The sequence below is a fragment of the Lygodium microphyllum genome, chromosome 7 (genome assembly GCF_053477565.2).
Source record: "Lygodium microphyllum isolate KBCC chromosome 7, Lygodium_microphyllum_v1.1.10, whole genome shotgun sequence".
NCBI classification, from domain to species: Eukaryota; Viridiplantae; Streptophyta; class Polypodiopsida; order Schizaeales; family Lygodiaceae; genus Lygodium; species Lygodium microphyllum.
This window is the reverse complement of record NC_141141.1, coordinates 58,365,994-58,510,172: the sequence shown is the minus strand read 5'-3', so window position 1 is coordinate 58,510,172 and position 144,179 is coordinate 58,365,994. Positions and strand designations below refer to the sequence as shown.

At 43.3% G+C, this 144,179-nt stretch overlaps 1 protein-coding gene across 1 annotated transcript; it reads left to right on the top strand.

The window, feature by feature from the left end:
* Positions 1–40,040: 40,040 nt before the first annotated feature.
* Positions 40,041–103,625, top strand: LOC148033489 (myosin-1-like). Its single transcript, XM_087680918.1, is given in 23 exon segments — positions 40,041–41,303; positions 92,773–92,874; positions 92,959–93,129; positions 93,211–93,367; positions 93,483–93,510; positions 94,028–94,190; positions 95,708–95,778; positions 96,064–96,155; positions 96,270–96,373; positions 96,483–96,621; positions 97,091–97,209; positions 97,343–97,495; positions 97,609–97,698; positions 99,574–99,651; positions 99,868–100,026; positions 100,110–100,310; positions 100,604–100,809; positions 100,959–101,097; positions 101,256–101,385; positions 101,519–101,665; positions 101,897–102,114; positions 102,230–103,012; positions 103,515–103,625. Coding segments are annotated over 23 exon segments (4,620 nt in total). The 5' UTR covers positions 40,041–40,244.
* The last annotated feature ends 40,554 nt before the right edge of the window (positions 103,626–144,179 follow it).

Below are 144,179 nucleotides of genomic sequence, written 5' to 3'. Positions count from 1 at the left end.
GCAGCAGCTAGGAGACAGCACTCGCAACTGTTGGAATGTTAAGTTAGATTTAAAAGTGTTTAGTTCTTTTACCAAGTCATATTCTTTGATAGGATCCACGGGCTTTTCCAGGCTGCTGGGGAATGGAGCTACACCCATTTTCATATTTCCTTTTTCTTCTAGTAATTGTAGCATCAGCACTTCCTCTATTTCTGGAGGTGCTTCTGTATCATCTATCTCCTGGACCTTTGGTCCTGTTTCTGGGACTGTCTCTGTGACTCTCTGTGGCACTGCAGTGCTTTGTACTGCACTGTTCAGTCCTGTACTGCTCTGTCCCTCTATTGGCAGGTTGAACTTTATTGTCTTGGCAGGGAAATTATTCTTTTTTTGGACAACTGGTTCCTTCTTCTTGGCGCGCATGATAACAGCAACTTCCAACTCTACCAAATTGGAGGCAAGCTCTTGTGCCTTCTGTTGGCTATCAGTGGCATTGGCCTTGATAGGGGTTGGACTTGCCACAGATCATCTAGGGTTTGGACAATTTGGGAAGATATGGCCATTTTCTCCACACCTATAAAATTCCATCTCTGATCTTTGACCACCGTCAGACTGTCGTCCTTTGTAACTTTGAGAGGGAAACCTCCTTGGACCAAAATTAGGACCAAACTCCCTAAGCTTTGGTCCAATATCCTGTGTTGTCATTTTGGATTTTAGTAAGTTGAATCTTGCATTTTCATCCTTCTGTCTTCGTTCGTGCATCTCTTTCAAAGAGCAAATATCCTCTGTATGGTTCTTCCTCAAACAGTAGGAACAAAAGGCTCCAGGAATGGTTGGTTGGTTTTCGGGTACATTCAATGGCTAAATGTCCTGCTTGATGACACTTTCCACACCATGTATTAGAACACATCACATCTCTCCCAACTCCCACAGGAGTGGATATACTGGCGGTATTCACCTTCAGCGTCTGTAGCTGCTCTGTAATCACATCCATAAGCTCTTTCTTGATACTTGCAACTGAGTTGGACAAGTAGTCCTTCAGATTTTCACCTCTTTCAACACAATGGGTAGGGACAACTTGATCTTGGTCAAAAGCCAAGAGAGGTACATAGATCTGTTGGATCTGTGACAATAGAGTTTCTACATCTGCATCATGATTTTCTTGCATAGGGGCTTTACCTTTGTCTATAGGAAGTACAGTATGCACATTCAAAGAACCAGATTGTGGGGAATTGAAGAGAGGATTTCATCATTTTTTGAGATGTTTTTTGGAGAACACATGCCAAGTAATATCAGGAGGAGTCATTAAAGAAGCAGCACTAGTACTTAACCATATCAAATGCATACCTTTTTAAGATATGGCTTCTAATGAAACTGCAGGGTTCCTTCTTTAATGGTTGTAGATCACCTTCACCCTCTAGCTTCTGCTCATATCATATTCAACATGCAGAGAGAGGGGGAGAGAGAGAGAGAGAGAGAGAGAGAGAGAGAGAGAGAGAGGCACGAAGTGAGGCAATCTCAAAGAGCAAAGTGCTCTCAGTAGTCTTTTCCATTATTCATTGAGTAACATGGATAACTATTCATTGAGTAACATAGATACCTACACACAACTATAATAGAGTCAAAACATAATGCTAACCTAACCATACTCCTAACCAGATCTTGACTCATTTATTGAGGCACACATGACACCCAGCTAATGGACAAGGAGTCAAAAAGATGAGCTTGATTCTTCATAGGAAAAATATATATGTGGATGTGGACTGCCTCACCAAGGCTGACCACTTTATCCCAACTAAGACCCAATACATTGTCTCTTAGGTGGCCACTCAATTTATGGAGTGTGTATTTAATTTTGCATTGTTACCAAGTCATAGTGCACGATCAAAATGCCAAGTTTATGAGTAACTTTTGGCAAGTGGTTTTCACATCTATCTGCACCAAGCTTGCTCCATCCACTACATACCACCCTTAGATTGATGGTGGCCATAGCAAACTGGTAAATAGATGGCTTGAGACTTACATACAACACTTTTGCCATGATGTACAACACAGTTGGGATATGTGGTTCCACTTCACCGAATTTGCATATAACAACTCCACCCACTCTAGCATTGGGGTTTCTCCTTTTGAGGCATTTTATAGGTATAAGCTTCCCCTCCCTACGGTCTTGTTCAATGATAAGATCAATCCCCAAAGTAAAGAGGAGTTGGCACATGCAAGCTCTGCTTCAACGATGCAAAGTGAGAATCTTTAGAAGGTACAAGACTACATGAAGTTTTACGCTGATGAGAAAAGGAGGCATTTGGAATTCTAAGAGGTAGAGCTAATCCTCTTGAAAGTGCCTAAGTCACGTTACTCCACTCTCAAGAAGGGTAGCAATAACAAGCTGGCCCACCATTTCTATGGCCCCTACCAAATTCTCAAGAGAGTCGATGACTTGGCTTACGGATTAGAGCTTCCCCTCACTACCAAGATTTTCAATGTGTTTCATGCTAGCTGAAGCCTTTCATTGGCATCTAGTGGACTATGTGAAAGAGCTATCTCCCATAGATGAAGAAGACATCATTCAACATATCCATGAGGCAATCATTGGGCAATGAGATAAACACTCGAGATCTCAATCTATCAACGAATACCTCATCAAATGGCAAGGCCTACCCCTAGAAGGAGCCTCATGGCACCCATCCACCATTGTGGACAAGTTTCATCACCTCCAAGCGGCCTAATGGGCTAAAGATTAGCTAATTATGTCCCCTCTTGACCTCAGACTACCTATAGAATTGCACACTATTTTAGAACACTTTTATACTTGCCTTAACTTTAGCCATATGCTTCCTATGTGGGCTAAAAGTGCTCATCAGAAGCTCTATTTTAACATGTGGTGCACTCCATTTGGAGTAGCCCATCAAAAGTTATGGCAAATTCAGCTCAACAGGCATGTAGTGGACAATATGCTATCCATAGTCTTCACCCAATCTTCTCATTATAATGTGTATTAGAGTAGTACTTTGCACCCCCACAGTCACTCTATCGAGTCCCTCCAATTGTCCTTTTTTTAAGGGCAAAAACTTTTAGGGTTGGGATGGAATGTAATGTAGCAAGATACATGAGAACTAGGGTTAGATACCTAGTCATGCTGATCGGCATATATAAGGTGTAAGAGATCCACTTTAGGGCATCTAGACATAATCAAGAAATGACTCTTTGCCTTCTCCTTCAACTTCATGGCTTCCTTCCTTCTTCTCCCCCCTTTTCTTGTATTTCTCTCTCCCTTCTAGTCATTCTCTTTGTTCTTTCTTCTTTCTTCCTCTCTTTCTCTTTCTTCTACTCATTCTCCTCTCAGCCTCATTCATTACAATATATACTTCTTCTTGAAAATCATCATGCAAGACAATATTCTTCACATTCATATGTTGAAAAGTCCAATCTTTGGCTATGACTACCAAAGTAATCACACATCTAACAATTGGCATTCTAGCAATTAGAGTGAATAGTCTATGCCATATGTTTGAGCATAGCCTTTCACAACCAACCTAACCTTATACTTGCTAATAAGAAGATCTACATTTGATTGATTTTATAGACTCACTTACAACTAATAGCTTTCTCGCCCTCACATCCCAAGTTTTGGGGGCCTCTAATGCAACTGTGTTCTAATCCATTGTTGTACTCCAATGAGTATGACCAACAACCTTCTCAAAAAAAGTGGGCTCAATATCCTCAACAACCTTCACCATGTAAGCATAATTGTAAGCTATATGACCCTTAGAATCTAAATTTAAAATTTTTTATCTCATCTTGTTAAACGTGTGTATATTGGATTAGTCAATGGAGCCTTTACATTACCAAGTGCTCTCTATACAAGCGATGTCCTAACTATAGGATGTCAAGCTCATCATCCAAACTCTCTAACCCACTAGAGACTCCACTAAGAATTTGATGACTAATAGATGTATCTTTATGATCTGACACTTTCTTCTTCCCTTTGCCATGACTTGCAACACTACAAATCTATAACTAGATGATATTTCTAGTTCTCCAAGGCCTATTTCTCTATGTATACATGACTATGAGGATCGTTGTCATCATCCAATGCATCACTACCAAGTACACACTAATTGCTCATCTCATAAAAAACATCCCTTCTCACTCTAAACTCACTAGTGAGATAAGGTTCTAGCAGTGATAATCTTTCCACTCTATAGAGTATCCAATAATGATACATTTTTCAACCTTTGGATCAAGTTTCTCACACAACTCAATAAGCGCATGAAATATATAATATAACCAAATACATTTAAGTGCAATACATCAAGATTACTTCCTATAAAACATTCTTTAGGGTTCATAATATGAACTATCATTGTGGGATTTCTGTTCATAATAAACAATCTAGTATGAATAACCTTATGCCAAAAATACTTTGGTATATCCTTTTTAGCCATTAATGCTTATGGAAGTTTTGCAATATGTTTGTTTTTCCTTTAAATAGCCCCATTTTGTTGTGGGGTATATAGGCATGTAAAGTTCTACTTTATACCATGAGACTTCAAAAAGTCACTAAACTCATTATAGAGCTATTCTCCCCCTCCATCTAATGACATGAACTTGACTTTCTTACTCATTTCTAATAGTAGCCTTGATAATTTTGAAGTGCTTAAGTACTTCACCCTTTTACACCTATAGATTTCTAGAATAATCATCAATAAATGTAACAAAATATTTGATGCCACTAAGAGATACATTTTGCATAGGCCCCCAAATATTTGCATATGCAAACACCAAGTACATTTGTGCTTACATTTCTATTATGCGAAAAAGGTTGTCTTGTCTACTTTCCAAACTAACATGCTTCTCAAACCTTATGTATGTATGTATGTATGTAGAGTTGCTTCTCAAACCTATATACATACATTTGACAAGCAACCTATAACAACCCTGACCATGCATTCTTTAATTCGAGAAACAAAAATTAGTTCTTTTGAGCAATCATGCTCTCCTATTCCTACACGAGGTGAGAGTATTAACTTTCATGTAAGAAAGGATTCCATCCTTGGTCACAACAATGGAATCAAAAATGTTAATCTCTCCAGGGTGGGACTTTTGGTAGACTCACTCTTTCAAGAGTTTCGTATCCAATGTGGAATATGGCTCTCTTTCATACTTAGCCAACTTATGGTCCAACTTTGAGCCACCAAGCCTCACTATCTCTATTCTCGAGAAAGCAAAGAAACAAAGAAGTCTCAAAGATTGTAGTTCGCTCACCCATGCTCACTTTCTTTGTTGTAGTCTTCCAACAAAGGAGAAGTAGATGACCATATGATCCAAGTGTGCTCCTCTTATGTGCCAAGCTCTTCATTTGCTCCCAATTTGCTCAACTCCACAACACTGTCAAAAAGAGGTAGAAGAGCAATAGAGAAGAACAACTCTTCTCCTTTTCCTAGTCCCTCATTCTCCCCCTTACTGCCTATCTCTCTTCCAATTGATATGGAGGCCTCAAGAATGCCCATATATGGTGTGTAGAGAGGGGGAGAAAAGGAGAAAAAGATGAGTAGAAGCAAGAGAGGCTTTGCTCTCTTATTAGCCCCTCACTCTCTCTCACTCTCACACTCTTGCTCTTTCTCTCAAGCATAAGCTATGGTGGAAGCAAGAAGGTGAAGAGAAAGCTTGGGAATGTGTGTGTGTGTGTGTGTGTGTGTGTGTGTGTGTGTGTGTGTGTGTGTGTGTGTGTGTGTGTGTGTGTGTGTGTGTGTGTGTGTGTGTGTGTGTGTGTGTGTGTGTGTGTGTGTGTAGAGTTTCCCAAGTGAAGCCTCAACCCTTGGCTTTCTTCTCAAGTCCAATGTTTTACATGAATGTGGCCCATTTGACTAACAAGCTTACTCACAAATTTTCATTTAACTCTTATGGGTCTTATGTCTATACAATTAATAGAAATAAAAACGCAAGATATGACTTCAGTAGATATTAAAATTTACACGACAGGGACTGTGACTCGCACTTTCAAATAAAAGGCACATCAACATAATTGAAATGAATACTAATAGTTGAATTTAATTTTCAAACTAGCAATTATATTAAATTTAAATGAATACTAGCAATTGGAATACGTTCTCTACTACCTTTGAGCTTCCAATGGGGTTATGATGTATTTGCATTATTTCTCAAATAAATTAAAGATTTATATCCAACACTTCATTTATGTACAAATGGCCTTGATTCCTTCTCTCATTCCACTAGTTGTTCTTATTCGACTACTTTGATCAAACCTTAACTACATTGACTAGCATTTGGATTTTTACATTCCCAATAAAAATTTCAAATTTTTTTTCCCATTTTGCAACATTCTTTGTTTGGGGTTAACATTTTGCAACTTTCTCTATTTAGGGTTAATTGATCTCCATAAGTTGAATAGAAGAAGAGATGAAATGACAAAGAAATCATATGTTCCCTTGCTCACTCAAGCTCCTTGCCTCACTCTCTCCCCAATGCTTGGGAGAAACAAAGAGAGAAGAAAAGTTAGAAAGCATTGAGAACTAAACATATGGACACACAAGAATGAGTCTCCTATTTCCTTTCATACGTCAGATACTTTTAAGGTTAGGGGTTAAGGTTTCTCCATTTAATCATGTTTCTTATCTTTGTCCATTTACAAAACCAAGCATTTGGTTAAGGCATTCTCAACTTGTCGTGAGATTTTTTGTTCTCACATTTAGATACAAATTCCATGTGTGAGAGCCTAACACTTGATTTTACAAGGAATGGTAAAAGCTTACAATGACTTAGATTTAGAATGCTGCCTTGAATTCGCATGTCATGAATGCACCAATTGGTTTGCTTCTTTTTACTTTTTTATTTCTTTTTTAAATTTTTGCTTCATTAACTTTTACAACTTGAAAAATCTTAAAATACTTATTTGAAAAATGTAATGTTGGTGCTTGCGATGCATTATTTGGATGTGTGCTTCTAGACCTGGACTCATGGATCTTGTTATGCATTCCCACTTCTTGATTTCAAAGCATGATGCCACTATTTGGCCTTTGAACACCCAATTGCTTCATCCATATACATGTATGTCCATGATACTAAGTTCCGCGAAGGTGGTAGGTAAGTGATATAAAAGATAATATTTGGAACTCTTAAGGCTCTCTCATTAGTGTTAAAAGGCATACCTGTAACAACAACAAAGTTCTAGATAAAGTAATCTACAAACCATTCTGTGAAGGTCTCAAACTGCAAAGCCTAAATACTTGTGTATTTTTCCATGGTCAATGTAGAAGGACCAAGGTTTTTCCAGTAAATTAACTAGGCAAGACTTACTTCCTAAAGAGAGGCATTCGTATTTTCGATTTGACTAGCATATTACTATCTCATACCTAACCAATACTCATTTTGTAAAGCTATGGCATTGTTGTTTCCAATTTGAATAGGTTATTGATCTTGAAGAACAATTGTTTCCACAAAATGACAAAAAGTCACATCTATTGGCAAAAATTCCAAGATGTTCACTTCCTTGTGATCACGCGTACAACTCAAAAAAAAATCTAAAGCATACATCGCTCAAGCCTTGCAAATTCAAAAACTTGGTTGCTTAATAAAATAGCCTTTACTTTTTGCATATGGCATAGTGGAGAAGGATCCCTTCAAAAAAATTTAAAGTATGGTGTAATAACTATCTTATGTGTCTTTTTCAAGGAATGTCCTTCTTGAACGTTTGAGACACTCAAAATTGAGATACTTTCATACTCACCACTTGAGGCCCTTTCTGTCACATTTACTAAGAGAGAAACCAAGTTATAATGTTAAAAGTATTAGAGTAAAAAGGTTAATGTATTGGGCATTTTGTAAAGGTTTCAAAGAGTACAAAAGTTGAAAGTAAGTCGTGTATTGGACATTTATTATAACAAATCAATGTCATGAACATCACAAAACTATCAATAGCTATCCCCCCACAAATAAAGAAAGAGACTCTTAGATAACTTGAAATCATTGTATCCCAACCCCACATACACCTTTTTCTATGTTGGTGAAAGCTACAATTACAAAAACAAATATTAGCCACCCATTTTATACAAATAGCTACTTCTTACAATTCATTTCAAGTACCAAAGAAAAAAGATAATACTACTTGGCAACATCTACTTAATACATGTATATATCATGGATTCTCATAGAAAGAAGAAGTTTCATTTCAATTGGGATGTGAAGCTTTTCTCTTGCTTTAGCATGCTTCTCCTTTTTAGGCCTTACTTCAAGTGTTCTATCTAGTAAGTGAAGGAAGGCTTATTATTTGATTGAGATTTTAGCTCTTTTTGTAATGCTTTGCTAGATTTTTTGCAGTATACATATTAGTACTACATAACATTTTCACTTTAGTTTGTTGATAGTAATCAAGAAATTGTCTACATTCTTTGGTAGTGTTTTTAAGTAATATATTTTATGTGTATGTGCATTAGATGGTTGGCTGAATAGTGTGCATGTGTGCATAGCACAAGCACTGTGAGGGGGGGGGGGGGGGTGACACACCTACAGTTGTTCACTCACTCAACACGGCACAAAAAGGTAACACGATATGTGAGAGCAAGGTATACCCCTGTATTATTCAATGAAAGAAATGGTATAACATAGGCACATCCTAGGACTACACCCTCGTGATGCCACACATAAGAGAGTTCACCACGGGGATAGGGAATCACATGTAGAGAGGAAACTAAGGAGGGCTCAGAGTCACTACTAGTCCCTATATAGGTGTTTTTAGTAGGAATGCCATGGTATAGCTACAAAGCCCTTACCCCCCACTTAATGGATTGTTGTTCTTAGCCATCTAAGGGTAGAGGTTATTTGACTCATTTGGGGTCTTAATGTAGTCTTTACTATCAAACTAGTCAGTGTCTACTGCACTAGGACTTGGGGGTCTTAACACAGCTTTTCCTACCAGGCTAGTGAGCGTCTACCCATCTAGACTATTTGGGTGCTTTGGTTTATTTTGGCTACCATGCAAGTCCACCCTCGACTCAATTACATATGAGGAGTGGAGGCATTACCTGGCCTATGATGAGTTATGTGGATGACTCAAGGGGCATTGGAAGAATTGGTGGGATTCTCCTTGACCCATCTAGACTATTTGGGTGCTTTGGTTTATTTTGGCTACCATGCAAGTCCACCCTCGACTCAATTACTTATGAGGAGTGGAGGCATTACCTGGCCTATGATGAGTTATGTGGATGACTCAAGGGGCATTGGAAGGATTGGTGGGATTCTCCTTGAGCCAGGTGGCGAAGGAGTCTTTGTCATGTTGCACACCTCTACTTCCAAATTCCAAGCGGCTTCCTTGAGAGGGCATCCTTTCCACTTGGTGAGGTACTTAGGGTACCCTTTGTGTTCCTAGTGCCAAAGGAATGCTTCTACTTCAAAGGGGCCATTGGAGTGAAGTAGTGGTACGTGCCACCCTCATTGGTTGTCGAGATAGAACCTGGGATAGAATTTGCACAGAAGACGGGCATGAAATGCATTATGGACACAAATACTTTTTGGCAGTTTGAGCTTGTATATGACTTTGTTTAGCACTTGAGTGATGTGGTAAGGTCCATAGTAGCAGTGATTGAATTTGGGACTCGTATTCTTCGGGAGGGACATATGCTTACAACTGACGAGGACCATGTCTCCCTTGGTAAAGAGTACTACCTTTTGCTTCTTGCTGGCATGTTCTATCATGGTGATTTTGTTTGTTCTAGACTTTGCTTAGTTGCGCCATTGTGATCTCTCCATTTCTTCAAGAATTCTTCTACATCCTGATCTTCAACTTTGGCAACTCCCTTGAGGCTAAGGCAAGGGGTGCAATGACTTCTTTTCCTTTAGCTAACTCAAAGGGTGTGTAGCTTGTGGTAGAGTGGATTGAGCTATTGTAGTGGAACTCGAGCATATCGTACAAGGCCCAATCTTTTTGGTCCACTAGGGCATAGCTCGTGAGATACTCTTCAATGCCTTGGTTGACTCTCTCTGTTTGCCCATCTGTCTTAGGGTGAACGGAGGATGAGAATCTCAATTGTGTTTCCATAGTCTTAAAAAGTTCCTTCCACATGTCACTCATGAATATGCCATCTCTATTTGATACTATGGCTAAGGATAAGTCATGCAGCTTGAAAACATGTGTGAAGAAGAGATGAGCTACCTCCTTGGCATTCAATGGTGGCTCGCTAAGTATGAGGTGAGCTTGCTTTGAGATATAGTCCACCACTACAAAAATGATGGTGTAACCATGAGATTCGGGGAGCTCCACAATGAAATCCATGCTAACTACATACTATGGTTGGTTGGGTACTGACATTGGTTGAAGTAAGCCTACTGGCTTGGAGCATGGTGCCTTCACAAGTTGGCAAGTAGGACATGTCTTGATGTAGTCTATGACTTCTTCCTTCATGTTTGGCCAAAAGAACTACTTTCTAAGTACTTCAAGTGTTTTGCTTTGCCCCTTATGCCCACCTAATTTTCCATCATGCACTTCATGTAAAATGGCCTTCTTCAATTCACACTATTGGAAATGTGCAATCTCTTCCCTACGAACAAAATTCCCTCTTCAAGGGTATACATGCCATGCGGTGTCTTTTCAGCTTTCAACTCTTCTATAATCTTGTGCATGTCTTGGTCATGTTCCAAAGCCTCATTCACTAACTTGAGAAGTTACTGTTGACCACACTGATAGCTTTCAAATCAACTTTACAACTTAGAGCATTTGCTATCTTGTTGGTGGATCATGGCTTGTGTTTGATCTCCAAGTCAAATTATGCTAGGAAGTCAAGCCATCGTGCTTTTTTGGCAGACAACTTTGGTTGGGACTAGAAGTATTTGAGGGATATGTTGTTTGTGAAGACTACTATGTGTTTGTCCTAGACATAATGCTTCCATTTTCTATGGCAATGAATTACTACTAACATCTCCTTCTTATGTGTGCTCAATCTAGTTTCGGCATATGTGAACTTCTTGGATTCATAAGCTATGGGGTGGCCATCTTGCAATAGCACTCCCCCAATGCCATAATCTGAAGCATTTGTGGAGATCTCAAAGGGCTTGGTGAAGTTTGTTACTTTGAGGATAGGGGTTTGACTCGTACATTTCTTCATCAACGCAAAAGCGGCTTGTTACTCACTTCCCTATGCGAAAGTGTTATCTCCTTTGGTGAGGTGGGATAGTGGTGCGGTGAGAAGGCTATAATCCTTAAAGAATCTTCTACAAAACACCATGAAGCCTAGGAACTCCCACACTTCCCTCACAGTCTTCAACACATGCCAATTCTTTACAGCTTCTACTTTCTTGGGGTCCACTTTGATCTTGGCCTCACTTATGATGAACCCTAGGAACTCTAATTCCTTCACTACAAACTCGCATTTTTCAGGCTTGGCATATAGTTTGTGTTGTCTCAACTTCTCAAAAACTAGGCATAAGTATATTTTGTGTTCCTCTAGATTTTTACTATACACTAGGAGATCATCGATGTAGATAATGATGAAGACATCTCTTTCGGTCCAAAAGACTCCATCCATAAGGCCACAAAAGGTACCTGGCCCATTACTCAATCCAAAACCTAAGACTAACTATTCAAAGCTGCCATATCGGATACGAAAGGCTATTTTGGAAATATCTTCTTCTGCTACGTGAATCTGATGGTACCAAGGTCTGTGTACAGCTAAAGTATTTGGCACCATGTAGCCTATCTAAGAGGTTTTCAACTAGGGGCATGGGATACTTATTCTTTATAGTGATCTTATTAAGGGCCCTATAGTCTACACATAATCGGAATCCACCATCCTTCTTCTTGACAAACAACACTAGGGCACTGAAGGGGGATTTGCTGGGTCAGATGAAACCTTTCTCTTCCAATTCATGTAATTGTTTCTTCAACTCCATGAGTTTAATGTGATTCATATGTTATGGGGCTCTAGCCAGTGGGATGGCCCCTGGAATGAGCTCAATCTTGTGGTCCATATCTTTTTTGGGCGGTAGGTCCTTGGGTAGTTCTACTGGCATCATATCCTTAAACTTCTCAAGTATTTCTGCCACTTTTGTATTACCAACTTGGAGTGTGGGTTTCTTGGTGACCTCCTACTCAATGGTTGGAATCATGCATAAATACACCATGTCCCCCTGCTTTATCGACTTCACCACTTGTTTGGCACTGTAGGTCATGATGTGAGGGCCTAATATGGTTAACCTAGCAAGGCAGTGCTTGGGTTAGTGCTCATGGGTGGCTTGTACTTGGTTTTGCTATTTGGCATGAGACTCCATGCTTGTTCTCCTTCATTTGCACTTTGATTGATGTTCTACCTGGCATATGCATTCTTTCACAGGGTACTCTAACGCCTTCTCCTTGCATGCCTAGCATCATCTCATTAACTCCCTTCCCAAACATTGCAATAGAATTCTAGTCCTAAGATGACTTCGAAATCATACATGGGAATGACTAAGAAGCGTTTGGCTTTCCATTTCCTTGCTTCTACTTGCACTACAAAGACCTGTTTAACCTCCTTGGCTTCTCCTTGTGAAAATTTTACTGTTACTCCTTTTGGGGCCTTAGACAATTTGAGCCCATGTTTGGCTGCATAGTTTAGGGTAATGAAGTTGTGGGTGGCTCCTATGTCTACCATGATGGCTTGATCCCCTTCACTCACTCTACCTTTGATGCATAAGTGTTGGACTACTGCTACAAAAGCCACCATGCATTGGGAACGAGCATTGACTGTCTCCACCCTTGGATGGTCTAGGCTCTTGTCACTTCCATTGGGAATTTCCTAGATGCACAAGCAAGGTTGTGGTTCCTCTCCTCCATATGCACTAGTGGCCACCACTCTAGACCTGCTTGATGAGGTTGTGTCGTCCATGGGGCACTGATTTCGATAGTGGCATCCCCCACACTTGAAACATCCAATCCATGTGGTTGAGCCTTGGGGTCTCCGCCATGATGTATTTGATCCCAAGGACCTATATGATACACTCAGTGTTGGTTTGTAGTGGTTGGTCCCCCATCAACCAACTGCTCCTCTTGGTACTAAGGCGGATTGTGACGCGACTGGGGCTATGCTTGAGATTTGACTCCACGCCTCTGGGAATGGACCTCTAGGGGTATTAGGTCTCGGGGTCCAAGAGTTGTTGTTGGGGTTGGTGTTGAATATGGTCCTGACTCCCTTGGGCTATTCTCCTCCCTCCTAGGTAAACTAATCTTTTAGCCATCCTCATGGCCTCAACTAAACTGGTTGGCTCATGTCTCTCTACATCTCTTCCAGCCGATTCTTTCATGCCAAATAGGAATCCATGTAGCTTAGTGTCAGTATTGATGCTGGGTAGCTACATCATGAGTTGCCTATATTTGTTGATATACTCCTTCATCTTCCCTTGTGTTTGTTTGAGGTTTCTCCATTCATCTCTAACTTTGAATTTCTCCATATTTGGGATGAAATAGTCTTTGAGTTCCTCTTGGAGTTCTTCCCATGAAAAGATGGCGCACCCTTGCTCCTACTCCAATAGGTATCAACTAGCAGCATCTTCCTCTAAGTAGATGACCTCCACTTCTCCCTTCTTGACTTCCATGATCCTAGAATACTTCAAGTACTTGTCGACTTCTGCGATCCATTTCTTCAAGACCAACTTCTCTCTCTCTCCTTTGTACTTGGTAGGTTGGGGCATTTTAAACTTGCCATAGTCATCTTTTGAACCGTCACTCTCCTCCTCTTCCCTATGGTTGTGTCTTCTTGTCCTTCTTCTTGCTGCCTTCTTCCACTACCTTCTCCTTGTCTTTTCTTGCATTTTGTGCTCTCCTAGAGGTCTCCTCTCTTCCTAACCTATCCATCTCCTTTTGCAGCTTGTGTCTTCTCTCCTCTTCTTGCTGATGTAATGCCCACTCTCTGTAACCCTACTCCACTTTCAATTTTCTTCTCCTCTTCTCTTCTTCCTCTTTCATTTGCATATTTCTCCAAATTGAGTCCAATAGGCTTGACATGCCCTCCAACTGCCTCTCTAGTCTAGCTATCTTCTTCTTTTGAGCTACTCTCCATTCTTGCTCTTTGCTCTTCCACCTCTCTTCCATTGTTGGGATGGGTGCATTCTCTTTGACATCCTACATGTGGTCATGGAAAGCCACGCCTTGGCTTTTGGTGTTGTCGATGCGGGGAAGTTGTGTTTTACCTTCAGGTGGTGTTTGTGTCGTGGGGAAGCCACGTCATGTCTTCAGATGTTGATTGGTGTCGGGGTCGCCGGCAGTGGCCGACTATCATCACATCGGGGGTCATAGCACGACGGGTGTTAATGTGGTAGGGGTCGACATAACAAGGTTGATGCAACATGGGGCGAATGACATGGGGTGTTGCGACATGGAGTGTCACGACATGGGTCCTCTTGGCACGATTTCCTTGGGGCATTGGATCTCCTCTCTTGCTTATGTGAGCACTCCTTCACTCTGAGAAACAGTTGCTATGATACCAAGTATGATGCATCTGCACTCATTCACTCACTCAACATGGCATAGAAAGGTAACACGATATGTGAGAGCAAGGTATACTCTTGTATTATTCAATGAAAAAAACGGTACAACATAGGCACACTATACCCCCATAATGCTGCACATAAGAGAATTTACCATTGGGTATAGGGAATCACATGTAGAGTGGAAACCAAGCAAGGCTCATAGTCACTACTACTCCCTATAGGTGTTTCTGGTACCAACACCATGGTATAGCTACAAAGACCTTACAGGAGGGGAAGGGTCTATGTGCATGTGTTTTATTATGTGTGTGACTTTATCATAAATTCCTCATTGTGCATGACTTTGTTATTGTAATTTATTGTGCATGCCATGCTCTTACATCAAGCTACCACACTACCTTGAATTTCATTCCAACATAGCTACCAATTGTTCACCCATCTACAAGATGGGGGCAAAATATTCTATCCAATTTTCATTCGGCTTCACCCAAGTCAATTTAGTATTGTTTGGAATATGGTCAACAATACCAAATGGGAACAACATTGGATTATGAAAGTCTAAGAGTGTTTGTGGTGGTACAATAGTTAATGTTCAAACTGAAACATTTGTTGTAAATATATTTTTGTGCATTTTTTGGCTTGTGCCTATATATACTTGTATGTATACCAATATGACTTTATATATGTTCTTACTAGTGCATGTGCACCAACTTATATATATATATATATATGCCTAAGGGACTTTACACATGTTTAGGCTGGTGTTTGTGTAGTCACTTTTGTGCATAGCTAGATCTTTCTTTGATTTTGATCCTTCAACAAGTTTCTTTCCAAACACTCCCCTATTATGACAAGAGTACAACATAATGGTGTTTCCATAAGCTAGATCATTCCAAGGTTCTTACTATATTAATATCTAGAAGCAACTTTCCAACAAGAAAATCACATGCTGAGAGAGAGAGGTTCACTACACATATTGAGATTTCTTGTGTTGTCTTCTTCTACCCAAAAATTCCAAACAACATTATGCACATCCACGCATACCAAGTAATAAAAATTTGATTGTGCTGATGTGGGATGCTAACACTAAAACCTTTGGTCTACTCCTCCCCTTTGATGACTACATGAACATGGTCATGAGATTATAACCAAATAATTCCTCTTATTGAGCATAATTGTATTTTATGACTCATTCATACATGTGAAGATGAATAATCATAAGCAAAAATAGGTTTTTCAAAATATATAATTGCATAAAATTCCATTGGTTTACAAACTATAGTTTATACTCAAATTCGTATATTGACAAGTAACATTTTAGGACTACAATATAGATAACAAACCTTGATTGTTTGTTCCACTATGATTTATACGATTCTTTTAATCAATCTTAACCATTTGACGAGTCATTGTGATCCTATCCACCTACCTTAACTCAAGTTGTTTCTAAGGATCATGTATATGTACTTCCTAGGCTATAATAATTTTTGAAATGATTTATTAGAGGGGTAGCCTATCTTTATTACTTTGGATATCTTTTAGCCTCATGATCTTATGATTAAATTTGGTAAATAAAGAATTTAATGACAAATCTAGCATTTCTACTTGCCTTGGTTGATTCTTTCCTGCTCCAATTCCAACTCTCACCTTGCTTTTAGCTTGCACTTAACATGAATGAGTTTTGAGTCATTCTTTTTACTCAAGTTACAAACCATGGTCCTAATTAATAGCTCCCTTTGATCCTATAGCTATAAGAAGGGTTTTACCATCCTCTAGGCCCAGTCTTGCTTATGATTTCAAGATATTACATGCAAAATTTATCATAAATAACTTTTGTAAAACAAAAAAACATTGCCTTGTAAGTGGACATAAAGTATTTTGTATTTGTCAAATGCATATAATTAATTGGCAATCACATTATATCAATGCCCAATCTCTCACATTGGACTTAACTAGACCAAAATATGCAACTCATGTGATGTTCAAAACATAAGACAATGGACTTCTCAATCAATTCATAGCTCATTATAGCTCCTTTTGATATGATTATGCTATAATGTCTTTGATTGTATCGGCACTTCTACATGATCCAATAAAGGACCTAAGGAAGATACATGTGTATAGACATATTTGGGAGAGTGCACACACAACACACCTTCTTATGGCCTTTGCATTTATAATTTGCAAACATGTCAACCAACCACAACTAGTGAACATAATTAAGAGATTAGGGTAACATGACTTATGATCATATCCAATCCTCATTGTCAACCATTTTTGTTTATACTCTTCTTGAGGCATGTCTGTAGAAACCATGATTCAATTATTAGGCTAGATAACATCGGTCCCTGCTACATCCCTCCCCCCCCCCCCCCCCCGGCCCCAAGAAAAAAAGGCCTCCTACACTATGACATCCACATCATGATCCCGATCAAAAAATGTCAAGCCATTAGTGATTATAAAATTAGAGTATATGATCATAAAGACCTTGAACTTCTATTAAGTAGTTAAACTAGGTTACTTAGTGAACATGTTGGGGCATAAAGATTGCATGATCAAATTGATGTTGGCATAAAGGATGCTATCAAGAGTCTCCATTTACAAATCATGATAATTTTTTTAATAGATTCAAACTAGATCAAGTGCATCCCAATCTCATAGCATGGTGAGAAGTCAAAACACATAAGTTTGCCAAATTACAATAAGATAGATACAAGTTCGATTGTAGTTTTGGTAGTGATTCTATGTATTTATGAGTGCTTTCAAAGGTATGACCAATATTTTCTAATTGAATGAACAATGAAGATCTTGCAACCATACTAAACATACATGTATATCCACAAGCATTAAGTTCATGAACAAGGTACGTGCAAAATTCATGGGACTTTCCAAGAAAATTGGGCAATGAACTCCACACTAGCAAAGAGATAAAAAGTGGAATTAAAATGAACAATGTGGTCCAATGCAACTCACAAAAGGAGAATAATGTGTACATCAATTCACTATGAGCTTCAGTATATGCTATGTAGATTACATTCTCTAAGAGAAATGCATTGACATGGATGTCAAAAGTGTAATGCCATAACGAGTCCTAATGGTAGCACCATGCATATTGTGTAATTCAAGATAAAGCCTTCATGTATTGACATGGATGTCAAAAGTGTAATGCCATAATGAGTCCTAATGGTAGCACCATGCATATTGTGTAATTCAAGATAAAGCCTCCATGTATTGGGACATCAAGTTTGAGGATAACATAAATTATTTATTCATGCTTGTCACACTATTAGAGTCATGGGATACATTTCATACTACTATGAGTACTAACCCTCATGAGGGTAGTTTTAAATGCAATGATGTAGAAAGTGCTCTACTAGAAGAATATTGATGCAACCTATACTTCTCATGCATTGACTATTAGAGGCAAAAATGGTGGAAATGGTCATAATAATCATTGTAGAGGCTCACATCCCAAGAGGGTCATGTCTCAATCTCGTGGGCAATCTCCTAGTAAGTCCTATAGTCATAAGTCCTCGTTAATATGTCATCATTATGGGTAGCATAGTCAATCATGTTGCAATGCATGCTTTGAAGTACAGTTCTAATGACTACATTCTTGCAACTCCAACTCTTGATGCTACTCAATTGATCGATGCACCACCCACTTACTCTTAGTGTCGGTCTTTCATTCAGGGGCTTTCTTTCATGTTAGCCCACATCCCTATTGGTTTCACAGCTATCGTATTGTTACAGGTTCAATTAGATTAGAAGATGACATTGCATTGAATATCACTGGCATAGGGCCTTGGTCATAGCCTTGGTAGTGGGTCTCTCAGCAATTAGGATACACTTGAATAGGCTTCTTACTTTAGAGACACAATTATGCATACTCTCTTCCTTTTGCTACTCAATGTTCATGAGCCGAACAAAGAGATGTATCAATCCTCAACAAAGCATTTTATAAACACATTGTCCTTGAGTAGCACAAAGGATTTCTCAATGACATCAAGTCTACTAAACCAAGTTCACCCCTAACTTCGAGACAGGATCCAAATGCTTGTGCTTGCTTAGGGTCACCCATAAAGTTGTTTGTCTCACAAACTTGTATGAACTATTCCACAAAGCTATAAAAGTCATTTCCAACATGATATTTGTCCAACTGTTTGGCTATAAGAGATTTTCCACATCTACCCATGGGACTATTGCATCTCTTACGAAACAAAAGAGGCTTGTAGACATTGCCTTAAAGGTCCTACTACTTGAACTAGTTTATTGGTCTCAAAGGAGATAGTTCTTGCAAAATGACACTAATGCTTAAAGTTTGTGTATGCATGCCTATTATCCTTCATGACCCTTTTGAACCCTATTGAGTACATTATTAAGACTTTATCTTATTTTGTTATTGTTTTATGCCTTACCTACATGAAGTCCCTTTCAAGTATGTACTATATTTTGAAATTTTGTAATATTCTACATTCAGAGTACAATTCTTTCAAATTCTTCCTCATAATGCATATGGTTGAGTATTCTGAATTCAATGGGATTTAAGGATCTACGAGATAGTGTTTGCTTGTTGGAATTATATATATATATATATATGATGGTCTTATTGTCTATCAAATGTTGTCATTGTGTTTTCATTCTTTGTTGAGTTGATTGCTACGTTTCTAAGTTTAGATTATTGTTGTTGTGTTTTCATTCTTCAATGAGTTGATTGTTACATTTCCAAGTTTAGATTGCTTCATGTAATTTCATATCAACTCCTAATTGCTAAATCATATCCTTCAAGACAATTACCATCACAATGGTCCATTGACCTATCAAATTTGTTCATCTCCTTGCTTCTCAAAATTACCAACTTGTGCTCTAAGTTCCCAATGTCTACACAGTTTCCAAGTGAGGAGAATCTATGATGGACATGATGAACATTGAGTATAGATATGGTTCAAAGTTTAGACACTAGAGGGGTCCCTCTCTCTTGTGTGACAAATCGCCTTCATTAGAACCACATTAGGTGGAGATTATGGTTTTTATGCCTTGTCCATGATGGTAGTCTTTGGCTTGTCTAGCATTGTTTCGTAGCCCATGTGGCATAGTAGCATTTGTGCCTTCTCTCCTTCTACTATTCATGGATATTTTACCCTTAGTTGCTGGACACTTTCGTGCATGGGTGAAAATTCTCAATTGGCAATTGGACCATTTTGTGAACAGGTTACTTTTAGGTAGCTACTTTTGTGTTGGGGGTAAAGGCGCCTTTGCCTAGCCGCCCGTGTATTACTACACTAACAGTACCCACCACTGCACACTACAGGTAGCAGGCGCTCATCACAGTCACTTATTCTTTATTCTTTTAGTGATAGTTTGAATAAAGGACTGACCACACATTGTGGTTGTTGGAATAACCACTTTTGAGTCTCTCTCTCTCTCTCTCTCTTGGCTCTTGCCCTCCATCCGCCATAGCTCTCACCGCCAAGCTTCTTCCTCATGGGTTCCACTTCCCTTTCAACTGGTATCAGAGCAAAGGCATCGGAGCTTGCGCGGCATTTTCTTCAACCCGGATTTGAAGAGCTTCAACCTAAGCTTCAATGGTAGCCATGGCACCTTCATTTCCAGGTATGTTTTGATCTCCCGCCTCCTTCTCGAGCTTCCGAACCTTCATCGGCTTCTTCCTGGGCTGCATTGGAGCCCCCTTGACATTGCCAAGTGCCCCCAAGGGTTTGAAGATCCCCCACCCACCAAGAACATGCAACACAATTTTTGGTGCATTTTTAGGGGGCTGGGCTGATCTACTCCATGGCATTTCCCTACTCCTCCTCAGCTTACTGGCACTCTTGGCAACCCTCCCGAACATCGCTTGACTCCCCGACATTAGTGCTTGACTCCCGGTGATCGATTCGAGTGCTTCCCCCTTTAGCCCTTTGCTGTATACACACTCCCAAGACTGTCAAAACAGGGTAGCACTTGACATTTTTTGTTTGATGCTTCTTGGCATTGCTCGTTTCATGACTATTGATGCCCGGTGATGCTCGAATATTATCGGATGCTATGTCTATGCTTTGGGACTGATTTGGAGCTGATTTGAGCACCCTTTGAGCTTCATTTAATAGTAAATTCCTTGTTGTAATACAGTGGGCTGAAGCTCGTTTACTTGGTGTATGCATTGGTTCATGGATACGGGCTGCTTTTACTGGAGGTTTGAATGATCATACCGACGTAGTTGGAGGTTGTCAAATGCTGCTTCTTGGTTCTGGAATGCTTTTGGGCTTGGATTAAGCTGCGACTTGGTCGTTCTTCACTGGCATTTGGCTTCAGTTGGCACACTTTGGACCAGTTTATGCCTATTGTCACTGCTTGACATTTAGGCCTATTGCATTTATGCTTTGGTCAAGTATGGATGCCACTTAGTTTGCCCATGCTTGAGAGTTACTTGGAGCTTCATCTTCAGATGTATTTGAGTATTTTGGATCTATTAGGCATTACATTTAGTTGTTGTCAGTTACATGCTCTTTGAATGCTTTTAGGCTTATGCCTTACAGGTTTGAGATAGCTTGGGCTTCATGCTCCGAATGTACCCTACTGGGTTTTGGCATGTCCAATGCTATGTATTTGATGTATTAGAGCGTTGCTTGCTCTCTTTGCATCTGATTTCACTTCCAGTGGGAGCCTCTTGGTATATTCGAATGTACACAGAATCTTATTTATAGATGAGCTTGAGCTTGTGGGACAATTACATGCTTTTGCTCTCTTATGAGCTTTATGTCTACAGTTTGTTTGTAGTGGGCTGATTTGATATGCCTATTGGGCTAGGCACCTATCTCTGTCACAGGTTTGTCAATTTTGTATGCATCTTGGATAGTTATATATTGAGCTTCTTGCTCTATTAGTTGTGCTTGTGCTTGGTCTTTTCTCTTACCTCGAGACCCATTACATGCATGACTTCTAGACCTATGAGATGTCTCTTGCCTGATTGGTTTGATAGTTCTTGGTACCTTCTTGCCCTTGGAAACTCACTGTTGGATGTATCTTGCTACTTGGCAGTTGCAGTGACATATGTATCAGTGATTGCTTCATTTTGGGACAGTTTACATACTGCTGTCATTTATTACAGCAAGCTGAAATCTACAGATTTTGAGCACTTCTATGAGGATAATGCTTACTATTTGATGTTATCTTGGTCATATTTGGTTGACATGTGCTTCTCTTGGTGAAATCCACCCTTTCAGCCAATTTTAGCAGTGGTTTTAGTGCATTTTCTACTAATTACAACAACTTGCAATTTTTCTTTTTTGCTTTGATTTGGGACAATATGACTGGTCATCTGAAAGGCACAGCTCTCTTTAACATTGCCAAGTTGGATGGTACCAACTATGGGTATTGGAAGTCCCAAATATGGCAGGTTTTGGTGCAGAAGTCTTGTGTTTCAAGGGTGTCAAACCTGAGGATATGGATGATGATGTTTGGATGGAAGTTGATGAGCTATGCAAGTCTACCATTATTTTGTCACTCTCAGAAGAGGTCCATCGTAATGTTGTTAAAGATGAGAATTAGAGTGCATGGGATTTATGGAAGAAGATTCAAGAGCTTTATGCGCAACAAAGTCTTGCATCACAGATGTATAGCTGAATAATTTAATGGACCTTCATATGAAGGAGCCTTTCATCTCATTTCAGTCAATTTCATGCTATCATGAAGAGTCTGTTGTCACAGGGTATTGAGTTCAAAGACAACTTGCACCCGTTGTTTCTACTTGGCACCTTGCCTAAATCATAGGATGTCTTCCGTGCTGCCATATGCACGAACAAGCTTGATGGGCTGAAAATCAAAGATGTTGAGAGTGCTTTATTGATTGAGGAAATCAACACGAGAAACAATGATACTTCCCGCTCTTCACATGCATTGACTGTTGGAGGTGGTAGACATGGCAGGCATGATAATGATCATAAGGGCAGGGACTCTCAAAAGTCCAAGTCCAAGTCACATGGTCGCAGTAAGTCCCGTGGACGGATGTCTAATCTTACCTGTCATTATTGTGGGAAAGCATGACATATTAGGCCGTAGTGCCATAAAATACGTGATGATAAGCGCAAAGAAAAGAGAAAAGAAAAAGTGCAGGAAAAGTCTTTTGAGCGCAGTATTGTACCTGCAAAGTCCAGTGTGAAGATGGAAGAGGTTAATGTCATGCAGGCCACTAATTCAGATGATGATTACATACTTGCAGCTTCTTCATGCGATGCCTTACAGGCTTTTGAGATACATTCTATGTATCCGCAGTGCTGGCTCTTGGATTCGGGTGTGCCCTTTCATGTGACACCCTGTAGAGATTGGTTTCATACTTATCATACCATGTGTGGTTCTGTGCATCTTGGTGATGACAGGTCTCTTGACATTGTGGGCATTGGAGATGTTAGGCTGCAGTTTCCTTCTAGCAGTTCTTTTGTTTTGCATGATGTATGCCATGTACCTGTGTTGACTCACAGTCTTATGTCAGCTGGATAGCTTGATGATGTAGGGTATTTTGTATCTTTTGGAGACTCTGTATGGAAGATTACTTGTGGCAGGCTTGTGCTTACAAGAGGTGCCAAGTCTGGCAACCTCTATCCCTTACTTGTATCTAGAGCTACATTGGATCATGTTTTGTATGTGGGTTCTATTCCCCATATATCCCTTTGGCATGCTCGTTTGGGGCATATGTCTCTTAAAGGAATGAAAACGTTCTGTGCTTTGTAGTATCTTCTGCCTTTTGACTCTTCGCATTTTGATTCTTGTGATCATTGTTTGTATGGCAAGCAAACTAGAAATACGCATAAAAAGTCTCATAAGAAACGCATGGGTGAGCCCTTGGCTCTTGTGGACTCAGATGTATGTGGGCCCATGCCCTGTCAGTTACTTGGTGGGGCAAAGTACTTTGTTACTTTCATAGATGATTACTCACGTAAAGTTTGGGCTTATCCCATAAAGAGAAAATCTGATGTCTTAGACGCATTTCAGCGTTGGCTTGCATTGGCAGAGAACCAACCTGGGAAAAGGCTCAAATACCTAAGGTTAGATAATGGGGATGAGAATGTATCATGTGATCTTGAGCACTTTTGTGATGAGCGGGGTATTAAGCGTCAGTTGATCATCGCTTACACTCCTCCCCAAAATGGTATGGCTGAACCCATGAATAGGACCATTCAAGAAAGGGTTTGTAATAGCCAGGCTGGCTTACTGCATCACTTTTGGGCTGAGGCACTTACTACTACAGTGCATCTCATTAACAAGTTGCCTAACAGTGGCATTGACTTTCAGGTTGCAGGGGAGGTATGGGCAAGCAAGTCCCCCCTCTTATGATCATTTGCGTGTCTTTGGATGTGAGGCATTTTGCCATGTGCCCAAGGACAAACACAATAAGCTGTATTCTAAAAGTGTCAAATATATTTTCATTTGCTATGGAGATGCAGGAGAGATGGGCTACCGTCTATGGGATCCGTAGAGGCGCAGAAAGTGATCCCAGCCACAATGTCATCTTTCAGGAGGACAAAATCCATATGCAGCCTGAGAAAGTGGTTGAGGTACACAGAGTTATCTTTCAAGAGGAGCCACATGCTCTCGTTCAGCTCGCTCCAGGGCCAGCTAGACAGCGTGCAACATCACATGATGCTCATGGCCCAGATGTTAGACATGCTAGTGTTAGATAGGATGTCGGTCAAGCAACAGAGCCTGGATTAAGGCGTTCTACTAGAGATAGATGACCTCTTGACCATTTTGCACCCTCTATGGATTATGTACTGGTTACAGATACATGAGAGCCTCTCACTTATGATGAGGCTATGCACAAGGGTGATTGTCACTCTTAAGAGAGGGCTATGCAGTCTGAACTTGACTCATTGCATAAGAATCAGACTTGGGATTTGGTTTCCTTGCTTCAGGGTAAGAAGGCTTTGCTATGCAAGTGGGTGTACAAGCTAAAAAGTACCCTTGGATGCTGCAAGCCAGTATACAAGGCTTGATTGGTTGCTAAGGGTTTTAAGCAGGAGCATGGTGTTGACTTTGATAAAGTCTTTTCTCATGTGGTCAAGATGACCACCCTATGCTTAGTCTTGGCCTTGGTTGCACAACTTGACCTGGACTTGTACTAGATGGATATCAAGACAGCTTTTCTACATGGGGACTTGCATGATGAGATTTACATGGAGCAACCTAAGGGCTTTGCAGACCCTGGTAGGGAACACCTAGTATGCAAGCTAAAGAAGAGTCTATATGGCTTGAAGTAGGCACCTAGGGAATGGTACCATAAGTTTGATGCATTCATGCAGTCACAAGGCTACACCCGCAGTGCTATGGATCTGTGGTTGTACAGGAAGAAAGCCCATGACGGTTCTTTATTGATTTTGGTAATCTATGTGGATGACATGCTTTTAGCAGAGACATCTCATGAGGAACTAGATGCTCTTAAGGCTCAGCTCAAAAAGAGCTTTGTGATGAAAGATCTGGGGCAGGCCTCTCATATACTTGGTATGCGCATTATGCGCGATCGATCTCAGGGACTACTCTATCTGTCACAGAGGGAGTACATTCATAAAGTCCTTGAGCGCTTTTGCATGCAGGATGTTAAGCCTATTGGATGTCCATTACCTTCTCATGTGAAGGTTTCACAGGTCGATTGTCTAAACATAAATGAGCAGAGAGTCGAGATGGCCAAGATTCCCTATGCATCAGCCGTGGGGAGTCTTATGTATGCCATGATAGCCACCTGTCTAGATATTGCTTTTGCAGTTAGGATTGTGGCACGTTATATAGCTACACCTGGCAAGAAACATTGGGATGCCGTGAAGGGTATCATGAGGTACCTGAAGAGCATAGCAGATATGTGTCTCTGTTATGGCAGCCAGAATACAGGAGTCGTGGGGTACACTAACTCTGATTATACAGGACATGCAGATAGTAGGAAGTCCACTTCTGGCTATGTGTTCACTTATGCTGGAGGGGCTATCTCTTAGATGCGAGGGCACAAAAGTGTACGGCCCTTTCTACTATAGAGGCCGAGTATATTGCAGCCACACAGGGGTTGCAAGGAGGCTATCTGGTTAGGCCATTTGATTGCAGACCTTGGTATAATAGATGCTATGCCTACACTACATTCGGATTTTATGAGTACCATTCACTTGGCCAAGAATCCGGGCCAAGAATCCGGTCTTCCATGCGAAGACGAAACATATTGAGGTGAGGTATCACTTCATTCACGAGGTCATTGAGGACAGGTCTGTTGACCTTGTCAATATTCCGACTGAGCAGAATCCTGCAGACTTGCTCACGAAAAGCCTCACTACTGAGCGCTTTGCCTTCCTCAGGAGATTGATGGGCATTGGATGAGATGATGTATTTTTCCTCATCCTATTGTACATGTGTACATGTTGTACTGTCTTTTCTTTTTCTCTCTCACAGGGGTAGATTCGCCTTTAAGTGGGAGGTTGTTGGGGGTAAAGGCACCTCCGCCTAGCCGCCCATGTATTACTACACTGACAGTACCCGCCACTGCACACTGCAAGTGGCGCTGCAGGTCGCAGGCGCCCGTCACAATCACTTATTCTTTATTCTTTAGGTGATAGTTTGAATAAAGGAAGGCCTGGCCACACATTGTAGTTGTTGGATTTTCCACTTTTGAGTCTCTCTCTCTTGGCTCTTGCTCTCTATCCGCCATAGCTCTCACTGCCAAGCTTCTTCCTCCTGGGTTTCACTTCCCTTTCATTTTGTGCACTTCTCTTTTGGATATGTAGTTGACCATATTAGTTTGCTAGTTTTCAACTCCTCTCCCTATTTATAGGGTAGTTGTCTCCATTTCCCATCCTTGTGTATGGCTGATTCCTCTCAATCTATTGCTATTGTAGTTGTCATTGGCAATCATCATCATCTTCTCTCATCTTTCTCAATTAGACTTTGTCATCTTATGCCATTAGTGTAGCATCCTCATTGGTGTGGCATCCATGTATATAAGAACTAACTACTTGCACCCTTGTATTATCGTGTTTGCATCAGAGTGCTATTTCTTGAATTTTCTTGATGTACATTTTACCAAGTCCTTCAATGCATTGAGTAGCAAATCACAAAAATTGGTGGATTGGTTTTCATGAATGCGTATGAGCCTTGAAGGATTGAGATGTCCCAAAATGAATGAGCATCAACGCTAACATGTACATAGTTTGGTCATGCAAGGAGTGGACCCTAAGCTTGTTGATGTGGAATATCTCATTAGACCCTCGCCTAGATATGTACCTTTTTTGGCCTATACAAACATTGAACGCTCCAAGTAATGAAGATGTTGAACCTACACTTTAGCTCTTAGACTATGCTTTGTCCCTTGTGAGTGACCTCAAATGTAGGGCATGCCTTTTACAATTTATGCCTAAGGGTGTGGGCCACTAGTGTTTAGACAAAATTTGCAAGTAGAATTTACAAAAGAAATTGAAACTATACTATTATCATGGTCAACCAAATGACATGTAAAAATTTTGAATGTAAAAGTTGAAGGTTTTTTTGGGTAAAAGTGCTAATAGCGTATCACCATAGTCTTTTTAAATGTGGAGACAAATAATATATAATTAATAGGTGAGAATAGATATAACCTCCATAAAAAAGGGGGACTGTGACCTCTCATATAAAGAGCCAACCTAGCATCTAAGGCTACATTAAAAACTATCAACTATAGCCAGTCAAACAAGCTTCAAAAAGGCATTTGTGGCCACCTTGTACACTTGCTTTTTGCATTGGGGGGACCAAAATAGGGATTTAAACTCCACCAATGCATTCCCATAAATATGGTCAACATCCTCACTCCTGAACCTTGGCCCCCCATGGGTCACTTAATTCTTGCATCTCCAAATCTTGTTGCAAATCGTGGCTCTAATGGTGATCACCCACATCAGCCATCAGCCATGCTTCCTCCATCATAGACCCTTTGTCCCCAAGGATGACTTGCTTAAAATTGATGGTGTTATAGAAGCTTGCTTGGAACATTACTTTTTCAAACTTTCTGTGAACCCAACAAATCCTAGGGCACTCCCAAAAGAGATGGGCTACATCTTCCTCTTTTCTAAAAGAGAAGGAGCACCACGTGTACATCCAAGCCATAGAACTTCAAGGGAATTCAATGCTTCTTAGGCCACATAGGGTACTATTGGCAGTTTGTGATGAACTATGCATTGATTGCTAGACTTTTATATGAACTATTGATAGTATTCGAGTGGAATGAAGAATGTCAACAAGCCTATGAAAGGCTTAAACAGGCTCTAACTTCAACTCTTGTCCTAAGAGCCCCAGATTGATCCATTACCTTCCATGTGCACTTTGATGCATTAAAGTTTGCCATGGAGGCAGTACTGTGCCAACCTCTCGCCAACCTGGTAAGCATAACCTTGATTATCGAGTGAGCTTTGCTAACAAACAACTCACTGATATGGAAATGAACTTTTCCACAACAAAGAGGGAAGGGTTAGTCGTGGTGTTTGCTGTAAAGAAGTTTAGACATCATCTTCTAGTGACACTCTTTACCTTCTTCGTGGATCATCAAGCATTGCTTTATCTTGTGAATAAACCTTGCGGAACAGGACATATTGCTTGATGGTTACTTTTACTTTTGGAATTTAACTTATTTGTGATAGTATGCAAAGAGTATGCAAAGGCAAACAACACTATATCGCAAATCACTTATCCTGCATACTCACATGTGAAGCGGTTGGATAGGGCATCGTTGATGACCTATCAGATGCACATATTTTTAGAATGTCCAGAGAGAGTGAGACTTATTTAGAGCTGACCTCACATCGTGTTGGGTGCTTGATATAGTCCACATCCTAGAGAATGGATTGCTTGAACGATCCATAGAAAAGGCCAAGTTAAAGAGACTAATTTTGAAGTTCCAACCCTATAAGTTGATTGTCGATTAGTTATATCACTTAGGACAGAATGGGCTTTTAAGGAGATGTGTCTGCAAACATGAAATGCACGATGTGCTCACATATGCACATGGTGGGATTGCTAATGGACATTTCACTAGAGACACCACAACACACAAGGTGCTCCAATCTCAACTGTGGGGCCTATGCTATTCCACAATGCATCTCAATTTGTGAAGCACTGTGATGAGTATTACCTGTTCTACTGTCCAATGGTCATACATTAAGATATTATAGTCAGCTCCCTCATCAATATCAATAGAACAGACAATGTAGAACTCAAAATCTTAGAGGGGAAGGGCATAGGCTTTTTCAATAAAAATCACATTAAAAAGTATTATCCTCTGTTACATCCACTCCATGAACCTCTAATGATAAAACCACCAATGAATGTGAGAGTTGCAACTATCGTTGAAATAGGGGATGAGAATGAGGAAGCAATAGCACTAGCCTATCTACATTTAATAGTGAAACATTGAAAAGGCATACACCTTTGACATACTGATTTGAGGGAGCCGACTATAATATCTTAATGTATGACCACTGGACCACTATTGATCAACCCTAATTGCAAACAAACCAATGCAACACTCAACCCATTTGGGGGCCAATCTTATCCACTCTTGGGGAAGTGTAAACTAATGGTTTCTATCAAGATTGAGAGCCTACCCATCATATTTTATGTGCGACCTAACAAACAAAGTGTTGGCAAGGAATCACTGTTGGGTCACATAATAAAAAAACAAGTTTGTTGTAATGTTGACTATGACTTGCAGTGCATGCACCTTGCCATAGATAATGTTAGAATAGTAATGACTTTCAACAAGGGTACCATAGCCACCCAAAACTATATAGTGCTACTAGTAGTTAAATGTAGTGTCAACCCTAAGGAGGGGGTTGGTGCACAACAATGTCCAATCATTGTGAATTCCCACTAGCATCTAGAAACCACACCCAAAGCTATGGATCAAATAATCAAGTGGGGCCCCAAGCATAGACCATAGCCTCAAAAAAGCCAATCATTAGGAACTCATAGTTTTTACGCCTCACACTGTAGACCTAAACAAAGGAGTTGGCACTCCTATGATATATAGATGACTAGGCCATGTTGGGTCCCAAAAGCCCTATTGCTACGTGCCCAAAGTTAGTATGAAGGTAACACCTTGATGTGGATGTCCAAACTCACAAGTGGCATGTATGCCCCTCAATCCCAGGCTCCAAAAAATAATGCCCGAAAACATGAATCAAAACACAATAATATAAAAGCCAAGAGGAGGGGTGCTTAATCCATGAATGCTCCAATGGTATATCGACCAAAAGATCAACCAATTGTCAGTGAGCAACCAATCATCAATGAACTCCCACCTAATAACTATGATGTGATCACCACTACACAATCCAATGATAAATCATCAACTAAAATTCAAACCCAATTAACTTCTCAAACCATGCTCACCAAACCCAATGAGAATCTCAAAGTAGAAACTCCATGTACCAACCTGTCCGGTCCAATTAAACCAAAGCTACCAATAGGTCTTAAGTCATCACAGTAACAACAACTCATTCTTAAATTAGCTTCCAACAAGGCCATGGATACATGAGATGGCTTACTAGCATGCATCCAACCATTGGACTCAACTTTCACATTGTTTGCTAGAAGTTACGAATGCTTGGACCTGGGTCTACTTGATGAATACATAGCAAATGAGGTACATCCTTGGTGTGTTCTAAGGAAGAATACGAATTAATCTTCACAAAGGTATCCACCATTGCAAAAGAGTTGATTTCCAATTAAAATTTAAGAGATTAGTCCTTAAGACAACGCTTAATCACATCCTTCAAGAGGAACAAAATTCCCATGCCACCATAGGAACTTAATGAGCTCCAACAATTAGTGGAATCTGAGTCCAATTTCTTGCGCAAGTGGTATACTTTGCACATTCAATGGAAACAAGAGGGCTATCAAATCATGACCAATGCGGAGCAATGATGTGCCATCAAGATTTCTAAGTATGACCAAACATATGTGGCCTGAACTTCATTTAAGGTATTAGCAATGATAAGAAATTGACCATTAGAAGACAATATCATACCTAACAGAGGAGGAATTGCACATTGCAAGCCAAATCGACTCAGGTGACCTCTTAACCAATGTATCGACTTATATCACACAGGTGGGCATTCATCCACAATATATGGACTATCATGCAACATTAGAGTATAACCTAACCTTTTATGACTGGCTCTTGAAATAGTGAGGCACACCAATGACACATTGAAGGCCTTACACCTTTACTTTCACAGTCCTAGAAAGGATTTTTATCATTTCCAAGGAGGAGGGGATAAAGTGGAAGGTGAATGAAAAATTGAAATATGAGTTGAACTTTAAAAGAAAATGATAAATTGAATTTTCTTCTTCTTTTAGTCAAAATTCTCCATGAAGCTCTTGTGTGGAATGTATGGATTTCTTGATGTGGAAATTCTCATTTTGTGGTTTATACATTTCACCATTCGATAGTGTCTCTTTCTAATTACTTTGCCTTTTATGCAAGAAATGTTCTTCAAGGAGAATTCGTTGTGGGCTGTTGTGTGGTGAAAGGAACCCAAATGGTAGGGCAGCAGGATAAAACTAATAAGCTCCCATTCTCAAAGGAATAACATAGAAAATATGGCTTAGCCACGGAGATACACACCTTCAACTAGCTGAAATACTGCAGCATAAATAGCTTGGAGGAGCTGGTGACATCACAAGAGGCAGTCATACGAATAATAGAACAATGCAATCTTGCCAAGTGCCTAGAGAAGGTGGGCCAAGACATAGATAATAGCAAATGCACTGAGTTTCTAAAAACTTTTGACATCCAAAAAAATAGTGACATGGGGACAATCAGATAGGGAGATGCCACTAGGAAGATGGAAGTTGAGCTTAGCCCTAAGGTTGTGGAGAAGACCCTGGGGTTAGTGAACAAGCCAGAGAGGAGGCCGAAGAGAGATGCCTATGGGATGTTAGGAAGGGATAAGAAGACAATTTACACAAATGATGGAATCAACTTGGTTGATATTCTCAAGCCCACCATCAAACTACAAGCAAAGATGGTCCACATTCTCTTCTTGAGTTAAATACATAACACCCTTATGAACAGAATATGAGTGCCCATGCTTGAAAGCCTTGTAGAAATTGCATTGGATGAGATGAACTAGAATGCTTATATTCTAAAAACAATCAAAGCATTGGTAAAGGTGTTAGCAATAGTATTTAGCTAAAAAACAAAGTTAGTGAGGAAAAAATAAGCATCCAAGGTGTCGACCATAGGGTTCGAAGGGGTGCTGACAGCCATAATACAAGAAGTCGTGGGGGAGATGGAAAGAGAAGAAGTAGTGGACGACATCCCTAAACAATCACTGACCTAAGAAGAGCATTACACTCCCACTTCTGTGAGTCCTCCCACTTCATTCTCAACAGGGAATTTAGGGGGAGGAAGAATTCAATAAAGTTCAGCATGAGGAGCTGAACAAGTTGTTAAGAAGCTAGAACTCAACTACCCCGCTCAACAAGAACAAGAAACCTCATTGAAATGATGGTCAGCAAATAAGGGGGCTTAACACCATCAAGCCAAGGAGAAAAAAGAAGAATCATGCTAAAAATTCATATTAGGGGAACCAAGTCCACCACTGAAGAAAACATAGAATTGTTGACGGTCAAAGAAGAATCCAAGAAACTCAAAGAGGATCACAAAAAGAGACAAGAGTAAAAGGAAGAAAGGCTAAGATGAGAGGAGGAGGAGGAGGAACAGATAGCTCTTGTCATTAGAAGATCAGTAGAGCAACCCTCTCAATCTCAGGAGTTAGCCATGCAGAGCCCGGAATATGAATTTTTGTCTAGCACAAGTGTTGTTGCAAAAGAGGTTGGAAAGAGACCAGTGGTGGAAGGCAAGGGAAAGGCTCTCTTGCACCCATTCCCACCAGTCATGGTCCACACAACTACTTCAATGCAAGGAACCACCAAAGGGGCAGTCAATGCAAGGAACCACCAAAGAGGTAGTCAATGAAAGTAATGTCATGGCTTGGGTGCAGTATCTTGTAAGCAAATACAAGATCTTACACCTGCACCAAGCAAAGAAGCCCTACTCGTAGGAGCCAAAAGGCCAGCAAGCAACAACTGATGTGGAATCATGGTAACGGCTAAAGGTATCCCACCTTGAAGTATCTACTACTTCGGTACCCTCAACAATGCACAACACAGAAGAGTACGACAAGTTGGTGAAAGAACTTTAGAGCCAACATAACAAGATGAACGAATAAAGAAAGGCCGCACTTGTCGAGCTTCGCAAAGAAAGGAATGCCTTTGCAACCTACCAGCTGCTAGAAAGATAAGACATATGACCATAATAACCAAGGAAGCGATGGGATTAAAAGAGGCCTTAAAGGCAAGGTAGGGTGAAGAGAGCGTGAAAGGTCTGTATGATGAAGAAAGGCAAAGCCACATTGCTCTAGAGGCACAATGCGCTCTTGTATCTCAAGATAGGCAATGCCTTGAGGAAGAGGTCAATAGCTTGAAGCAAGGAAGAGAACAACTATCCAAAGAACTAAAAGAGTCAAATGCACAAGGTGAGGAAGAAGCAAGGAGAAAGATGGCAAAGTTGCAGAACCAACTTCACGCAACTCTCTATGAGCGGGCTATCCTAAAGGAGTAGGTAGAATGCTGAGACCAAGAGAAGGAACAGATGAATATATTATGGTGAGAGCAAGAAAAAGCAATCACTAACCTAGCCCAATACCAGAACCAAGGATTGGAGCAAATGAAAGGAAAGGCGGAAGAATGGGTAGCTAAGAATGAGGACAGGATTAAAGACTTAGCTTACTGCCTCGCACATTCAGAGAGCAAACGCATTATGGCGGAAAGAGCAAAGATGAAGTGGTGGAGATAGGGATGCTTGAGCAGCAAAATGCCTTCTTAAACATGGTACTAAATGTCACCCAGACAAGAGAGGAAGAGACAATTGATGAACTCAAAAGGAAATTAGAGCTAGCAAGGAGAGAACTTAAACATGGACTCCATGCCAAGGCACCCAAACCTAGCACCAACTTAGGTGTGGAGGAACAAAGAGCTCATTTGATCACAACTGGATTGACCATGCAAGAACTTGAATTGCTAGGGTTTGGGGAGCCAAAGTAGCGAGCACAACCTCCCCGTGAAGAATCAAGAGAGCTAATACATGAAGAGGGTTTGGACTTTGAGCATGACCACGCTGAGAAGGAGCTGCCACATGAACCAAGCCCCCATTGTAAACACAAGCACAAACAAGAAAGCAAGGTGAGGAAGCCATATCCTGCGAGAGAATGGTGGAAATGCTGCACAAGCGGAGAGAACATGTAGAGCTAGCATGAAGAAAACTCTAAGCCAAGCTATAACAAGTTTTGAATGTGGCCATTCCTCAAGGAGAGGAGTGCGATCCTATGAACTAGAGCCATGAACTTGTAGTATGGAAGCAGTGAGAAAATCACAATTGACCCTTTGAATTCACCTACACCTTCCCTCGAACACTAAACATAGTATTATCTCCAAGGGTAGTGGAGGGAGTAATAAAGCTCTCAACAAGGCTGGGGAAGCGGTGGTTGGAGGAGAGAATTAGACACCCCACAAGGTGGCAACGAGAGCCTATAGATTATGGCAACACAAGGTAATGGAGGTGCTGGAGGGTTACGAAGCACAACGAAAGTGGTAAAGGAACATTTGGGACTCTAACTTAGATGCATGGATGGCATTCTATAACACACTACCATACGAGAGGAATGATCCTACCTACATGCCTTACTTGTGGAGAATTAGAGTTGATTTCAACCATCGGAGCTGATTTCACAATCAGGAGGTGTATGGTAGGTATGATTTTTCTAAGATCTACAATGTGACTGTCGCAACTGTGGAGGAATGCTTAAACTTCACAGAGACATCCATAGCAAGCTTCCTCGAGGAATTATCTTCTTGCCAAGATCTTGCCTTTAACACCGCTTGTAATTATCTTCACCTCTTGAGAATATTACTAAAGCAAAAGCCTACTACAAAGGAAGAGCAGTTACCACCCCTCTTTTTTGACATTAATGCATGGATAGATAGTTGCGCAATAGCTCGTCTCATGATGAGAACCACCCTCTTGCCAACATTTTGTATGAGCTTATTGGAAGATATAAGTGATAGTAGGTTTATTGGGTGCAACCACCCGTTCTTGTTCACTACACCCCTCAATGTAAGAATCAACTTGAAGAGCTATATGCAAAGTCGACCTTTCCTAAGCAAAGCTCTCAAGCCTCCCCGCAGCTTGGCCCTTGCCCATGAATGAGATGCCATGTAATGTGCTCCATTTGTACTCTAAAGTGTCACAACCACTGCACCTAGGGACCACCCTAGCCCCTCCCCCACTTCACAACTTAGGGCATATCAAGGACAAGACATTTTGAGAGACTTCTTTCCCTAAGTCACACACAACACTTCCCATTGCATGAAATGGATTCTTAAGTGTGAGACAATACCTTAGGCTTGACCCATCTCCCAATTCCACCATCACTTGCATAGTGCACTGCATGGTAAGGTAGATATACCTCCTCAGAAGTGTACTAATTCTTCTTTTCAGGTACATTGTGCAACGATGCGAAAAAGCCAACAACTATGGAGGTCTTCTTCAACCATCAATCTATCTTCGATATTCGCCACCTTAAAACCTACTTTATAAAACGTCTCCAACATGACCAATCTCCCCAAAGGCTCCAAGAACCATTCCATACCAACCATCAACATTTTCAACCCATGGCATCAAGTGCCATGGGACTGGCACTGGGCTAGGAGGGGGTAATGTTAACCCTCGGAAGACTAAGATGAAAAATCCAGAAAATCGGAAGTAGAAGAGAGTCCCATGGCAAGAGGAAGATGGAGGACAAAGATGCACCAAGGAAATCTTGAAGACACAATGCTCATAAAAATTCTAAATGTAAGAGGGAGGTGCACTAGGATATATGCACCTTAATATTTTTGCAAGAAAGGAGCACCAACAGACGCATTTTAATTTATTTTGTAAAAGAGCGCTGGCCTCTCTCCCATGTAAGTTGTAAAGAATGAGAGGCATAAGTTAAGGCCATGCGAACCAAAAAGGGGATGGCCATCCAAGGAAGAGATAGGGCATGGATAAATGTTAAAAAGTGAATGAAGAAGCTTATTCTTGGTGTGTGGCCAAACTTGCTCTCTTCTTGTTTCTTGCTTATTACTTAATTCTTGTGTATAAGAGGGGGAGAGAGGGAGTGTGAGAGAGTGAGAAACCATGGAGAAGCTCTTCTTCTCCTCTCTTCATCATCATCTTCTTCTATTCTCTTTTCTCATGCACGTGGCTATGGAGCTTGGACATAGAGCTTACTTGAAAGAGCATCTCATATTGTGGAGCTATCAATGGATTCATGGGAGGAGCCAACTCGATTGGATTCAAAGGTAAGCTCACTACACTTGTGTGTGAGAAAGCGCGCATGGCTATGTGAGAGCTAGCAATAGCTCTCGGCTTGAAATGGTTGAAGCTATAATCAGTCCGTGGGTCTTAACAATGTGCTTGTGAGAGCAACGACACTCATCAACCTACTAATTATTTTGCTCTTAGGCATCTTGAGGAAAAGAATTATCCACATCAGTAAGTATATCCTAAAAGTTGGAGTAGCCACACTCTCTTGGCTCTTCTTTCCCATACTTTCCAAAGAGTCATGAGAGAATCTCTTTGGCTCCGCTGCTCTTTTACTTTTACTAAGAAAGTCAATAACTTCTCCTAAAAGCTTCCCTTTCCTTAAGCCTTGTCCAACTAGTCTAGTGCTTGTTGGTGATACTATGTACCGAAAGGGGAGCCCCATCTTGTGATAATATACTAAAAATCAATCCTTATTTCTTGTGTCCAACAATGTCCACAATCCAATTCACCTCCCTTACGGATAGATCAATTTTAGCACTCAGTCCTCTACACATCTTCTAGCTATTTCTTGAATCATTCCACAAAATTGACCAGGTGTGGATCCCTTTCACATCTACTCATTTTGAAAGGGCACTATTAGCTACAACTAGGGAGAATCCATTGTCATACGCTAGTCTTTGGGCCCACATTGAAAGGTGGAGAGAGGTCTCACCCCTACTATTTCCTTTCCACTTTGCCTTGAGTAGAACTTGTCTCCACTAGTGCTCTTGCTACCTTCGATCCACTAATTCTTAACATAATGTCAGTCAACATTATTCTATCCTCGAAGCCAAGGTCTACAACTTCAATTTACAATCACCTATCATGACAAAATGGTGATCAAGGAATGCCAGGGTTGGCTGCCATCCAGCCTTTGCAACAAGGCAAAACACAATCCGGTTGGTTTGGCCGCACCATTGGCTCACTTTCCCATCCTCCCTCGTCTTTGGGTGAGCAGACTTGGGCCCAACTCATAGATGGGGTCCCTTTGGTGCCCCCAAATGACCATAGGAAGGCCCATAATAGCTATTCAATTCTATAGATCCCAATCCTACTTGTAGAAGAGAATTACTGGCCCCACAAAGACGGAGTATTTGGATAGGACTAATTGGAGTATCACCACTCATTTGGCAAGGTTCTCTAACTAGCTCACTTGTGAAGCTTGCTTTTTAATCTATCTGAAAACAACTTGAATATTTGGACTTATATGCCATTTGTATAGCATCGATCTAAGTGGGCTCCTATCTAGGTTGGGATGTTATGATGATTGTGCCACGTGAATTGTGGGCAGGTCTGTTAACCCTTCTTTTAGGGCCAGAGCTTCCCAGGTGATCCCCTCATCTTCTATCATGTTGGAGGCTCCATGTGATTTGTTTGTTGGGCCCATGATCGTGTTCCAATCCCCAACTAATAGGGTATCTGTCTAGTCATAACCAAAACTAGCTCCATAGCTTGGCCCCAGTGGCTAAAGCATTTGGGGCATAAACTAAGCCAACCACCAACTCCTCCCTATCCCAAACCATCTTAATCCCTATTGTCAAACCTTGTGCTTCCCTCCAAGCTAGCAATAGCTTATGTGAAGATTTTACATAGATGGCAATGCCTCCCTTGGCTTTTACTACCACCTCAATGAAGATTTCATGGCCATGAGGAGGTTCTGTTGGGTTTGAACCCATTTTCAATTGTTGCAGTGTGACCACATTTGGGTGGTGTCGGTGTGCTAACCTAAAGCAAAGGGTCTTCCTTTTGTCACCACAGAAGCCCCTAACATTCCATGTGATGACTTTGATTCTCTCAGAGCACCTACTCATCTTCCTCCACCATGTAATCCTCCTCCTCATTTGCCAAAGATGCAAATATATTCTTGTCGACTAGATGCTTCCTAGCGAGATGTTTAAGCTCAGGTTTCTTCTTCTTCCCATTCTCAAGTTGCCCCATGAAGGAGGGTTGTGTGGTGCATTACTTGCATCACTTGTTACTCCCATTGACCATTCTATATTCTTCGAAACTGTTTGCTTAGTAGCATCCTTAGAAGGCTTGACCACAAAGTGACACTGCTCAATACTTGATTGTTTTTTTTAAATCTACACATTCAAAACTTCTTTAGAGCCAGCATGTGGGGCAAGCACCACTTCTTGATTCCCCATCAAGGTTGGGCAAGAGCCCACATCGAGGGATGTGCATGGGGTGATCTTCTTTCCTCTTCTCCCTTCTAACCTCTTTAGGCATGTTGTGGTGAAGTGACCACATGCCTTACAAGTGTAACATGCACGAGGGAATGTGCGCGAACCTGACTTTGGTGCAGATTTAAATGCCATTTGCATGGAATAGCTCCAGGAAAATTAGGATTTCTTTTTGTTGATCCCACAGCACACATACCCTCTTTTGGGATTTGCTCTCGCCTAGCAAGCATGGCAACACATATAGTACCCTTCCTAGCAATTTAGCCACAACTCCAACTTTGCTGTCCAACTAGTTTAGGAGGGAAGGAAGATGCACCCAAATTGAACATTTTGTCTTGAGGGTTTCCTTAGGCCTGAAGGATGGTGACTAAGGGATTGCATAGACCAAGCTACAAACGAAGCCAATCGTTGAGCTTCTAAGGACCAAATCTTTGTTAGCTCCATTAGGCAACAAAGCAAAATAGAAACCCCTACCCACAAAACAAAATTGCAATAGAGACACTTTTGCTTGATAAGTGGAAGAGAACCATTTAACAAACTTTGAGGCGCCCCACGAAGTAGAAGTAGACACTCGCCAAGTCATATTGGGCATATTTCGCTTTGAGTTTTGGAAGGCTAAAGGCTGCCAGCACGTAGGACCTTCCTTCCATCCCCTACGCTCTTTCTCTTACGGTCATTGTAATCCTTCAAGCTTGCTTGCAGCTCCTTTTCAATTTCCACCATGTCGATCTCTTACTTGCGCATTGTAGTGACAAAGTCTAGCTCCATTGCATTGCCATTGATCTTGGAGGCTTTCTCTATCCTCACCTCACCATCCTTTGAGGAATGTTTGTTCAACTATATACATGCAAGGAGATGACTGGCATGTGCTAGGCGATGGCCACCTCACATTAGGGGTGGTAAATGGCTTTCACTGATCTAACATGTGCAATGAACGTGGTGCCAGCTCAATTCCTATAATTTCTATGTTACCATAATTTGCTCCCTTAATTTGAATTAGAAGTGGATGGTAGCATTTAGAATCTCCAAGGGTATTGAATAATGCCCCTTGTCACCTATAACAAGAAAGAATTTGAATTTAGTCAAAAACTGATGTGTCACATAGGAGACTTGTTTTTGGTGGTGAATGGAATGCTTTTTCTATGCTTTTAGTAACCAAGAGATTAGGGAATATACTCGAGAGTGTTCACTAAAAATTGAGGCTTATTGTAAATGAATTGCAAGAGTTTTGAAAGAACCTTCAAAATTTAAAGAAGGTCTTTAAAACCTTGACATGTACAAAATTTTTAGTCACAAAAGTGGCAAATCAATGCAAAAGGAATAAAAAATTCATACAGTATTTTTAGGTAAAGGTTTTTATATATGCTGAACCAAAAATGAACATTGATTGGCTTCTACCTAGCATCATCACCTAGGGAAGGGTCGCTATCTTGTTAGCCCCTTTAAACTACCAGGCTAATTGGTGCTAGCCTAAATTTGATGACTGTCATGTTTGTTTTTGGTTATTTTTCCAAAAAAAAAATCCTCTTTCAAATGCTATGTCAGTTTAAAGATGTTTGTCATTTCTTAGAAGTATTACGTACAATATATTTGAATTTGTAAATAGTTTGAGGCTTAATGCAAATAAATGGAAGGTAATGCAAAGAGCTTAATTGTCATGAAATATTGGGCATCTGGTCAAATTTACTACTACTAGCGGCCTATGTAAATAAAAGGCATTTTTCCTCGAAGGGCTAATAAATGGGAGCTATGGAAGTCCCGCGGCGATGGGCGGGTGCCCAACACGGAGCTTTCGCCGCGCGAGCCTTTTTCCAACGGCTTCCATGGAAGTCATGGTAGCCACGTTTGAAAACGAAGGAAAAATATATGAGAGAGAGAGAGAGAGAGAGAGAGAGCGCGCTTGCAGCCAGCCGGTTTTCTTTCTCCTGAGACACGTCATCACAGCCGTGTATTTGAAATGTCCTGCGGCCGCTGACCCAACCTTTGTTCCCTTCTCCTCTCCTCCCCCCCCCCCCCCAATTCCACCCGTCTCTCTCAGATTTCCTCCTCTCCTCCTCCTCAATCTTCTTCTTCCCCCTTGCATGCGCGCGCCGGGCGCAAGCACCTATCCATCATCGCTCAGCCCGGCGCATCCACCCATCGCACCATGATCGCTGCCTGATTCGCCCCCCTCCCCCCGATCACACCCCTCCTCCTCCCTCCCAATGGACGTCGAGAAGATCCACGGCGGCCGTCCCTTGCCCGGCTTGAGTGATTACGGCAGCATCGATGACAGCCACCATCGCGATTACTTGACATTGTCCCCCGATTTCATGGCTCCCCCCTCCTCCGCACACCGCAGTACACTCGAGGAGATGCTCGAGTCCATGATGCACAAGGACGACAAACCTGCGCACATGCCTCCCGCCCTCCCGCATCGGCCAACATCCAAAGCTCGCCTCCCTTCGACAGTTAAACTGAGGAAAGCAGTCGCCGTGGCCGTAGCTTCCGTTCCCCGTAGGGATAATGATTCTCCTGCATTGCCTAAGCAGTCACAGCAATCCACCCATTGTGATTCCGATGATCGCATTGGCACAGACAGCAAGGCTATCCGGCCTGGGGAAAATGGGATAACTTCATCAAGTTCCAGCTCCATACAGAGGTCCGGTATAACCAGCAAGTTCACACTAGACGAGTCTGCTGGTCCCACAGAGTTTTCATTCAGCACCATTCAACCTATTATATCATCCCCAATTTTGCGTAAGGATTCTGACAGCGCAGACATGATAGCGGGGGTTGAAGAGATCAATGCCACATTAACAGCTTCTGAGCTCCGAAGCTCAGAAGCAGACGAAACTTGTCAGCCCATCAGTCAGGATGTTGGGTCCACTGTAATTATAGACACAGATCATGGTAGTATGAGAGAGAGAAGGGCGGAGCACCTTCACCATGAATATTTGAAATTAACCACCCTAGATCCAGACCAATCAAGCAATTATGGTGATAATCTTCCCAGTGTCAAGAAAGAGGACAGTGAGAATGGAGAAGCCAGGGACTCTCCATCCAACAATGGCAGTGATGGAGGGACTGACTCTCACCAGGATAGCTCAAGTAGTGATGATGAGAATGCTGATGAACATCACGTCCAAACTGACGTTTCAGAGGACAATGGCAGTCTGCCAGGTAGAGTAAGTCTGCTAACAGCAGCGGCAAAATTAAAGAATGTAATGCAGCGGACTGGCTCAAAGAAATGGAGGGAAGAAACCTCAACAGGCCTGAAGAAGGTGCATTCTGAACTCACATACCACTTGACTTTCTTAGAGAAGCCTTCACCCAAGCAATCACTTTTGTCCTCTTTCCTCTTTTCATAAGCTGGTCAGTAGATATTTTTCTTTTATTATACCTGCTATGTTGCTAGATTGAGTCGCCATCATTTTTCAATGATAAGCCAGACAGGCATTATAGTGACGTTTTTCTTTTATTACACCTGCTATGTCGCTAGATTGAGTTGCTATCATTTTTCATGATGAGCAGTAGAGGCATTTGTTTCATTTGAGTGATATGCATTTTTGAATCACCGAGTATGTGTTGAAGAAGTCGAGTGTTTTGGAGCCTCACCTGATTACTACTGGAGGCTTGCCACCTTCCCTGCAGAATGCAAGCTAATGTGGTGGAGAACAATCCAAGGCTTGTCACAGTCTCTATCTTCTGGATGCAATCCATGCTTAAGGCGTGCATATTAATACTAGGCTTAAATGTGGTGAAATATTTGTGTCAGAGTAGCTGTGCAGATTCAAGTTGCTTCTGTCGTTCGGTAAGACAAGTGTCTAAACAGATTCTCAAAGCTATCTTGTTTAGCACAAGGAACCTTGTTGAGTTGCCGGTGTTCATGAAGTGTCAACAGTGTGTCTAAACTTGCCGTGCGGACACCTATCATGATTGAGAAAAGTTTATTGATCCTCATCACAACCTTAAAGAAGTGTTGACACAAATCGATGTTTTAGCCAAAAGATGCTTCACTCTCTTTCTGTAAAGAAGTGTCAAATCAATCAAGACTTGAGGACACCTTTAAAGTAATCAAAAGAGAGAGCTGCCTCCCCCAAGGCTGTTGCAGAAGGTCCCAAGACTGCTGCATTTTTTGCAGCAGCTACATACTTGCCTTTAGACAAGCCTCTCTACAGCCTCCCAACTTAGCGTTGGAGTTTTCACATTAGCATCTTGTGCTTTTGGATCTGCCCAGAACTGTTGTGTTTTCAGCAGCAGCAATCAGTCTTACTCACAGAATTGTAGGAAATGGTTGTTGCCTAGCCTTTCACATGGAATCTCCATTAAAGGAGTAGCAAAACTGGAAGAAGGGATTTCTTTAGGTTCGTCTTTGTTGCGTAGGCACTCCTTAAACTCCTATGTGAGGTTAATGAAATTTGGAATATCTGGCATGGGTGTAAACATAGAGGGTGATGGTGAGGGTGAATATGGAGTGTGGTCTTTCTTGCCGAGTCCAGAATACCTCCTCAGGGCCTCCAGTGATGGAGAAGCTTGATAAGACATCATGGGGTTTGTGACATTATGATTCGGTTATGAGTCGTATTGTGTGCCTCATGCAAAGACTAGCACTTCACAATATTTGCATCATACTCTTTATAAGAGCACCAACTTTGATATCATGTGAAGAAGAGTGTGGAGGCACTACTAGGGTTTGCATTGAGGAAACACAAAGTGTACGACATGATAGAAGCACAATGAGACAAACACAGACACAGAAAGCAACACTCAAACCCTAAATGTAAAACTTGAAATTCAAACACGGAAACTTCAACACAAACAGAAAAAAGGATAGAAAGAACACAACTTTGAAGTGAATGACTGCTGTAAATGAATGTAAGAGTATACAGTGTGTGAAGGACAAAGGATGTGTCGGGAGAGTGATGTCCATTGAAGATAGATCCAAGTGTTGTGACCACCAGCCGGAGTGAGAGAAACACCAAACACTGATCACCAAAGTGTGAGGAGATTGAGGCGACCGCAAAGGATGATGCTTGATGATGTGGGTGAAGCAGCAAAAGGTAGCAGTAAGACATTGCAATAGAATACGACAGTAGAACGCTGTAGTAAAACGCCACAACAAAATGCGGCAGCAAAATGAGGTGATGGTAGCAGTTGCGAAGGCTGGATTGCCATGTGGTGGGAGATTGATGGTGGCTAAATCTGCACACAAGGGTGAGAAACTTGCACGGAAGAGATTAGATTGAATGGGGGAAGCTTGTCTATTTACAGATGAGGATGAACCCTCCCAAATTAGGGTTTCATTGAACTCTCTCGAATTGCTCCCTATTTTAGGGTTTCATTAAATTAAGCTTGTTTTGGGGTTGTTTAAGTGGTTGTAAATGAATGTAAGAGTATACAGTGTGTGAAGGACAAAGGATGTGTCGGGAGGGTGACGTCCATCGGAGATAGATCCCAAGTGTTGTGACCACCAGTCGGAGTGAGAGAAACACCAAACACTGATCACCAAAGTGTGAGGAGATTGAGGCGACCGCAAAGGATGATGCTTGATGATGTGGGCAAAGCAGCAAAAGGTAGCAGTAAGACATTGCAATAGAATACGACAGTAGAACGTTGTAGTAAAATGCCGCAACAAAATGCGGTAGCAAAACGAGGTGATGGTAGCAGTTGCGAAGGTTGGACTGCCATGTGGTGGGAGATTGATGGTGGCTGAATCTGCACACAAGGGTGAGAAACTTGCATGGAAGAGATTAGATTGAATGGGGGAAGCTTGTCTATTTATAGATGAGGATGGACCCTTCCAAATTAGGGTTTCATTAAATTAAGCTTGTTTTGGGATTGTTTAAGTGGCTAATCAGTATGGAATGCATTTCTTAGCTCAACAGGCTATGCCTAGCATTACTAGCTATTTTTAGGCATTTTATTGTGGCTTGTATGGTGCATATTTGGGCATTTGTTACTGGTTGACCAACATTAAATGTTGGCCGACCTGATGTATTATTTCCAATCTTTTTGGTCTATTTGTTTAGGCTCCTTCTCCACAGTCTCTCATTCATCACTTGCAATCAAGTGCATACCTTGGTAGAGAGAGGAGGCGTTGCCAATGCCCACGCAACCAGTGAGTCATTGTTGTAGATGATTGTCTTGTGTTTGGTATATGGATTCCATTTCCCAAGCATTCTTTTGAGTTCTATTCTTTTGCAGTGTTCTTCTATGTTCTCTCTTTCTTTCTCTTTTGTCTTGTGTTTAATAGTCTATTTTAGCACTTGTTTATGCTTTCATTGTTGCATCACTTATGACACAAGTTATTATTGACAATGCATTGAATTGTCGGTGCATGGGCCGTTTGCTTGAGGTCGAGTTTTTCATGATTGCGTGGACTCCATGTGCAAGTCATTGTTTGGACTTACTCATGGATGACATGGGGAAGCTCAAGTGGATAAAGAGGGTGGTTTGCAAAGCTACATTAGTTGTCACCTTCTTCAAGATAAAGGTAAAGGTGCTTGTGATGCATTGTGAGTATAGCACACTTGAGTTAAAAAAGGCTTCTTCAACTCGGTTTGCTTAGATGTGGTTGTGCTCGAGCACCTTAATGAGATGCGGTCCATTGCCTTTTGCGCCAGGCAGTGGTGTTCACTCTATGGAATTAGTGGAATGAGCATGAGACGGAGGAGGCCAAAGCTATGCAGTGCTTGTGCCTTGGTGAGCAGTTTTGGCAGAAAGTCTGTGTCATTGTCATTGTCATGGCTCCCTTTTATAGGGTGTTACATATGAGTTATTGCAAGAGGTCCATCACGGGCCCTCTTGTTCACTTCTTTAGAGCGGCATTGGTGGAGGCATGTGCTTGCACGATGATCATAGAGACACGGTGTGCATATATTCTAGAGATAGGAGAGAGGAGATGGGCATGGATGCATAAGCCCATCCATGGTTTTGCAGCATTGGTATATGTGGCCTACAAGTCATTGGTCATCATGGACGATAGAGAGCTCCGTTTGGTCTAGCTTGCATATTTGACTTCTGTGGTCCTCATGGATAATGCAGTGTTGGAGGAGCTAGGATGCTATGGAGATCAGAGGGGGCATGTGGCTTTTGCTTCTTTCACTTATTGGAGGAGACAGTCACTTGTGAAGTCTCTATTTAGGTGGCAAAACTTTGGATACACATTGGAGACCCTTTAGCCCTTAGCCATGAGAGGTTTTTCTTAGGGTTGCTCTTCGGATACATGTGAGAGAAATTGGAGTGTCTATCCTCTCATTCACATGAAGATTCGCAGTTGGCTTAGCACACAACAAGTAGAACGGTAAGTCTATTGCTGCACTAACTTATGGATGATGAGGGCTATGATGAGTATGGGTAGTTCAAAGCAGGCAAACACTTAACCATAAAATTTAAAATTTGTTGTTTTAAACTTTAAAGTTATACTTTACAATTTAGACTTGAGTTTTTACAACCTTATGTGCATTGTGCAAGTAAATGTTGATATATTCAAGTTGACGGCAACACTCTCTTGTGGTGTTGTGTAAACTGTGATCTCTTGAACTCAATCCTATCTTTAGTTCCTCATGGCTCCTTTGTGTACTAACTCTATCGACAAGCTCCATGGTCTTGATTATCATACTTGGTGTTGTCATGAAGGCCTGGTTTGTGCAAAAAATAATCTATTATATTGTCTCCGTTGGGATTCTTGAAATCAATGGCCTTTAGCTCTACCTTTTGGTTGGAAAGAAAACGACTTTGAAGAAGCAATCCTTGATTGGGACATGGATGATGCTATGGCAATGTGACGCTTCTTCGCTGCATCTCCAAAGAGACCCTTTTGGTAGTTAACTCTTGTGGGACAACTCTGGAGATGTGGATCAAGTGTAGACTCATGTATGAGACACCATCCATCATGGGGGCTATTGCCCTTTATGGTCAACTTTAGACACTTAAGTTTGAGGATAGAGATTACATGAAGATATTTCTTCTGTGAGTCACTACTACATGAGACCAACTTCACAATATGTTTGTGGTTTACCATAAGTATACTTGGTAGGGACTTTGTTTTAAGCTTCCTTTTGAGTACAGTGGTGTGGCCATTGCATTGTTGGCTTAGACTTTTAGCACGTTGGTTAATTTTAAGCACAAGATCTCCATGCTAATTGAGCATGACTTTGCTTTGAGGCTACAAGGGATGTGAAGAAATGCTCTAACGCAAAAACATAAATGAAAGGGTATGACAAAGTATAAATTCAACAAAACATAGTTAGGGTTAGGGTAACTCAGAGACAATTAATATAATGGAGATTTGAATAAATGAGTGAATACTGAATATATAATGCTCATGTAGCATACAAATCATGCAAGGAATAACATCTATACCCTGCATTCTCGTGTCTTGAGGACTGAGGCAAAGGTGATGAGTAGGAGAGTGTGTCATGCTCCTGACGGATTCTAAAGTGCAGCAAGGTAGCCTCGGAGTGTTGGACACCAGTAAATGCAGCAGAGGATGTTGGATTTGGTGGCGAATAGGTAGTGAGGAGAAAAAAAACTGCAAATGCAATCTCTAGGAGCAGGGTGATAGGTAGGAGAGCACGGAGTGATAAATGCATGGAACAGTGTCAAAAGCAGCCTATTGGTACAAAACATAGCGTTTTGGTGAGATCACATGTAGCAGGGGATGAGGTTGGAGCAGCAAACATAGAGTATGATGCTGTCGGGCTGAAATGCAAGGTGCTTGGAAGGTGGGTGACAGTTGGCGACAGGCTACAGCTCTTGGGGGTGAACACCATAAAGGTGAGGCTGGAAATAGATGCCTAATGGATGTAGATGTAGATAGCAATGGATAGCTTCGGTTGAGATGTTCTCCGTGAATGGGGTGTAGACAACAAAGTTAGAGGGTTTGAAACCTGCAAAAACGAGGTTGGGCTGAATGGTTTTTGTGTGTTTTTGTTTTTACCCCAAGGCATCCCATCCCAAAGTAGCTAGAGCATCGGACAAGGGTGCATGGTGGTTGCCTAATGGCCTACCAAGACTACAAAGGCAATGATTATCTTATCAAGGTAGTCCAAGTGGTTATCCCAGAGAGGCTAGGGTATTAGTCAAAGGGTGCATGTCGGTTGCCAATGGCCTACTAAGTCTTGCAAAGGCGGTTGGTGTTTGGTGTTGATAGTGTTAGTTTCAAAAAGAGTAGGTGGCAGTTGATTTAGTAACGGACGGGAGACTAGTGGTGAGACCCAAAGGCTTTCACAAAATAAGCAAGCTATCCGTATCACTAATAGATTGTTGATAACAAAGGAATAGGTTGGATATATAGGTTTGGTCATAAGGGGAATGGTATTCGTGAGTTCTAAGGAACTCATCCGTCCTCTAGAACCAAGACCGTGGTGCTTGCTTCGGTCCATAAAGAGCTTTTCACAAGTAAAATATCTTATCTTTTTAGTCAACAAAAGAAAATTAGGGAGGTTGCTTCACATAGAATTTCTTCTCCAAATAACTGTTTAGAAAGGCACTTTTTGTAAAGAAATACTCTGACACAGAAACACAAATAACAATCGTATGACAAAGTATAGACTGATAAAAGAACTTAGTTAGGGTTAGGGTAACTCAGAGACAATGAACACAGAAAATAACTGAAGTGATATAACTGCTGAATATACAATGCTCATGCAACAAACACACTATGGAGTGAATGAAAACTAAAGCTCAAACTCTTGTATCTCAAGGACTAGGGTAGGGGTAATGAGCTGGAGAGTGTGTCGTACTCTGAACGGATCTCGAATCGCAGCAAGGCAGCCTCCGGATGTTGAACACTAGCAAACACAATAGTGAGAAGTTGTATCTAATGCAAGCGGCAATGAGGAGAGAGAAAGACTAAAAACGCAGGTAGGATAGCTTGCAGGAGAGAGGCTAAAAACGTAGGCATGACAGCCTGTAAGAGAGAGAAAACTGCCAAACGCAGGTTGGACAGCTTGCAGAAGCTGGGAGACAGCTGGAGGAGAGAGAAAGCTGCCAAACATAGGTTGCAGTTGTCATGACAGGTAGTATGGCAGCAGGTCTGTGCAAGAACAGCAGTCGCTTGGCTGGGATCAGCTCCAAACTGCGAGAAGAGGGCTGGCCTGTCGACAGTCTATAGAAGCTGGGCGATAGCTAGAGGAGAGTGAAAATTGCCAAATGTAGGCTGCAGATGACATGGCGTGCAGTATGGCAGTAGGTTTATGCAAGAACAACAGTCGCCTGGTTGGGATCAGCTCCAAACTGCAAAAGAGGGCTGGAAATCAGGCGCTGACTGATGTAGACAGCAATGGGCAGCTTTGGTTGAGATGTCCTCCATGAACGGGGTGTGGGGAGCAAGCTAAAACACCTGAAATCTGCAAAAACGAGATTGAGGGCTGAATGGAGGGTAGCATACATATTTATAGAAACTTTGGGCTCTTCCAAGTGGGTTTGTGCTTATGGGACAGAGAAACTCTCTAGGATTGTGTTTCTTTTAAATAAACAAGGTTTCTTCATTAATTAAGCAGGTTTTAGGGCTGTTTAAGTAAAGCTAATGCATTTTTAGCTCAACACCCCCTCTTAGACCCAACAATGGTGCTACGAGAAAGATCTTTTACCGCAAGGCGTCCCACCCCAAAGTAGCCAGAGCATCGGACAAAGGGTGTAGTCGGTTGCCCAATGGCCTACTAAGTCTACAGAGGCGATGGTTATCTTACCAAGGGAGCCCAAGTGATCACCCCATAGAGAACATGGTATCGGACACGTCGGCTCCCAGTGGCCTACTAAGCCCTACAAAGGCGGATGGAATCAACTTTGGTTTTTTTTTTTTTTGTTTGAATTTGATAGATTTAGCATTTAGTGGGGTTCAAATAAGTTTTCGTCCTATTAAGTATTTGTGCCCCAAACGGGAGAATGATATAGGATAGTCAAACCCAAGATCTTCACAAAACAAGTATACTATCCCTGTTAGCAGTCATGTTTGTCATGCCTTGTCATTTCCTGCCTGTGAGCCTCAGTCTGAGTCAGACGAGGACATTAGGAGCTCTGACTTGTCTGTCATGTGTTATGATGGGGGAGGCTAGTCACTCTTGACTGGCTATCTTAGGATGTGTATTTCTTTTTGGCCTCTTTTTAGTGGGCAGCCACTGGCTGCTCGGCCACCTTTTTGGTCACTGATATGGGGCGCCCATTTTAGGGCATTGTAGGGTTTGCGCCCATTTTAGGGTTAGGGTTAGGGTTTGTCCTTTGCCTATTTATAGGCAGCCCCCCTCCCCACTTGGTCACTTGTCTTCTTGCAGATTCCGACACTCCTTCTCCCCCGTGGTGGTGCTGCCATCATCATCAGCCTGATTTGGTGCCCTCACTGACGCTTTGGGCTGCATGCAGGGACTGATCAGTCCATTTCAGTGTATTCAGCATTCATTTCAGTCAATGCGGCGCACTCTCACATGGTATCATCGCCAAACTAAGAGCACGGAGGTCTTCATCGACTGGAGAGACACCACACCTATCATCTGTTGCTGCCCCCCTTCTCTTCAACAGCCAGGCGGCCCCTCCAGGTGGTCTATACATTTGCGTTTGCTGCCTCAGCCCCTTCCAGAGGCTGCCACGTCATCAACCAGCCCCTGTCTACTTGCGTTTTCCGCTGGGTGACTCCACTACAGGCTGCGTTTTGCATCCAAGGTGGTCGTTTTTGTTAGAGATCAGATCAGATCAAGGTAGCAGGTGGCCTGGTGCAGTCGGACTGCCATGTGGCAGTCCGACATGCAGCAGCCAGTCGGCTGCATTTAATGCAGCCGCCTGGCTATTTCTGGCGCCCTCTTTTGCCCCGTTTCTCGGCTATTTATACCTGGCACTTTCAGCAGTCTGGTACACTTCTCTGCTCGCAGATTACAGACCGGTGACACGCGCAGATTCCGTCTCTGTTTGCAGATTTCAGACAGCAGACAGTGCAGACTGCAACAGACTTCGAGGTAAACAGCAGGTTGCATTGTCGAGGTGGAGACACGCAGTCCAGCGCACTGCGCCCGTGTATATATCTGCATATCTTTGTATTCAGCATTCTTTATATAGCAGATCTTCATCGTCCACTGTCTCTTTCTCTCTCTTCTCTCTTTGCGTTCTCTCTCTCTCAGTCCTACGCTTCCGCACCGCTGCACTCTGACATGGTATCAGAGCAGTGTTTGAGAGCTGACTGAGCGCAGAATCAACCTGAAGAGGAGTTTCCATCGCGACACAAATTTGCGTTTTTTGCGTTTAAGGGTAGACAGGAGGGCTGCGCCTTGGAACAAGGCTGAAACGAGTGTGGGCGCACAGGAAAGGAGTACAGGTGGTGGATTTGCTGCTATTTACTGCTGTTTGATGCAGAGGAAGTTTGAGTTTTCAGCCTACAAGTGCAGGTTTTGCTTTTTCATCACCTCCGGCGGGTGAAGAAGGATCAGGACGCGGAAGAGCCTTAGCAAGCTGAGTTTTCCCAGTCAGAGGGGGCTGCTTTTGCGTTTGTGAAGGCATTGTAGGTGAAGATGTCTACAGAGATTGACTTGGAGTTCTAGGCGATTATGGACCGGAAGGTGCCTGTCTTACCGGCTCTTCCTACAGATCAGAAGCTCGACGGCGACAACTATCGCATTTGGCGCGTCATGATGTTGGCCATTCTTGAGTCCTGTGATTTGGCTGAGTTGGTATAGGAGGAGATTGACCGACCCTCGGTAAGAGATGAGTCCAAACTCTCTTTCGATGCTCGTGCGGAGTTGGCCAAGGCCCAGTCTCATTGGGACAAACTGAATGCCAGGATTCGATCCTTTCTCTTTCTATCATGCACTACAGCCGTGATCGCTCACATCGAGCACTTGACGGTGGCTCGGGAGATATGGTTGGAGCTTGATCAAATGTACAATCGGATGATCCTAATGAAGAGGGTTTCTTTGGAGGTACAGATGCGGACCTTGTCCGTAAATAAGTCCTCTTCGCTGCGGGAGCACATTAACAAGCTAAGGCAGCTTCAGATGCAGGTTCAGAATGCGGGGAAGCCGATTTCCTCCGAAGACATGGCGATCACACTATTGTCCTAGTTGCCGCCACGATTCGGTACATTTTACTCTGCCCTTATAGCCTCGGGGCGAGAGTCTACTCTTCGGTGGGAAGAGTTGGTTCCTATGGTCTTGGACCAAGAGGAACAGTTAAAGGGACAGAATGCTTCCAAGTGGGAGGCGTTGACAGGTCAAGCCTCTCAGAAGAAGGGGAAGGACCAAAAGAAGAAGAAGGGGGATAACAAGTCCAAGAAGGACAAGGACAAAGATTCCACATGTCATATTTGTGGAAAGACTGGCCATTGGAAGAAGGATTGCCCTGACAAAGACATGAAGGACACCAAGAAGAAGGATACCAAGGATTCTGGAGCGGTGGCTGCACCCTCATCAGCTGCATTTCTTCATCTAGCTGTCATTGAGGACGCTTCACCGAATGCTTCTGATGCTGCGATGACGGCTCCTCAGGCTCGAGAGTGGATTGTTGATAGTGGTGCCTCACGGCACATGACTCCTTCATCAGATGGTATTGCTTAGTTGCGACCCTCGCGTGGGCAGATTCTCATTGGAGACAGCTCTTCAGTTTCTATTGCAGGTCAGAGTAAGATGCAGCTTATTCCGGATGGACGAGGTGGTACCCATACCTCAGAGGTTTTGCATGTACCAGGATTAGGGTACCATCTCCTTTCAGTTCATAAGATTTGCTCCCTTGGCCTTTTGGTGGAGTTTGACAGTCCTACGGTGCGAGTCCTTGATCGGGGATCGAGGAAGGTTCTCTCATCCGGATATGAGAACGGCATTTATAAACTGAAGTCTTTCACTGCCCTCTCTACTCTTCTTCTTACCTCCCAGTCACAGTCAGAATTATGGCATGCTCGGTTTGGTCACCTGAACTATGACTATCTTCGGAGGGCGTCACGTGGACAGCTTGTTCGAGGGTTGCCGGATATAGTGGTGAGCCAGCAGCCATGTGTCTCCTGCATTCGGGGGAAGCAACATAGGGATGCCATTCCCCACACAGCTTCCCGGCGGTCTACTTCACTGATGGAGCTATCTACGGATCTATGTGGCCCGATGAGGAATGAGTCCTTGCGTGGGAGCTCGTACTTCATGCTGATCGTGGATGACTTCAGCAGGATGACATGGGCCTATTTTTTGGCATTAAAGTTAGAAGCTTTCTCGCACTTCAAGGATTGGCTTCTCTTTGAGGAGAATCGATCGGGCCAGAAGTTGAAGACCTTGCGATCCGACAAGGGAGGTGAATTTGTTTCTAATGAGTTTACTCGGTTTTGTGCAGATAGAGGAATTCACCAGGAGTTTGCCAATACCAACACTCCTCAAGAAAATGCTTTTCTTGAACGGAAGAACCGCAGTGTGATCGAGATGGCGCGCACCATGATGGAGCACCAACAGACCCCTCAGGTTCTGTGGGCCAAGGCTGTGGCTACTGCAGTCCACATGCTTAATCGATCCCCTACTTCGGCCGTGGACGGGATGACCCCATTTGAGGCTTATTTTGGGACGAAGCCAGATGTTTCTTACTTTCGGGTCTTTGGGTGTGATGCCTATGTTCACATCCCCAAGGCTCACCGTGATAAATTTGAAGCAGCTTCCCGAAAACAGGTATTTGTTGGTTAAAGCTCCCAGTCCCAAGGCTACCGACTGTATGATCCCGTCAAGCGGGATGTGTACACTAGCCGTGATGTGCGGTTCGTGGAGGTTCCGGCTACTTCAACGGGTGAGGAGCATCCCGTTCTTGGAGATCCAGGGGAGAGTTGGGCTCCTTCTACCGTTCCACTAGAGCCCGTTCCTTTTGATTATGATTCTGTTTCTGACACAGGGTCTACTGTTCCACCGGACACCTCTGAGGAGTTACCGCCGGTGGATATTCCAGAGTCTTCTGCTGATGGAGAAAGACGAGGGGAGGTTCGGCCTCCTCCTCGCTGGGCTCGTGACACACTCCGTGATTCAGGGATCGAGGGGGTTCCTGAGGAGTGGGGACCGCAGGATGGTCCGCGGCGGTCACGAAGGCACCAGGCACATTCTACGGAGCTTGTTTGCTCCAACTATTGTTTGATGACCCGTGTTATGCAGGATCGAGAGCCCACCTCCGTGAAGGAGGCTTTACAGTCCGCACCATGGAAGAAAGCTATGGAAGCTGAGTTGGAGGCTATTGAGAGGAATGGCACTTGGTCACTCGTGCCCCGCCCCCCGAAGAAGAAGGTGATTGGAGTCAAGTGGGTCTTCAAGACCAAATATCTCAGCGATGGTACTTTGGATAAGCACAAGGCTCGCCTTGTTGCTAAAGGTTTTGCACAGCGCCCAGGTATTGACTGTCATGATACTTTTGCCCCCACAGCTCGTATGGCGACCATTAGAGCTGTTTTTGCTTTGGCTGGCCATAGGAGATGGCCTGTTTATCAGTTGGATGTGAAGTCGGCCTTTCTCAATGGTGATTTGAAGGAGGAGATCTATGTTGAGCAGCCTCCTGGCTTTGGTTCTTCAGATGGGAAAGTCTACAGGTTGAAGAAGGCCTTGTATGGCCTCAAGTAGGCTCCGCGTGCATGGAACGAGAAGATTGATTCGTTCCTCCAAGCTCAGTTGGGATATCCGCGGTCCAAGGCCGATCCGCAGCTCTATGTTCACACTTCCGAGGATGGTTGTGTACTGTTTGTCTTATATGTTGATGATTTGATTGTCACAGGTGATGATGCACAACAGGTCCAGGAGACGAAGTCAGCTTTACATCGGACGTTCGAGATGACGGACTTGGGTCTACTCCATTTCTTTTTGGGCCATGAGATTTATCAGTCTCAGAGGGGGATCTTTATCTCTCAACAGAGATATGTACAGGAGCTCTTGGTGTCTTTTGAGATGGAGGATTGTCGGGCCCTATCTACTCCTATGGATTCGAATTGGAAGGCCACTTCCCATTCAGCTTCTCCTTTGGCGGATGGGTCCCGCTATCGATAGTTGATTGGTTCCTTGATTTGGCTTCTCAACACCAGGGTTGATCTATGTTTTGCTGTTGGGCTCTTGGCAGGGTTCATGAGTGAACCTAAGACGGTGCATTGGCAGGCTGCTCAGAGGATACTTCGGTATCTGAGGGGGACGTCTGATTTAGGGATTCATTACCCCGCAGGGACAGATGGGTCAGATCTTGTACTTGCAGGTTGGAGTGACTCGGATTGGGCCAGTGACGTGGACCACAGACGGTCTACTATAGGTTACTGTTTTACTTTGGGTGCAGGTGTTATTTCATGGAGTAGCAAGAGGCAGCCCACGGTAGCCCTTTCGTCTACTGAGGCGGAGTATCGGGCCGCGTCTTCCACCACATGCGAGGTTGTGTGGCTTCGGAGATTATTGGAGGAGCTTGGGTGCCCCCAGACTCGTCCTACATTGCTGCGATGTGACAATGAGAGTTGCATTGCCTTGGCAAGGAACCCTGTTTTTCATGCCCGGACGAAGCACATTGAGATCCAGTACCACTTCATCCGAGAAAAGCTTCTGGATGAGACCATCACTGTGGAGTACTGCAAGACGGAGGACAATCTTGCGGATTTGTTTACGAAGGCGCTTCCTCAGGCTCTACTTCGGAGACATTCCAGATCCCTCAGGCTTCTGCCCTGCCCAGGCTCTGAGAGGGGGTGTTAGAGATCAGATCAGATCAGGGCAGCAGGTGGCCTGGTGCAGTCGGACTGCTACGTGGCAGTCCGACCTGCAGCAGCCAGTCGGCTGCATTTAATGCAGTTGCCTGGCTATTTCTGGCGCCCTCTTTTGCCCCGTTTCTCGGCTATTTATATCTGGCACTTTCAGCAGTCTGGTACACTTCTCTGCTCGCAGATTACAGACCGGTGACGCGCAGATTTCGTCTCTGTTCGCAGATTTCAGACAGCAGACAGTGCAGACTGCAGCAGACTTCGAGGTGAACAGCAGGTTGCATCGTCGAGGTGGAGACACGCAGTCCAGCGCACTGCACCCGTGTATATATCTGCATATCTTTGTATTCAGCATTCTTTATACAGCAGATCTTCATCGTCCACTGTCTCTTTCTCTCTCTTCTCTCTCTGCGTTTTCTCTCTCTCAGTCCTACGCTTCCGCACCGCTGCACTCTGACAGTTTTCCCTCCTGGCGGCTTTTCTCCAGCTGGCGCTTCTCTTCTTGGCTGTGTTTTGGTGCCTGGCAACTTTCCCTCCGGATTTTGTGCCCTACACAGCTGCGTTTTCACCTCCTGGTGATAGGCGACCTGATTTCCTGGAGTTTGGTGGTTCTTCTGGTGGCTGGTGACCCCTCTGGTGGTCATTCTTCGGCATCGGCACAGTTTTCTTTGGTGTTTGGTGTTTTGCAGATTTAGCAGATGTCTTATCATCAGTTTACAGGTTTTGATGACTCAGATGACGAGCTTTTGTCTCGACACTCATCTGAACAGAGGCGTGATTTCTATCGCGAGGATCATCATACGGAGTCTATTCCTCGTTCTCGTCCCCCTTCTATTCATGTATCTTGGCGACCCCCCTCCAGTGGGCCAAAGATGCAGCCTTTGGTACCCCCTGTACAGGTACCTGTACTTCCTCAGCTGCCCAAAGAGGACCAGTTGGATGGCTCCAACTTTTCTCTATGGTCCTGCAAGGTGGAGTGTATCTTGGACTCCTTCGATCTTTAGGAGCTTGTTTCTGTTCCTATTCCCCGGCCTAAGGTGGATCCCGCAAATGGGACATCTATGGATCGTGCAGCCTTATGGGATCGGCTCAATTCTAGAGCCAGATCTTTCCTCTTTCTGAGTTTGCAGGATTCTGTCCTTGTTCAGTGAGGGCACCAAATCAGGCTGATGATGATGGCAGCACCACCACGGGGGAGGAGTGTCGGAATCTGCAAGAAGACAAGTGACCAAGTGGGGAGGGGGGCTGCCTATAAATAGGCAAAGGACAAACCCTAACCCTAACCCTAAAATGGGCGCAAACCCTAAAATGCCCTAAAATGGGTGCCCCATATCAGTGACCAAAAAGGTGGCCGGGCAGCCAGTGGCTGCCCACTAAAAAGAGACAAAAAAGAAATACACATCCTAAGATAGCCAGTCAAGAGTGACTAGCCTCCCCTATCATAACACATGACAGACATGTCAGAGCTCCTAATGTCCTCGTCTGACTCAGACTGAGGCTCACAGGCAGGAGATGACAAGGCATGACAAACATGACTGCTAACACCCCCTCTCAAATCTTGGATGTGACTGAAGGCCGAAGAGGAAATAGATCCTGGGGTGGCAAGAGGAATGCCAATGTTGATGAAGTCCGTCGATGTAGACTGCCGCTGAAGGAGCTCCTCACGATCTTGGGAATCCCCCTCTAAAACACTAGGGGCCAGGGAATCCACAGCCGCATCACCGAGATCGTCCCCCTCTGAAAGGGATGGGGGGTACGAGGGAACCACCGGAGGAGAAGGTGGGAGATGGGAAGGAACCTGTGGAATAGTAGGTGCACAAGCGGGAACGGGTGTAGCAATAGATTGCCACGGAGGACCCTGCATCAAAGAAGGGGAATGGAGCCTATAAATCCCGCTCTCCTGCCAACCTGTAGATAAGACAGCTCCTGTAGAAGAATCCTCAATAACAACGGCATGCTCGGTGAAGATCACTCGTGTGCCAAGCCTCGTAAGGCCATAAACTGAGAGGAGGGGAAGGCCCAAATCCGGAACATGTAGGGCCTGTGAAAAGGAGCTCGAAGGTCGGTCAGTAAACAAAGGCAATGTGCCAACACCACTAATAGGCACCGATAAAATGTCACCAACAGTGACTGAACCCTCTGATGGACGGAGATCCTGTAACAAATCACCTCGGGGAGTCATATGACTCGAAGCACCACTGTCCACTAACCAAGGCTGCGCAGAAGACACTGCAGCCACGAAAGAAGAAGGATCCTTCTCCAAAGCATGGATATAAAGGAACACTGACTCATGGGTAACAGCTGGTGTAGAGGTAGAAGAAGACTCCGATGTAGATCCATCCTTCGCTCCCGGACGAAGGTGAGGATACTTCTTCCAGCATTTCTCCTCGGGACGTGTCCCTTTCCCATAGTGTAGGCACTTCGGTCTCTCTGAATCTGAGTCAGAGCCTGAAGAACTGTCCTTTTGCTTAGCCTTTGACTTCTTCTTCTTCTTCTGTCCTCCCGAACCTGCAACAAAGGCTCTAGTGGAGTCGGATCCACTAGCACTGACCTCTCTGAGTCGCTCGTCATGCTCCAAGACAAGCGGGGATAGCTCCTCCCATAGAAGCTTCTCACGGGTCCTCGATGTAAGAAGGCTGGTGTAGAAGACATCAAACCGAGGCGATGGCAGCTGAGTCAAAAGAATCATAGCCATGTCTTTAGAAGATATCGTCCGACCGAGGGATGCAAGTTCATGTTCATATCTTCGGCCTTGAGCCACATCCAGGATTTGAGAGGGGGTGTTAGCAGTCATGTTTGTCATGCCTTGTCATCTCCTGCCTGTGAGCCTCAGTCTGAGTCAGACGAGGACATTAGGAGCTCTGACATGTCTGTCATGTGTTATAATGGGGGAGGCTAGTCACTCTTGACTGGCTATCTTAGGATGTGTATTTCTTTTTGGCCTCTTTTTAGTGGGCAGCCACTGGCTGCCCGGCCACCTTTTTGGTCACTGATATGGGGCGCCCATTTTAGGGCATTTTAGGGTTTGCGCCCATTTTAGGGTTAGGGTTAGGGTTTGTCCTTTGCCTATTTATAGGCAGCCCCCCTCCCCACTTGGTCACTTGTCTTCTTGCAGATTCCGACACTCCTCCCCCGTGGTGGTGCTGCCATCATCATCAGCCTGATTTGGTGCCCTCACTGATGCTTCGGGCTGCATGCAGGGACTGATCAGTCCATTTCAGTGTATTCAGCATTCATTTCAGTCAGTGCAGATTTCTCTTCCTTATTTTCTGCTCTCTCTCTCTCTCCCTCCGTGTTCGTATTCCCTCTTCCGCAGCGCACTCTCACAATCCCTACCATTACTAGGTATTGGTGAAGAAGAATAAGGCTAAGGTGTGGATATAGCAAACATGTGAAGCAAGCAAGACAAGCAAAGCAAGCAAGCAAGGTAAGGATAAAAACTGCCTTGGAGATTGCCATGGGTAATGCTACGAATATGGTGAATCTAGAGTTGACCACTCTAAAAGGATAAATGCGCACAGATGCATGTTCACATGAATAGAATGCCAATGCATGGGGTAATGCAAAGGGTGATGCAAGGTGTCATGCTCACGCAAGATGCAATGCAACGGTGCCACTTCGACAGTGCCCTTAGAGGGGAATTCTTCTCTTGCCCAAGTGCCCTTTTACAATCATATCATCTTGACAATGCAAATGAAGTTATAAATGCCCATAATACAATACAGAAGAATAAATGAATGAATGTCTAAAATTGTAAGCATCATCACTGTCACTATCAACAGTAGAAGCCACTCCCTCTCAAACTGGAAGGGAAAATAAGAGGGAAGCACTCTCTCCCTGTCAAGTTGCAAAAGTAGGGGACGGTGTACCCAAACCGATTCTGGGTAATAGGTATTGAAGAACCAATCAGTTGACCGCTTTGGTCAAAATATTTGCAAAATCATTGGATATAGACATAAACTTTAGGCGGATAGTGCCTATCTCAACCTGCTCTCTGGAAAAATGGAAGTGGGCTCCCACATGCCACGTCCGTGGTGTAATGATCGGATTGTGCGCAAGGGCAATGACACTCTGGTTGTCATAGTAGACAACGGTGGGAGAGTCGCATGGCAAATGAAGTGCCGCCAGTAAACTCCTTAAGTAGATGGCCTCGGTGGTGCCATCGAAGAGAGCCCGGTACTTAGTCTCGGCTGTAGAAGCCGCCACCATCTCTTGCTTACGGCTTGACCAAGAAATGAGAGCCGTGTCCAAGGTAAAGAGATAGCCGCCATGAGAACGCTGGGTGTTAGGATCTCTTGCTCAATCAGAATCAATGTATCCCTGCAGGCATAAACTAGAACCATAGGTCAGGCCATAAGAATAAGTACATCATAAATAACGCAACACACGAAGACATACAATCCAATGTGACATTTTAGGTGTTGTGAAATACTGATTGAGTAAGCTAAATTTGGCCTAGTGTGAATTAACCAAATAAGTTTTTCTATAACAGAGTGATAGGCATGTGCATCGAAGGGCTATCCTAGGGTATCCTTCGACAAGTGGATAGTAGGATCAAGAGGCGTGGCCACTAGCCGTGTCTGATCCGAAGTGTACTGTTCGACTCGCTGAAGTGCGTACTTCTGTTGTGACACAAAAATGCATCCCTCAGAACGAACTACCTCCATCCCCAAAAAATAAGACAACAAACCAAGGTCTGTCATCTCAAAAGTAGCACTAAGCTTTGCCTTGATGCCTGCTATGGCAGGAGAATCTGAGTGTGTGATGAGTAAGTCGTCAACATGTAGTAGGATATAGTTGACCCCCTCTATGGTAGATCGAACATATAAGTTCAGGTCATAAGGGGTAGAATGGTATTCATGAGTTCATAAGAACTCATCCATCCTATGGAACCAAGATCGCAGTGCTTACTGCAACCCATAAAGAGCTTTTTGCAAGCGGAATACCTTATCCCTCGGGTTTCTTGAAGGAAAGCTTGGTGGTTGCTCCACATAGACTTCCTTCTCAAAAAAACCATTTAGGAAGGCACTTTTGACATCCATCGAATATATCGGCCAGCCGTGGTGAGCGGCTAGCGCGAGAAGCAACCGGAAAGATTTCAACCGCGCGGTAGGAGCAAAGGTCTCTTGATAATCAATGCCATGCTTCTGTCGAAACCCTTGCACGACAAGGCAAGCCTTGTACTTATCTAAAGTCCCATTAACTTTTAGCTTGGTCTTGAAAATCCACTCTGTCTCGATGACTTTCTTGTGGCTTGGATGATCCACCAATGTCCAAATCTCATTTCGGTCAATACTCTCGAGCTCTTTCTCCATGGCCTCTCGCCATTGAGGGTGTTGAAGAGTCTCCTGCCATGTATCCGGCTTAGAATGCACTACGTAATCGGTCGTAAACAATGATGCAAATGAAGCTTGAGGAGCAAACCGGGCAAATCTTCTAGGTTCCTTCGGAGAGAAATCCGGTGGTAGGATCTCTCAATCCCGTATGGTTTTGCTTGTACTAGCGAGGTAACGGGTCTCATGGAGGGGGGGGGGTCTAGGAGATGAAGAATCTGTAGTAATGTCAGGATCGGAAAGTAAACCAGGCTCAGTAGGCACGATCTGCGATGATGTGGAAGGAGGGAACGGAATCTTGTGTAGAGGATTGCACGATATTCCTCATAAAAAATGATGTCTCTTCTAACGATCACCTTGTTTGTCCAAGGATTGAACAAACGATAGGCTTTCGCTTTAGAGGAATATCCGACAAAGATAAGGAGATCAGTTCGGGGAGTGAGCTTTCCTATCTTATCATCAGGCATGTGCGTATAGGCAGGACACTCGAAGACTTTGAAGTGGGAAATGACAGGCCGAGAGCCAAAAAATGCCTTGTACGGGGTCTTCTTAGGAAGAGCCGCAGTTGGGCATCGGTTGAGGATGTACACCAAAGTGTTAATAGCCTCGCACCAAAGGTGCTCAGGAAGCTTTGTTGCGAACAGCATAGAGCGTGCCATTTCCATGGCTGTCCAGTTCATACGCTCTACGGCCCCATTTTGGAGGGGAAGTTAGTAGAGCTGGCGAGAGATGCCATGCTTCAGTAGAAACTCGAAAAAATTGTGGGAGATAAACGCACCACCGCTATTACTTTTCATGCAACCAAAACGACGTCTTGTCTAGTTATGAACCAGCAGCATCCAAGCATAAAAATATGTGAAAGCATCTGACTTATGCTTGAGAAAGTATACCCACATGTATCTAGAATGATCATTCGCTATAAAAAAGAAGTATAGTGTGCCATTTAAGGTGGTAGTGGATGTTGGCCCACAAAGATCAACATGAATCAATCTAAGAGACTCCTTAGCACGATGTGTGGATTGTTGAGGGAATGGGGTATGGTGCTGCTTTCCGAGCTGACAAGCTTGACAGACATCGCAAGTTAGTTTTAGATGGAGAAGGCCGTCAACCAGCTGACGGCGGGATAACTCATAAAGAGAGTCATAACCAATATGCCCTAAGTGAAAGTGCCAAAGATACTCATTGTTCGTAGGCTCCTAGGATGTGACTAATGCTTGGAAGCTAAGGAACACGGAGCCCTTGACTGTTGGCTCGATCAGAAAGTGAGTCATGTGGTAAAGGCCATTAGGTTGTGCCTCACCGCAAGTAATCACTAAACTAGTCTGAGAGTCAAGGATCTCGACTATGGTCGTTGTAAAGAAAACTGCTCGTCCCAATTGGCAAAGCTGCTGAATAGATAACAAGTTCATCCCAAGCTGGGGGGCATGGTACATTGTCCAGTGAAGCCAAATCCGGACCCTTGTTAGTGGCAAAATTGATGCTACCTTGAGGCTGAATCTCGACCGAGGAGTTGTTTTGTACGTGGACCTACCCAGCCTGCAAGGGCTTAGGTACGGAAAATGTCCTCTATAGGAGGCATATGATGTGTAGCTCCACTCTCCACAATCGAAACATGAGCTGAAGTGCTCGGTTGTGATGAGTGGGCCTTTGCGGTAACCTTGTTAGGAGACAACTCACAGGGGGCATGGTACATTGTCCAATGAAGCCAAATCCGGACCCTTGTTAGTGGCAAAATTGATGCTACCTTGAGGCTGAATCTCGACTGAGGAGTTGTTTTGTACGTGGACCTACCCAGCCTGCAAGGGCTTAGGTACAGAAAATGTCCTCTATAGGAGGCATATGATGTGTAGCTCCACTCTCCACAATCGAAACATGAGCTGAAGTGCTCGGTTGTGATGAGTGGGCCTTTGCGGTAACCTTGTTAGGAGACAACTCACAGATTTGGACGAGACTCATATCTGTTGTCTCTATGGAGACGATGTGGGCCTCTGCAGATCAGTTACACAAGCCCTCTGGAGTTGAGAATGTTATCGACTGAGATGGCTGAGCGGTGGCAGTATGAGTTTGACCTTTAAATTGCCCTTTGCCATCACCTTGCCTCCCCGGCTGGGGGTTGCTTGACTGAGGGGCGGGGGTTTGAGATTTAGATTTGGATGCTATGCCTCTAGCCTTTGAGCGACACTCATCGTCAAAATGACTAGCCTTTTGACAATGTTGATAATATCTATTCTTTTTAGGTACATTTTGCCACCTTTGTTTGAGTTGTGATTGGGAGTTTCCTTATGATTCTCTGGATTGATTTTGTTTTTGATTTTGAGTGGAGGCTTGATTTTTTTTGCCCTTCCCTTGTTGCCCCTTCTGAGAATGAGCAATAAGAGTCTCCGTTGAGGAAGAATTCATATGAAATCGCCCCTTCTGAGAATGAGCAACAAGAGCCTCCGTTGAGGAAGAATTCATATGAAATCGATTGAACAATTGTGCGTAACGCAACAATTGACACTGAAATTCATAGAAAGTAGGTATGGTAGGCTTTAAAACTATACCTTCCACAAAATTGAAGTATTTCATAGGGAGTTTGTTTAGAAACAATGTGACTTGATTGTTAGAGGACTTGGGAGTCCCCGTAGTGGAGAATTCGGCAAGAAGTCGCCGATACTCAGCCAACTTGACTTTCAAGTCATCCCGGTTTGTGATTTTAAAGAGTTGAAGCTCATGGTCAAGATTTATACGATGGGTTCTATCTCGAGCCGGATAGTGGTCAGCCAAGTGTGCCTATCATTTTGACGCTAAGTCAAAATGATGAAGTTGAGAATGAAACTCAGGCAATAAGCCTTGCATCAACTCGATAATAGCGGAGGCATTCCTAGCCTTCCATGAGCGGACAACCTCGTATGGAACAAGTGTGAGATCGGGTTGAAGTTTCAACACCTGCACAAGATCCCATAGGTTCTGGGAGTCAAGGACATATCTCATCAAGTTTAACCAAGTGGTAAAGTTTGACCTGTTCAAACGAGTCTTATCATTAAAAGCATGCTTTGGCAGAAGATGAGTTGGAACCATGTGCAGTCAGGAAAGTGAGATAAGATGGAGTTGGAGGGTAAGACGGTGGTGGTGGGTGTATTTAATTAGAAGAATGAGGGGGAAGAGGTGGGTAGGCAGAAATAGGTTAGGAGCGTCCAATGAGTGCCAATTGATGCGGACGCACTGGAACATGAATGTTTCCATAAGGTGCCGATGGAGATGGAGACACTGGGTCATGAAAGCCTTGTCCAAAGCTCAGTTGGGGCACAACAGCATGACCAGGAGGTCCACTAGGTAATGCTATAGGGACAAGTTGTGGTACCAATTGATTCATACTCGGGAGAGATTGGGAGGGATACCCAGGCTGCAATGATCTCGAAAGTGTGAGAAGTAGATGGAAAACCTTTTGATGGAGGAACGGATGAGGTCCTAAAGGCGGTGCCTATGTTTCCATAAACCCCCGGTGCGGTGTGATGTGCAACATGAGGTGTTTGATAGGGGAATGCAAATGGTGTGAAGAGAAGTGGTGAAGCAGCAGAAGAATGTGGTGGAATGGGTGGGTTTTGAATTTGTGGTGTGAACATTGCAGACGCATTTTGTTTATTTTTACCATTTATTGATTGAAAATGAAATGATGATAATGATGATGTACCATGCAATGTAGAAATAGGAACATCAAATTCATTCTGAGTTTGAGAAGTAAATTGAAAAGAAGGAAGGGTAGAAGAAGAGGTACCTGACTTTTTCTTATAATCCCCACGATGTGTGTTAATATATAAAAATTGGTCCTTAAGAGAACCTTTTCCATAGTCAACTGATTGTACTCTAGTTTCCTCATGATTTCTACTAGTATATTACAAAGTAGAAGAGGTAAAAGACGAAGGAACAAAAGACGAATCTAAAGTACCTTCTATCGGAGTGGATGGAAGAGGATGAAAGAATGGAACGTACTTTGGATCTCTTTCTCCAACAAGGGGCCCATCCTTGAGGGAGGTCTCGACGGTCCTGCAATATCATTAGATTTATGCGCAACATTTGAAGAGAGAAATTCATGCATACCTTCATTGAGTAGCTTTTCTTGAAGGGCAATCCTTTGATCGAGCTCCTCAATCTTCTTTCGTCTAAAGTCCATGATCATATGATTTTCTTCAGTGGAAAGCTTGTATAGCCTTTCTTCTGTGTTGTCAGAAGTGTCTTCCACCATGTTGGAACTTTGTGAAGCCCACTTTTACTCGGTTCTCAGCATAGGTTGTTTTGGAGATTGAATTGGTGTTGATGTGTTCGAAGTCATTTGAACCTATTGTTGTTATTGTTTCTTGTGGAGAGCTTTCAAATCAAAGGCCTAGGTTTCTCAGAGAGTACCAGGCTCTAATACCATATAAAGAAATACTCTGATACAAAAACACAAAGAACAATCGTACAACAAAGCACAGACTGATAAAAGAACTAAGTTAGGGTTAGGGTAATTCAGAGACAATGAATATAGAAAATAATTGAAGTGATATAAGTGTTGAATATACAATGCTCATGTAGCAAACACACTATGCAATGAATGAATACTGAACCTCGAACTCTTGTATCTCAACGATCAGGGCAGGGATAATGAGCTGGAGAGTGTGTCATACTTTGAACGGATCCCGAATTGTAGCAAGGCAGCCTTTGGATGTTGAACAACAGCAAACATAGCAGTGAGAAGCTGGATTTGATGTAGACGACAATGAGGAGAGAGAAAGACTAAAATGCAGGCTGCAGGAGAGAGAAAGACAAACTGCAGGCAGGACAACTTGCAGGGAAGAGAAAGCTGCCAAACGCAGGCTGAACAGCTTGAAGAAGTTGGGCGACAACTGGAGGAGAGAGAAAATTGCCAAACATAGGCTGCAGATGACGTGGCGGGCAGTACGACAGCAACTATGTACCCCAAAACGACTTTCCGTCCTAGTCCAAAACGGACCACTGGAGGAGAGAGAGACTGCCAAACACAGGCTGTAGATGACGTGGCGGGCAGTACGGTAGCAGCTATGTTCCCTGAAACGGCATTTCAGTACGTCTGGAATGGACCGGCCGTTTCGGACCAGGACGGAAATGGGAGCACGCCGTTTCGGGATCCTGCAGCCCGGTTCCGTTTCGCGTGGTTATCTAGCGCCGAAACTCATTTTCCTACCTCACTTCGTGTCACTCACGTAGCTCTCGTCTTGGCCCTCCTCCTCCTCGGACTTGCAGTAGCTAGCTCTTGCCTCCTCTTCCTCTTTCTCTTCCTCTTCCCCTTCTTCTTGCTCTTCCTCTAAGCTCTTCTTCTTCTCCTTCTCCTTCAGACTTCTCCTTCTTCTTCTTCTTTCTTTTTCTTTTTCGTCTTTTTCTTCTTTTTTCTTCTTCTTCTTCTTCTTCTTCTTATTCTTCTTCTTTCTTTCTTTCTTTTTCCTTCTCCTCCTTTCTTTTTCTCCTTTTTATTCTTCTTTCTTCTTCTCCTTCTTCTTTAATCCATTATCTAGGTCCTGACTCCTAAAGGCTAATCATATCATGGCGCCGGACCCATGTTGGAGCCATGTTACTTCAATCAAGGGATACGAGGGCTCCGATGAATCAAAGAAGTGGCGGTGCAACTATTGTGGATTGGAGAAATTAGAGAGTGTAACACGCGTGAAAGACTTGACTTGCATTCCCAACAAAGATATCGGGCCTTGCGCAAATGTGTTGGCTGAAGTAATAGTAAGTCTCGATCTTTAGCGCTGAAAGCGTATGGCTATTGAGCTAGAAGAGGATAAATCAACACCACATGGGGCTAATCAAGCAGAAGTGGGGCAAAGAGAGCCTAGTGAGCCTAGTGGCACTAGCCAAATTGGAGATGCCAGTGGGCCATAAAAAAGAAGTGCATCCATATTCGTATCAGGTCCAAGTGTAAAAAGGACTCCGTTGCTATTTTCTAGTGGTAGTGGGCAAAAGGGCTCATTGCATGGTGCAAGTGTCCATGCAAGATTTCAGAGGCAGGCAATTGTAGAGGCTACTAGGGAACTCACACGCTTATTTATTCGGTGCGCTATCCCTTTCAATGTGGCCACTACATATCAATGGAAGAAGACAATTAGGGCAGTAAGCCGCATAGGGTGTGAGTAGAAAGGTCCTTCCGTAGATGCATTACGCACACGGGAGCTTCGAAAGGAGAAAGTATCCATAGAGGCTCAATTGGAGCCCTTGAAGGAGACATGGGTAAAATATGGACGCATAATATTATGCGATGGATGGTCAGATATGCGCCGAAGGAATGTTTACAATGTTTTGGTGTCTTCATGTAAAGGCACCATGTTCATTAAGGCCATCGATGCCTCTGTCTCAGGTCTTACCATTATAGGAGCTTTCATTTGGGAGCACATGCGGCAAGTCATCATGGACATAGGAGTTCAAAATGTAGTGCAGGTAATGACAGATAATGGAAGCAATTGTGTGTTTATGGGATGTATGCTTGAGGAGGAGTTTCCTAGCATAGTATGGACTCCATGTGCATCCCATTGCTTTGACTTGCTTATTGAAGATGTTGGGTAAATATCTTGGGTGGATGACATTTTCAAGACGGCAACAAGCATGGTAAGATTTGTGAAGAAGAGGCCTCCGTCACAAGCATGTTTCGAGCCAATAGCACACTTGAGCTATTGAAGCTCTCTACCACTCGATTTGCTTATATGTTTTTTGTATTGGAGAGGTTGATACAGATCTGTTCGGGCGCAATATTTTAAATGAGAGTTGGTGGGTTGAGGTAGAGGTATTGGTGGAAAGTCTCACTTCTATTTACACTGTATTGTGCATCACTAATATGGAGGGGAGTACTTTGGGACTTCTATATGAGTATGCGGATAAAATTGGCGAGACCTTGGTTTGCAATGTCTTTTTGCCCCAAGACATGTAAGTTTTTGTTTAACTTTTACACATGTAATTATTTGGTATTCACGACTCCTTGATGATTAATCATTATTCTAACTTCTAAGTTTTTAACATATTTTATCTATAGGGTTGATGAGATTCGTGCAGTGCAGAATGCACGATGGGATTGGTTCCATAAACCAATCCATGCTGTCGCACATATCTTGCATTCCCTTTGGCGTAGCTGGGAGGGCTTCATGGAGTACATGAGGCGCCTCACAGGGGATGATATAGATATGATGAGAAGAGTAAATGATGATTTGTGACATTCCGTAATCATTCTCTTCATTTTGGCCGACCCACAGCTAGGCTTCGAGAGACACAGCTTCAGCCTATTTGTTGTGATGGGAGAAATATGGTAATTGTGCTTCTACTTTGGTATGTGACTGGTGACTTTTATATTTTGAATCTTGATTATCTAATGCATTATGCAACCTAGGTAACAAGTTTTGTAATCTATTGCCCACTCAAATGTTGATTTTGCGGCATACATATTAGCAATTGCCAATTACTTAATCTCAATCTTTTAAATTTGAATAGAAACGCATTGCCATTCGGGTCCTCTCGCAAGATTGTAGTTCACGGCCTGTTGAGAGGAATTGGAGTACATGGGCCCTCTTTCACATAAAAAAGATAAACAAGCTCACAACTGCCCAGTTGGAGCGTTTAGTGTTTTGCCATTGCAATCTCCAGCTTCTTGAGAGGACCGCTCTGTCCCTTGAGCCTTCATAGGCAAATTGGTAATGATTAGTATTATGTATAAATAACTTTTTAACCTTGAGTTCTTGACACTTGACATTGCTGATTTGCTTGGAAGTTGGATTGTAAATTGTGATATGTATGAAGTTTGAACATTGAACATATTGAACCTCCTCTCATATGATATATCTTTGTCTTGTTCACCTTTATAGGTGAATGTTGACAAGATTGATATAGAGAAGGTGCGTGACATTCTGCAAATACCACAGGAGGAGCGGGATACTACTCCATGCTCTATGAGGAGCTATCGGTACCGGTGCATGAGACTTGTGCACAAAGGAGGGTTAGAGTGAGGGCCACACATAGTCGTGTCAGAAGTGGAGCAGCAGTGGAAGCATAAACATGTGCTGAAATAAACCGCTGAAACACAAGACAAAAAGAGAAAAGAAAGAACACGATACAGATGAGAACTCAGATGTATGCACGGGAAATGGAATCCATATATCTGAACACGAGACAGTCGCATACAACAGTGAGTCACTGGCTGCGTGGGCACTGGCACTGGCTCCTCTCTCCACAGAGTCTGCAGATGGTGAAGATTAAGTGACTAACTGAGGAGGAGCCACTGAGTATAAATAGGCTGAAAAAGTGGGGAGCAATAATGCTGGTCGGACAGCATTAAAGCTGGCCGACTGTTGCATAAAATACCCCAATGACATAAAATGCCACACCAGAAAAATACCTAAAATACCTAATAAAAATGCCCAGCTCAGATCAAGCTCAGACTCACACATGAGCTGACAGATACTCTGCTAACACCCTCTCTCAGATCATGAGTGATCTGATACAATACAATAGTACAATGAAAAGGGATCAGAAACTATATAATATAGAACCACCAAGTAGAACCATGGATACCCAAGCAGTGGGTGATCAAGCCACCACCAAGGTGCCTCGGAGAGAACCTAATGTCGATGTCGATCGTACCAAACACTTGAAAATAGAGAAGATCATAGCATGTTTGTGTCCATCACCAATGTCTCGCAGTAGCATACAAGACCAGCCTGTCAAAAATGCCTCTGAACATAGGTGACCATGGAGTCCCTGCCTTTGGCCAGACCGCCAAAGTGTCCCCTCATGTGAGCTCCAGACGAAAGCCTCCCGCTCTCTGTCAGAGAACCAGCTCATCATGAACCTGGATGTCAATCCCAGCTCCAGGATTTGATTCCGCCAGACTGAAGTCGATGCGTCAGGGAAGTCCCTCTCTGGAACCTGTGCACCTGTATAAAAATATAGATGAGGCGCGGCTGCCCCATCTGAACACCCGCTCACACTCTCTCTCTGGCACAAGAGAGTCGTGAGGGAGGACCTCATCACCACCACTAGAAAGCAGCCGAGGAAGGGGCCACCAAGCCCTTCCCGCGATCCGAAGAAGAGGAGCCCTTCCACACTTTGGACTTCACCTTGGTCGGAGGAGCGGAGTCGGAGTCTGATGAAGGAGAGGACTCATCGGTAGAGTCAGCATCCCGCTTCGTTTTCTGCTCCTTCCTGGAAGCCGCTAACTTCTTGTAGTCCTTCCGCAAATGTCCCTTCTTGCCAGAGTGGTAACACTGGGCCTTCGACTTCTTCTTCCCGTCACCCCTCTCTAAAGCTACATAAGTCTCACCTCCATAATGTGCCGGAAGCCGCCCCTGTAATCTCAAGGATGTCTCATGCAACTTATCATCAGGGGAAGTGCACGGAGGAGCCATATGGAGAGGAGAAGAAGAGAAGTAGAGAAGAGATGGAATTTAGAGAGGAAACACAGCCAAAACACAAGCATAGACTACAGAAAAAGAGAGTTCACATGCAATATAACCCAAAATCTGATCAATAGAAGACAAAATCTGTTGCAGAAAGTCAAAAAATCAGTCAAAAACTGCCAAAAACAGCAAAAACGGCCTGAAGTAACAGTCACCCAGCCACGAGAGATGCTGAATCAGCAAAACGCAGGCTGTAAACTGGAGAAAAACAGGTAGAAAACTGTCGCCAGCAGCTGTAGATGAAAAACGCAGGCAGCAGCGGGTGCGTAGGCAGCAGAGGGTGCAGAGGCAGCAGGCGATGGCAAAACTGCAAAAAACGCAGGCTGAAAACAGCCCCAAAACAGGTCGCTTGGCTGCGACAGCAGTCGTCTAATCAGCAGGGGTACAAAACAGTCCTGAAATTAGCAAGAAAACACAGCAGAAACACAAATCCTGAAAATTGATACCATGTCAGAAGTGGAGCAGCAGTGGAAGCATAAACATGTGCTGAAATAAACCGCTGAAACACAAGACAAAAAGAGAAAAGAAAGAACACGATACAGATGAGAACTCAGATGTATGCACGGGAAATGGAATCCATATATCTGAACACGAGACAGTCGCATACAACAGTGAGTCACTGGCTGCGTGGGCACTGGCACTGGCTCCTCTCTCCACAGAGTCTGCAGATGGTGAAGATGAAGTGACTGATTGAGGAGGAGCCACTGAGTATAAATAGGCTGAAAAAGTGGGGAGCAATAATGCTGGTCGGACAGCATTAAAGCTGGCCGACTGGTGCATAAAATACCCCAATGACATAAAATGCCACACCAGAAAAATACCTAAAATACCTAATAAAAATGCCCAGCTCAGATCAAGCTCAGACTCACACATGAGCTGACAGATACTCTGCTAACAACATAGTCGTGTATCACAGGCGGAGTTAGAGCCAAAGGCTGAGGATGAGGTTGAGGCTGCTTCATCAACTTCTTGATCAGGGATCTCGAAGTGGGATGAGGAGATGGTGCATAGATCCTCAGAGTCCTGATGACTCGTGATATTCAAGAGTCAGTTTAGTAGTGCAGAGTCCAGACTAGAGTTGTCGGTTGTTCATTGATGTTGATACTTATAGCCTCACTAGACTTTGGAGTTTTGACAGATAATAGATTATTCACATGACATAGTTACTATCATTGTATCTTGATCTCACTTATTATGCATCTTGATTCTTGTTCCGTTGTTCTTAATGTTAGTCTTCACTGCTCTTTAAAGTTTAGATCATAGATTATTCATGAGTCATAAATTCTAATTCATTTTGTTGCCTTATATTTTGAAAATTGAGTCTTAATTGTATTAAGTTGCCTTAAGTTTCAAGCATTGAGTCCTCAGTCTTGACTCCTTAATCTTCACTCATGACTCGTGACTCGTGACTCGTGACTCGTGACTCGTGACTCATGAAATGTGTAATGAATCATGATTTTAATCATATGATATAAAGACTCAAAGTTTTGTATGAAATTTGAATACATGTTGTTGTAGGCATTGTTATATTTACATACCCATATATTATTATATATTTTTTTAGTGAACAATCTGAAACATTGTTTTTCCGTTTCCAAAATTTGGCCGAAACTCCAAAACTCCGATTTTTTCTGTTTCCGTTTCCCCCGTTTCTGAAACGCCCCTATACTATGGGCAGCAAGTATGTGCAGGAACAACATCTGCCTAGCTGGGATCAGTTCCAAACTGTGAGAAGAGGGCTGGAAATCATGCGCCAATTGATGTAGATAGTAGTGGACGGCTTCGGCTAAGATGTCCGTTGCGATTGGGTGTGGGCAGCAAGTTGAAACACTTGAAATTTGCAAAAACGAGATTGAGGGCAGTATGCGTATTTATAGAAAGTTTGGGCCCCCCCAAGTGGGTTTGTACTTATGGGACACAAACTCGCTAGGATCGCGTTTCTTTTCAATAAACAAGGTTTCTTCATTAATTAAGCAAGTTTTGGGGTTGTTTAAGTAAAGGTAATGCATTTTTAGCTCAACACTTTTGATGTTTATCTGATAGATCGGCCAACTGTAGTGAGCGGCTAGTATAACAAACAACCGAAATGATGTCAATTGTGTAGTAGGAGCAAAGGTCTCTTCATAGTCAAGACCTTGCTTTTGTCGAAACCCTTGTATCACAATGCGAGCCTTGTACTTGTCTAAAGTTGCATTAGCCTTTAGTTGAGTCCTAAAAATCCACTACATCTCAATGAGTTACTTGTGGCTTAGATGATTCGCCAAGGTCCAAGTCTCATTTTAGTCAATATTGTCTAGCTTCTTTTCCATGATCTCTTGCCATTGGGAGTACTGAAGTGTCTCCTACCAATTATTGGGCTCAGAATGCACGATGTAATTAGTTGTAAATAGTGACGCAAATGATGCATGAGGTGCAAGCTAGGCAGATCTTCTAGGGTCCTTCGGAGTGGAATGGTGGAAGGATCTCTAAATCCCACATGGTCTACTGGGTTCAGGGAGGTAACGGGTCTCGCGGAGGGGACATGGGAGCTGAAGAAGTTGCAGGTGAGATAAGAGTAGGTAGTAGAGGTGGCTCAGAAGACACTATCTTCGAGGGAATAATGTGAGGAAAGGGCATGGAGTCTGGTGCAGATAATTGCACAATCTCCCTCTCATCAAACACTGCATCTCTCTTAACAATCACCTTGTTTGTCTAAGGATCAAATAGATGATAGGCTTTTGCTTCGAAGGAATATTCTATAAAAATTAGGAGATAAGCTCGGAGAGTGAGCTTGCCTATCTTTTCACTAGGGGTGTGCATGTAGGCACGATTCTTAAAATCTCTGAAGTGGAAAACGGCAACCCAAAAGCCAAAGAATGCCTCATATGGAGTTCTTTGAGGGACAATTGTAGTCGGCATCAGTTAACTATATACTTTGAAGTGTTAACAGCCATGACCCAAAGGTGCTCAAGGAGCTCCATTGCTGCAAATAACATAAAGCGTGCCATATTCATGATGGTCCGGTCACTACACTCTACGAAGTGGTTAGAGGTGAGCTAGCGTGAAATACCATGCTCATGTAGAAACTCGAAAAACTCGTGGGAGGTAAACTCGTCTCCACTATTACTCCTCATGCATCCTACACAATGACCAATCTAGTTATGCATCAGCAACATCCAAGCAGAAAAATATGTGAGGGCATCAGACTTATGCTTGAGAAAGTATATCCACATATATTGAGAATGACCATCCACAATAAAAAAGAAGTATATTACATCGTTCAAGGCGGCAGTGGATATTGGTCCACAAAGATCAACATGAATCAATCTAAGAGGCACCTTAGTTCTATGTGTAGACTGTTGAGGGAAATGGGATATGGTGCTACTTTGCGAGTTGATGAGCTTTTTATAGATATCCCACGATCACTTTAGGCATGAAAGGCCATCAACCATTTGTTGACACAAATAACTCATAAAGAGAGTCACGTTCGAGATGTTCTAAGCGAAAATTGCAAAGTCACTCAATGCTCATAGACTCCCATGTAGTGGCTAAAACCTAGAAGCAGTGGAACTCAGAGCCCTTGAGAAGCCTTTTATGGTGTTGCTTTGTGAGTTGACAAGCTTTGCAAGTTGACAAGCTTTTTATAGATATCCCACGATTGCTTTAGGCGTGAAAGGCCATCAACCATCTATTGATGCAACAACTCATAAAGAGAGTCATGTTCGAGATGTCCTAAGTGAAAATTGCAAAGTCACTCAATGATCGTAAACTCCCGTGTAGTGGATAAAACTTGGAAGCAGTGGAACTCAGAGCCCTCGACTATCGGCTCGAAAAGAAACTATCATGTGGTACATGCTACTATGTTGTGCCTCACTGCGAGCAATCACTAAATTGGTTTGAGAGTCAAGGACCTTGATTGTGGTCGTCATGAAGAAAACTACTTGATGGACATAGTATAAATCACCTAGTGTAGCGCGATCTAGGCCCTGATTAGCGGCAAAACTGACGTGACCGCGATCCTGAATCTCAATCGAGGAGTTGTTTCCAACTCAGACTCGCTTGGTTGTAGGGGCTTCAAAAATGAAAATGTCCTTGATGGGGATAGGATGATGGGTATCTCCACTATTCACAATCCAAGGAGTAGTTGAAGTGCTTAGCCGTGATGAGTGGGCCTTTGGAGTCACCTCGTTAGGAGGTAACTAGCAAATATGAACGAGACTTGTAGCATCGAATGTCTCTATAGAGACGATGTAGGTCTCTACAGACCACTTAGACAAGCCCTTTGGCATTGAGAATGTTGTTGACTGTGATGGTTAATCGGTGGCAGTGTGGGTTTTGCCTCGTGAGTCGCCACTGCCCCTCTTAAGGGTTACTACCACCTTGTCTCCCTTGCTGTGGATTGCCCTATTGAGGGATGGGGGTTTGATTCTTAGCTTTAAGTGTTGTGCCTCTTGCCTTTGAGTAACACTCGTCGTCAAAGTGGCCAGCCTTCTAATGTTGACAATACCGATTTTTCTTCGGTATATTTTGCCACTCTGGTTTTAGAGATGATTGGGAGTTTCCTTGGGTCTTACTAGATTGATTTTTATTTTGATTATGAGTTTGTTTCTAATTTTGATTGAAAATTTGATTTTGTTTACTCTTCCCTTGTTACCTCTTTTGAGAAGAATCAATGAGAGCTCTCTCTACAGAGGTCAAACTATGGAATTGATTGGACAATTGAGCATAATGTAGTAGGTAACACTCAAATTCATAGATTGTAGGCATATAGTGTTGAGATATCGAGCTCCACTCGTGATACGCCAGGGTGACCGTTGTGTATTTATATCACTGACTTGTCAGTTGCAGACGCGGTTGGTACACCGCCTATGAATAATAGCTACATGATAGCTATCCTTATCTACTCTAGTTCGTGGCTCAGTTAGTATGTCACCTTAGTTAGTTGAGTTTGGTTTGAGACCCATATATAGGGTTCTTCTATTTCTTTGTACTTGACTTCTTTTGGCTTCCACAACTAAGAAGAGGAAAACTATTTTCAGCCTCCACCCTTGTGTGTATTCCCCCATTGTGCAAGTAAGAAAGCTACAAGTGAGACTCCTTCCTTCTCTCCCACAATCTTGACATGGTATCAGAGCCTTGTTCGTGGTAAGGAGCTTAAGAAAGCAAGCCAAGCTCGCGGTGTTCTAGTAAGAGAAGCAGTGTTGCTTTCATTTTCTGTTTTGGGAGCAGATCTCTGCAGGTAGCATAGTCGGAAAATGCAGGAGTGCATTGTCTCAGGTTGAGACGCCCTTCGCGGTGAAGCAAGAGGGCAGTATATGCTGCAGGCAAGGGCTTTAGCCCTTGGCGACCTTGTTTTTTTGATTTGAGGTCATTTCAGGGTCTGTTTTGGAGGCGGAAGTTTTCTGCACGCACTCAGAAAAGGCCCAGTTTTATGCTGTGCAGCCACTGTTCTACAGGTCAGTGAAAAGTTACTGTAGAAATTGTATCGTATGCTTGTGCGCAGAGACATTGGGAGTTACAGAATCATCCCTGTTGCTTGATACAAAATCGTCACTAGGAAGTGACTGTGTGGTTAAATACCACTTTTGTCAGTTTTGCAGATTTGCCTTTGTGAGGCTGAAGCTGTGTTCTTTGCAGTGACAGAATTTTTTGCAGTGTTCTGTAATGGCGTCTGATTCTCTCTCACAGATTGTCACTGAAAAGCTTGACAAGAACGACTTTCAAGCATGGAAGTTTAAAATGACGAATTTCCTTATGGGAAAAGGATATTGGGAATTTGTTGCAGGAAATGAAGAAGAACCAGTTTTTCCTGATGTTCCCAATCAATAGCAAATGCAGGCATTTAAAACATGGCATGAGAGAGTCAGGAAAGTTATATACTGGCTGTCTATCAGCATTTCAGACTCTATGATTGCGCATATTCAAGATGCAAGTACGCCAAAGGAGGCATGGGATACTTTGTCAAAAATGTATAGCATAAATACGCAAGCCAGGAAAATGCAGCTCAAGCAAGAGTTGCATAATGTGCAAAGAGAAAATATGAGCATCAATGACTACCACATGAAGGTGAAGAAGATTGCAGATGCACTTGCTTCCATTGGGTCGCCAGTGGAAGATGATGATTTAGTTTCTGTGACCTTGAATGGTCTAGGAAAGGATTATGCACAGTTCCGAACATCCATTTTCATCCGTGAAAGATTTCTTGATTTTGAGGAGTTGATTGCTCTTCTAATTTCTGAGGAGCAGAGAAATGGTGGTGCATCTTCTTCAGGAGGAACTTCAAAAGAAACTGTCTTCTACTCAAATGCTGGAAGAGGTAGAGGCAGAGGTAGAGGAGGCCGATATGGAGGCCGTGGTAGAAATCAGAATATGCAGCAAACTCAAGAAAACCAGTCCTATGGAAGAGGACGTGGTAACTCTAGAGGCAGGGGGAGCCAAAGAGGTCGTGGTGGATGGCAAAGAGACCAAAATGCAAACAGTAATGTTGAATGCTACTACTGTGGTAAAATTTGTCATATGGCTAAAGACTGCTATAAAAAGCAGAATGATATCATGAATGGAAAACTGCAAGGGAATTATGCATTTTCTAGGAGACAGGGTGATGACAGAAATGAGCATTTGTTTATGGTGCAGGACATGAACAATTCTGTGACAAGTGCAGAAGAAAGCAATGATGTATGGTATGTTGACTCAGGTGCATCAAACCACATGACATGTCATGCAGAATGGATGGAGGATGCAAGGAAAATGGAAAAACCAGGATTTGTGGAGACTGATGATGATACTGCACATCCTATTGTGCAGATTGGAAAAATTCCTTTGTCTATGCAGGATGGGAAAAAGAAATACCTGTCCGATGTATTTAATGTTCGGAATATCACCAAGAATTTGGTTTCTGTTGGTCAAATGGTTGAGCAGGGCTTGCAGGTCAGATTTAATCCTCATGGATGCTTTGTTGAGGATATGAAAAATAAAGGTCGCTTGATAGTAAAAGGAAAGAAGAAGGGTAGAATGTTTACATTGGATGCAAACATGTTTGAATTGAGTGTAGCAATGTTTGCACATGGGACCGGTGTAGTTGCAGATATTGATATCTGGCATAAACGCATTGGTCATGTTAATGTACAGCGACTTAAATCAATGCAGGCCCAAAATATTGTTGCAGGATTGCCCAAATTCAAGGTTGTAGAAATGCATAAGGTATGTGAAGCCTGTCAGCTTGGAAAACAGGCAAGGAAACCATTTCCTAGACATGTTCAAGAGAGTGAGAAGCCATTGGAATTAATCCACTCTGATGTGTGGACTACTAAAGCTGCATCTCTTGGAGGCTGTCATTATTTTGTCACTTTTATTGATGACTATAGCAGAAAAGTTTGGGTGTATTTTATGAAAAAGAAAAGTGAAGTTTTTGGGCATTTCAAAACTCTTAAAGCTATGGTTGAAAAAGAAACAGGCCTGCAAATAAAATGCCTAAGGTCAGATGGAGGGGGAGAGTACCTCTCAAATGAGTTTGCAAGGTTCCTGCAGGAGCATGGCATAAAGCAGCAATATTCATGCAGTCATACCCCACAACAAAATGGAATTGCAGAAAGGAAAAACAGGCATATTGGAGAGGTATCTCGTGCCATGCTCAATGAAAAAGACTTGCCAGATTTTTATTGGGCTGAAGCAATTGCTACAGCAGTCTACATAATGAACAGGACTCCTACTGCAGCAATATATGGAATGACTCCAGAGGAGAGGTATACTGGTAGGAAACCAGATATTTCTTATTTGAAAATTTTTTGTTGCATTGCTTATGTACATGTGCCAGATGAGTTGAGATCCAAGTTGGATCCAAAAGCTGAGAAGTGCATCTTTATTGGTTACTCTCTGCAGCAAAAAGGGTATAGATGCTATAACCCTTCTACTCGTAAGTTTACAGTGAGCGGAGATGTTGTTTTTGATGAGATGAGTAGCTGGTATAAACCAGTAAATGTGATTGATGATGTAGATGCACAAAATGGTAATGTTGCACAGAATTCACAGCAGCAGTCACAAAATATTAGTGGACCTGGAGCGTCCTCTAGCAGTGGTTCCCATTCTTCGCCATGGACAGGCAGATTGAGATTAGGAGAATCTTCTCAAAGTAATGCAGATAGTGGTATGTAGGTATCACGAAAAGGAAAAGAGAAGGTTGATCAGCCCATGTTTGATGTGAATGCAGGTCACTCTTATGTGGATGGTGAATCCAGTGGCTCAGATTAGAGCATTGATGATGAGTTGGGTATTCCTTTTATTGTTACACTTGCAGTAAGGAAGACCAGGGATGTTTTGAGAGCACCTGGGAGTGAACCTACTTTGTGCAGGTCTACGAGAGCTAGGTATCCTGTGGATAGGCTGAAATATGATGGATTTACAGCCATTCACTATGCATATATGGTCAAAGTGATACAAGAACCAGAACCCACTTCTTTTGAGTAAGCCATGGAAAAAGAAAAATGGGAGAAAGCCATGGATGAAGAAATGGATGCCTTGGAAGCAAATGCTACATGGGAGTTGGTATCTTTGCCTAAAGGTAAAAATGCAATTGGCTGTAAGTGGGTTTATAAGGTGAAGCACAATACAGATGGTTCTGTAAACAGATACAAGGCAAGATTAGTAGTCAAGGGGTATGCATAAACATATGGCATTGACTATGAAGAAACATTCAGTCCGGTTGCAAGGATGGCAACCGTAAGAGCAGTCATTGCTATGGCTGCATCAAAGGGATGGTCTTTACATCAGATAGATGTAAAGAATGCCTTCTTGCATAGTGATTTGCAAGAAGAGATCTATATGGAGCAGCCATCAGGTTATGTGCATGATGTTCATCTTGAGTTTGTTTGCAGGTTGAAGAAAGCCTTGTATGGCTTGAAGCAAGCACCTAGAGCATGGTCTGATAAGATAGGACAGTATCTTGTCACTATTGGCTTTCAGATTTCCAAGACAGATTTCTCACTTTATGTGAGAAAAACAGAGAAATGTATTATGCTACTTGTCATTTATGTTGATGATTTGATTATGACAGGTGACAGTGATGAAGATATCCTTCATGTGAAAATGCTATTGAAGCAGAAGTTTGAGATGAAGGATTTGGGAGAGCTGCGATATTTCTTGGGCATTGAGGTGATTAGATCACCAAGTGGGATACAGCTCTTGCAGAGGCAGTATGGATTGGACATGCTGTCCAAATATGGGATGACAGGCTGTAAGCCTATTTCAGTTCCTTTGGAGCAAAATGTGAAGCTGAGCACAGATGCAGGTGGGCTTCTAGAAGACCCTACTATGTACAGACGCATAGTAGGAAGTTTGATTTATATGACTATTACCAGGCCAGATTTGAGCTATGCTGTTGGATTGGTAAGTCAGTTTTGTTAGCAGAGTATTTGTCAGCTCATGTGTGAGTCTGAGCTTGATCTGGGCTGGGCATTTTTATTAGGTATTTTAGGTATTTTTCTGGTATGGCATTTTATGTCATTGGGGCATTTTATGCACTAGTCGGCCAGCATTAAATGCTGTCCGACCAGCATTATTGCTCCCCACTTTTTCAGCCTATTTATACTTAGTGGCTCCTCCTCAGTCAGTCACTTCATCTTCACCATCTGCAGACTCTGTGGAGAGAGGAGCCAGTGCCAGTGCCCACGCAGCCAGTGACTTACTGTTGTATGCGACTGTCTCGTGTTCAGATATATGGATTCCATTTCCCGTGCATACATCTGAGTTCTCATCTGTATCGTGTTCTTTTCTTTTCTCTTTTTGTCTTGTGTTTCAGCAGTTTATTTCAGCACATGTTTATGCTTCCACCGCTGCTCCACTTTTGACATGGTATCAGTTTTCAGGATTTGTGTTTCTGTTGTGTTTTCTTGTTGATTTCAGGACTGTTTTGTACCCTTGCTGATCAGACGACTGCTGTCGTAGCCAGGCGACCTGTTTTGGGGCTGTTTTCAGCCTGCGTTTTTTGCAGTTTTGCCATCGCCTGCTGCCTCCGCACCCTCTACTGCCTACACACCCTCTGCTGCCTGCGTTTTTCATCTGCAGCTGCTGGCGACAGTTTTCTACCTGTTTTTCTCCAGTTTACAGCCTGCATTTTGCTGCTTCAGCATCTCTCGTGGCTGGGTGACTGTTACTTCAGGCCGTTTTTACTGTTTTTGGCAGTTTCTGACTGATTTTTTGACTTTCTGCAGCAGATTTTGTCTTCTATTGATCAGATTTTGGGTTATATTGCATGTGAACTCTCATTTTTTGTAGTCTGTGCTTGTGTTTTGGCTGTGTTTCCTCTCTAAATTCCATCTCTTCTCTACTTCTCTTCTTCTCCTCTCCATATGGCTCCTCCGTGCACTTCCTCTGATGATAAGTTGCATGAGACATCCTTGAGATTACAGGGGCGGCTTCCGGCACATTATGGAGGCAAGGCTTATATAGCTTCAGAGAGGGGTGACGGGAAGAAGAAGTCGAAGGCCCAGTGTTACCACTGTGGCAAGAAGGGACATTTGCGGAAGGACTGCAAGAAGTTAGCGGCTTCCAGGAAGGAGGAGCAGAAGACGAAGCTGAATGCTGACTCTACCGATGAGTCCTCTCCTTCATCAGACTCCGACTCCGATCCTCCGGCCAAGGTGAAGTCCAAGGCGCGGAAGGGATCCTCTTCTTCGGATCGCGGGAAGGGCTTGGTGGCCCCTTCCTCGGTTGCTTTCTAGTGGTGATGATGAGGTCATCCCTCACGACTCTCTTGTGCTAGAGGGGTAGTGTGAGCGGGTGTTCAGATGGGGCAGTCGCGCCTCATCTATATTTTTATATAGGTGCACAGGTTCCAGAGAGGGACGTCCCTGACGCATCGACTTCAATCTGGCGGAATCAAATCCTGGAGCTGGGATTGACATCCAGGTTCATGCTGAGCTGGTTATCTGACAGAGAGTGGGAGGCTTTCGTCTGGAGCTCACATGAGGGGACACTTTGGTGGTCTGGCCAAAGGCGGAGAATCCATGGTCACATATGTTCAGAGGCATTTTTGATAGGATGCTCTTGTATGCTACTGCGAGACATTGGTGATAGACACAGAGACATGCTATGATCTTCTCTATTTTCAGGTGTTTGGTACGATCGACATCGACATCAGGTTCTCTCCGAGGCACCTTGGTGGTGGCTTGATCACCCACTGCTTGGGTATCCATGGTTCTACTTGGTGGTTCTATGTTGTATAGTTTCCGATCCCTTTTCATTGTACTATTATATTGTATCAGATTACCCATGATCTGAGAGAGAGTGTTAGCAGAGTATTTGTCAGCTCATGTGTGAGTCTGAGCTTGATCTGGGCTGGGCATTTTTATTAGGTATTTTAGGTATTTTTCTGGTATGGCATTTTATGTCATTGGGGCATTTTATGCACCAATCGGCCAGCATTAAATGCTGTCCGACCAGCATTATTGCTCCCCACTTTTTCAGCCTATTTAAACTTAGTGGCTCCTCCTCAGTCAGTCACTTCATCTTCACCATCTGCAGACTCTGTGGAGAGAGGAGCCAGTGCCAGTGCCCACGCAGCCAGTGACTTACTGTTGTATGCAACTGTCTCGTGTTCAGATATATGGATTCCATTTCCCGTGCATACATCTGAGTTCTCATCTGTATCGTGTTCTTTTCTTTTCTCTTTTTGTCTTGTGTTTCAGCAGTTTATTTCAGCACATGTTTATGCTTCCACCGCTGCTCCACTTCTGACAAGTTTATGTAGGCTCCAAGGAAACCACATTTGGATGCGGCTAGACGCATACTTAGGTATGTGAAGTCCACATTGCAGTATGGACTATTTTATGAGACTGGGGTTCGGATACACTTGCATGGATACACTGATGCTGATTGGGCTGATAGTATTTCTGATAGACGATCTACCAGTGGATATGTGTTCTCTTTTGGGAGTGTTGCAGTCACTTGGAGTACCAAGAAACAGCCTACAGTTGCCTTGTCGAGCACAGAGGCTGAGTACAAGGGTGTAGCAATGGCTGCATGTGAGGTAGCTTGGTTGCATAAGCTACTTTATGATATGCTTCAGTCTACAGATGGGCCAGTTGTCATTTATTATGACAACATGAGTAGTATACACTTGGCAAATAACCCAGTCTATCATGCTAGAACAAAGCACATTGAGGTGCATTATCACTATGTGCGAGAGAGGGTTTTACTAGGTCTTATTAATCTAGTTTATGTCAGCACAGAGGATCAGGTAGCTGACATATTCACGAAGGCATTGGGCGCAGAGAAGCTGCGCAAGTTCAGAGACCTGCTTGGTGTGCAAGAATTGGGATTGAGCTCGAGGGGGAGTGTTGAGATATCGAGCTCCACTCGTGATACGCCAGGGTGACCGTTGTGTATTTATGTCACCGACTTGTCAGTTGCAGACGCGGTTGGTACACCGCCCATGAATAATAGCTAGATGATAGCTATCCTTATCTACTCTAGTTCGTGGCTCAGTTAGTATGCCACCTTAGTTAGTTGAGTTTGGTTTGAGACCCATATATAGGGTTCTTCTATTTCTTTGTACTTGACTTCTTTTGGCTTCCACAACTAAGAAGAGGAAAGCTGTTTTCAGCCTCCACCCTTGTGTGTATTTTCCCATTGTGCAAGCAAGAAAGCTACAAGTGAGACTCCTTCCTTCTCTCCCACAATCTTGACACTATAGTGGACTGTGAGATCGCCTATTGTACAAAATGGAAGTATTTTCTCGGCAGCTTGTTTGAGAACAATGTCATGTGATCATCGGAGGACTTAAGAGCCCTTGTGATAGAAAACTCGGCAAGAAGGCATAGTTAATCAGCCAACTTAACTTTCAAGTCATCCCGGTTAGTGAATTTAAAGTTTTGGAGCTCACGATCCAAATTGATCAATGATGTGATAGGTCCTATTTTGAGCCACATAGTGGTCAAGTGAAGTGTGCCCAACACTCGGATGCTAGCTCAAAATGCTGAAGCTGTGAATGAAATTTGGATAATAGACCTTGCATTAGCTTAGCTCAACAATAGTGGATGCATTCTTAGCCTTCCATGAGCGGAAAACCTCATATGGAACAAGTGTGGGATCAGGTTGGGTTTCCAAATCTTGCATAAGATCCCATAGGTTTTATTAGTCAAGGACATGTCTCATCAAGTTTGAACAAGTAGTGAAGTTTGACCCATTAAAACGAGTCTTGTCATTAAAGGCATGTTTGACTGATGAAGAGGAAGAACCACGAGGTTTCGGATAAGGGGAATAGGATGGATAAAAAGTAGGTGGAGAGGAATAACTAGGAAGGGGAGGTGTGTAGGTAGAAATAGGCTGAAAATATTCAATGGGTGTTGATTGATACGGAGGCATTAGAACATGGATGTTTCCATAAAGTGCCGGTGGAGGCGAAGGCACTGGGATATGTAAGCCTTGTTCAATGGTCAGCTGGGGCACAACAAAATGACTAGAAGGCCCACTAGATAATGCCATGGAGACAAACTATGGTACCAATTGATCCATTCTCAGTGATGGCTAGGTGGCATTCCTAGGCCGTGAAAAGCTTGAAAGTGTGTGGATAGGAGGATGAACCTCCATCATGGAGGTACCATGTGGTTGAGGAAAAGAGGAGGTCCTAGTGTGATTTGTGAAGACATGAAAGGTACACTTAATGGAGATTGAAAGAAGGTGCAACGGAACTAGTGGGTGGGATGGATGGGAGATAAATAAATGTCATCTAGGTAGTTGTGAAAAATGTGCTAGGTTATTTTGTGCATTAAATGCAAATGATGAAAAAGATGGATCAACAAAATCAAATTGACCATGAGATGTAAAAGCTGAAGGAAAAGATGAAGAAGGAGCACTCACTATAGATCCTTGCAACTTTTGCTTACCTTTTCTCGAGTGCAACTAGAAAAATCTACCCTCTTCGAGGCTAATGAATCAATACTTAGTTCAAAGAGTCCCTTCATCATGAGCATTGCCAATACCTTGCGGAAAAGAGGAAGTAAACTAAAAAGATTGAGAAGTAGGAACATGCGTACCTGACATAGGAGTGAATGAGGGTGGAGGAGTGTGTGGAAAAGATGAAAGAGGTAAGGATGGAGATGATGGTGGTAGAGAGGAAAATGGTTTGTACTACATGTCAATTTCCACGTCAGGATGGCGAGTCCCTTGTCTGTTGTGGAGCTTCTGTCCTTCCTACAAAATCATTAGACCAATGCATCGAATCTAAAGGGGAAAACTCAAATTTACCTTCAATCTATTGTTGAGCTTGATGCATGAGGATGAGATCGTATTTGGCTTGTGAGATCTTGTATGATCTGTGGACGAGAGCATCATGATGATGTCGTGGAGTTGTGGTCGAAGCCATCTTGCCCTCTTGTTATTCTTCCTTCTTGTGAAGGGCTTTCAAATAAAAGGCCAAGGTTTCATGGAAGAGAACCTTGCTTTGATACCATGTGAAGAAATATCCTAACGGAGAAACATAAATGAAAGTATATGACAAAGCATAAGCTCAACACAACATAGCTAGGGTTAGGGTAACTTAGAGATGATGAACACAGTGAAAATTTGAATGAATGACAGAATATTGAATATACAATGCTCATGCAACAAATAAACTGTTCAAGGAATGAAAATTGTAACTTGAACTCTTGTATCTCAAGGATCAAGGTAGAGATGATAAGTGAGAGAGCGTGTTGTACTCCTGATGGACCCTAAAACGCAACAAGGCAGCCTTCAAGTGTCAGAGACTAATAAACGCGATAGAGAATGTTGGATCTGGTGGTGGACAAGCAGTGAGGAGAGAGAAAAATTGCAAACATAGCCTCTAGAAGTGGGTGATAGGGAGGAGAGAAAAACTGCAAACACAGCCTCTAGAAGTAGGGTGATAGGGAGGAGAGCACCAGGGAGTGACAAATGCAAGGAACAGTGTCAAACATAGCGTGTTGGCACAAAAGCCTTTTGGTGAGGTCACATGCAACTAGTGATAACACTGGAGCAGCAAACACAAAGTATGATGTCATTGGGCTGAAATGCAAGGTGTTGGAAGGTGGGTGACAGCTCCTAGGGGTGAACATAGCAAAGACGAAGTTGGAAATAGATGCGTGATGGATGTAGACAATAGTGGACAGTTTCGACGAAGATATCCTCTACGAATGGGGTGTGGGCAATGAAGCTAGAGGGCCTAAAACTTGCAAAAACAAGATTGTGTTGAATGGAGGGCAGCCTACCTATTTATAAAAAGTTGGAGACCTTGTACTATGCACCGTTTTAAAACTCTCTCGAACCGCACACCATTTTAGGGTTTTCATTAATTAAGCATTTTGGGATTGTTTAAGAGGATAATTCAGCGTGTAATGCTTATTTTAGCTCAACAAGGGATATTGCATTCTTCATTTAGGAGTGAAGAAGTGGCGATGTAACAACAGAGAGGGACAATAAGTGTTAGGTTAGGATACTCATAATGAATAAGTGAGTAACAAGAGAGGAGAGTGATGGAAGATCACATTCACTATGTGAGAATGATAATGAAAGCGCAATCCCTAAGGTATTGAGTGTCACATCTATCAATGGTTGTTCACATAGGGAAATACAATGATATAATAATAAAGGCTAATCATAGTCCATACAACAAAGAACCACTAGAGTAGAACTATGGATACCCAAGTAGTGGGTGATCAAGCCACCACTAAGATGCCTTAGAGAGAACTTGATGTCGATGTCAATTGTATTAGCTCTTGAAAATAGAGAAGAGTCATAACAAATCTTTGTGCCTGTCAACAATCTCTTGTAGTAGTATACAAGATCATCCTATCAACAATATCTTTGAGCATACATGACCATGGATTCCTTGCCTTTGGCCACGATTGCCAAAGTGTCCCCTCATGCGAGCTTGGACTAGGAGCCAATCTCGTTCTCTATCGAATAACCAACTCATCATGAACCTAGATGTCAACATCCTACTTTGAAACTTGTGCACTTGCATACTTGTATAGATGAAGCTCAATTGCCCCATGCCACCACCCTCTTACACTTCCTCTTTGGCATTGGAGTCATGAGGGATGACTGTATCACTTGGACTAGAAAGCAACACAGGAAGGGGTAGTCAATGAGCTTTTTGATCAAAGGCCAAGGTTTTTCAGAGAGTATCTGGCTTTGATACCATGTGAAGAAATGCTCTAAACACAAAAAACACTAAACCAATCGTACGACAAAGCACAAATTGATAAAGACAGAACACGGTTAGGGTTAGGGTAACTCAGAGACAGTGAACATAATGAATAATGAAGTGAATGAATAATGAATATACAATGCTCATGCAGCAAACACACTAGGATCAAGGTAGAGGTTATGAGCGAGAGAGTGTATTGTACTTTGAATGGATCCTAAATCGTAGCAAGGCAGCCTTTAAGTGTGAAACACCAAAAAATGTAGCCAACGAAGGCTGGATTTGATGTAGATGGCAGTGTGGGAGAAGAAAAAGACTAAAAATGGAGGTATATAAGGAGAGAAAAATTGGGCAATAGCTGCAATTAGCAGGTGACTGTGGAGAAGGTATTGTTAGTGATTGTCATCCCCTGGCGGAGCAGGCAGCCACGTCACCAGTGCCATGTCAGCTGCCACGTGGCAGTCTGGTGCAGGTCGGACAGATCTGTACCAGTCGGCTGCATTTAATGCAGCCGACCTGCCATATTTTTCGCATTTTCCCAGGCTATTTATAGCCGGCAGCCAGCACATTGTTTCCCACTTGTGATTGCAGATTTCAGGCAGGAGATCGTGCAGATTGCAGCGTACTTCGAGGTGAACAGCAGGTTGCATCATCGAGGTGGAGACACGCAGTCACGCGCACTGCGCCCGTGTATATATCTGCATATCTTTGTATACAACACACCTTATACAACAGATCTTCATCTTCCACTGTCTCTTTCTCTCTCTCTCTTTTCTCTGTGTTCACTCTCTCTCAGTCTTGGTCCCACGCTTCTGCATCGCTGCACTTTGACATGGTATCAGAGCAGTGAAGAAGGGCTGATTGAGTGAAGAACTTGCCTGAAGAGGAGATTCCATCGCGACACAAGGCTGCGTTTCCAGTGTTAGAGGGCGAGCGGGAGGGTTGTGCATCGGAACAAGGCTGAAGCGAGCGTGGGCGCGCGGGAAAGGAGTCCAGTTGGTAAATTTGCTTCTGTTTGCTGTTGTTCGAAGAGGAGGAAGGCTGTGTTTTCAGCTTTCAAGTGCAGGTTTTACTTTTTCATCGCCTCCGGCGGTTGAAGAAGGTTCGGGACGCGGAAGAAAGAGCCCTAGCAGGCTGCGTTTTCACAGTCAAGGGGCCTGCTTTTGTGTTTGTGCAAGCAATACAGGTGAAGATGTCTACAGAGATTGACTTGGAGTTCCAGATGATCATGGATCGGAAGGTGCCTGTCTTACCGACTCTTCCTTCAGATCAAAAGCTCGATGGCGACAATTACTGCATCTGGCGTGTGATGATGTTGGCCATCCTTGAGTCTTACGATTTGGCGGAGCTTGTACAGGAGGAGATCGACCGGCCCTCGGTGTGAGATATGAGCCCAAACTCTCTTCCGATGCTCGTGCGGAGTTGACCAAGGCCCAGTCTCATTGGGACAAATTGAATGCCTGGATTCGTTCTTTTCTTTTTCTGTCTTGTACTACAGTCGTGATAGCCCACATCGAGCACTTGACACTGGCTCAGGAGATATGGCTGGAGCTTGACCAGATGTATAATCGGATGACCCTTATGAAAAGGGTTTCTTTGGAGGTGCAGATGCGGACCTTATCCGTGAACAAGTCTTCTTCGTTGCGGGAGCACATCAACAAGCTTAGATAGCTTCAGATGCAGGTTCAGAATGCGGGGAAGCTGATTTCCTCCGAAGACATGGCGATCACACTCTTGTCCTAGTTATCGCCACGATTCAGTGCTTTTTACTCCGCCCTTATTGCTTTGGGACGTGAGTCTACTCTTCGGTGGGAAGAGTTGGTTCCTATGGTCTTGGACCAAGAGGAACAACTGAAGGGACATCATGCTTCCAAATTGGAAGCATTGACATGTCAAGCCTCTCAGAAGAAGGGGAAGGACCAAAAGAAGAAGGAGGAGGACAACAAGCCAAAGAAGGACAAGGAAAAAGACTCCACATGCCATATATGTGGTAAGACCGGCCATTGGAAGAAGGATTGCCCTGACAAAGACAAGAAGGATACCAACAAGGACTCGAAGGATTCTGGAGCGGTGGCTGCACCCTCATCAGCTGTGTTTCTTCATTTAGCAGTCATTGAGGACTCTACACCGAATGCTTCTGATGCTGCGATGATAGCCCCCCAGGCTCCAAAGTGGATCGTAGACAGTGGTGCCTCCTGGCACATGACTCCTTCATCAGTTGGTGTTGCCCAGTTGCGACCTTTGCGTGGGTAGATTCTCATCGGAGATAGCTCTTCGGTGTCTATTGGAGGACGGGGTGAGATGCAGCTTATTCCAGATGGACGTGGTGGTACCCATACCTCAGAGGTGTTGCATGTGCCAGGTTTAGGGTATCATCTACTTTCGGTTCATAAGATTTGTTCACTTGGACTTTTGGTGGAGTTTGACAGTGATTCGGTACGAGTCCTTGATCGTGGATTAAGGAAGGTTCTCTCCTCAGGATATGAGGAGAACGGTATCTACAAATTGACGTCTTCTACCGCTCTCTCTACTTTTCTTCTTACCTCTCAGACACAGTCCGAGCTATGGCATGCTCGGTTTGGTCACCTAAACTATGATTATCTTCGGAGGGTGTCACGTGGACAGCTTGTTCGAGGGTTGCCGGACATAGTGGTGAGCCAACACTTATGTGTCTCCTGCATTCGTGGAAAGCAGCATAGGGATGCGATTCCCCACAAAGCTTCGCGGTGGTCTACTTCCCCGATGGAGCTTGTATCTACGGATCTTTGTGGTCCTATGCGGAACGAGTCCTTGAAAGGAAGCTCGTACTTCATGTTGATCGGAGATGACTACAGCAGGATGACTTGGGCCTACTTCTTGGTGTTGAAGTCAGAGGCTTTCTCCCACTTTAAGGATTGGCTTCTCTTTGAGGAGAACCGATCGGGCTGGCGATTGAAGACCTTGTGCTCTGACAAGGGTGTTGAATTTGTTTCTCATGAGTTTGCTCGTTTTTGTGCAGATAGAGGCATTCACTAGGAGTTTGCTAACACCAACACTCCTCAAGAAAATGGCATTTTTGAACGAAAGAACCAAAGTGTGATTGAGATGGCGTGCACCATGATGGAGCACCGACAGACACCTCAATTTCTGTGGGCCAAGGTTGTGGCTACTGTCGTCCACATCCTCAACCGATCCCCCACTTCGGCCGTTGATGGGATGACACCTTTTGAGGCTTACTTTGGGACTAAGCCTGATGTTTCTTATTTTAGGGTTTTTGGTTGTGATGCCTATGTTCACATTCCCAAGCCTCATCGTGATAAATTTGAAGCGGCTTCCCGAAGACAGGTGTTCGTTGGCTATAGCTCTCAGTCCCAAGGCTATCGCTTGTACGATCCTGTAAAGCGGGATGTGTACACTAGTTGAGATGTGCGGTTCGTGGAGGTTCCGGCCATAGCAGTGGGTGAGGAGTATCCCGTTCTTGGAGATCCAGGGGAGAGTTGGGCTCCCGAGACAATTCCTTTGGAGCTAGTGCCTTTTGATTCCGATTCTGTTTCTGATACAGAGTCTATTGTTCCACCGGTCACCCCCGAGGAGTTACCACCGGTGGATATTCTAGAGTCTTCAGTTGATGGAGAGCGACGAGGAGAGGTCCAACCTCCTCGTCGTTGGGCCCGTGACACACTCCGAGATTCAGGGATTGAGGGGGTCCCTGAGGAGCAGGGACCGCAGGATGGTCCGCGGCGGTCATGGAGGCACTAGGCACATTATACGGAGCTTGTTTGCTCTAACTATTGTTTGATGACCCGTGTTATGCAGGATCGAGAGCCCACCTCCGTGAAGGAGGCTTTACAGTTCGCACCATGGAAGAAAGCTATGGAAGCCGAGTTGGAGGCTATTGAGAGGAATGGCACTTGATACCTCGTGCCTTGCCCCTCTCATAAGAAGGTGATTGGCGTCAAATGGGTCTTCAAGACCAAGTACCTTAGCGATGGTTCTTTGGACAAGCACAAGGCTCGCCTTGTTGCTAAAGGTTTTGCACAGCGCCCCGGGATTGACTGTCATGATACTTTTGCCCCCACTGCTCGTATGGCGACTATCGAGCTGTTCTTGCCTTGGCTGGCCACAGGAGATGGCCTGTCTACCAATTGGATGTGAAGTCGGTCTTCCTCAATGGTGATTTGAAGGAGGAGATCTATGTAGAGCAGCCTCCTGGCTTTGGATCTTCAGATGGGCAAGTCTACAGGTTAAATAAGGCCTTGTATGGCCTCAAGCAGGCTCCTCGTGTATGGAACAAGAAGATTGACTCATTCCTTCAGTTACAGTTGGGATATCGACATTCCAAGGCCGATCCGCAGCTTTATGTACACATTTCCGAGGTTGGTTGTGTGCTTTTTGTGTTGTATGTTGATGATTTGATTGTCACAAGTGATCATGCACTGAAGGTCAATGAGACGAAGGCAGCTTTACATCAGACGTTCGAGATGACGGACTTGGGTCTACTCCACTTCTTCTTGGGCCATGAGATTTATCAGTCTCAGAGGGGGATTTTCATCTCTTAGCAGAGATATGTACAGGAGCTCTTGGTTTCTTTTGCGATGGAGGATTGTCGGACCATTTCTACTCCTATGGATCTGAACTAGAAGGCCACTTCACATTCCGATTCTCCCTTGGCGGATGCTTCCCGCTATCGTCAGTTGATTGGATCCTCGATTTGGCTCCTCAACACTCGTGTTGATCTTTGTTTTGCTGTAGGTCTCTTGGCGGGGTTCATGAGTGAACCTCAGACGGTGCATTGGCAGGCTGCCCAGAGGATACTTCGGTATTTGAGGGGGTCCTCTGACTTAGGGATTCATTATCCAGCAGACACAGGTGGTTCAAATCTTGTATTTGCAGGTTGGAGCGACTCGGATTGGGCTGGCGATGTGGACCACAGGCGGTCTACTTACAGGCTACTGTTTTACCTTGGGTGTAGGTGTTATCTCATGGAGTAGCAAGAAGCAGCCCACGGTAGCCCTTTCTTCTACTAAGGCGGAGTATCGGGCCGTGTCTTCTACCACATGTGAGGTTGTGTGGCTTCGGCGATTGTTGGAGGAGCTTGGATGCCCCCAGACTCGTCCTACTTTTCTACGCTGCAACAATGAGAGTTGCATTGCCTTGGCTTGGAATCTTGTTTTCTATGCCCGGATGAAGCACATAGAGATCCAGTACCACTTCATCAGGGAGAAGCTTCTGGGTGAGACCATAGCTATGGAGTACTACAAGACGGAGGACAATCTTGCAGATTTGTTTACGAAGGCGCTTCCCAGGCTCTACTTTGGAGACATGCCAGATCCCTCAGCCTTATGCCCTGTCCAGGCTCTGAGAGGGGGTGTTAGCGATTGTCATCCCTTGGCGGAGCAGGCAGCCACGTCACCACGACCTGCCATATTTTTCACATTTTCCCAGGCTATTTATAGCCGGCAGCCAGCACATTGTTTCCCACTTGTGATTGCAGATTTCAGGCAGGAGATCGTGCAAATTGCAGCGTACTTCGAGGTGAACAGCAGGTTGCATCATCGAGGTGGAGACATGCAGCCACGCGCACTACGCCCGTGTATATATCTGCATATCTTTGTATACAGCACACCTTATACAGCAGATCTTCATCTTCCACTGTCTCTCTCTCTCTCTCTCTCTCTCTCTCTCTCTTCTCTTTGTGTTCACTCTCTCTGTCTTGGTCCCACGCTTCCGCATCGCTGCACTCTGATAGGTACAAGCGATAACTAGAGGGGAGAGAAACTCAGCAAACATAGATTTTGGAGATGGTGACAGTGTTTGACTGATCGTGACAACACTAGATGATGATATCAGCAGCGAATTCAACAATCTGACAGTAGGCCATAGTTGCAGGGTGAAGGCGAAGGTTGGAATCAGGTGGTGCTAGATGGTAGGAAATGGCTAGGGAAACCTCTGACCGGATGTCCTTTGTGAATGGGGTATGGGCAGCTGAGATATGGTTCTTGAAACTTGCGAAACCGAGATTAAGGGAGAGTGGTGGGTTGGATGCCTATTTATTGAAAGTTTCGGGCACTCAAATTAGGGTTTTGCATGTGGAACACTAACTCCCTAGGATTGTGTTTCTTTTTAAACTAAGATGGCTTCTTCATTAATTAACTGTGTTTTGGGGTTGTTTAAGTTAGGCTAATGCATTTTTAGCTCAACACCTATGTCATTGATCTCGGAGTACTAAATCTCTCCCTTTTGGCCCCACTACGAAGAAGCTAGCTATGGGCTGGAGAATTAGAGGGCTGCAACATCTTTGACCCACTGCTCTTGAAATCCCATCGTGTGCGTGGTGCCTTCCAAGAAATCCCAATATAGATAGTCAAAAGGATGATGGCCTTCTATGGTTCTCCCTTGAGCAGAGATGTCTTTTCTTTTGGGGCGTGACACTCACTTGTGTATGTGGGTGATACCACAGTGGATGATTGATTATATACATCAGCTAGTACTAGAGTTTCTGTTTTCTTCTCTTAGACTATGGTGGTTGACTGTGTTTTGCTCCCAACTTATGTGTTGATGATCTTTATCAACAAAACCCTTGCCACAGAATTGTTCTTAATGGGGAATCCTACTATGTACTTATTACCTTTAGTTGTTGTCATTAATCAATGATCTTCGTCAATAAAATCCGTGCCACAGAATTGTTCTTAATGGGGGATCCCACTATGTACATATTATGTTGGATTGGCTTTTGGCATATCTAGAGGACATCCTTTTATCGTTCAGCCTCTGACATTTGTGGTCATGTGGGTCATGTTTGAGGACTATTATTGTGGCAAGTTAGTTCCGTGGTTTCTGCTGGTGTGATCCTTAGAGAGGTTGCTGCTCCATGGATGGATACGATCTACTTCACCCCGGTTGTACCTGTCATGTGATTCCCTTCTCTTGTCAGTGTAGCCTTGTGGCTTCCCATGTTGGATGTAGCCTTGTGGCTTGTTCTGTTTTTTTTTATTATACTTGTCTTTGAGTCCATTTGGTTTGCCAGAAGGCCCTTTCTATGTATCTCTATGCATGTGCGCACGCGCGTGCACACGAGAGAGAGAGAGAGAGAGAGAGAGAGAGAGAGAGAGAGAGAGAGAGAGAGAGAGAGAGAGAGAGAACATTCTTACTGATATTCAAAGCGGATGTCAATTCTAATGATGATTATGCTAAGTAATGCAGAATTCTCGAGTATGGTGTTTAAATTCAGAAAACAAGTGGACTTTAGGGGTTGTGCAGTCCACAAGTAAAAATGAATCAGTTGTCAGCACTACAGATTTTGAGGTATAGTACTATCTTTCGCGGTGCATATTTTTTGCTATCTTCATTACTTGAGACCAATGACATCGTTGGAGTTTTGTTTCACAGTCTCAAGTCAAAGCCCACCAATCACAGTTATTGAAACTGCCATCTTCAAAGCTGTTACCAGCCAATCCTGATATTCTTGAGGGAGTGGTTGATCTGATACAGCTAAGCTATCTAAATGAGCCTGCAGTTCTGCACAACCTGCGCTACAGATATGCACAAGGAAAAATATACGTGAGTAGATAATCAGTTGAAATAAGAATATCCTTGTGCAACCTTTGAAACAATCCTTCATGTGAATGTGTTGTTTTGCAGACTAGGGCTGGTCCTGTGTTGATTGCAATCAATCCATTCAAGAAAGTTCAATTGTATACAAGTGACTTACTTCAACTATATAGAAAGAAGGTTAAAGATGGCCTTGGTCCACATGTGTACATGACAGCAGAAAGTGCTTTTGGTGCAATGATGAGAGGTTTGCATATTAACTAAATGTGGTCATCATGAGAGTTCCTTATTCTCGGACATTAAGTTTTTTCTATCAAACATGCCACTTCCCAACTATGACTCAGTTTTGTTTTTATGAGCAGATGGAGTGAATCAGTCCATAATTATCAGGTTTCTTTCTTGGTTTCTCATACCTGATTTATGTGTTGTAATGTCAGCAGGCATATATCATGATTGTATTTTCCTCAAGCATGCCATGCCAATTTATATACTATGTACAAAATGTCTTTTCCTCATTTCTTACGTTAGTTTATCCTTTTTATGACTACACTACTGCTTTGTCGAAATACAGAATGTTGCTTTAGTATTTTATTAACCCTTATTTTGTTGTTATTTTTGAGCAGTTTTTTTTTTGGGGTGGGGGTGGGGGGGGGGGGGGGAATTGGGTGCGGAACTTCTTCATTTCAAGTATATTTTTACTTTTGCACTCTAGTGAGATTTATGTTTTATTTTAGATATTCAAAATGCTTTTTTAATGTTGAAGTGGGGGAAAGGGGGGGTGGTGGACACTTCTTTGATTTGAGCATTGTTTTGTGGTTCCACTCTTTCAGTAGTAGTCATTAAAATAAACAGGGAAATGTCTTTTGCCTCTTTAGGCTTGCAGATTTTCTGATGTTTTCTGCTTCAGTGGTGAGAGTGGTGCAGGAAAGACAGAAACAGCAAAAATTGCTATGCAATACTTGGCTGCTGTTGGCGGAGGTGGAGTAGAGAATGAGATACTTCAAACAAATCCTATCTTGGAGGCTTTTGGGAATGCAAAGACATTGAGAAATGATAATTCTAGCCGATTTGTAAGTAAATTATGAAGGACTCTGATTTGACCTGACTTCAATGGTATGGTCCAGTCTACAGTATATATGTTTGTGTGTATGCTTTATTTCTGATTTTCTGAATTGGAAGAGACTGCTATCATAAAAGAAGAAGAAATCACGGGCGGCATTAAAGCTAGGTAGCTACTAGGATTCACCATATATTGTCAAATTAAAATCTAAAATTTTTGTTACATTCTGAAATTAGATTCACTGATTTATATGTCATGGCATAAGCAGATCAACAGCTTCAATTATCCAGGTTTTGGTTATTTAGCATAGAGGCTAAGTTCCCTGTTGGCATAGACTTGGAGCTAGGTCCTTTATCTTTCTAGGTCTGTCAAAACCATATCTAAAGGTCTCCCTCTAAAATTGGAAGGATGCCATAGGATTAATTCCCATGGGTTACTGAGCTTGTCCAGCCACCAATTGTTAACCCTTAGATGTTATCCACTAGCATTAAAGAGCCCCTGACCTGTCTTCAAAGCAACACAATGTTGGAAAAGAAAGCTTGACCAATTAGCAAGCTTATCCCCCAGTCACGACTCACAAGTGGTCATACTAAAGTCATGAACTATGTAGGTCTTAGGCATTCTCCTCTTGTTTTTCAATTTGTTGAAATGCAAGTATAAATCATGATTATACAATTTGGTCTATTCTAGGACTAGAACAAGAATTGAAATAGGAACATGAATAAGCAGTTCAACAATTTGAGAAGTCTTCAACGTGCAAAGAGGATGGAAGTTCTTGAAAGTTCTAATTATTTTTACTAATAGAGATGCACTTTCAGAACTTGGTGTCTGCATGGAGTGAAGAGCATTAGATAACTTTGAGTCCTGAGAGTTCTTTTATTTTGAGTCAATAAAAAGAGACATTAATCGTATCAGCTTACCTTTTTGGTAAGGTCTAGCTGTTTATTGTTTGTTGACCAACTTCATTGGTACCCAAAGAAAACTATATGGTGGATTAAAATGCTGTAAATAAGATCCATTCTTCAGGACCAATGCTCGTAGTTATTCATCATTTAAGATCTACATTGTGATGCATCAAGGAATTGCCAAAGGGAATGCTGAAATAGGAAGGCTAAGCAGGAAACTTCAGCTAGCTGAGAAGAATTCAGAATCTATGAGAAAGAATCATGAGTTGTGATTGGAAACATTACCTTTTGGGTGTGGGGCATGGTTGACTCAAAAGGATAGACCTTTATTTCATTCGAAGGAAGCTCCAATCAAATATCTGTGTACATGCATATGAAGTCTGAATAGCTGTATGGCTGCTCCTGAAATCATATCATACATAACCCTGGAGCTTGCAGTGTAGCACATGTCTATTGCACCTGATGCTTACTAAGATTGATGTAAGTAAGGATTTTTAGTTGTGGAAGTAACAGTATATCTGTTTATGCTATGGGATATGTAACTTCTTCTTAATACAATGTCTACTCAATTTACTTTGAATTTTGGATTTTTGAGCTGAAAGATACCTTATTGTTGTCACAGGGGAAGCTTATAGATATTTATTTTGAAGATACTGGTAAAATCTGTGGTGCAAAGATTCAGACCTGTAAGGATCTCAAGAGCTATTTAATCAATAACTAGTGAAATTGTTGCCACTTTTGTTGCTGTCAAAAGTAGTAATTTCCAGCTTGTATCCCTGTGTATCATGAAAGTTCTATTTTTGGGTGCATTCTAATTGCTTTGCATGTGGCTTCGGCGACTTGGACTGGTGGCATATTTCCACTTAAAGATTTGCTTGAGAAGGTACTTTAGACAGAATGGAGTCTCTTAGTTAGTTCATCTGACCACTTTGGTTCTTTGTAAAACTGATTTATTTACCAATGTGGCATCTCTGCTATGGGTCAGTCTCGAGTGGTTCAGCAGGCAAAGGGAGAACGATCCTATCATATTTTTTATCAGCTGTGTGCTGGTGCTGATTCAGCATTAAGGGGTATTGTACTGTACCTATCTGGTGCCTGAATGTACTAACTGTGCCAAGTTTGACAATTTCAGTCAGTTTCAACTATGGGAGGCCATTGACTTTTGTTCCTGTATGCGAACACAGAATTGATTTCTTTGAGGCCAGCCAAAGATTACCAATACTTAAATCAAAGCGATTGCCTACAAATTGACAATGTTGATGATGCTGCCAGATTCGATATTATGCTTGTAAGTACTGTATCCATGTGAACATTGCAGCTTTCTGGCTTGAGATATAATTGTGTGTCATGCATACTTTCTTATCAAAGCAGTTTTGGCTTGATGGCTATGGATGCAGAATGCAATGGATGTGGTTCAAATCAGCAAAGAAGATCAGGATAGCACATTTGCAATGCTTGCTGCAATTTTATGGCTTGGAAATGTCACATTCTCAATATCTGATAATGAAAATCATGTGACTGTGGATGATAACGAGGGTACGACTTCATTTATTGAGCTCCTGCTTTCATAAATTTGTTTGGTCTTTTTGTACGATTCCTTCAAAATAAGAGTGTGCATGCTTGTGTGCTTACATGCATGTCTTATATGCATTCAGCATAGAAGAGTGGTCTCACAAATTCCCCTTTCTTCAAAATTGCAACAGAAAGAACAAAATAAAAACATGTTTGTTTGGAGACAGAGAAATTGAGGGGATTTGATGTTAGAACTTAGTGTATTCAGACATAAAAGGCGGAGTAGAGGCTGAATAGAGACATAAAAGGCTGATGTTAAGGCTTAGTGTATTCAGATATAAAAGGCTGAGTAGAGATAGGAATTACTTACACCTAGCTCTAACTAGAGTTGAATCTTGCTCTTGAACTTAAAACTGAAAGTAAGGATAAAGCTGGTAGTTCAATAGGCAGTGTTTTTGTAGAGCACTGACATGCCCTTTACTGGTAAACACAGCTGTTTTGTATGCATCAAAGCTACTGAAATGCACCAAGGAGCACCTGATGAGTGCCCTGTCCACACGGAAAATCCGAGCAGGAAGTGAAAACATTGTACAAAAGCTCACTTTTTCACAAGTAAGTAGTTTTCAACTTGCTTCTTTTAATAGAGAAGTCCAGATCCTGGGCGGTCAATAGCAGTCCTAATGTAAACAAAGCTACCTGTGTAGATATGTGCTTGTTCCATATTTGAAGGCTTCAAATTTTCCAGGCAGTAGATACAAGAGATGCGTTGGCAAAGGCTATTTATGCTGGTTTGTTTGACTGGCTGGTGGACCGTATCAACAAGTCTTTGGAGGTTGGAAAGCGTTATACTAGCAGATCAATCACTATTTTAGACATTTACGGCTTTGAATCATTTGAGGTAAGACACAAGTAAAATGGTCTTTATGATCTGTTCCAAAAACATGCCATAATTTCTACTTTTTGGAAGCAAGGGTTCCCATTTTTCTCAGGAATGGAATACTTCCTTTGCAGAAAAACAGTTTTGAACAGTTATGCATCAACTATGCAAATGAGAGGCTGCAGCAATATTTTAACCGGCACCTTTTCAAACTTGAGCAAGAGGTATTTTTAAACCACAAAAATCCAGAATTTTGCTGTAACTGTGTTCATGTGGCTAGTCTGTGTGTTTGGCTGTTCTGCTAATATTAAGTTGGCCACTTTTGTTGCTGACTGGATAAGTTTGCTTGGAGGAAATTTTAAAAACAATTGTAAGTGAACTAATCTAAAAGCAAGCAGCAAAAACATACATGATGGTGAGACCATCCTCAGTATGAAAGGGACAGCAACAAAGTGTTATTCCTTGGATTCACATGAATGAGTTTCCTGAATAATAAGAAAATGCTGCAAGTTTGTTGAAATGGTCTTGCTTCTGGCCTCAGAGGTGATTTTAACAAGATTGCTCAAATTATTTGAACAAAAAGAAAACCAAATTGACTAGAAGAATGAGAACTGATAGGTCCTCCTCAAGCGTTGATGTTACTAGTGGAAATTCAATGAGTTTTGGTGAATAAAGAGGGTGGATTTACTTTTCCTGAAATGAGACATATTGGATTGTGTTATGCAAGACAGTTATAAAGTTATATGGTTCAGATAATTCTAGATGAAAGTGAGACTACCACAAGTCTATCAAGGTAGTAAATCAAAATAACACTAAAAGAGGCTATAAGTCGCTACAGTTACAAGTATAGCTGTTTTGCTTGCCTCTGCTTGGTGTCATCATCCCTAGATTGGTGTCAGCATTCTCCACCTTGGCGTTAGCCTTCTCGCACTTGGGGTCAGGTTTGCAGCTTTTGCCACGTGTTTTGCAGTTAGAAGGCTCTTCCACCTTGCATTTGCAACTCCCAAGCTTCCAGCATCATCTTCCATCAGATGTTTTGCTGCTTGGCCCATCTCCTGGCATCCGAAGAGTGTGGTTCGCTCGCTCCCTTGACAACTAGTGACATCTTCTTCCTCCTTGACGACATTAGAGGACTACACTTTGCTCCCTTGATAGCTGTCATTGACCTTCTAGTGATTACTTCGATAGCCCATTGCCCAAAGGACTGCGTTTCGCTCCCTTTGCTGTGTAGATTCCCCACAGGTGTTGCCGCTTGATTCAGATAGGACAATACAATCATCTTGTGAGCTTTGGCTTTGCTGTATCAGCTTTTCTCCTCTCGCTGTGCAGATTCCCCACAGGTTTTGCCACCTGATTTAGACAGGATAGTGCAGTCATCTTGTGAGCTTCGGCTCTGCTGTATCAGCTTTTCTTCAGATGGCATGATTTAGTGCTTCATCATCTGTTTTCTTGTGTTTTTGAGTTTTTCTTCTCAGTTTCTCACTGCAAACCCTACTGTCTCTCTGCATCATGGCATATTCTGACAGCCCATAGTTTCATAACTGCTTTATCTTGAAGATCACCTTGAGCACATATATACCTTCTGCTATACTCATGTTCAGATATGTCCCATCCATGGCCAAGACCATTTTAATTGATAAGCTCTGCAATCAAATCCACCCTCTGCACCATAGGATTGACCTTAATTCAGGTGCAACACATGGTTCTCATGGTTCTACTACATCTTCATGAAACTCATTCGCATTTAAACACAACTGATGCTGAAGGTTGTCCCTTTCATATCTGAATACGAGCATGGCTCAAGATGATGGTATGTATTGGATGGAACCCACTTGCATCTGTTAGGGCTGCTCATGTTGTTGACATGTGGTATAGGCATGGGGCCATTCAAGGGGGTTACTGGGTTGTAAAGAAAATACTTTTTCAAAACAGAATGAGCCTTAGTAAGTTGTAGTCTGTAGTTCTAATCCAGCTGCAGAACATTACTATTCACCTAAAGGTTGTAAGGAAAATATGAGATTGCAAAATGTACTGAATCATAGATTGAAAATTTTAATCTATGGCTCCAATAGCTGACAGATGTATCTTGTCTATTGCAGGAGTACATATCAGAAGGGATCGACTGGACACATGTTGAATTTGAGGATAACCAAGACTGTCTTGAGCTTATTGAGAAGGTTAATGCTTTGTTGGCTACTTTCTTATGGGGATGGAGATCAAAGATTAATAACCTATAATTTCTGAATAATCACTTTTAAGGCATGCATAAAGCACACAATGTGAACTTTATTATTAGAGGAAGGGTTGTGATGGGTTGCTTACAGCTAAAGAAGTAGAAAAGTGAAACTCTTGTTCTCTCATCATTTCACCAATTCATTACATTTGTCATGCAGCGACCACTTGGTTTGATTTCTCTACTTGATGAGGAATGCACATTCCCAAAAGGTACAGATTATACACTTGCTGAGAAGCTTAAGAAACATTTGTTTGCTAATAGCTGTTTTAAAGGAGAAAGGAGCAGAGCATTTAGAGTTCGGCACTATGCTGGAGAGGTATGATTTACATTAACCTGAAGTCAGTCAGGCTTGGGCATATTCTGCACATTATTGATGTCTAAGATGCTCTGTCTTAGCAGGTTATCTATGATACACTTGGTTTTTTGGAGAAAAACAGGGACGTACTTCATTCGGATCTGCTGCAGCTTCTATCTTCATGTGAAGCTAGCCTGCCAAAAATTATTGCTTATAATATTGAGCAAAGTCTCCAAAAGTTGATTAGTCCCCTTCGAAGGAGTGGAGCAGAATCTCAGAAACAAAGTGTTGCGGCTAAGTTCAAGGTCTGGTTATGTTCTTGTACACCTCAGCTTACCTCCAGCCAGGAAGTTTCCTGGAAGGACGACCCTAAACTGCTATGTGAATTAACACAGAAACTGAAATATAAGAGAACAACATTCGGAAGCACAGTTGGCATGGGCACATCTTTCCAGTTTCTAGCCTCACCATGTCTGCCACAGAGGCCACTCTGTAAACTGATGCAATTTCCAGTTTCTAAACTCCTCATGTTTGTCACATGGATGACTTTCTAGACTGCTGCAACTTTCACTTTCTAACCTCACCATTTCTGCCACAGGGACAACTCTCTAGACTGATGCAACGTTTGGAGAACACTGAACCTCACTTTATTCGCTGCATCAAGCCAAACACATTACAGCAACCAAATATATATGAGAATGGCTTGGTTCTACAACAGTTACGCTGCTGTGGGGTCCTTGAGGTTGTAAGAATATCCAAATCTGGATATCCCACACGAATATCACACCAAAATTTTGCCAGCAGGTGCTTGCTAATCTTTTTGGATATTGATGCATTTTCAATGCTGCTAGTCAGATTTCTATCAAGTGTAAACCAATTCAGTAATGAGCCTGGGTCTGACAGTGTTTCCATCTCATTTTTGTTTTCTTCTGGGTGGGATATGTGATGTACAGGTATGGTTTCCTTCTTCCACGAGAAGTTTCTTCTCAACAAGATATACTGAGTATATGTGTAGCAATCCTCCATCAGTTCAATGTACCCCCTGACATGTATCAAGTGGGTTATACGAAACTTTTCTTCCGAGCGGGCCAGGTAAATTTGACACAAGAATACTGGCTTTGTCAATTATCTCAAGAATGAGCCCATTTATCCCTTTGGCACGTAGTTGAATGTATATAAATTTTGGCAAATGAGTGTGGGAGCAGTGCATCTTTGTTCGACATGATCAAATTTGGTGTGTTCACATGTAGGTTGGAAGGTTGGAAGATTGCCGAACACAGACTCTTCATGGCATTATCTGTGTACAGAAAGTTTTTCGAGGTTACAAAGCTCGCTGTGAATATAAAAACCTCAAAAGAGCAGCCATTATCATACAGTCTTGTAAGTTTTGTTGTTTTGTCTTGTCTTTAAAAAAATGACACCAGTGCCTCCGAACACTAGAATGTTAGCCATATTTGGGCAAATCACTAATCACCTGTGAAAAATGTTTAATCTTATTGCATGTTTGTTGCAGTTGCAAGGGGTAGAAGAGCGAGAAAGGAGTATCATATGCTGTTGAAGAGATATCGGGGGGCTCTTATGATCCAGAAGTTTGCAAGGGGCAGAATAAAACGGAAGTTGTACAATAGAATGAAAAACAGTGTGGTTTTGATCCAATCAGGTATGATCTGACTATACTCCTGATGGATGTATTTTGGTGACCGATTGTTTCCTCATGCAGGGTGATGGCTTGCTAGAAACTGCACATGACTTGTCAGTAATCTAAATAAATTCACAGTTGATGCATTAATGATTTGTACATGTATGGATGAAAATGGCAATATGTGGTTTCTTTGCTTTAAGGTCGTGTTCTGGCTCATTCATTAACTTTCTAGTGGATAATCTGTAACAGTGGCAAGGTGCTGGTTGGCTAGACGGAAATTGTTAACTTTGCAGCAGCAGCAGCAGCAAGAGCAAGAAAGGTCAAGGCAAATTGATAGGGATTCTGAAGTGCTCAATCAACAGGAATTTACTGCAGCAGTTGACAGTGACTTGTGTGGGTTATCCAGTGTTGATGTTGAAAGTTCTAATTTTGACACATTGCAAGATATGCACTTGGATAAACCTGAGGTAAATTGCTGGAGAAGTATAGATGGTGTAATCTTCTCTGAAGTGAAAAACTATTCAGATTTCTGATTATCCTTTCCATAAACATGGACTTTTTTCCTTCTGTTCTTATTTTTAGGTTTCACAGACGGAGGTGGAAGCAGAAGCAATGATCAGAGTTTCGCCTTCATTCTTGGCTGAGTTACAAAGTAGGGTATTGATTGCTGAGGCAGCTCTGCGAGAAAAAGAGGAGGATAATGCCATTCTCCGGCAGAGGCTTAACCACTATGAGACTAGGTGGTCAGAATATGAGGCTAAGATGTCTTCAATGGAAGAGATGTGGCAGAAGCAAATGTCATCACTTCAGCTTAGCCTTGCTGCTGCTAAGAAGAGTTTGGCAGTGGATGAACTCTCTAGTCAGCTGCTGAAGTATGACGATACATTTTCACTTAAGAGTAGTGTAGCAAGGCAGCGTGCCACCCGCCACATACTTCCACAGGATGACAATGATTTTGATTGGGATGACAACACGTCAGTTGGAACCAAAACTCCTGATCACAGCATGACTCCTCGAAAGCCAGTTTCACAGTCCATTGATCTCTCCTTAACAAGAGGAGATCTAGATGCTGGCAGATCTGTTGTGGATCACCTGGTAAAAGAATTTGAGCATCGTAGACAGGTTTTCAATGATGATGCGGATTTTCTGGTGGAAGTAAAATCTGGACAAACAGAAGCCAGCCTCAATCCTGAGAATGAGCTTGTAAAACTTAAGCAGAGGTTTGATACATGGAAAAAAGACTTCAAGGGCAGGCTGCGAGAAACCAAATCTGTACTGCAGAAATTGGGGAATTCAGATTCCGCCCAAAAGTCCAGGAAACATTGGTGGGGTAAGAAAGCAACTTGAGTGTACAGTGTGGTAATGGTAAACCTCATGACCCAAAATGCGGCTTGGCAGCCCTTCAAAGGTGGCAAATTTTTCTAGTGCCTGGGCCTCCTAGCTATGCTGCTATGAATGGAGGGGAGGTGGTGTTGTAAAATGTAATATTTATATCTCTTCACCACTGATGAACTAAAAAATAATAGTTCATTGTGGTTACAAGTCATAAAGGTGAGCCCACTTTTTTATTATTTATGGGCTTACAAAATGGCAGATCTTTCAGCCATTGTGTACAAGGCTGAAAGGTTGTTACCTTCCATTGCATCTAACTTGCTTCTTGTAACATATTCTTTATTTGCACCACTGTGCTGTATATTTAGCGTCTTCAAAGATGCTGATTTTCACATCTTTACTCTTGTGCCCTGGCTTGGCCCCTTCTAATTTGAGGAAGATCTTTAATTCTGCAAAAGTACTAGTTGTGATTGGGCTTTTAGCCGTGTACAGATCATTCCAGTCTTGTCAGTTATTTGCTTCTCCTTTTCTGCAGTTCAAGATCTCCACAGAATGCTTGGTTGACACTTTGCATAGGAGCAGTGGGAACATCTTTAGTTTTGTACCCTACGGCTTGGCGCTTTTTAATTTTGAGGAAGATCTTTAAGTCTACAAAAGAACTAATTGTGATTGGGCTTTTAATTGTGTAAACACATTGTTCCAGCCTTTCTTAAATTAAAGATGTGGTATCATATTAACATGAAAAAATAATATTTACGACGCTGGTATCCAGGTAGGGTAACGGTGCGAGTAACATGACTGTCCCCTGTATTGCAACACACTGTAGCCCAAATTTCAAACAGAGGCGGGCTAGTGAAAGACCAAAAAGTGTGTGGTCTGATTGGAGTGAGTGCTCTGCACCTAGGGATTGCACGCATCGGTCGCTTTAATGGCCCAGGTCTGCCTTGGCTCAATGGGCATTTTCTGATGAACTAGAATCCACTGGAGAGCTTTGATCTTGAGATAGGTGCCTTTGGGGAGAGCTTTGATCTCGAGATAGGTGCATTTGGCAGTTCAGATATTTTTCCTAGGGTTGCCTGTACTGAGCAAAGGGCCTGTGTAATGAAAATCTTTAAGCATTCACTCGATTCCTTAGATTGAAGGGGGCCAAGTTACGTGCCTCTATACTGGCCCCCTTACCCTAGGGGGCCAAGTTGCGTGCCTCTATACTGGCCCCCTTACCCTAGTCAGCGTCCAAACAGGTTGAAAGCTTACCTAATCAGCATCCAAACAGGTGGAAAGCTTAGTGAGCAAGGCTGTATCACAGCCTTTGTGGCCAATAGGCTTACCTAATCAGCGTCCAAACAGGTTGAAAGCTTACCTAATCAGCATCCAAGCAGGTGGAAAGCTTAGTGAGCAAGGCTGTATCAGTCTTTGTGGCCAATAGGCTTATGTACATTGACAATCCATTGGGTGAGCTTGACAAACCTATCACAGGGACTGATCACCACCCAAGGAGTGGACCTTGACAGTGGCTGATTCCTAGCCTCCTATGCCATCACTTCCAAACTACCGGATTCATTGTGCCCTTGCAGCCAGGAAGTTCTTGTTTAGAGTTTCCATGCAATCCAGATCTAACTAACCAGCTCTGGACACTCCTCCAGGAACCTCTGAGAAACAAACTCTTCCTCCACATGATAGAAGGGGGGCAGACAATGGGAACCACAGCCCAGCTCCCGAGTCAGTCTATTGTAGGGAGTCTAATAAGGGGTGGCCTTCCGTAGTCAGCTGTAAATCATCCTCAAACACTAAGTGCTGAAGTTTGAAGGCCAAGGTCAGCCTTGGTGACGAAGGCCAATCTAGCTTGATCTTGGAAAATACTTGTTGAATCCACTGGGCTTACTTAGCATTGAGTCCAAATAGATGGATAATCTGCCTAATTGGCAAACCAGTCCATGCCATCCTTGCTGAGTCACTTACATCAGACCACCGCATCAGTCATTTTCACAGCATCAGACCACTGCACGAGTCATTTTCTTGTCATTTTCACAGCAAGATTCTTCCTGGATAGTCTCACTGATTTAACATCTTGAAAGGCCGCTGCATTTAGTCATACTGAGAGCTGTAGGGAAGCATCCCTCATAAGAGAGTTTCCTTTCCACTTCACTTGCCCAAAAAATTTGGCCCATGATTTGATATCTTCAAAGGCCGCTGCATTTAGACATACTGAGAGCTGTAGGGAAGCATCCCCCATAAGAGAGTTTCCTTTCCACTCCACTTGCCAAAGAAATTTGGCCCATGAATTAATTGACAATGAGGCTTGCCTCCTTGGGTTGCTTTATATGCAATTCAAGTAATGCACCTGGAGTGCCAAAGGTTGTGGACTATCTAGATCTTCCAACCTTTAAAATAGAATTGCAGGGCACAGTCATTCAGGTTGGGATTCCTAAACCACCAAGAGCTTTGGGGGAGGTGATTTGAAGCCAACTTACTGAATGCCATTGTTGTTTATCTTATTTCTACCAAATGAATTCCTAAAAACCCTCTCCACCTCCTAACATGAAGATTTGCCCACACTGGCCAATTCAATTGGATGATCAAAGGATGGTAAAAGCCATAGTTGATAGCATATGTCTCATACTTCCATATGTGTATGCGTATGAAAGTATGATTCAGACCCTTGGGTTGAATCATATGTTGCCCTAATTTTTTTCTTAGAAGACTAGAAAAATATAAGAATGATAAGTTGAACCTTGATACGAATTGTAGACATTTCAAACAAGCTTACTCTTTGAAAAACAAGTATAAAAGACATTGAAGTTTCACAAGGGCACTATGAATTTTGAGATAATTATCAGCCCACAAAGATCACACAATGTCAGGACTCATTGACTCATAAATTACAATCAGCCCACTAAGATCACAAAATTTCATGACTCAATACATCATAGTACTCTAGACTCTATAGAGGCTACTCAAGAGATTGAAGACACAAGGGTCAAGACTCCGAATTGTAGACTTGTTGTGGCACGTGCTACTCAAGTTGACTCATGAATCATTTTCATCTCCAGCATTCTCACCCTCACCCTCACCCTCACCCTCATCCTCATCCTCATCCCCATCCTCCTCATCCTTTACCTCATCTTGTGGCACACTAAAGGTACCAGTACTTGATGCATCTACTGTCACATGAGCTGAATTCCCATCATCTTTCTCATTTCTTGCAAAGCAAGTAGCTTTTCATCATCCTTTTCCTTGTTTAGCATTTTCAAGGTTGCTTCTATCTTCTCAAAATCCTCTTCTTTCAACTTGCTTATGAGACCAATTGATATGTATAAAAATAAGCTTCTTTGTATTCTTTGGCTTAAGCTTGTTTCTTTTCTTCGTATGAATGAGAGAAAAAGTGCTCTAATACCTCTCACATGGTGAAGCACAAGTGTCTTGAGACTATATCCTAAGTGCCAAGCGTTGTAAATTTGGTGTCTCTGACCCAAAAATTTTCCACCACTTCACACCTTGATGCATCCTCTTCCCATCCTTTACAATAGGATGTGCAAATGCATCCGACTCAAACGTATACTTATCTAGTTCCTCATATAACTCCCCTCAAGCACTTATATCATAGTTTGAAACATATTCAACTACATCCATCCAATCCTTTCTCACCTCTTTGTCATCACTATCAGGACTTTTTGCTCTCCAAATAGGATGGAGCACAAAAGCAACATCATGCAATGGAGAGTGCATCATGTTCCATTGGTCTACACAAAGTGCCTTAACTTAGTGTAGCTTGGAAGTATAAAAAACCTCAAGTCTTTCAATCATTTTTATCATGCAGTCAGTGAGCTCATACGCCAACCCCATAGTGGCACCCTCTCTATCAGCGAGATGCTAAATCTTTAAAATTGGAGCACATAGCTTCACAATCATCTTGGCATTGGTCCAAAATGAAGATCCCAAGATAATAGATGAAACTTGCAATGCCTTGGCACTTCTACTCACTTCTTTCTCCAATACTTATTACTAACAACCATGCGACACAATCCATTGAAGACTCTCTCATCCATCATGTTTGCCAAAATGATAAACATATATGCAAACCTAGTTTGTGATGGTTTAAGCAATCCGAGCTGAACTTTCTATACAAAGCAAGAATTGTATTTTTTCATGTGACAAATGTCATAGTTGGCACAATTGCTTCCAAAACAAGCTTTACCCAAGAAAGATCTCCAATATCTGCAAACAACAAATCAAGGCAATGGCATGTGCAACATGTGAAAAATGGTTGGCCACTCTTGCTCAACCAAGTGACCAATACAAACACAATTGGTTGCATTATTAATGCACACTTGGACTACATTTTGAGGCTCTACTTCAAGAATGACATTCTTAAGAATTTCAAAGATGTACTCTCTTGACTTATACTCACTACTTGTATCAATTGATCGCAAGAATGTGCAACCAAACATGCATGAAACCATTACATTGATAATGGGTCGACGACGTGGGAGCACTTATATGCAATCTACGAATTTCATCTTTTACATCTTGGGGTGCATTAGAGCATTTATCAACCCAAAGCCCTTTCGCCCCAAGATGTGGGCACGAATACGAGCGGGGCCGCCATTTCACGTGCGCGAACAATATTTTCATTGCATAATACGTTGTGCATTTTTCAAATTTTGCAATTCAATCATAAATTGCCACTCTTTTCCTTGCTTTCGAACTATGCTAACTTGGAAAACTGAGATCAAAGAGAGAGAGAGAGAGAGAGAGAGAGAGAGAGAGAGAGAGAGAGAGAGAGAGATCTGCCGCCTGTCTGTTGACCCTGTCCGTGTCCCTACCATTGCCACAATTGTGTGAGCCATAGTCGTCGCCTGGACCTGCGCATTTGTGCTGGCGTCGTCTGGACCTATAGAAGTCACTATTATTGCCTCGACTTGCGCATCCCTACCAGCATTTGGAGTTGTGCGTGTCCTATCGGAATTGACTTGTGACTCCTTCAAATAGTCTTGTGCCTTGTTGCTTCGCACCATGGTGTAGATGCCCATCAATTTCGAACACCCTGCTGGCCTACCGTTCTCCTGATCGTGCTCTCTATCAGCAAGATTAGGGTTTCCTGCACAAGCCCCATGCTACAGGAAACCCTAATCTCGACTGTTATCGTCAACGAAAGAAAGTGTCATGTCAGGTATTCTGCATCTCCTGCTCCGTTAGACATCAACCCTGAGTCCTGGTGCTCCTGGGTGCCACGCTGTGTACGCTCGTATGCTAAGAAGTGAGAGAGAAACATCATTTGGCAGAGCGGGACTGCGTCTTTACTTAGATCAGAGTGCTCACTGCTTGCACATAGAGAGAGAGAGAGAGAGAGAGAGAGAGAGAGAGAGAGAGAGAGAGAGAGAGAGAGAGAGAGAGAGAGAGAGAGAGAACTTAAATGTGCAAATGGCCATTGACTATGCGCGGCACTCTGGTCAGGAAGTGGTATTGATCCAATTGGACTTGGAAAAGGCATTTGATTATGTGGACTGGTCTTTCATTGCAGACCTCATGTCGGCTATGGGCTTTGGTACCCGAATGTCCCGCTTGATCTACACCATCAGTGCTGAGGCTTCCTCCAGAGTTATGCTTAATGGTGGAGTTACAGAGCCATTTGTCCTTGCACGCTCGGTCCGACAGGGTTGTCCTTTGAGCCCGCTCTTCTTTGCCCTGGCGACTCACCCGGTCCTTTCAATGTTATCCTCCATGGCAGCCTCTGCCCAGCTGGCCGGTCTGTCTCTTCCGTTGGGTCAGCACTTCGTTAGCCAATCTTTGGCGGATGACACCTTTATGATTTTGCAGGCAGACAGGGACAACATTCGAAGGGCTTTAGATGTTTGGACACTCTTTGGTCAGGCCTCTGGGCTTCGCATCAATGCCCTTAAGTCAGCCCTTCTCAGTTGTACGGAGCCTGATTTGCAGTCCTTAGGCTGGCAAGGCCAGGTGGTTTCCCGTGGCTCCATTGTCAGGCATCTTGGATACCCATTGGGGGTGGATGTACGGCCAAAAGCCCTGCTGGAGTGGATTTCACAAAAATTGGCAGCAAAGTTTATGTATTGGAAGTCGCAAGCGTGGCCATTCCATGTCCGGCTCAAAGTGGCCCAGACAATCATGCTTCCAATGCTAACGTATTTCCTGCCATTGTTGCCATGGACTCCTACTACTTTGAAGGCCCTCACTCATCCCATCCGTTTCATGCTATGGAAGAAGGACTCACTGCAGGCCGGCATTTCCTGGATTTCTTGGTCGCACGCATGTACCCCTAAGCGCATGGGTGGCGGGGCGATTTTGGATGCACACACTCATATGTTAGCTCTCCGTTGGTCCCTTTTTCGTGCCATGTGTGTGGATCACCACCCTTGGTCCATCATAGCCCGTTATTTTCTTGAGGACCGCGGGCTCCGCCATGGCAACACACGGCTTCGGGCCTCCTGGTGGCATGTCCTTAATGCTGACTCTCGTGTTTCTAGTCCCTCTTCCTCTTTGTTACTGCACTTGGTCGGCTCTTGGAAAGTGGTGCTCCAAAAGGCCCGCTGGCACCCAGTGGGGGACCGCTTGCAGACTAACTCCTTTCAGCTGGAATTGTTGGCAGTATCGAGACTCCTTTCATGGGAAGATAAACATCAACTCAGACCAAGATTTAATCGCATGGCCCGTTTAGGTGTGATGTCGGTTGCGGATGCTACCCTTGCTACTCGCAATGTCCTCGTCTCATTTCGGACTGCGCGGCGACTCTTTAAGATCCCGCGTGGATACCGTGATTTGTGGGAGCAGCTTTCGTCGAAGCTTCAGGGTCGGCAACCCTTTCCTGCCTTGACGGTGGATCGCCCTTGGCAGGACTGGAATCTTGCAGGCCGCCTGAGTCTGGAAAAGGCCTCCACTAATCAGGTGTATCATCTTCTTGTTCAAGATCACCAATGGCTGGGAGAGAAAGCTAACACTGTTTGGGGACTGCGGAAATCGCTGTCATGGTGGCACAAAACGCTGATGGAGGGCTGGCAAAATAAGACACCTTTCAAATGCAAGGTTTTTCTTTGGCGGGTAATGATTGGTGGTCTTCCTCTGGCCTCGGCCCTTGCCAAGCGTCGCATCTCGAATGGCAATTGTTTCTTCTGTACCACACCGGCGGAATCGGCCCGACATCGTTTTCTCTCTTGCCCGCTCGCCAAGAATATCTGGTCACTCTTGTCGCACATTTGGCGCGCGGTGGTGGGATCCTCGCTAACTCCTTTCGATTGGGTTTTTGTGCGCCCGAAGTATTCCGCACCGCCACAGTTGCATGAGAAGATCTTATTTCATTTTTTCAGATATTGGGGATGCTGGCACATTTGGACCACGCGCAATGCTTTTCTCTTTGATTCGGCCTCTAATGTACCCCGACATATTGCCAGGCTTAAAGGTCTCTTGCATTGGCAGCTGGATATCATCCGACACTCCGACTTGCTCCCCCGAGAGGATTTGCATCCGTGGCATATGGCAATTGCCTCTGGGTCGTTGCCATGATTGGTGTAACTTTTTCAGTGCATTACTACGGGGCTTCCCCACACGTTGGCCTAGGGCCCTCGTGTATCTTGTAATCAGAAAAAAGAGAGAAAGAGAGAAAGAGAAAACCTCTTCACATGATGGCCTTGTGTCATCATGTATCTTGTAATCCAGTAATCTTGTATTTTTTTCGTAATTAATATAATTACCTTTTACGAAAAAAAAAAAAGAGAGAGAGAGAAAAGAAAGAAAGTTATATTAACGTCTTCTAAAGACCAAAACTGGCCTATGAGACAAACTGTGATACAACTGATGAGATCCAGCTATCCAAAATAAAAGTGCTAAATGAAAAGCTAAAAACTGGAAACTGAAAATACGGTGCTATGAGTGTGATAAGTGTCGTGTATGTGTATGTGTGTATGTAGCTCTAGTACTCCAGATAATGGCTACAAAATGGGAACAAATGTTGGCTGTGATAGGGGAACAACTGTCGACTGTGATAAAGTGGTGCGATGTGTATATGTAACAGATGCAGGGAGATATACTATCCTGGGATGTAGTAGCAGTCGTCGAAGTCGCTAATAGCAGGTGATCCCTCCTGGATGCAGGATGTGGTACATCGGTGGTGGAGAAAGAGCAAACTGGAGATCTGAGATCCAATGTGTCGAGTGTCGTCGGATCTCAGTCTGCTGTCGATGTAGATCAAGAATCCTCCGGATCTCCTGTCAGTGTGGCTGTGGGGTCCGAAACCCACGGATCCTCGTGCGGTGTCGGGTACGCTGGTCCTCAGCCTGCTGTAGTGTGAGCCCGGAGGTTCGGCTGGAGGCTGGTACAGTAGCTCTCACTCTATCTATCTGAAAGAACTGTGTAATAGTCGTCTAGGTGGCCCCCTCTTTGACTGGGACCCACTGTGTGCTCTGCTCTCTGATGTGCCATGCCTCTCCCAGAAAACGGCCAAATGATCTCTGATCCATATGAGTCATACATCCCTGAAGTGAGCTGCTCAATGTGTATATAGATCTCAACTCTGAGTATGCCGAGCATCTGAGAACAAAATGCTCCTCACTCTCCACTTCTGATCTGCAAAGGAGGCATATCCTCTCCTCCTGTGGGATGCCACTAGCTCTGCCACTCTCAATCATAAGCTGATGTGATGATACCCTGAGCTGTCCAATAAGAACTCTCAATCGATGTGGCATATAGATCTGCATATATCTCGGAATCTCTATGAATCCCTGCTCTGATATGCTCAAGAACTGAGTATAATAATGTGCCATCTTCGATGGCAGTGGATGTGCAGGGCTGACCCATGTCCTTTGTATATAAATATGCCATATCTCCTGTCCGATGACTCTGTTCCTCTCAGAGAGAGAGAGGGTGTAAGTGGGAGCCTGAGTATCATATAGAAGAGGTGGGAGTCTATCAATGTCCAGCCCATGTCTATCAAACCAAGCTCTAGTTTGTGCATACCATGATGTGGTATCCCCCGCTCGAGCCATCTCCTGAGATGCCATATATGCTCTGTATGCAATGCGATCTCTGTCCATATCCTGAAATCAGTGTAGGAAGCAGACTGTTTGAAATAATGCCTCGACTAGCATGGGCGGTGTGGCAAGCTTTGCTCGCACAATGTCATGTGTGACTGAGGCCTTGCTGCGAATCAATCTAGATATCATGATCACCTGAGGTCTCTCCATCAATGTCCATACATAATCGGCAAGGCCTGGCCCCCATATCGCTGCTCCAAACATCAGTGCTGGAGTGATTAGAGTATCAAAGAGCTACCCCTTGGTGCGGGGCTCCTGGAAATGTGCCTGATGACACTGTCGCTCCATAAGAGCCAATGCTGAGTATCCTCTAGTGAGGCGGTCATGAGCTGCCTGTGTCATCGAGAAAATCCCTGAAGCTGCTGTAAAGGTGACTCCCAAATATACATATGATCCAGTGACCTTAATACTCCCTCGTGTTGCCATGAAAATACTCTGTCTGCGTATCTGAGCTGATGTATGGAATATAAGAACCTTGGTTTTACCAAGGTTCACTGTCATGCCTCTCTGTATGCAAAAATCATCCAATGCTAATAAATGCTGCTGTAATCCTTGAGCTGAATCTGAGACCAACACAATGTCATCTGCATATAGTAAGATATGAACTGTGGCTCCACTGAGATCTATACCTCCACCGGCTCGCTGTTGAATAAACTCTGATATCTCATCAATGTATAGCCCAAATAGAGTCGGTGAGAGTGGGCATCCTTGTTTCACACCAATGGTGCTCACAAGGGGATCTGATATACCTCCCAGACATCTGACTCTGCCAGTAACCCGCTCATATAGTGCATAAATACCCCACATCATGTCATCATCCACCCCCAGATCAAGTAGGCATCTGAAAAGCCTCTCTCTCGGAACCGTGTCAAAGGCTTTGCAGAAATCCACAAAGCAACAATACAATCTCTGTTTCTTCACTCGTGTCTGGTTGATCAGACAATGGAGAGTGAAGATTTGGTCTATGGTAGAAAATGCCCGTCTGAACCCTGCCTGTCCGGGTGCGCGCATGCACTCTCTCTTTGCTAGTGTGCTGAGCTCCTCCTCCGTCACCGTGCCATAAAGTTTGGCCAAAACTGGCCCAATCATGATGGTCCTATATGTGTTAGGATCCATAGGATCCCTTGACTTGTGGATAGGTACAATGGTGTGCTTTGTCCACGAGTCAGGAAACCCCTCAGACAATGCACGGTTGAAGAGGTGAGCAATGAGTGGAGCCAATGTATCTCTGCCATATATAATATGCTCTGCCTGAAGATCAAACTGGTCTCGAGCGCGGCCATGCTGTAACCGTGAGATAGCATGTTTCACCATACTAGTGGTGAAAAAGGATGAAATACCTGCTCTCGGTGTACATGGTGTGGGTATCAGCGGGGTTTTTTGAGGTGCTTTTTTGCTCCTCGGAAGTGTGGTCATTCATCATGTAGCGCATCCCTTTGTTTTTGGATGGGCAACTTGTTCACATGGTCCCTTGGAGGCCCATGATCGAGTTTCAGGAGGTGTTGAGGTAGGCATGCCCTATTTGGGTGGATGTGGTTGATTTCCCAACGCATCTTTGGAGACTCCTCCCTTTGGTCTTGAGAACCTTAGGCGACGTGTTGGTAGAGCCTTGCCTAGCTTCCCGCAATCAGAGCAGGGCATGCATGCTTTGGGACGACACAAGAAAACCTCACCCGTTGACCAAAATTCATTTTCAGATTCCAGGACTGCAAACCTTGGTTTATGAGCTGAAATGGGGTACTTTTGTAGGACACTGTTTCCGATGCGACCAATTGGGTCATTTTATTTCGGAATGTGACAAAAAACCGATGGTTTTGTAGTGATCTATAGATTCAGACATGGATATGCAAGATCACCATCCTCCCCACATACATCAACAGCTTCAAGCTGATCCTGAGATGCCTCCCCAACATGGTCGTGATGAAGGTAAAAAGGAGGTTTCTCAAGTGGGCCCTGAGCATACTTCCCTTCCGGTTAATCAGAATGTGTCTTTTCGGGAAGATTCTTGGGTATCGGTGGTTAGACATAATGCAAGATAAGCATCTCATTCGGCTCCTACCCATCCATCTACCACTTAGACCTTTCAATGCAAAGGTAGGAGGTTTTATATGAACCCTCAATCTTCATGTGCTCCGACTGGGAATGATAAAAGGAATTCCAACTTTGCTTTGCGCTTTGATATGCAAGGGAGGCTTGTGCCTCCTAGGGATGTTTTTCGTTCACAGCAACAACAGTCTTCTTCTCGTGCTTCGCTTGGTGGTTTGCAAAGGGCGGACGTTGTAGATGTAATCCGAAGTGAGATGGAAAGATTCCAAGCAGCCAAAGTTATAGATGTAAAAGGGAAAGGAAAAGCAGTGGTTCAATTGTTTTCTCATTTTCGATTTATTATGAGGATTGCATTGTGGAATGTGAAAGGTATCTCTTCGCGTAGTAAGCAATATCGGTTGTGGAAAGTTGTCTTTGCTAGAAAGTCGGATGTGTTTTGTGCGGTGGAGCATAAATAGCATGCTTTGACTAGATCCTCCTATGTTTATAAGGATTATGTTGTTTTTTTCAGTGGTTGAGCTCCATACAAATCTGGAGTTATGTTGGCTGTCAAATCTTGCATATAGCCATCGATGGTTTCCCAAGACCCTCGAGGTCGATTTGTAATTCTGGAGATATTGTATGAGGGAGAGGTTTTGTGGTTGGTGGGTGTGTATGCTCCTTCCACGGTAAGGGAGCGCCGTCAACTTCGGGATGACCTGCGTTGCCTTTCCATGGCTCGCTAAGGTTTTGTCATGGGCGACTTTAATGCATGTCTATCTGGGGATCAGGCTACTTCTCTACACTCAGTTATGGATGGTCCTGAGCGACAGGCTTGGGATGCCCTTGCAATTGGATCTTTAAAGTAGGACATGTGGTCCTGGATGTATCCATCACAATCTGGTTATACCTATCGATCTTTGCAACATCCTAACACCTGGGCCAGATTGGATCGGATACATATTTATCACAGTAATTCCTTTCTTCCTACAGTTATTGACATCTGGGTGGAACGATAGCATGTCTTATCAGATCACTACCCTTTGGTCCTGGAAATGACCCATAGACCTTTTCATGTATTTAAGGCTCTTCTTGCTCAATTGCCACTTTGTTTTAATCAATATTTTCTGCAACAGAATTAGTTTTTGGAATATGTTCAACAACGGATTGCTTCCTTTATCTTGAAGGTCCTATCTAGAGGCAGGGATGCATGGGCTGTTTTTAGGGACAATGCCCGACAATTATCCCGTTAGTTTGGTATTCAATAGGCTTCCTCTTTATGAGCTGAATTGTGGAATGCCCAATCTTTATTGGCCCGCTCCTTGTCTTTGAGTCAATCTAGGGATTCTAATGATGAATTGATCACATGCATTGAATGGTTGAAAGGCGGGGTTCATTCTCTTCAAGAACAGGGATATGTAAAATACAAATTGTTGGCCAGAGCATAAGCTTTATACGATAATAATTGCCAATCCCATTAATTCTTTGCTTGCCTGCACCAGAATCATACTAGGGAAAATATTGTGCGCTTAATGGATGAACATGGTGTTATGGTGACGGATCCGGCCGCCATCATTCGTATGTGTGTCAACTTTTATAAGTCCTTGTTGGGACTGCAAGAGAATTCTTCTGATATTGTCCTCTCTACTCGCCACTATATTTGTGCGTTGGTAAGCAACCAGGTCAAACCAGAATGGGTGTACTTAATGGAGGCGGATATTTCAGAAGATGAAGTGGAAGAAGTGCTACCCCATCTACCCCGAAGGAAAAGCCCTGGCTAGGATGGGCTTCCTAATGAGCCGTTTTCAGCTAATGTGCAGCAGCTTAAAGATCCATTGACTTGCTTGTGCCAGTAAGTGTGGAATTGTGGTACCATGCCATTCAATTGGAAGATTGTTGTCATTCGGTTGTTGCCCAAGGTTCCCTCCCCTACCTCTTTGAAACAATGGAGACCTAAAACCGTTATGGGTTCGTTATATAAAATCTTCTCCAAAATCATTGTGAATAGATTGCAGAAAGTTTTTCCGCACCTGGTTCATCCACGTCAATATGGTTTCATTAAAGGTTGGAATATCATGCATAACATCTTGAATGTTCAACTGGGAATTGACTATGCTAAAGCTTTAGGGCAGCAAGTGGTAATGCTTCAGCTCGATATTGAGAAGGCATTTGATCATGTTAGCTAGCCTTTTTTGCGGCAATTATTGTCTACTATGGGATTTGGCCCTCACATGGTTTCTCTTGTTGACACTATTGGTTAGGAAGATGTAGCTCGTATTGCTCTTAATGGAGGGATCACAAAAGAATTTGCCTTATCTCCATCTCTTAGGCAAGGCTGCCCTCTCAGGCCTTTGGTATTTGCTTTGGTCACTCACTCGATGCTCTCATTGTTGGACAAGTTGGCTGATCAAGGCGAGATAGTTGGCTTGACTCTTCCCAATGGTACTCAACTTGTGGGTCAATCTTTGGCAAATGATTCTTTTATATTCCTTAAGGATGATTGCACTAATGTTAATCGGGCAATGGTGGCATGTAATCTTTTTGTTTTGGCATCTGGTCTTCATATTAATATAGAGAAATCTACACTTCTCTCCTGGTACGGAGACTGATCTACAGGCCTTGGTTTGGCATGGAATTGTGATCCCAAAGGGAAATATAACCAAATACTTGGGATATCCTATTGGGGTGGAGGTAGCACCCCGGGCCTAACTGGATTGGATGGCCTCTCGGATTCATTACAGGTTCATGTACTGAAAATCTGAAGGCTAGCCTTCACATGTTAGACTGAAAGTTGCTCAAAGTATTATGATCAGTGTGATATCGTTCTTTTTGCCACTCCTTCCCTGGACTAAGAAGTCCCTTTTGGAACTTGTTCAGCCTATCAGGTTTATGTTGTGGAAAAAGAAGGGGAATTGATTGGGTCAGGTTTGGATTTCGTGGCAGCATGTGACTACGCCTAAACGAATGGGGGGAGCAGCCATGTTGGATGTTAATTTGTATATGAAAGCCTTGAGGTTGGCCCTTTTGCAGGCGTTATGTGTACAGAGTCATCCTTGGTTGGACATTGCAAATTTTTTCATTGAAAAGACTGGTATCTCTCATGGTAATACGGTTATTTGTGCCTCCTGGTGGCATGTGCTCAACTCCTCGAGACGAATTAAGACCACTGAGTCTTTTCTCCTTTCTCATTTGATTGCATCTTGGCAAGAGGTCTTACATTTTTCAGTTTGGCGCCCTCCTGAGATTCGCAAGGAGGTGAATTCATTGCAAGGAGAGGTCTTAGCCTCCTCCAGGTTATTGGATTGGCCGAACAAAGATTTGCATAGACTCAAGTTTAATCAAATGGCTCGTTTGGGGTTGCAAATAGTTTTTTATGGTGTTATTCCTAGGCAGTCTTGTCTTTACTCTTTTTGGCGTATTCGTCAACACTTTCGGGTATCCCGTGGATATTGTGATATCTTGTCATCCATACAGGTCACACTTTAGAGGTTCTCTCCTTTACCAGTGCTACAACCATTCTATCCATGGCGTGACTGGAAGTTTGTGATTCCATATGATTTTGAGAAGAGGTACACTAACCAGATATACCATCAGATGGTGGAGGCCAAGAGATGGGTCACTACAAAGGTGAATAAATTATGGCATATTAAGGACGGCAAAAAGAAGTGGTAGAAAAGATTGCTTCAGCTTTGGAAGTCTAAGGTTCCCTATCAAAGAAAAGTCTTCTAACTGGAGAGGTGTTGCATCCCCAAAAGATCTCTGCTGGTCGTCATGTATTTTGCACTACATGTGATGAAACATTGCTTCATCTTTTTGCCTCTTGTCCACTAGCACAACAGATTTGGTGTTTTATTTCTAGCATTTGGCTCTTAGCAACTCAGCTCCAGATAACAGCTTGATCATGGATTATGGGAAAGTTGCCCTCCGTGTGCCTTCTTTGCATTCTGATTATTCCTGCCTGTTCCAGTTCCTTGGATGGACTGCCTTATGGCATATTTGGAGAACTTAGAATGCCTTTCTTTTTTATTCGGTCTCGGGCATCCATGGTCATGTGGCATGTATTCAAGGTTTAGTGCTATGGCTGATTTCTTCTATGATATCAACTGACTTCGTTCTTCCTGACATTGCTGCCCATTGGTCGGCGATTGTTCGCTCTACACCAAGTGTGATTTCCTCTTTGTGTCATAGTCTTAATAGTCTTTCCTCATTTTCTTTGAGGTCCTGATGGTTTGATGTAACAAAATGTAAACACAGAGAGAGAGAGAGAGAGAGAGAGAGAGAGAGAGAGAGAGAGAGAGAGAGAGAGAGAGAGAGAGGGGGGGGGGGGAGGGAGGGAGGGAGGAAGGGAGGGAGGGAGGAAGGGAGGGAGTTTCTCGGATGACTTGATGGTCTGATGTAACAAAAAGTAAGAGATACAGAGAGATTGCTAACCTGATGGTCTGATGTAAATATTTACTACTTGATTGAATTATCTTCACGAAAAAGAGAGAGAGAGAGAGAGAGAGAGAGAGAGAGAGAGAGAGAGAGAGAGAGAGAGAGAGGATGGGGTTGAGTACTCAGCAATGAGCACATTGTAGTATACACACATTGCCCTCTCGTGAAGCCGAATTTTTGCACACACTCGTGAAGCTAAATTTCTACATACATTGATAATCGAAGTCTAAATACTGTTGGTTGCACACATGCAGGGTGAGAGTTGACCACACAAGCTACACACGCATAAAAAACATAGAGAACTCAGGTGAAAATTGCTACAAATAGGGCGTCGAGAAGAAATTGTCAAATTGGGATAGTCATGGCAATATTTTTTAAAAATGTGAAAAAAACGTGAAGTATGAAATGTCATATCATACATTTTCATTTTTAGATGTTTGATATGATGATTCATATGCATTTGAATTCAATTGTGGTAAAAGCCTTGGTGATCCATACAAGAAGGCCAGGAAGGATTGCTGGCTTTTGCATTTGGTTTTCAAACCAAAGTTATATAGTATCTCAGATCTATTGTTGCTAGGTAGCCATTTGTTATTTAGAGCAAGGATACAAATGCATTGATTCAAAGAGACCTTAACCATTGGAGGAGTCATGTAAAAGAAGTTGACCTAAAGCTATATAAGCTATACCCGTAACTTTTATGGGCATGGACAATATAAACATACAAGTATGGATTAAAGATTGCTTCATAGAGCAAATGCTTTGTTGGATGGAGATCCTCAATCATATAAAGATTGACATGGTAATGAAAGATCTAGAGTTGTTTCATTGGATGATCAAAGTAAGGTAAAACCCTTGGTGATCCTTCCATATGTGAAGGTTTGAAAGGATTATTGGATTTCTTATTTGGTTGTTAAGCCAAATTTCTATGGTGCTTCACATCTGTCGTTGCTAGATAACCATTTGTTATTCAACACAAGGACACAAATGCATTGGTACAAAGGAACCCTAACCGATAGAGGAGTCATTCAAAAGTTGTCTTAAATGTATATGGGTCACAAAAATGTGATAGTTGGGCCACCCTAGAGATATACTCAAACATGTCTATTGTACAAATGCATTGGTTCAAAGGAAACCTAACCATTAGAGGAATCATTCAAAAGTTGTCTTAAATGTATATGGATCACAAAAATGTGATAGTTGGGCCACCTTAGAGATATACTCAAACATGGAGCATATGGATGTGATGGTTGTGCCACAGTAGAGATATATTCAAACATGTCCAAGCAGACATAAGATGAGATGTTAGTTGTATGATGGGCTGCCATAACTGTGAAGTTAAAAGTGGAGTTAGCTTCCGTGGGTAATTTTTTCGAACTTGACTTTGAGGGAGATACATATACAACTATTATACCATAAATGTAATTTATATCTTTGTGGAAATAAGCTTATGCAATAACACAGTTGGCACATAAACATGCAAAATTGATTCCCTCACTAGAAAGGTAATAAACTGTATGATTATCCTCCTAACCATGGGCATACAAATGGTCAATCTTCTATCTCTAGCCTCTTTCTATTCACTATCCATGAAAAATCCCATATTTAAGATGAAGAAGACATAAATGGCTTTTTGAATGTGATCCTTCTCCAAAACATTAGTATACATATGGTGAAAGTATCTCTAAAAGGTACAAAGCCTCTCTGTTCAACATTGGTGCACATTACGAAGAAGCCACTATAAATCTGAAAGGACTACATAAACATCATAAAGGAAAGTAGCTATTGAATTATTCAATCAATACTTCAAAGTCTTCCATCTTAATTATTGTAGAACAAAAGAAAGTTACATTCCACCATGTGCACTTGAAGGTCCCTAATTACACATCTGTTGGTGTCTTTTACTTTTCACTTGGTTCTCTCTGCATTCTCCCCTTTCTCAATTTATTCGCTCTACCTCAATTGGGCTCTCTTTGATTTTTTATCGTAATAAACATTTGAGATTTCTCCTAGTAGAACAAAACGAGGTTAGGAAAGAACCTACACATTCAAGAGATGTTGAATGAGCTGCATTATTCAAGAGGACACAACTTGTTGAAGCTACTCCTTAAGTCTCAAAAAGCTACAAAGTCAGAGGTTCGAAGCACACTGATTTATGGGTAGATAGGGCTATACACCTAATTGATCCTCTTACTAATAGCCCTCCCATTTTATATGGTTTGAAAGTTTTCTAAAATATGTTTGTGAAGGTGGTAGTGGGTGACATAATTGTACTAGGCATCTCAATGATGATGGTGCAATGAATGTTTATTATAGTTACCAAAACATAATTAAGATGGCATCGATGGGGTGGAACTCCAAGTAGCTATCATAAGATTCCTCAGCTTAGGAATTGCCAAACTCCCTATGATGCTTGCTCCAGAAAGCATGAACCCTCCGGACCCAATCCTCATTTATAGGAGTGGGCAAAGAGGAACCCAAAAATGATACTTGACAAAGGACTTGTGTACAGGCTAGTGTAATGGTTGGAAACTTGTGAAGAAGTAGTAGGAGAAAGGGATGTCCTTAATGCAAAAGTGATTCCAGTAAAAATATGCTGTCCTTCTGGGTGGGTGAAGTAAACTAATCTCGCTTCACCTTTGAAAAAACCAATACTAGCCAATCCTTTTTCTAGTCGGACAAGTGAGACCTTTGAGCTGCTGTCTCCATGCTTATCCCATCAAGCCTGCTGTAATCCCATAAACCTCATCAAGAGACTAACCCTTTACAGAAAAGGTGCAACGCCTTTTTTGGCACTCACGTAAAATAATGGGATGTTGTTGAAAGTAGCAGTTGAGAAAAACCTAATGAACATGCTGAGGGGGAATCTCACAATCAGGCGGGTGCCATTCCAGCAGAAACAGGGGCCTAGACCATGAATCAATGATTAGTGGGCCTGCACTTGAAACTTTCACTTTTAGCTTGATGTCCTTAAAAGAGTATGCTCTGATACCAGCCATGTCTTGTTCTTGATAGGGGCAGAAGCAATCCAAGCTTTTAAGATGACTGCCCATGGCTGTGAGGAGACATAAAGTGACTGCAAGCAGTGTGCTTATTGAACCTAATTGCCCTCTTCCATAGAAATTCTCTAAATAGCTTCTCCAATTGTTCCTATGCTAATCTAGCAAAGGGGAGTATCATGGCCCCAAAAATAGAACAAGATGATAGAATATGCCACAACACAATTAACTTACCCGAGAGAGAGGGGGGATTCTAGACTAATATGCCATCTTTCGAGCAATCTTTTGATACAATCCCTGAAAATGCTGCCTTGTAGAAAATTCAAGCCCAATTGGGCAGCCCAAGCACTTAATGACCTTAGCAAAGCCAATATCTTTCAATCCAAAGCATTAGAGTATACCTGGGCCTGATTCGAGATTCTCAGCACTTCCCTTTTGCCATGGCTTATTACCTTGGAGCCCAAGACCTCATCAAACCTATCATAGACCTCAAATAGTGCTTGAATGCTAGCTTCATCTTCTTCAATCACATTAGAATTGTCATTGGCAGAACATTTGCCCTGCAAAAAAGGAACCATTTGGGAGGGGGAGCCCCTTGATACAATTTTTTGATACCATAAGATCCAAATTCCTTACCAGGGGTATGAAAGATTCTCTCCATTTCTAATAGCGCTACACACATTGACTTTGCACGAATCCCAAAATGATTGAAAAGATTCTATAGGTAGGCCATTGTTACACAAGGCTTTCTTCTTCATCATGCCGAGGACCACATCCTTAATCTCTTCAAGGGAGAAAGGCCAGTCTAGCAAAGAGTACTTTCTCAAGTAGGCTAATCAAAGACACCAGCTCCAGAAAATCGGCAGCCTTCTTTAAGCACATATCATCAATCTGAGGCTGATCATCAGTGATGCTAGATGGATGTTTGCAAAAAGCATCATCGATACTTTCATTAAAAGTTTGTTTAATACCATTACTATTAGTAACCTCCATGATTCTTATACTTTCAAGAGCTAAAGAAGAAGCAAGCTGGACAATCAGTGACATGGAGCTAAGAAAAAACCCCAAGATCTTCTGAACACATTCAAAAAGTTCAAAAAGAAAGATCACATTAGCATCTTGCTTAGCACCAAGAGAGAAAGGGAATCCAATGAGTCCATTGGGGGCTCAGTGAAGGTAAAAAAGGTAAACCTCGCCGAACTTGGGAAATCTATCTGCACAATCTTTAAAGATATACTGAGATAATAGCTTGAGATGTTTGTTGATGACTTCTGTGTCCACTCCAGTTGGGGGAAGTACCCTGAGAAACTTCACTTGGTCTTTAAGAGGTATCAACTGTATCAACTCTCCTTGAACAGTTCTAATTCAGACACTTTCTAGTTTCACAGCCTCTTGAACTTGCACAAGAAATTCCCAACTATAGAAAGAAGAGCCCAAGCAATCCTGTCATCGAGACATAGTAAATTATTCAATGCCACTGAATCCAGATGCTTGAACCTATGAGCATTATTCCTCCCATAATTCTTTGCCACCTTTATGGACTTTTTGGATTTTCTTATCCTAACAAAATCAATCGGGCTACATGGATGAGAAGGGCTGAGCCAAACATAAGCACTTTGCTTTCTGAATCTATCATGCTTGAGAAAGGACAGGTTAAGTTTAAAAGTGGGAGGGATAGCCCTACGGCTCCTATCCTTGAGAATATGTAAGATGGAGAATATAAAGAAATGATTAGAAATAGATGATTCTTTGATCACACCAAAGAATGAAGATATATGTAACCACCAAGAACCAGATGTGAGGCGTAGAACCTGTCGAGTCTAGTGGCTCACCATGAGAGATCTGAGCGTTTGTTCCTCCAGATGAATTCCTTAGGTGATGCAGTTCTATCCATCTCAGAAAGGTTGAGGAGATCATGCTTAAGTAATAATCTGTCCCACGCTTGAACTTCCTCCCATGATTTAGTTTTTAAATCATTCAACTTGTCATAAGGAAAGGTTACCGTATTCCAATCACCCTTGACTACACCATAACCATCAAAATGTATTCGAATAGCTACCATAAATCCTTTCTCACTTCTAAAGATCAATTTTGGACTAAGAAAACGCTTGCACAAAATGGTTGCACCATCGAGCCTCTCTCACATGCATCAGCAAAGGACTAAAGATCCCTAAGCTTGATGGGGAGGTCTACACCAGATTTCAATTCTTGTAAGGCAAGGAAAGCCACCTTTCTAAACTTGACCATATCAACAACTGCTTGTTGCTTGGGAGGCATGCCAAGGCCTCTAATATTCCAAAAGAGTAAGCTTAGCAACTTCATGCAGCACTTACACGTTCGAGTCCAGTTCCCCTAGCAGATCGTAGTCATCGATAGATGCCTGTGCTTTCCTTGCCCACTTCTTGAGAGAGCCAAGATTGCAGATCTAGAATTTCTTGCTCCATTCTTAGAGGGAGAAAGGTTTTCTTTATCTTGGGTGCCCTTCTGTTTGACGTCTTTGGAAACAACTACAAGAGGAGCATATTTCTCCAGACCGACTCAGAGGTCGTTCTTGACCGAGGTATATGGAGTCGAGACAGCTGGCTTCTTGCCATCTTGCTCCTCCTGAGGTTTGGCTGCTGCACCTTGTTGCTCTTTCTAAGGTTTGCTTGTTTCATCCACTGCTGATTTCTCCAGGGTTTTACCAAATTTCTTCGGACACTCTCATGCAGAATGACCATTCCCCTGCAAACATAGCATGCATCAGGAAAGGGGGAGGACGTAATAGCATAGACAAGCTCAATACCGGAGGCATCTTCCAGCTCCAAGATTTCGGGTAGTTCCACTCTATGATCCCACACGATGCAAGGCTTCCTATCTCACATGGGCTTCCACTGGACTGTCAAAGGAGGTACGTAGAGCAACCGGCCCAAAGGAGCAGCAATATTTTTTACTTCATTTTCCAGAGTTGTGTGTAGGTTTGGGAAAGAGAGCCAAATGGGAGAAGACCCGGCTGACCATAGCAAACAATGCACAAGCTCGCCCCAGCATCCGATGGAGCAGGTGAGAAGCCATTCTCTTCCCTCGGCAAAGCCAAGAAGAACCTGAAAGTACATGGCGTGGCACAGTCGAAGTATAAGTTGCACTACAGTTCCATCGCCAAGGAGACCTTAGCTTTACTGGTACGTCTGCCTTCACCCAAGGAACGACGGCGATCGACAAAAATGCCCTCGAGGTCGTTTACCATAGCTTCAAAAATTGACAGAGGAGGTATGCTTCACTCTCTCCGTGTAGGAGGTATCGTCTATTTCCACATCATCACCTGCTCGTCATTGCTTCCCATGCTCCATAGTTGCAGGCAAAGGATCACTAGCATACAAGCACGGGGTAAAAGGACGACACTTGTGCCAATCTTGAACAGCAAGCTTCCTACACCCGAGTTAGCCTTTAGAGCATAAGGCCACCACCTCTCCCACTTAGTCCCTCGTCTCAAAGTCTTTTTCCTAGGGTTTAGGGATGGGTAATGGATTCAGCATATGATAACTTAAAATTGGGCCATTGGATTGCTCATGGATAAGGGCACCGATGAAGGTAAAATGCCGATTGATGGCCACAATCCATTTGATGACTGTGCAAAGATGATGGGGGAGGCATTAGGTAGAGGTGATTTTGAAGGTGTGGATAGGCCATGGCTAGATAGGCCATTATGACAATGATGCTAAATCGGTGGGGTGTGGGATAGAATCATTATGATGTAAAACCACCTTATGAGTGATTTCTAGTGTTGAGCAGGGCCACATGTAAAGGCCTTTAAATAAAGAAAGCCTTAACTAATTGGGGGCCTTTAACTAGTTTGAGACTCAAAGTCAAGTTGAGGTTTTGGGATTTTATTTTATTAGACAATTGGAATGAAAGATCAAGCAAGAGTGAGAGCACAATTGGTTCCAGCAAGAGAGAGTAAGACAATATATGGGAACTCCCACAATCATAATATGTGACCAGTCTTCCCTTATTCTATTGTTATAGAAAGAATAAATGATAAAGTGAGAGTGATGGGTGGTCGTTTATCAGCAGTATATAGGTGTGCAAGTATTGTGTACAAGTAAATATAGGTGGTTAGACACATGTGACCTTTAACCCTCAACAACCTTCCACTTGAAAGGTAAATGTGCTTGAGTGTGGAGAAAAAAAGGAAAAAGAAACAAAATACAAAGTATACATATAAGTTTAACACGATGGGGAATAGACATAATCTCATTCTACACCCATCAACTTCCTAAGGAAAGTACAATGTTTCATTAGGAGACTTTTAATGAGTAAATATATAGGATTCTCATATATTGAGAGATCTTGACAAGCTCTATTTGCTTGTCATCAATCACCTTGCTAATGAAGTGATAATAGACCTCAATGTGCTTGGTCTTCGCATGAAAGACTGGATTATGTAGCAAGTGGATAGTTCTCATAGAGTCCGAATGTAAGGTGGGAGTTATAGTCATACCAAGGTTTGTAACTAGACAACATAACCATAGTGCCTCCTTACAAGCCTTAGTGGTTGTAATGTACTCAGCCTTGGGAGTAGATAAGGCCATGCATTTTTGTATCATGGATATCCAAGAAACACCACATCCAGCAAAATGGTAAAGACATAGCTAAATATGTACTTCTTACTATATGCATATTTTGTATAAGGAGAGTCTTTGTAGCCCATAACTATAATATCCTGGCCACCATAATGAATACACATATTTGCAATGCCCTTAAGCTATCTCATGATGATATCCTTTACAACATTCCAATATGACCAACCAAGTATTGCCATATAATGAGCCAAACTCCTACTACAAATGTTATGTCAGGTCCAGTGGCTATCATAGTATACATTAAATTGCCTATCGTGGATGGATACAAGATTTTGACCAACTCGGCCTTCTCATCATTTATCAGGGGACAATTTGGGTGACTGACCTTTATATGGCAAGGTAATGGATTGCTACCAAGCTTACCATCCTATAGAGGGAATCACCTAAGTCCTCTGTGGATACACTCCTTCTGAGTCAAGTAGAGAAGTTCCTTAAAGTGATTGCGCATAATGCATATACCAAGTATGTGAGAGGCATATCCCATGTCCTTCATCTTAAAGCTATTCTTGAGTTGTCTTTAAAACATCTAGCTCAACATGAGCACTCCCATCAATTAGCATATCATCAACATATAGTATCAAAATGATAAGGCTACCATCACATGCCTTCTTTTAGTGCTATGGAAATGACCTTGCAAATGTATAAAAGCATCAAACTAGTGGTACCATTCTCTAGGTGCCTGCTTAAGTTCATAGGGACTCTTTCTCAACTTGCATGCCAGGTGTTTCTTACCCTTTTTCACAAAGCCCTAAAGTTACTACATATAAATGTCCTCATATAGATCTCCATATAAGAAATCCATTTTCACATCCATTTGATAAAGCTCCAGATTTAATTGTATAGCCAAGGCCAAAACCAAGTGCAAGATAGTCAACTTTACCATAGGGGAGAATATCTCATCTAAGTCAACTTCCTTTTCATGTTTAAAACCCTTCACAAACAAATGGCCTTATATGCTAGCTTAGAGCAACTAGGGGTGCTCTTAAACTTCAAGACCCACTTGCATGGTAATGCATATTTACCAAATGGTAAGGAAACCAAGTTCCACATATGATTTTTTTTGTAGTGAATGAAACTCAAACTACATGGCCCTCTCCCAAGAGTGACTATCATCTCTGCGCATAGCCTCCTCATAAGTAAGGGGCTCATCAGAATTTGTGATCAAGTTATAATATATAGAGGGCTCAAAACGACTAGGAGGACATGAGGCTCTAGGAGAGCATCTCAAAATTGGCTATTGGGCTTGTACTACTAAGCTGTTCTTTGTCTAACATCATGAGTCTACATAATAGGAGGATCTTGGGCTACTACATTTTCAACAATTGTAGGTTGTCTTATTGGGACTAACTATATTGTAATAGGAGGCTCCTCCTAAAAGTTCACCTTGCATACCTTAACCAACTGCTTTGGTCTCTTATGCATATTATCCTCATAAAACACAACATCATGATAACGGATAGCATCTTGGGTCTATGGATCCGAAATGTGATAGGCCATCTCATTTGCATTACTATATCCAAGAAAGGTGCATTTGATAAACTTTGGATGCGACTTGTTGCGTTTGTCTTTAGGAATATGACAAAAAGCCTCACATCCAAAGACTCCCAAGTGTGTAAACGAGGGAAGTTTACTAGGCTATACCTCCTCTGAACTTACCACCAAGAGTAGTGCATGGGGATCTATTAATCCAATGAAGTATAGTAGTAACTGCATTAGTCCAAAAATGTTGTGGTAAGCCTACCTGACTAAGCTTACTATAGACTTTTTCCTGAATAGTTCTATTCATGCGCTTTGTAGTAATACCATTTTGGGTGGGATATAAGGGGTCAACTGACGCTTTATACCCCCTTTCATCACAAAACTTCTCAAATGCCTTAGAGATATATTCACCCCTATTGTTAGATCGTACTTATTTCAACCTATACCCAAAGTGGTTCTCAATCATATTAAGAAAGCGTTGAAACGTAGGCAAAACTTGTGAGTTCTCCTTTATGGGAAAGGCCCATACCTTTTGTGAACAATCATCAATGAATGTAGCAAAATACTTTGCACCAATTAATGACTGAGAGGGCATGGGACCACAAACATTTAAATGTATAAGAGCCAACATCGCACCCACATGTATAGAATCAAACTTTTTATGTGAGTTGCAAGTCTACCTACCATATAAACAATAATTAATTGAATCAAAACATAAGTAGTCAAGAGGTGGTAAATACTACAAACGAGTCAATACTTTCATTCCTTTAAGGGATGCATATCTAAGTCGGTGATGCCAAAGAGATACATGTGAAAGATCAGTCATGGCTAAGACACGATCAACATATTGAGATATAAGCAAGGGATGTAGACTACCAACCTTGGGATCTCTAGCAAAAATGAGATTGTCTTGTGTAATCTTCCATATAGAATCACCCAAAGATATATGATACTTATCATCATCCAACTATCCAATTGAGATAAGGCTTTTAATCAAAACTGGGACATGACATAGATCATGCAGTACAAACGGAGCACTAGTACCAAACTGCAGTCTCACGTCACCTATCCCAAAAATATGATAGATACGATCATTACCTAGTTTAACTAAACCTATAACAGTGCGGTAGGTACAAAACCAAGGATAATGTAGGGTCACATGAAAGGCAACCCTCAAATCAAGGGGCTGTTGGGGGTAAAGGCGCCTCCGCCGTGCCGCCCCGTGTATTACTACACTGACAGTACCCGCCACTGCACACTGCAGGTGGCGGGCGCCCGTCACGTCACTTTATTCTTTATTCTTTTAGTGACAGTTTGAATAAAGGAAGGCCCGGTCACACATTGTGACTGTTGGAGTTCCCATTTCTTGTCTCTCTCTTTCTTGCTCTTGCTCTCCCGCCATAGCTCGCGTGCAAGCTTCGATCCTTCTCACCTTTCAACTGGTATCAGAGCTTGGCATTCTCTTGCTCGAGCTCGACTCGGTGCTTCCCGACCTTCGCATCGACTCGCTTCACGCATTGGGTCTCCATCCCGGCAGCCATATCCGATCTCCCCGAGCTCCCGTCACTCCCCGGCTTCCCGAGCACCTTCCCAGCCTATTGAGGCACCTTCAAGGCATTGATACTGAGGTATTTGATCATTCTTTCACGGTTTTATTTCAGTCTACAGGTTGCAAACAGCAAGGGCAGCCATGGCTTCAAACTCTTGAAGCTTATTCCCCTCATATTGTGCCTTACACCTATCAAGGCTCAAAGAGGCTTGTCATAGGCCTTTGATAGGCCCTTCTTGAGCCCCCCATTACCCCCTTTTCAGCCCATGTGAAGCAGCAGCAAGTTCAGCACCAACAGGGCAGATTGCATCATTTTTTTCCAGGCTGTGAGCACTCATCTACTTCAGCTCCACACTTGGCCATTGCTTCTTGCTCTCTACCTTGATCAAGAGGGCTATAGACTTCATGTTTGATGTCATTCAAGATTTGGGCATTGGTCTTGATCATTCGGGGCTGATTTCTTCAGATTTGGGACTGTCATAAACTGTCATAACAGGCTGAAAACAGGGCAGCACCATTGGCATTAGCATTTGTTGCTTATACTCCATTCCGGTTGTGCTATTTGATGCCCGTATGCGGTCTACATGATGCCTAGTGCCTTGGGAATGTATGCACATGATTATGCCATGATTTTGGCTTGAAATATTGGCTGATTTGGGACTATTATTTACTGTTATACAGTGCTGGAAACAGGGCAGCCACACCTGGCATTGGCATTTGATGCTTATACCCTACTCCGGTTACCTTGTTTGATGCCCATATGCGGTCTATTTCCTACCCGGATGTATTGGGGATGTATGCATTTGGTTTGACCATGATTTTGGCTTGAATTCGGGGCTGAAATCTACTGTTTAGAACAGTAAATACATGCTGGAATAACAGTGGGCTGAAGGTACTTTACATGCTTTGGCACTTACCTACCGATACCGGATGTATGCTTTGAGCTTTGGCATGATGTCTCTGACATTTGGGGACGACTTGGAGCATATGTATGAGATTATGGGATGCTTTTGAGCTTCGCATTAGCTCCATCTTCACTGGCATTTGGACCGACTTGGCATGCTCATGGACCGCCTATGCCTCATGTCTCTGCTTGACAGTTAGGCTTTTGCATTACATGCTTTGGTTCGTGACATATGCTATTTGGTTCGTGTATGCCATACCGACATTTGGAGCTTGGATTTGGATGTATTTGAGCATTCCCGGCTTACTTGATCACTGATCTTGGTTGCTATTTGGATGTCATTGAGTTGACCGAGAGCTTATTTGGGCTTATGTATTGCTTCATGGTTAATACGACCGGTGCTTCATGTATGTCATGCTCTCTTGGATGCGCTTGATGCATTGATAGGGTCACTTATCACTGGTGCTTTCTCTTGGGTTGTCTGAGCTTCTAAGCTCGCCTTGTACGCCTTTTGTGCCAGTGGGAGCATTTTACATGCTTGCTTGACCTTTGACAGTTGCATGCTATTGGAGCACTTACATGTATTTGGAGCAGTTTATGTCTTGAGCAGCTACATACGCATTGAGACTTTGGGATCATACTCCGATCTTTATGGATATGCATTGATGTACTCTTGGTTCACAGGATGCTTATGAGCTGAGTCTCATATTTGGATCTTTCTCTTTGAGCAGATACCTATTTGTGTCAGGTTTTGGTAGTTACAGGAACACTTTGCCTAGAGTGTCTGGGGGTGTGTCTTTCACTGGCAGATGTTATTTTGACATGCTTGGTGTTGAGCTCATGTTCTTTTCACTGTCATTGGCCTTGCTTATGTCCATTTCATGCCGGCTTTGGACCTAGCATTGTTTGCTTGACATTGGATCCTATTTTGGGACAGTTTGCTCTCTAGACTGCATACCTGCAATTTATTACAGCAAGCAGTTATTGGTGGACTGAGGTGTACTTTTCATGCTGAAATATCCTGATTTGGTGTACCGCACCTAGTACTAAGTGGGCAGCCACTTTTGGCACACTTTGCTCGCCCTTTGGACCCCGTTTTGGTCATTTTTGGGCAGTTTCTGCAGTAAAACAACAAGCAGTTTTGGACTGTTTGGGCATTTCCAGCCTGCATAATGGCGTCATCTTCGCATGATAGTGCCATCTTTAACATTACAAAGTTGGATGGTACCAACTACTCTTACTGGAAGAGTCAAATATGGCAGGTTTTGGTGCAGAAATCTCAGATTAAGCCACTTCGGTTGAGTGGGGAGCAGCCTGAAACTATGGACAATGACGACTGGCTTGAACTTGATGAGCTATGCAAGTCCACGATTGTATTGTCTCTCACTGAACAGGTACATTATAATGTATTTGAGGAAGCACAGAGTGCATGGGATCTATGGAATAAGATCAAGAATCTTTATGATAAGAAAAGTCCGGCGAGTCAGATGTACTGGTTGAAGCAGCTTATGGATCTGCGCATGAAGGATAATGCGACTATGTCTGCTCACTTGAGCCAGTTCCATGCTATACTAAAGAACCTGACTTCGCAGGATATCACCTTTGGAGAGGAAGTAACTCCTCTTTTCTTGCTTGGGACTCTGAATGAGTCATGGGATGTATTCCGCACTGCCCTATGTGCCTCTAGTGCTACTCTAAAATTGGCAGATGTTGAGAGTGCTCTTCTTCAGGAAGAGGTGAATCGCAAAAACTTGGATGCCTCTCGTGGTAGTCATGCTTTGACAGTTAGAGGTAGGAATGACAGGTATGACCGTGGTAATGGCCGAGGCCGTGACTCGCAGAAGGGTCGGTCTAAATCTCGCGGTGGCAAGTCGCGTAGTAAGTCGCGTGGGCGCAATGCAAATGTCACTTGTCATCATTGTGGGAAAAAGGGCCATATTAGACCACAGTGTCATGAGTTGCGCAATGAGAAGCGCAAGGATAAGGGGAAAGATAAAGTGCAGGAGAAGTCCTCTGATCGCAGCATAGTACCTACGAAGTCCAGCGTCAAGATTGAGGAAATTAATGTCACGCAGACTGAGGAGTCCGATGGTGGTGATGAATTTATACTTGCAGCTAGTTCTTCTGATGCTTCACACTTGACTGAGACACCTAGTATGTATGCACAGTGCTGGTTATTGGATTCAGGTGCGTCCTTCCATGTGACGCCTTACCGTGAGTGGTTCCACTCTTACCGCACTATATCTGGTTCAGTCCGACTTGGAGACGATAGGTCTCTTGACATTGTGGGCATGGGTGATATTCAGTTGCAGTTTTCCACTGGCAGTTCATTTTTGCTTAGGGATGTACGTCATGTACCTGCGCTTACGCGCAGTCTTATGTCTGCAGGACAGCTGGATGATGCAGGATTTCATGTATGTTTTGGGGATTCTGCCTGGAAAATTATCAAAGGTAGACTTGTGCTTGCTAGAGGCGCCAAGGCTGGCAGCCTCTATCCTCTTGTTGTATCTGGGTCTTCTGTAGACCATGTTTTGGCAGTGGGCTCTATCCCACATGTATCACTTTGGCATGCCCGTTTGGGGCATATGTCTTTGAAGGGAATGAAAATGTTATCTGGTTTGCAGTATCTTCCGCCTTTGGATTATGCACGTTTTGACTCGTGTGATCATTGTCTTTATGGTAAGCAGAATAGGTCTACACATAAGAAATCGGGTAGGCCACGCATGAGTGAGCCCTTGGCATTAGTGCATTCCGATGTTTGTGGGCCTATGCCTTGCATGTCTATGGGTGGCGCGAAGTACTTTGTTACCTTCATTGATGATTTTTCTAGGAAAGTGTGGGCTTATCCCATAAAGCAGAAGTCCGATGTCTTGGCAGTTTTTCAGAGATGGCTTGCTCTTGTTGAGAACCAGACTGGGTATAGGCTGAAATGCCTTAGGACAGATAATGGGGGAGAATATGTCTCGCATGCTTTTGAGCAGTTTTGTGATGACAGGGGTATTAAGCGTCAGTTGACCGCCCCTTACACCCCACCCCAGAATGGTTTGGCTGAGCGCATGAACAGGACTATTCAGGAGCGTGTGCGCTCTATGCTTAACCATGCAGGCCTACCCCCGAGTTTTTGGGCTGAGGCAGTTAGTACGTCAGTGCATGTCATAAACCGATCGCCTTCCAGTGGATTGGATTTCCAGGTTGCAGAGGAAGTTTGGGCTGGTAAGCCACCCTCTTATGCGCATCTCCGTGTCTTTGGATGTGAGGCATTCTGCCATGTGCCCAAGGACAAGAGGAGTAAATTGGATCCAAAGAGCATTAAATGCATATTCCTTGGCTATGGTGAGTCAGGAGAGATGGGCTATCGCCTATGGGATCCGCAGGCGCGGAAAATAGTACGCAGCCATGATGTCGTCTTCCATGAAGACAAGATGCACAGGCAGCCTGAGAAGGTGGTTGAGATCCGCAGAGTGATCTTTCAGGAGGAGCCTAAAGCTCCAGCACAGCCAGTAGTACAGCCTGCAGCAGTTCCTCCATAGGGCCAGGATGTTGGACAAGTAGTTAGACAGGCAGCAGAGCCTGCGGTGAGACGGTCTGCTAGAGATAGACGTCCACCTGACAGATTTCAGCCCTCTATGCATTATGTTTTGGTTACAGATACAAGAGAGCCTTTCACTTATGATGAGGCTATGCGCAGGGGTGACAGTCACTCCTGGGAGAGGGCTATGCAGTCTGAGATAGACTCCCTGCATAAGAATGAGACTTGGGATTTGGTTGCCTTGCCTAAGGGCAAGAAGGCTTTGCCATGCAAGTGGGTGTACAAGCTGAAAAGTACCCCTGGACACCCCAAGCCGGCATACAAGGCTAGATTGGTAGCAAAGGGTTTTAAGCAGGAACATGGTGTGGACTTTGATGAGGTGTTCTCTCCTGTGGTTAAGATGACCACCCTGCGCTTAGTCTTGGCTTTGGTTGCACAGCTTGACTTAGATCTATATCAGATGGATGTCAAGATGGCTTTTCTACATGGGGACTTGCATGATGAGATCTATATGGATCAGCCTAAGGGCTTTGCAGAACCTGGCAGGGAGCACCTAGTGTGTAAGTTGAAGAAGAGCTTGTATGGCTTGAAGCAGGCACCTAGGGAATGGTATCATAAGTTTGATGCCTTTATGCAGTCACAGGGCTACAGCAGGAGTGCTATGGATCCGTGTCTTTACACGAAGAAAGCCCGTGATGGCAGTTTGCTTATCTTGGTACTCTATGTTGATGATATGCTGATAGTAGGGAAAGCTCATGATGAGCTAGATGCTCTTAAATCTCAGCTGAAGAAGAACTTTGAGATGAAGGATTTGGGACAGGCCTCACATATACTTGGGATGCACATTAAGCGCGATAGGCATCAGGGACTTTTGTATCTCTCACAGCGGGAGTACATTCATAAAGTCCTTGAGCGCTTCCGCATGCAGGACGTAAAGCCTATTGGTTGTCCATTACCTTCTTATGTGAAGGTATCACAGGCCGATTGTCCGCAGACAGATGAGTAGAGGGCCGAGATGGCCAAGATCCCTTATGCATCAGCCGTGGGCAGTTTGATGTATGCCATGATAGCCACTCGTCCAGATATTGCACATGCAGTTGGTGTTGTGGCACGCTATATGGCTACACCTGGCAGCAGACATTGGGATGCCGTGAAGGGTATCATGAGGTACCTGAAGGGCACAGCAGATATGTGTATTTGCTATGGCAGCCAGGATACAGGGGTCGTGGGGTACACTGACTCCGATTATGCAGGACATGCAGATAGTAGGAAGTCCACTTCTGGCTATATATTCACCTATGCTGGAGGGGCTGTCTCTTGGATGTCCAGGGTTCAGAAGTGTACGGCTTTGTCTACCACTGAGGCCGAGTATGTTGCAGCCACTGAGGCTTGCAAGGAGGCCATATGGTTAGGCCGTCTAGTTGCTGACCTTGGGATTGATGCTACACCTACACTGCATTCGGATTCTATGAGTGCCATTCAGTTGGCTAAGAATCCGGTCTTCCATGCGAAGACGAAACACATTGAGGTGAGGTATCACTTCATACGTGGTGTCGTGGAGGACAAGTCTGTTGATCTTGTCAAGATCTCCACTGACGAGAATCCTGCAGATCTGCTCACGAAGAGCCTCACTACTGAGCGCTTTGCCTTCCTCAGGAGGTTGATGGGCGTTGGATGAGATGTCGCCTTTCCTCATCCCTTGTACCTATGTACATTTGTACTGTCTTTTCTTTTTCTTTTCTCTCTCACTAGGGCAGATTCGCCTTTAAGTGGGAGGTTGTTGGGGGTAAAGGCGCCTCCGCCGTGCCGCCCCGTGTATTACTACACTGACAGGGGCCAGCACCACTAAGAGTAAGAGAACTAAACACCATTCAATTGAGTAGCATCAAGTGAGGAAGCATCAATAATATAATCATCTAAACTATACTTTGATGCATTGATCTCCTCAATCTTAACAATGGAATTAGGAACAATGCAATCATCAATAGACTTGGAATTATCCTACACTTTCCATTCTCCTTTTTTATGCCTATTATCATTATACACTTTATAGCATAGTGGTCTTATGTGATATTGTTGCTTGTAATGATGACAAGTATGAGAGGATTTAAGATCATGACATTTAGTGCATAACTGCCCACAAGAACTAGACTTGCCTCTATGGGGTTGTGAGTCTCTACCATTGTGATCATTATTCCCTTTATCATCATGTCTACCTCTAACTATAAGTACATGAGAAGTACAAGTTGTATCAATGTTCATCCTATTCACTTTTTGTGTAAGCAAGACACTCTCTACATCAAAGCATTTAAAGCCATATTCAGGAGAATTACTGCTCATAACAGTATAAAATGTATCCCAAGACTCAAGTAGTGTAACAAGTAAGAATGCTTAATGCTATCTTCAAATTGAATGGCCTATGAGATAAGGTAGCTAAAATAGGAGTGAAACTTATTCAAATGTGTGGACATGGAAGTACACTTCTTTATACAAAGATCCACATGCTTCTTCAATCAATACAACTATGAAGCAAGGCTTTTCTTATCATAGATCACATATCTTTTTCCATAAATCACATAAGCACTATCTTCATCTGTTGCTGCAATAACATTGAAGAGTCTATGAGCATTTCAATGGGTCGGGACATGTCAAGCCTCGAAGGCCCGGGAAATAGATATGACCGTGATGAATTTTCCCTAGCCTCGTTGTTAGGGGAGCTGTTGTTGCGATATCGATGCGATTGCAGCGACACCTGCCATGAGCTCATTGTAGAGCTTGGCCCAAGAAGAGAGTTAGCCCATGACTATGCGTTGGTTCGTGCGATGTGGGCACTCGCAAGGGTGATTGTTCGTGTTCAGCAGCGTGACTTTGTTGCGATTCGTGCACGGTTGTTGGTTTTGTAGTGACCCAGGCGTTGAACACGCTTGTACGAAGACCTATGTTACCCTGCATCCACTTGTCACCTTGTGAGAGCACATGCTTGATTTCATTAAGTAATTCAACATATGCAATTATGTTAAGATGTGACTTTTCAAAATGCTATGATGTTAATTGCAATGCGCATGCGATTGCTTGTCAAAGATGTGTCATAGATTAGCGGTAGGCAGAAGAAGTTGTACAAGTGGGGAGTTGCCTTTTACCCATCAAAAGACAAAAAGTTATGTCTTGATAACTTGTCAAGCTACTTGCACATCATAGGGGCTTAGTCGATTTGTACTAGGCGGGGCGAGTCCGATTGGTTAAGCGACTAGGCTGGTGCTGGTGTGGGACTCTCATGAGGTCGGGCAAGGCACATGTCGGCCGGGACACGAATGGTGTAGTCTCGGGCCGCCACCGTTTCCAAAATGCCTTTAAATAATTCATTGAACTCTTCTCTGTCTCGGGCCGCCTTTTCTACCCTTGAGCATCTAGTGCTTGAGCGTACGCTGGGGGTTTGTGCAACTGGTGTTGCCACTTCTTGCGTGCTTCGTTGAGCTTCTACTTTCCTGGTTCAAGGATTTTTTGGCCTCGTCTGGGGCGGTGCCTCTTAGGTCTGCGATTCTTTGCATATCTTTTGAGAGTGGGCACGTGGCGCTCCGGCGGAGGGGTGCATGTTGCATGTTCCCGTCGTCCGTGAAGAGCATCTCTGCATGCTAGTTGCTCGTGGTTCTCCATGTTTTCCTTATGGGGGGCCTGCAAGATGCAACCCAAGGGTTAGGCCTTGATACGGAATAAGATCATTCGCATAGGAGGGATTTCAGTGTGGGTTATCAAATGCATATGACGAGAAGAGGAGGGGTGGAACATGTTGTACTCGTTGTAGAGGGATGGCCCCCGTAATGGTGTCCATTTAGCCTCTAGCCACTAGCAGATCTCGTCTCACTCCGAGTTACATCGGTTGGTGGTCATGTGGCAGGGCTCATCCTCGGAAGGATAGGCCGAAAAGGGAAAGGTGTATAGAGAGGGGCTGCACCCTGCTTACCTCATCAGAGATGTTGGTCAGGGCTTTCCATGGTGGCAATGCGGGGTGCATGCCCTTTGCCCGAAGGTGGGAATGGTCATGTGAGAGGGGGACCGGATGAGTCTAGCTTGTTGGCCCCAACTCTTTTGTCTGCGCTTGACTTTTTATTGCTTGTCTGTGTTACTAGTGTCTATACAGGGTGACACAAAAATCATTGTTTATATATATACATATTTACGAATCCATGTCACTTCACAAGGATAGAAACCAATTGTAGAACTCGGGATTGTACTGAAGTGTGGCACACGCATCTAGTATTCGTGGCAGCTTACTCAATACTGATAGATATTTTGCCACATCGAGCAGTATGGAACCTTGCCCGAGTCTACCGGCAACATGTAACTCCTTCTCAGTGAGAACCTTATCAAACAGAGAGTTTTCTTGGCTAGGTTCAGCCAAGTCTGTACCCAGAATGGCAGTCAGCACTCAAAGGGAAGTTGGTGCCACATAGGTTGGGTCTCTTTGAGATCGCCATTTGGCCAATCGCTCCTCAGAGACTGTCATGATCTAAGCTCCTACTTCGACCATTGCAATGCAATTTTCACACCAACACTGTTCAAATCGACTTCGGCCCTCTGACAATCGCTTTAGTTGCTCTATCTCTAAGAGATTTGGTTGGTCGAGCGCATCATTGAATGTGACAGTTAAGTGCAGTTCGTTGACTTCCTCGCCCGAGATGAGTAGCATGCGTTCATGCAAGAGCCTGCTATAGTGCTCATCAAGATGTTCTTGCTCTTCCCAAGATAAGGGAAATGGCAAGTATTCTCCGAGCTGCTCTTTAGGGAATGCGCGCATGTTTGCCAGGACATAGACGCGTGCGAACACCTTGAGCTTGGCATCCAACTTAATTAAGCATTTGGTGACACTTCTATGTTCAACGAGGGCTTGCTCGATTGCTATCTCATGCAAGGTTCTAGGAGTTTTCCTTGGCTTTAGCGTAGCTGGGGGCTCAGGCCTAGATGAGCAGGATCGGTCAACGCTAGGATGTTTGACGCTCTGGGGGTTTCCATGTTTCTCCTGAGGCTTCGTTATTGCATCATGGTTTTCCTTGGATGTGACTTGTGATTAAGTGTTGCAAGCAGCCATTGATGATAACGATTGCTTTGATTTTTCAGAGCACACGGATGTGTCGTTTCACCGCTATTAGGAGAGGCGTCAATGGGTTCATTGGCGGGTGGACTCGATGCTTTATTCATCAACTCTTCAACGCTCTTCGTCTCAATGTTCTTGGGGTCCCCAACCACCTACAACTGTTTTTGTTTTCGTTGTTTTCTTCTCTTTTTCTTGGTTAGTGAAGGCGCATCTCTCAACGACTCAGGACCCTGGACCAGGTCAACCGTTGTCATGCTTGGTAGGGCCTTAACATTTCCTTTCTCTAGTGGGTCCTCATGGGACATAGTTGTGGCCTGCTGAATAGTCTTGCTAGGTTGATTGGTTCGATGCGCCATCTCCTTGGCCACACCTTTGAGAGGTTTCTCCTCAAGCCTAGGCTTTAGGTGCTTTGGAAGGGCTGGAGTTGTCGGGGATACTGGTTGCGGCGCCTCTTCCATAGGTAAACTACTAAGGACACGCTCCGCGAGGGACATTGTCACAGCCAAGGGCTGTGACTACTGTGATCCTTGATTTGAAGTACTAGTAGCTAGTTCAGTGGACTTGCTACTATTGGTGGATTGTGGTGTCCAGTCCTTAGGGCAATTGGAAGTGGTCACGTCCCTTGTTGCCCGTTGAGCATTCACCTGTGTAGATCTAGTCGCATTGGGTTGCACAGGCCTATCCTTGGGCTGAGAGCTATGGCTAATGTCATATTCCCCCTCTTGGATATTTGGAAGCTTTGATGGAGATAAAGATTGGGAGCGAGCAGCCACCATTGACGACCGCTGTTGTGCTTCTTGTGTCCGTTTGGAACAAGAGGATGCAGGAGATCTAGGACTCTAAGGTGGACCTGGCACTGACTGAATGACTTGCTCGAGGCTATTAGACAATTGTGCCATTTGCTTTGTTGAGCAGTCAGCCTTGCCATGAGCGATGTTGTGCCGGTGGTGCTCATTATCCTCTTGGGAAGTCAAAGGCTCCTTGGTCACTAGTGGATCTCGTGCATGCTTGACAGTTACCTTCGATATCTGCTTGCTAAGCAAGGTAACCTAAGGATCTAATTTTTGATAGGTCCTGTTGGGTTTCTTGATTTCCATCGTGAGGGGCTCAATCGCTCCAATATTTTTGGTTCAAGACTTGGATTTTTGTTCAAGTTTCCTCCTACGCCTCTTTGCTTTTGACATATTTTGGGCTTCTGGTAGAGGTGGTTTAGTAGGGGGTTTAGGTATCCAAATCCATTGGTTGCCTACATAATACCCTCGAGCACGAAGCAATGCCTTGGAAATCCATCGTGACATTGTGCTAGCTCCCCATCGATGCCTTCGTCTAAAAGGCTTAGGCTTCTTTCGTGGTCTTCTACGATATTTGTAAGTCCAAACCCTATCCTTGGCCTTGTCTCCTAACCTTTTTGTTTCAAGTATGGCCTTACTCACTGGTTCTCTCAGTTCAACCTGCACTTGTATCAACTCTTCCAGCAACTCCTTGCTCTCATTAGTAGGCTTGACTGTTACGTCAGCACCTTCCTTGCCTTCCTTTTGAGGTTCGATGAGGTCACCCTTGCTAAAGGTTGTGACTATCCTTACACCCGGTAGTGTCAGGTGTATCCTCTGTGCTACATAGTCGGCTTCACACTTTGTTGCCTTTTTGAAGGGCCTTCCTAGGAGGATTTCCTTTCCACAATTCTCGCCATTTGGAGGGACATAGAATAGGAATGGCAAGCTTTCTGTTTCAATAGTTATAAGGATTCTGCACTTCCCTAGAAGTGCTTGTGGGTGTTCCCCGTAAGGATTAAGAGTTGCATCAGTCGGTTTGAGCTCTGGTTGACCTAGTAGAGTCCATGCTTTGTAAGTCAAGATATTGAAATCTGCTCCTTCATCAATGAGAGCATCAACACTATGCTCTCTTTTTGCGGTGAGTTTGACCCTAAGATAAGCAGGGGGCACTATGTCTTCATCTTCCGGGTCTTGGTTTACATCTTCAAGCCTTCTAATACATGCCTTTGAGCCCCTAACTGCACAGTTAGACGTGGATTCTCTACGGAGGTCTTGAGTCGTCTATGCAGCGCTGCTCAAGGTACTTCTATCATCAGGACTGTCATGTCTAGTTATTCTTGCTTTTGTAGCTTGATGTTGTTGTTTTCCACTTTGACTAGATGCAGTCCGGATGCAACACTACGTGTTTTCAGTGAGGCCTATTTGCCCTTGTTGGCTAGATTGGCCCATTGGGGTTCTAGGGTCTCTGTTTCTCTCGGTTTGGATGTGGGCCTTTGGTTGCTCTTTTGTCGATGAGAATCTGTGTTCACGTAGAGCCATTACTACACCAGGGTATACTTTGGAGGATCTGTTACGGCTTGCGTTTTCTCTCCAACCTACTTGGGGGAGGTGCGGAGGGGGCAAAGCTCCCTCTGTGGGGGTCCTCTCCTACTGGCGGGAGTCCTTGAGTGGTTTATCTGAGTGAGTTCCTTCAGTTATTGAATGCAACCCTTACTTTATGGTCACTTAGTGTGCGTGTTGCTCCTCGTGCACTTGTGCTTAGTCAGGCTTTCAATTTCTTTAAGTGCATTCAGGTGCGAAAATTCACGGTGAGTGCAAAAAACTACTTGGAGCGTCTTATGTACTCCCACTTGTTCGGGCCTATAGGCTTGCTGGTCACTTTTTTGGCCGCCTTGACGAGGTTCAGCGCCTTTCTAATGTGTTGCCGTGTCTGTTTTTGGTCCAATCAAGCTTTACAACTCAGCGGTTTGCGTCTAAGTCCCTGGGTCTCGCAACTGCCTACTTCTAGCTGCTAAGCGGCCGAGCCCTACGATTTTGCCTATTCCGTGTGCCGGAATCAAGTTCTGAGCATCCTAAGGGCCTTCAACAGTTTGTGTTGCTGAGTTCTAGCTAGGTCAGGTCAAGTTTCTGAGAATTAGATCAAAATTTTTACTCGGCCCAGCTGGTCCGAATTGTAGGGTCTGAGTGCCCGATTCGGCCCGTTTGATGGGCCGAGTAAAAGGGGCCATATGTAATTGTTTGAATGCCAAATTTGGCCAGTCCGAGCTTAGATGTCTGAGGGCCGAGTTGGTCGAGGCCGAGTTCCAAGGTAGTCCGAGTACTTGACTTGGATGGGCCGAGCGTGGCATCTGAGTGATAGTGGTCGAATGGTTTGAGGACCAAGTGATCGAGTGGGCCGAGTCTAGTGGTCAAGAGGGCCGAGTGGGCCAAGGGCTGAATGGCCGAGCGGTCTGAGGGCCGATTCTGGGACGGCCCAGAATCGCCATCACTCAGACACGCAGAGCGCGGCGCATTTTTTCACCGCGAACCTCACGGAATCTGCCGCGCTGAGTGCTGGAGGCCTTCCTCCTAGTTAAGCATCTCTAGATCCATCCTACTCATGTAGGGAAAGGTGTAGAATTACCTGGTCTGGGCAAATATCTCTCTGATGACAATATCGAAGCGGATCCACTTACCAAGCTTTCCTCTTCTCTCATTCTCTCCTGAAACCCTGCAGTGCACAATGTGGCCTTTCTTGCCACTTTTGGCCCCCTTCCCGGGTATGGTATTGATGCCCCCTATTACTCACTTAGCGACTTTAGGCATCACAAGTGAGCTTTTTACCAATTTTTGCACGATTTTTGCCCTATTTTGCAACAGTAAACCCTAATGCTTATTTTCTTTGTTTTTCTTTGTTTTCTCCTACTCTAATGCATCCAAATCATAAAGTAAATACCTACACTACTCCATCTCACAACATAAATCTCAAAAAAGTAAAAACCTACTTGCCAAGGAGGTCGAATATCATCTTCAACCCCCTCCCTTCCTACCTATCTCAAGCGCCGGTTTAGGGAAAACCCTTACGATGCTTGATTTGAAGCGCGCAAGCGCTCAAGGCTTGAGTCAGTTGGTCGCGGCAACGAAACCAAAATGTGGGAGCTTTCGCTCGACCGCCAAGACCCACGAACCGCTTATTGCTTCAAGCGTTCCAAGCCAAGCACTAATGACTACCTCTCACATAGTTGACACGCCATCCATATCTACGGGCGTAGTGAGCGTACCTCCATGCTGTTCGAGTTACCTTCTCTCCCGCGCACTCTGGTAGCTCCACGATCCAAGTGCAAGCTTCAAGCAAACTGCATCCTCAAGCTCCATGCTCCAAGCTCCATTGCCACGAGTAAGACAAGAGAAAAGAAGAGAAGAGAAGAAGAGAGGAGAAGATGGAGAGCTTCTCCTCCTCGGTCCCTCACCCTCACACACTCACTCCCTCACACTCTCACTCTCCCTCTCTCAAGCACAAGCTCAAGCAAGTAAGAACAAGAAGAGGAAGAAGAAGAGGAGAGCTACTTTTTGCCACACACAAGAATGAGCTTCTCATTCACTTTTCAACTTTATATACAAAACCCTAAATCCTTTTTGGGCGGTCATCCCCTTTTCCCTTTTTTACATGGCCAGCCGTATGCTAGGCCCTTTTTCCCATTGTCCTTCTATCTTCCTAGCTTCCTTTCCACCGCCCGCTATATTTACAAATTGCATGGGTGAGAGCCCGACGCTCCTTGAATTAAACCGTGATGCGCTTGCGCTCTTTTACACAAGTTTTATCTTGCGCTTTTCCTTGTGCGTCTTTGCCTTCCATTTCTCTTGCCTTGGCCTTTGTCTTTGTCTTTTATTGTAGCTTTCCGAATTTTCCACCACCTGGCACTCTTTTACAAGATTTTAGGGTGCGCCTTTGTATTTTAGAATGCACCTTTCCCCTTTTGTAGTTGCCTTGGATTTTTAAGGTTGCCCTTGCGCTTTTGGCATTTTCTCCTCTTCTTTCTTCAGTCGAGCTACCTTTTTTCCGCCTTTGCCCTGCATCTTTTTTATTTCCTTTTTCTTTCTTCGTGTTGGGGTTAACAGCTCTCAAAGAAACAACTAAAAATTAAATTTCAACATGGTTGTCCATAAAATTGCAGTAAATGAATGTATAATTGTTGGCAAAAGATTAAAATGTTAAGCTTCAACTGCCAGGAATATTTGGGTAGCAATCAAGATATAAAATGCAACTAACAATGCAAGAAAGACATAAATCACCAAGGAACCAAATGCTGGCATGGACCTAAAGATATCATATACATAGATGTGATCTCAAGCAAAATAATAGCATGTACATAAGCCAACTATGCATAAGAGATCTCCAAAAGCAACAAAGATCCACAAATCTATAACTAACGCACTACATATAAATAGTGAAGCTCAAGTACATAACCAAAAGTGAATCTAAAAGTGACAAACCTGTCTAACAGGAAGAAGTACCAGGTGTACAAACCAAATCTAAATCATGGACAAGAGACTCTCATTGTCTCAAATAAACCAAGCTTTGTAATGAAAAATATCAAAGTGCTCCCACATAAGAATATCTAGAATGCCCAAGAGCAAAGCAAATCTCAATACATGTGTCTCATAACACCTAGGTGCCCAAAGACATGAAGCAATACATCATCCGAGAGTATATCCTAGCAATACAACTTCAAGCCCGTAAGTGAAAAATCACCAAAGCAAATAGCCACTA